At 47.5% G+C, this 137801-nt stretch overlaps 10 protein-coding genes across 23 annotated transcripts; 4 read left to right on the top strand and 6 right to left on the bottom strand.

Moving 5' to 3' along the window:
• Window positions 1-2038: 2038 nt before the first annotated feature.
• On the bottom strand, window positions 2039-18400 carry LOC121060288 (scaffold attachment factor B1-like). Its single transcript, XM_040537960.1, is given in 22 exon segments — window positions 2039-2432; window positions 2648-2714; window positions 2910-3022; window positions 3742-3863; window positions 4677-4716; window positions 5498-5635; window positions 6470-6763; window positions 7397-7533; window positions 8066-8154; window positions 8912-9051; window positions 9960-10060; window positions 10160-10309; window positions 10999-11099; window positions 11792-11841; window positions 12255-12383; window positions 12385-12754; window positions 13701-13728; window positions 14385-14447; window positions 15627-15833; window positions 15922-15986; window positions 17001-17088; window positions 18016-18400. Coding segments are annotated over 22 exon segments (2808 nt in total). The 5' UTR covers window positions 18205-18400; the 3' UTR covers window positions 2039-2305.
• Window positions 18401-18580: 180 nt separating this feature from the next.
• LOC121060289 (scaffold attachment factor B1-like) lies at window positions 18581-35732 on the top strand. Its single transcript, XM_040537961.1, is given in 22 exon segments — window positions 18581-18933; window positions 19736-19820; window positions 21327-21391; window positions 21477-21683; window positions 22375-22437; window positions 23096-23123; window positions 24022-24138; window positions 24141-24519; window positions 24942-24991; window positions 27241-27341; window positions 28349-28498; window positions 28591-28667; window positions 29605-29744; window positions 30081-30172; window positions 30555-30661; window positions 31266-31559; window positions 31845-31982; window positions 32539-32581; window positions 33935-34056; window positions 34793-34905; window positions 35020-35071; window positions 35371-35732. Coding segments are annotated over 22 exon segments (2742 nt in total). The 5' UTR covers window positions 18581-18744; the 3' UTR covers window positions 35501-35732.
• Window positions 35733-36871: 1139 nt separating this feature from the next.
• MICOS13 (mitochondrial contact site and cristae organizing system subunit 13) lies at window positions 36872-42691 on the bottom strand. The gene is made up of 4 exons (XM_040537966.1): window positions 42564-42691; window positions 38948-39104; window positions 38154-38205; window positions 36872-37090 (listed from the first exon to the last, which is right to left on the bottom strand). Exons 1-4 carry the CDS (start codon window positions 42590-42592, stop codon window positions 36993-36995), a joined length of 336 nt encoding a protein of 111 aa, XP_040393900.1. The 5' UTR covers window positions 42593-42691; the 3' UTR covers window positions 36872-36992.
• On the top strand, window positions 38977-52237 carry HSD11B1L (hydroxysteroid 11-beta dehydrogenase 1 like). Of its 4 annotated transcripts, XM_040537963.1 has the most exons (9): window positions 38977-39102; window positions 42562-42734; window positions 44847-45020; window positions 45663-45793; window positions 46816-46927; window positions 48631-48722; window positions 49343-49436; window positions 50023-50188; window positions 50480-52237. In XM_040537963.1, exons 3-9 carry the CDS (start codon window positions 44936-44938, stop codon window positions 50664-50666), a joined length of 867 nt encoding a protein of 288 aa, XP_040393897.1. In that variant the 5' UTR covers window positions 38977-39102; window positions 42562-42734; window positions 44847-44935; the 3' UTR covers window positions 50667-52237. The 4 variants fall into 4 exon arrangements, with proteins under 4 accessions (XP_040393897.1, XP_040393898.1, XP_040393896.1 ...); XM_040537964.1 differs by lacking the exon at window positions 38977-39102 and having other exon boundaries at window positions 42568-42734; window positions 44847-44903; XM_040537962.1 differs by lacking the exons at window positions 38977-39102; window positions 42562-42734 and adding an exon at window positions 42753-43225.
• A 1775-nt stretch (window positions 52238-54012) lies between these two features.
• On the bottom strand, window positions 54013-93928 carry CELF5 (CUGBP Elav-like family member 5). 10 transcript variants are annotated; one of them, XR_005814759.1, is made up of 14 exons: window positions 93647-93928; window positions 87101-87183; window positions 75100-75151; window positions 66489-66617; window positions 65815-65894; window positions 64526-64672; window positions 60521-60665; window positions 59686-59832; window positions 59116-59178; window positions 58949-59032; window positions 57829-57972; window positions 57553-57717; window positions 55787-55954; window positions 54013-55643 (listed from the first exon to the last, which is right to left on the bottom strand). XR_005814759.1 is itself a non-coding variant. In XM_040537878.1 (13 exons), the coding sequence occupies exons 1-12, from the start codon at window positions 93918-93920 to the stop codon at window positions 57590-57592; spliced, it is 1473 nt and encodes a 490-aa protein (XP_040393812.1). In that variant the 5' UTR covers window positions 93921-93928; the 3' UTR covers window positions 54013-55643; window positions 57553-57589. The 10 variants fall into 10 exon arrangements, 6 of the variants coding, with proteins under 6 accessions (XP_040393812.1, XP_040393810.1, XP_040393809.1 ...); XR_005814758.1 differs by having other exon boundaries at window positions 55787-56827; XR_005814760.1 differs by lacking the exon at window positions 64526-64672 and having other exon boundaries at window positions 55787-56827; window positions 75103-75151.
• A 5391-nt stretch (window positions 93929-99319) lies between these two features.
• On the bottom strand, window positions 99320-102692 carry LOC121060256 (activated RNA polymerase II transcriptional coactivator p15-like). Its single transcript, XM_040537887.1, has 4 exons — window positions 102564-102692; window positions 102188-102304; window positions 101838-101946; window positions 99320-99959 (listed from the first exon to the last, which is right to left on the bottom strand). The coding sequence occupies exons 1-4, from the start codon at window positions 102633-102635 to the stop codon at window positions 99880-99882; spliced, it is 378 nt and encodes a 125-aa protein (XP_040393821.1). The 5' UTR covers window positions 102636-102692; the 3' UTR covers window positions 99320-99879.
• Window positions 102693-107230: 4538 nt separating this feature from the next.
• Window positions 107231-115054, bottom strand: NCLN (nicalin). Of its 2 annotated transcripts, XM_040537883.1 has the most exons (16): window positions 114771-115043; window positions 112783-112973; window positions 112410-112554; window positions 111710-111804; window positions 111439-111519; window positions 111131-111234; window positions 110613-110701; window positions 110296-110435; window positions 109683-109861; window positions 109388-109475; window positions 109261-109299; window positions 108985-109148; window positions 108322-108375; window positions 108157-108235; window positions 107659-107758; window positions 107231-107472 (listed from the first exon to the last, which is right to left on the bottom strand). In XM_040537883.1, the coding sequence occupies exons 1-15, from the start codon at window positions 114949-114951 to the stop codon at window positions 107699-107701; spliced, it is 1689 nt and encodes a 562-aa protein (XP_040393817.1). In that variant the 5' UTR covers window positions 114952-115043; the 3' UTR covers window positions 107231-107472; window positions 107659-107698. The 2 variants fall into 2 exon arrangements, with proteins under 2 accessions (XP_040393817.1, XP_040393816.1); XM_040537882.1 differs by having other exon boundaries at window positions 107231-107758; window positions 114771-115054.
• Window positions 115055-115602: 548 nt separating this feature from the next.
• S1PR4 (sphingosine-1-phosphate receptor 4) lies at window positions 115603-120415 on the bottom strand. Its single transcript, XM_040537884.1, has 3 exons — window positions 120273-120415; window positions 119582-119718; window positions 115603-118770 (listed from the first exon to the last, which is right to left on the bottom strand). Exon 3 carries the CDS (start codon window positions 118576-118578, stop codon window positions 117352-117354), a length of 1227 nt encoding a protein of 408 aa, XP_040393818.1. The 5' UTR covers window positions 118579-118770; window positions 119582-119718; window positions 120273-120415; the 3' UTR covers window positions 115603-117351.
• Window positions 120416-124832: 4417 nt separating this feature from the next.
• LOC121060255 (mast cell protease 1A-like) lies at window positions 124833-126856 on the top strand. Its single transcript, XM_040537886.1, has 5 exons — window positions 124833-124952; window positions 125043-125187; window positions 125379-125514; window positions 125802-126053; window positions 126379-126856. Exons 1-5 carry the CDS (start codon window positions 124889-124891, stop codon window positions 126511-126513), a joined length of 732 nt encoding a protein of 243 aa, XP_040393820.1. The 5' UTR covers window positions 124833-124888; the 3' UTR covers window positions 126514-126856.
• Window positions 126857-126978: 122 nt separating this feature from the next.
• LOC121060254 (granzyme G-like) lies at window positions 126979-132822 on the top strand. The gene is made up of 5 exons (XM_040537885.1): window positions 126979-129795; window positions 129903-130050; window positions 130950-131091; window positions 131247-131480; window positions 132109-132822. Exons 1-5 carry the CDS (start codon window positions 129609-129611, stop codon window positions 132244-132246), a joined length of 849 nt encoding a protein of 282 aa, XP_040393819.1. The 5' UTR covers window positions 126979-129608; the 3' UTR covers window positions 132247-132822.
• Window positions 132823-137801: the final 4979 nt, after the last annotated feature.

Raw genomic sequence — 137801 nt, forward strand, 5'->3', positions numbered from 1 at the left:
AGTTGAAGAGTTTCTTTCTCTTACTTAGAGAACCCTTACAGCCCTAACCCTAAAAATGCTTACAGCCCTAGCCCTAGAAACCTCGCCCCTTGTTGCGCAGCCCTACCCCCAGAAACACACACACACACCCTTGTTGCACACCCCTACCCCTAGAAACACCCCCGCCTTGTTGCGCACTCCTACCCCCAGAAACACACACACACCCCCTTGTTGCACACCCCTACGTCCAGAAGCACACACACACCCTTGTAGTGAAACCCTACCCCCAGAAACACCCCCCCCTTGTTGCATACCCCTACCCTCAGAACCACACACACAATCCCCCTGTTGCGCAGCCCTACCCCCAAAAATGCCCCCCCCGGCTTGTTGCGCAGTAACACTGCCACGTACTAGGGCCGCGCACCCCAAGAGCAGCGCAAGTGAGAAAATCAACTGTGTTAACTCGTGCACAGGACTCCCGGGGGGAGGTTGCAGCAGGGCTCCTACCAGTACCTTCTCCCCTTCCCCTGGGGGGCTGCAGGGCACAGACTTCGAGCAGCATCCCTCTCCTCCCGTGGTGCTGTGCAAACCTTGTCTTGGCTGTGACACCTTTGCTCAGCAACAACCCTCCCCCCAGGGGTCAGGTAGCTGCTTTTGCCCTGGTAAAGCAGAAAAAAAGAAAAACCGTTGCATACGTACCTATGCATGCTTCACAGTACATAAGATTTTAAATTAATACAGAGATTGATTCTAACATTTCATCTTAACGCTAACACTCGATCCTGACTTCTCCCCTAGCGTACAGGCAAACACATCCAGCGACCGTCCCCAAGTAGTGGGGATACCCACTTGGGGATACCCAAGTAGTTGGATACCCAAGTAGTGAGAAGCATCTTTTGCCCTCAGGCTAATCTCTAATTTTTTAGAAAGATACATTCAACTTAGAAGTTTTGGGGCTGACCAAGGAGGTCTTGGCCATGCAGACAGGTTCCCAAAGAATGGCCCTTTGGTGACCTGTTATAGCACCTTCAAAGCCATCCAGTGCAGCTTGCAAACAGGTTACATTCTCCCTTTGCTGGGCAGAAGGGAAGCAACAGGGAGACCTAAGGCTGCAGAAAACAGCGAGGCGTACTTCTTACCTTCCTTTGGCAATAGCCCTTCGCTAGTATTTAGTGATTTTGGCAGATTCCTCTTGCAGATAATACCAAGCATCTCTGCGCATGACCTCTGTGCTCACCCTTAGAAGCCAGGCTAGAAACCAACTGTAGGCTGCGACCTTCAGCACCCACCCACAGCACAAGCTGCTGTTCTTCAGCACGCACACACCCCCTGACATTCTTCCATTGCTTGTTCCACTCCTCTTCCCAGGTACACCACACCTGCACCTAAGAAGCTTCCTTCTCGAGGTTGCTAGACCCAGCAGCAGGGAGACAGGCCCTTGAAGAACAGCATCAAGGCTCCCATCGCGTGGCTTCCACATCTGCAAGGGAACAAAGACATGCCACAGCTGGCACGGTCAGTAGAGATGTGGAGTTGCCTCCTGCACTCCGGCAAGCCTCAACTGTCAGGGTAACTATCAGTAGCACCTTCTCCTTAAATAAAGAGAAAGCAGACGTATGGTAAAAAGCCTCCCTGACAAGTATCAACTCTGTGCTTCAGAAACAGGGAGAGGAAAACGTCCTACAGAAAGTACAGCAGTCAAGTGCAGTTTAAAATGGGCAGAAGGGTATGCATTTCCTCTGCTTCATTCAGTCTGAGCTAAACAGTTTGGGATGAAGTTTTCCAGCAGGAAAGGTCGTGGTAAGATTGAGGCAGAAATGGACTGTGAAAATCAATCGATACAAGTTTGGCAACTGAAGATGCTCTGTAATGAGAACTAGGGAACCTTGAAACTCCCCACACTGTGGGAGCAGCGTTCTCCCTCCATGTCCCCCCCGCTGCCTCTCCCGACCTACAGACAACACTCTCCCCCCACCACTGCTGCTCGCCATTTCCCCAGAAGCAGCTGACTGCATGGCACCTCGTCCTGTGTGCCAAGGAAGACTACAGGAAGATGGAATTGTTAGCCATAATCTGTTTTATTATTTTTGAAAAATGGAATGTTTCACTAAAAGAAACTTTAACTAATACTTGTCCAAGAACACATTCACAACAACAAAATAAACAGCTGATATATTTGGCTACAATATGGCAGCAATCTTGCTTTCGTAATCACAAATTCAAGGTGACCCTGCTCAATAGAATTCACCACCATTGTCATCTTGTATTAAAAAAATATATATATTTATATATATATATATATAAATATATATTATTTATAGTGCTTTCAGTAGCGGCGGGTAAAACGGGTTTCAGTCAGTCTGTTTGTTCTCTCCTGGCCTGCAAAACCTCCTTGTATTCCACCACTCTGCATTATCTGGCTCTGGTTTCCACCTTGTGTGAAGCCTCCACGCCTAAAACAAGACCAGGCAAATTCAAAATTGGACACAACTAAATACTACTACAAATCTGAGAAAAGGCGTTTGCTTAGGTTTTTTTCTACTCGCAAATCCATACTTGGGTAGAATCTGAAAGTATTATTTTATACTTTTGACACAGGAATTTAGTGTTTTATTCAGATGTCAGCTATCGTGAAACATTCATAAGCAGTCCAAACACAGCTTCTTACCCTGGTATCCCTCCTCGATTCATCACATGGCCTGGTCCTGACTGACCAGGCATGCTTCTATCACCACCTAATTAAAAAAAAAAAAGGGGGGGGGGAAGGTATTCATGTTTTCCTATTAAAAAAGCAACATTTTGTTTCCAGAATTGTATTTGCTTTCTTGCCAATGTTGTTAAAGCTCTGTAGGAATTTTAACTACCACTAGAAGTTCAGCAGCAGTAATTCATAGAAAAACCACAATCACACTGGTAAGCAGCAAGTGTACCTTGCCATCTCTCATGATCCCGTCCCATCATTCCTCCATCCACATTTCCCTGCCATGAACGATCTTGATGCCCCTCTAACTTTCGACCATGATCTCCCCAGTCACGTCCATCTCTTAAAAAAATAAAAGAAAGTCTTCTAGGTGTGTCCCTTATCAATTTAACAGCATAGGGTAAAGCCAAATACCATACCCCATAAAAGAGTGTATTAAGGCATTAGTCAAGCTGTATCTGTATCCACCCAGTCATTGCAGTAAGAACTGTTCAAAGTCAAACAATGAGAAACTTGCTGAACAACATCCTCCACACAAAGCCCATCTTTTTCCAATCTACAGACATATTTAGCATCACAATATACTAAAGCACTTACACAGGGACCAATTAATCAGCCACCATTCCTCTATCTGGTGTATTTATGTAGAACTGAACATTATGCATCTGAAATACACCTAGCTTGACGACTCACTGATTTGAAGACCACTAAGAACTGTCTCAGTCCCCCACTACTGCAGGAAAGAAAATCAATTTCCTTAAAACCTGTTAGTCACAAATGCAACTTTTGTGGGCACTATTGGACCATCTAGCATAGGACTCAATCTTATCTTTAGAAAAGGAAATTTACAAGAGAACCAGTTTCCAGCTGAGCTACCTGAGCAGTACCTCTTCACTCACTAAATTCCTTGCTTATTCAGATGAGAATAGATGTTTGAAGAAACTACCTGGAGAAAGTATTCACACTTGGGAAACTGCTTCCACTGTCACCCCCTTCAAAGGTTTACCGAGCATTAGAATTAAGATTCAATAAATTGCTTCCCTTATTTCTTACACACTAACCGGGTTTGTGGAGGTATCCCTCTCCCTTCATTCATTCTTCTGTCAGACCCATAGCCACCCCAACTATCCCGGGAGTCCCGGGAATGACGGTCTGGCCCTCCATGGCGTTCATCTGGGTAATGCTGGAAAGCAAATGGTACAGAGTTCTGCTAAGAATTGATGCAGGTTTCTTTTATGATATCAAAATTTCAGCTTCTCAGAGGTTGCAGTTTTATTATGTGCCAGAAAATAAAACGGCTGTCTCATGCTTCACTGTTTCCATAGTTGCCACTGTGTACAGTTCACTTGAGGCACTAATTTTGTTTCACAGTACATATTCTACTCCAATTATTGGTAGGTGGAAGCTTTGTATTTGGTTGTGCTGGTGCTCTTTTTTTTTTTTTTTTTAAGGCTTACATTCTCTCTACAGATTTTTTTTTCCTTTACTAGAATGCCTGCCTCGTTTCTGAAGAGAGGAAGGAAGGAAAGTTTTAGTATACCTTTGTGATACCAGTTTTCACACTTGTCCTTTTATAGTCTTCTTGTTGCATCATGGCACCACTTATTTTCTACATACCGTTTAGATACACATCAGAGAAGGGAATCCTTGCCAACTATGGATACATTACTACAGCATTTACCTCTTTACATATTGCAGTCACCTACAATTGTTAAACAAAACTTCTACCACCACATATCGTATTCTGGTCTGAAGAAACACCATACTGCAGCTCTAGTCACTCTGAGGATTTTTTCCTCAACTATGGCTAAATGCCCTAGTGAGCAAGTAACTTATGTTAGCATGTTACTAGACTATGTCAGTTAGTGACTGAACACATACTGTTTAATTCTAGTGGTAATTCCATTTAAGAAATGGGTATCATGCACATTGTGCTTCTTCTGCTTTGGGACTGGTTTGTTTTTTAAACTGAAGTGATTGTTTGGGTATGACCCACCTGCCCATCTCGATCTGGTATCCCTCGCGAACCTTCTCTTCTTGAAGAAAATAAGAGAAGTTTCAGTCAAATCAACATAGCAATCATAGTTCTGGTGTTTGTACGAAGTAGCATGTGGAAATTTATCTTTGTTAGGCTTTAAAACTGAGAACACCAATACTTGTTTGGCTGTAAGATATTTAAATGATTTTTTGTTTCAACAACCTAGCATACAAAGACATCAAAGTAACGCTTATAGTAATATTAGTAAGCAAGGTGTCACTGAGACACGGTCAGGAACCTGAGGGAAGAACGCTGTGCCAGGCCTCGAACCAAGGAATAATACAGAGTGAACCAACCAGCATCAGAAATGAGTTACAAGCAAAAGCAAAGTAGAACAGTTCTTGCCAAAGCTCCTTTGAGAATAAACCAGAAGTGTCAACAGCACTATGCAGAAAGCATTTTTGTAGACTGTGGAAGTAAAGTCAGTGTAAGCTAGGCTGTGAAGATGAAAGTAGGGAAAGTTTTAAAGCAAAGGAAACTGCTAAATCTTTGGCTAATGAATGGGGATTCACAAATCAGATTTCTATCCATCTTGAGAGAAGTTACAGGATCTCCCTCAGCACCACCACAGACTACAACAGAAATTAGCTTATAGTATTTAAGCAACCTTTTTTGATATATATTAAGTGAGGGAGACAGAATTGCAAGCATGTATAAACTTAGACACAAGAAATGCAAAAGGCTCATTTGTTTTTAGCACTGTTCAAGCCATTAGTAAGCCAGGAAAAGACACCTAATTTCCATAAAGGCATAGAAAGAAGAGCCACCTCCTTACTGACCTGTCCAAAGAATGATCTTGGTATCGGCCACGATCCCTGTGGTCAAAGTCATGGAAGCGGTCCTGACGACCAAATTCAGAGTGGTACCTATCATCCATTGCCATTCGCTTTGTCTCTGGCCAGTAAGGATCATCTCGCCTGAAAGAAAAGACACAACAGAAGTCTCAAAGCAGTCTTCCTTTCTTGCTCTCTTGAACAAGATCTTGAGATCAAACCTCATTCAGTCCAATTATTCAAAAAGTTATTTTTGATTTATAATTAAAAACTCTGAAGTGTTAAACTGACATCACATTTCAGTTTCAGAGAGGAAGCTAGTTGCATGAACACCATACAAAAAGTGTAACCTCAGCACAGCTGGACATGAGTGGAGTCTAGTAAGTACCTGTTCCTGCTGGCATCCCTGTTTTAGAGTTTAGAAACACAGAATAACCCAAGTTGGAAAAGACCTTCAAAATCATCAAGTCCAACCGTCTACCTGAACTACCAAGTCCCATCACTAAGCCATGTCTCTTAGTGCTATGTCTACATGCCTCTTAAAATACCTCCAGGGATGGGGACTCCACCACTTACTTCCCTGGCAACCTGTTCCAATGCTTGACCACCCGCTCCATGAAGAAATTTTTCCTAATGTCTCATCTAATCCTCCCTTGGCACAACCTAAGACTGTTCCATCACATTCTATACCCATTTAAGTGAAGGATTTCTATTCTCAGTCACTCGTCTTTGAAAAATAGTTCCCAATTCTTTCAAATCTTCTATAATAAAGTTGTGCTTACAGGTACTTAAGTACAACATTTACTTTTTCTAAAGATCAATATTGAACTGTTAACAGCAACAAAGCAGAAAGCTTTCAGTTGTGAACCCCAATGACAGTTACAGCAAGAGTATTTTCAAATTAGAGTATTCTAAAGCCTATGTATCTGTAAATGGATGTGGCCAAAGACTTCAGTATCTCATCCCAGTTATTATTACCTGCCATCAGGATCATATGGCCTTCTCATTGCAGATCGCCGTTCTTGTTCATAGCGTAGCTGTTCCTGCTGACGTCGCAGCTCTTCTCTCTCTCGCTGGATTCGTTCCTGTTCTCTCCTTCTTTCCTGCTCTATGTGCATTCTTTCTCTCTCCAATCTCTCCCTCTCCAAGCGCTCTCTGTCAAGACGCTGTCTTTGAAATTCAAGTCGTTCCCGCTCTCTCTGGAGCCTCTGTCTTTCATCCCGTTCATGAATGGCTTGAAGCCGTTGTTCTCGTTCTCGCCTCTCTCTCTCTCTAATTAAAAGAGCAGATATTTTGTTTTCAGCCAATTATCTTGAGTCTAGGCTTTATTGCTTGTTTTGGGTGTTTTTATTTGTTTGCCTTTTTAGAAAGTTATATTCTTCCCACTAGCTGCTTAAACACAAATGGTGTATACTCAACTAAATCACAGCCACCTAAACAAAAAATTAGTCCATATAGGTTAAAAAAAAGTAGTAAGGATAAGGATTCTGCATAAATAACACAGTAGCTACTCTAAGTTAGACTGAAAAAGCTTTCATAGAGCACAGCACGTCCTAATGCAGAACTGAGGAAGTATTTAGAAAGTAGTTACAAACTTTCAGGGAAAACACACGTATATGAAAATTCAATTCTGACTGAGTAGAATAACAGACCTGAAAGTACCTACAGAAGTTGTTATTCAGGAGAGCCTCCTTAGAAGCATAGGCTTAGAGACAACTGGTTTCAGTAATAAAAACCTTCATAATTTGGCATTGCATCTGTTCTAGCAATAGTTTAATATCAAATTCATCTGATATACAAATGTGGAAGGTCCAGCACACAACTATGTTGAAGCCTGTTCAAAAAACACGGGTAAGAGAGGTACAAGCAAATACCATTCAAAGTTTAGAGAAGTGAAAAACTCACCGTCGCCTCTCCGTTTCCCTGATTTCTCTCTCTCTCTGTCTCTGACGTTCACGTTCTCGCTGTTCTTTGATTTTATCAAATGATAAAATATCTTGTTTCTCTTTGCTCTCAGATTTACGATCCTGGCTTTTCGTACTCTGAGTTAAATCAAAACAATACATTAGCCAAACACTTTCAGAGCACTTGTAGCTAGATTTCCTAGGCAAAACGCCCACCTTATGCCAACTTGAACAAAACAGGCTCTCACACCTTCCCAAAGGCAAATAATATTGAAATTCCACAGAAAAGTCAGGGAGAAGCACCCAGAATTTGGCTAGAACTTCTAAAGAGTTTAAATATATATAAATATTAGAGGCACAAGATCTGACTTGCACTGGTGAAAAATGATATACCACTTTAAAGGTCACTGGTCACCATACTGGTTGAAATATATTATCTTAACTTCGCTTACAAAGTACATTTCTACTACCTCAACTACAGCAGCAGCAACTGACTATAACATGGTGAGATATAAGCATTTACTTCACATCATCATCTTAACATTTTGTAAAATGCAATAAAGGGATAGCTGTTCCCAATACGCAAGGCAAAAAAAACCTTCAATTATTTGCATATAAAGTTGGTTTACACCTATTATTATAAAAATACTTCTCTGAAAGCTGTACTTACCCTCTCTTTTGATGCAGAAGTTTTCACACTGATAACCGGCTCTCCTTTGGATTTATCCATTACTACAGTCCTTTCAGTTCCTCGACTTGCTAGAAAACAAAAATATGCCCAAGGAATAAATAATACCCAAGACATTCAAAAATTCTTGCAATAATTTAAAACCATTATGATATGAAGTAGTAAAGAGTTATTTTACTGAGGTTCTTGAATGTCCTATGGAAGAATGTATTTATGATTTAAATAGCTTACCAACATTTTGCTAAGTTGGGGGTGTGGGCAGTAAACTTATAAGTAGCACTTTCTACCTGGGATGGCAGTTAGAAGAAAACAAATTTAAGTTTGTTCTTAGGTCTGCAAAATACATACTTTCGCCACATTTGAAAAGAAAAAAACAGAAACAAAAACAAAAACAAAACAAAACAAACAAAAAAAACACTGCATCAGCTCTAAACCCAGTGACGGTTCCATAAAATTCACAGATTACCATATGCATCCTTTAAGGCCCACTAACAAAAACTATGTTGCTAAGCTACTAGCATTCAAAGTTGGAATTAAAAAAAAAAAAGTTGTAAGGTATTTTGTGGCATGGCTTTTTTCGTCAATCAGGAAAACAAAGTACTGCAAAGTACAATTCAGTCTTTTTACTAAATTATGAATCATGCAAAAGTTGGAAGTTTTCTGACCAGCCACAGTTCTTAATGTTTTAATGCTTGTTAGCCAATTAAGGAAGCTTTTTTGGATGTGAAATAAGGTATTAGCAACTATGATGAAGCTTTTATCAACTTGTTTTCTTTAAAAATAAAACAAGTATCTTTGAATGTATTTCTGAAGGACCACTAGAATTACCTGATTTGCTTGCCCTAGATCGATCAGAGGGTCCAGCTTTCTGATCATCTTTCTCTTTTCCTTCATCTTTTCCGTCTTTTTCTGATTTCTTAGCATCATCTTTTTGGCCGGCCTTCTCCTCCTTTTTAATACCAACAGACCTATAGACAAACTTTGCTTTAATAGACATTCTAACAAGAAGTGCTACATAACCATTCTTACTGATCAAGTCAATCACGTAAAAAGAAAAAAAAAAGAAAAAACACTCAAAAACACAGTCCAGTGTCTTCCATGCTGCTGAGCATTTGCAGTATGACAACGCATACTTGTACATATGTTTACGACTAGCAAACAATACTACACTAAAGCTGTCTAAAAGGAAGAAACTACAGATGATCTCTCTGAGTATTCGGCATTTGAGCGCCAGAAATAAAAGCCTCCTGTTCTGCCTGTAAGTAACACTCACACAGAACAGGGAGAAGAGGGCCCACCCAGGTATAGGTTGATCCCCACTAGAAAAGAAGTTTTTATGAACAGACACCTTTAGCACCTGATGCAAAGCAGACCAGTCTGCCAAAGCATCTCTTTTACCAAGTCTTTTATAATTGTATGAGAACAAAGTGTAGTAAAGCAAAATGCCTCTTTCAAAAAAGCCAGAGCACTTGAAAAACAAATATTGAAACACTGCTTACTAGCCATGCAAACAGTCCATCAAAAAGACAGACAAATTACTAGAAAGATTTGTCAGTTAAAAGAACAGGTCAAGTCAGAACCAGATTACAGGACTAACAGTTCTGACAAAAAATACCGGTTAATGTAAAAATGAACTATCTCCTCATGTAACTGATAAGTTTTGATAATAAAACCTGAAAAGCTTTGTATTTCTGAACAGAGGGCCAATCAAGGTGTGCTTATTGCTACAGAACAGCAATTTCAAATTTCCTAGTATTATTACTATTTCAGATGCAGCATGAAGCAAATCAAGACTTATCACAATTACTGTTCCCTTCTGTCACATGGCTGCATTTCAAACGAGTTTTAAACAGGAAAATATAAAAGAACACTTTACTTCTCAGATTTGCAATCTGCTGAATGGTGCCTGTCTTTTTCCTTCCTTGCTTCGCCTTCCTTTTTGTCTGCAGGCTTTTTCCCAGCTGGTTCATTTTTTGCCTAGAATTTTAGCCAGAAATATTTTTAATAATAGAAGACAGGCACTAAACTTACGCACTTTTATTTTCATTATACTATCACGCAATAGCTACCATTTACCTTTTCCACAGAAATCATTTTTCCATGCAGCTCTGTTCTGTGGAGATGACTAATGCACTTGGTGGCTTCTTCAGATGTTGACATTGTAACAAAGCCGTAACAGCGAGCACCAGGACTGCGAGCATTAGTGACCACTTTTGCACCAACCACCTACAGGGGAAAAAAAAAAAAAAATATATATATATATATATATATACACACATCTGTTCTGCATTTGCAGATCCATCACAAAATTCATTTTAACTTATCATTTGAGCAGCTCCATGTATTGGTAATAGTATAGTACCTATCAACTTTCAACAGAGAGGAAACATTCTTGGCACACAATATTCCATTCGTGTTTTAAGACAACAACATTGTTAAGCTCATTTCACATTTTAACCTGACCTGTATACTGTCCGTGACCCGTATCATGTCCATGATGTTCTAGAAGTGCTTCACTAAGAAACATTTGACAGAAATATCAGAATCACAGAATTGTCTAGGTTGGAATGGTCCTTTAAGATCATCTAGTTCCACTCCCACCACTCCATGGGCAGAGACACTACCCACTAGACCAGGATGCTCAAAGCACCATCCAACTTGGCCTTGAACAATTCCAGGGATGGGGCATCCACAACTTCTCTGGGCAGCCTGTTCCAGTGCTTCACCACCCTCATCACGAAGAATTTCTTCTTTATATTTATTCTAAATGTAATGCTAACAGTGTTACGCCTAAGTCAACAGCAACATGAACAGAGCTAAAAAGGTTCAATTTAAGATTATTGCACATAAGCTCTGAAAAACTATAAACCAAACACTGATTAAACAATTTGTTAGTTTGCATATCTGCTACATACCTTTCCATACTTGCTGAAAAGATTCTTCAAGTCTGTAGCTCTAGTAGATGAAGAAAGTCCACTAACCCACAAATTTCTGCCAGAACCACTACCTGCACGACCTAATTTACAAAAGAAAAAAAAAGCCAAACATCGAAAAAGAAAAAATACATTTACACAGGAATGCAACAGTGAAAAAGTAACTGCTCTACAAACTCCACTTTTCCTCTTCATGAACCTCTTTAAGCACGATTTTAACTCTACCTCTTCCAAACAATCTTAAAATCACATTGCAGCCTTCAAAAACTAACTCTTGACCTCCACACCTGACATGTATTTCAACAGTCTTAATGAGTTTTCATCTACACATTGCCCCCTACATTTCAATCACTTTGATGAGAACTACAAAGTATTAAACATTAATTCACAACAGAACTTTTTCTACTTTGTCAATTAGGAACTGAAATTCACAGTTCACCAGAAATACCATACACAGTATAGAGATTACACATCTTTGACATTTTCTGACAAATACCAGTCTTGACAGTACCTACCACCACTTCAGAAACCTAGTGGGAGACTCCAGTACAAAAACTACAGTGAAGATATGTGCACACTTACACACTAAAAGGAAACCAAAAATCACAAGAAAAGAAAGTCAAAGTATTTAAAATTAATAACTACAATTGCTCCATTCACTCCTTCATACATCCACTTATGAAAACTGACTTGAAAGAAAGGGTTAAATTTGACCAAGAAAAATTTTTAAGTCACACATACATTTTTTTTTAAATAAAAAAAATACAAAACATACCTTTCTCATCTCTTGAGATTATCTTTGTATCTCTGTCCTCCTCAACAGGGCTAAAGACAAAACATCTCGTTATCCAACCAAGCAAGAGCATAGATGAAATTCTAGATTGCACGCTAGAATTCGATACCTACCAGTGAATTATTTCTGAAATAAAAGATACCATTCAAATTTTTTGAAAAACAAGAGAAAATATGGGACTCATATACTTGAATGGACAATTAATTCTGTTTTGCAGATGACTGAAATTAAAATAATTTAAGAAAACAACCTTTGAAGGTTGAGGAAAGAAATCAAACCCTCTGCGTTTAAAAAAGTCTGCACAAGGAGAAATAAAACAGATTCTTTAGGAATAGGCTACAATTTCATGAGTCTTGGTGGCCAATTGAAGGAAACAGCTTATTCGCATCACTTAACGACCAATGAAAAAAGATAGCATCTGGTCTATAACGGAGAAAAAACAAACCTCTTTTTCTGATCACCGCCCTCACTGGTTGAGGACTCTCTAGTAGCAGGGGATTCCTCAGAATTAGCTTTGTCTTCTGTTTTCTTGGCATCTTCTTTGCTATCTTTGCCTTCAGGACCTGCGCCTTTTTTCCGCTGTTTCCCCACTAGAGGCTTCCAGGCCTTGGAATCGTTTGCTACTCTGATCGCTTAGGGTCTCTAATACTAAAGATTCAGAGTCCAGTTTCTCTTCCTCTATTGTCTGTTCACTTCTCTCCCCTTTTGCTACAACTAAACGCTTTGCCTCCTTCCTTGACATAGCTTGTGCCGATTTGCTGTCCAAATCTAAAGCATCTTCCTCCAACTGAGCGGCAGCAAGAACATCCTCTTCCTCTGCTAGCCTCTTGCCTGGCACCACGTTACTTGCTTCCTGTGCATGTGGCTGCTCCACTTCGGAAGTTTCTTCGTTAAGTAGTTCAGATTTACAAGTTTCCCCCAAAATGTCGAGTATTTTCTCATTTTCTACGGATTTAACAGGAATAGAATGGCACAAGATTTAATCACCAGGGAAATACAGCAATCACAAATGTGGAACTGGCATGGCTGCCACACTAACACCAAGAGAACTTCTAGGCTACACAGAGATTGGAAAACCCTAGTGTACACAGTGTTAAAAGTGCTATGCTAACTGCAGTCTGACAAACTACCTCATCAGCCCTAAAATGTTAACAGGGAAGAAAAACGTCCCCACAGATTTAACAAAAACCTTCTGGCTGATCCTTGGTATTCTTCATGAAATCGTTCAGCTGTTTCTTCTCTAGTTAGCTTCCAAAGTCCAAGATGCTTAACTGAACATATCAATGCACTGAGAGTTCAATTTCCAAATTTCTGTGAAATTCTTTTAGCAGACAGTCCAACACGAAAATTGGGCATCTTCTGATGGTGCATGAGTGCGTTCGCAGTCCCAGAATGTGAGTATGATCTGTAGAAAATTCCCATGACGACACTCTATTCCTTCTTCTGAAGTTCAGTCACCAGAATTTATGTTCTGTACCAAAGTTTTATATTACCTGCATTCCTTTATTTATTCACAGAACTGCAATACAGTGTGATATCACAAGATCTGTTTTATATTCAGAACCTTTGCATCTTTAAGGCTCATTCTTTAAATCCGTTATAGTTGAGAGCTCTATACAACTATTTCCTCCCATTAAATACAAGTTTTCAAAAAGTAGTTCTCTACAGATCTGGTGATATGACTGGGTTTCCAATCTCTATGATCGTGCATGACCTGGATTGTCCACCATAATAAGGTACACTACGGTAATGCATTAAAAAATAAACAGGAATACAAAAAGAATTAAATGAAAAATGAAACTGTTTCAAAGCCCTGGACCCTCCCCCTCCCAACACAATACATCTATTTAAAAAAAAAAAAAAAAAAAAAACAAGAAAAACACCACAGTACCTGGCTCCAAAGGTAATTCTTCAGTTTCCTGTGGAGAAAAGCAGCACAGAGAGAAATATCAGTATTCAAAAAAAAGTCAAGATGTTATTGCTTACCCTCTACACCTCGGAGGAAAGCGTTACTATGATTTATACCATTTTTACTTTGAAATTATTGAATTTTAAATAAATTTCTCACAAGATGGTTTAACATTACTTTTAAAAGGTTTTCATGCTTTATGAAACATATTAGTATTTCATTATTTCTCAAATACAGACACCACAAACTGGTGGTCAGTTTCAAGCAACTACAACACTGATAACATTTGTTTTTTTTTAAACATACAACACAGTAATACTTCTACAACCCTACTCACATTAATATGGGTATATAAATTACCAAATATAAGTGACATAGACCGTATTTTATCTTTGTGTTATCCTTCTCTAGAGTCTACTTTACAAAGTCTGCCTTTTGAAAGTGGTATTGAAAGAACCACCAGCCTCACTTGAAGCTACAAGTGTCCTTACTCAACCATGAATGAATGATCTGGAAATGAGGCCCATATTTCAGAACAGATCAGTTTCAGCTTTATTGTCAAAACAGGATACATACTCTTTTAAAGGAAGTTAAATGTAAGGTATCAAGATAGTTTATACAATGGATAACAAGACTCAAAGCTGTACATGTACATACACAATTTACCTTTATTACAGTTAAATCAGATGAAGCAGCATTGAAACTGTTTCCAACGTCTTCAGCCTCTACCTTGAAAAACAGAAAGCATTTCATTAGCTATAAAAGAACGGTATTCCAAACAAAATCTGAATGAGAAATCAAAGATTAGAAATTATTTCCTCTGACAACTATCAAGCAAATCTCTCAGCATGCAAAACAACCAAAGAGGTTAAAAACCTGACTGATGACTCCCACACCTCTTACCCATCCCCACCATATGAATAAGCTTTCCCATTACCTCTGAAATATGTTGGTTGCCTCAAAATCTTTTAAGGTCTTTGATTCTGGAAGCAATGTTTCTTTTTCTCTCTTATTTACAGCAGGAACATAGAGCCAAGAAGTCTATGTGACTAGGTAACCATGTTTTTTACTGAGAAAAGAAGACTGCAGGAGTTGACCTAAACTCTGGCACTTTTAACGCTGAAAAAAAAAACTTTTTCATTATTCTCCCTTGACTTGCATGAGGGAAAGTGGAAATGACTGGAGATAGAGTGTTGTTTACTTCTGCAGCGTAAAGACTTAGGGGGGAAAAAATACCCATTTTGGAATTGTATAGTCTAGACTGATGAAACAATGTGTACACGCAACAAAGAACTACACTTCCCTATCAGACTGGATACAAATAACTTATTGAGCCTTTTGTTGTATGTTTCAGAAGGTAAACACTTGACTTTGAGGAAAAAGTTTATCTTCTTGCCCCTATGAGCAACTTCATAAAAGCAGTGTAACAGACAAACACAGAAAGCCAATACAAAAATACTTTCAAAACCTAAGTAACCTAAGACCGTTATCCTAACCAAAAAAAAAAAAGTATCCAGAATATATCTATGCTGCTCTTTAGCTGAAGTGAAACATAAATGCTGCAGCCTTATTTGTCTCACATATCCTCCTACATAAAGATATGAAAATGTGATTATTAGGCGAAGTACTGAGTTCAAAGCATTATTAATTTGTACAGTAATGCAATGCACACAAACAACATCTAAGCATTTAAAATCAAGAATATTTCCACATATATGTAAAAGAAGAAAAAGCAATGATTATGAGAACCAGTAGAGACCCAAATCACTTCAAGTACACTCTAGCTAGTTATACTATTTAAAAAAAAATGATTCCACACACATAAGAGATGCATACCATCGCTACTGGTATTTCTCTTGATTCTTCTTTAATTTCAGAAAATTGTGGGGATAACTCCAAGTTACGTACAGCATATGCTGTAGGCTGATCTGGAAGTTCTTTCGTTTCTGCATCAGCATTTTCTTTACTGTCAGACAGCGAGTCAAGAATATTATCAGCACTGCAATCCTCTCCGCAATCTACAGCATTGCCATTATCTATTTCAGCTTCATCTAACACACTAATATCCATCATGTCAATATCCTGCAAGTTATCCAAACTTGCTTCGATATCCTCCTGTAAAAAGAAAAGTAGTATATATAATAGTCATTGTAACTTGAAAACAACACCACTATTGCTTCACTTCCAACACAGCTTCACATACCTGTCCATCTCCAGAATCCTCTTCCAGGCCATTGTCTTCAATTCCCTCTTCATCTGGTCTACGTCCTAGCAACATTGATTGTTAGAATTTAAAAAGGTACAAACATGCATCTTCAAGTTGCATTTTTCCATCAGAATACATATTCCATTCAACTTAGTTATCTACTTTTTCTAATTTTTCCACAACTGACTGACAATTGTGACATTTTCTTTGCAGTTATGATTACCCATTTTAGTTTGCAAGTAAATATAATGTTGGATTCATCAACAAAAATCTGAGTCAAAAAAATTAGTTAGTAAAATGTTTAAGCTTCATCTCAAAAATTTACATTTCATATAAACCAAAATTAAGTACCTAATTATAATCTTTCATTTTAAATAACTATTCTGTTCAGCTCTAATATGAAAGCAAGTTTCAACATTACTTGATTACAACAAAAGCTCAAACTGTGCTAATGTAACTAAATTATAGAAAAATAGCAAACTATTTTTAGAAAAATAAGCATTATGTAAGACTATTTCTCACCATCCAGAAATTATGTCTACACATGTCTTTCCCTATGGAAAGCCTTGAAAAAAAAAAATCAAACTTCCGATATTGATTAAAAACTGGTTTTCTGAGGGAAAAAACAAGACTGCTACTAGCTATGAAACGTAAGCACAACAAACTACAGAGGTCATTTTGAATTTGCTAGAAACTCTGTATTTCTACCTTGGGGGAAAAAAAAAACTTACACTGTTTCTCAAAAGTAAAGGTGCAGTCATGTAAAGAAATAATAACCTATTTTAAAATAAGGCGTTATGGCATTAAAGGTCAGAACCAAGGAACAGAAACTTCAGCTATGTTCCAGCTTTTCCAGAAGACTGGGTTTATCCAAATCTGGCTCAGGCAAGTACTGTTAGCTACAGCCTTGCAACTGCAAAACATTCAGTGCGCAACAGTACCAAAATTATACAGTGCGCTTTTCCAAAAGGCAAAGCAGACTTAAAAAGAGATTAGCAAGATTCTGGTTCACGGATAAAATCTAACAGAAAACCCAATGGGGAGGCAGGTGAAGATCTTCTCTAAATCCCCTGTACCTTTGCTGCTTCTTTTGGAAGTTTTCTTGTTGACAATTTCTGAAACTACCGGAATTTCATCAGGATTCCCCCCTTCCTCTTCAATAGCCTATTAAGGAAAAAAAAAATAAAGATAGATATCAAAACAGATATAAAAAAATCTATTTGTGTTTCTCTGTTGATTTTATACACTGTACAACCGCCAGCAGAAAAAAAAATAAAACAAGAATTTAACACTTTGAATTAGACCGAAGGAACTTGGATATGCAATAAAAAGACACCAGCTTCAAAGCATCTAGCACACGTAAAATTGTAACGTGCTGGCATAAAGTTTCTGGAAGGCAGTCAGCAGTGTAACCTATAGCCAAAAAATAAAAATACTGTTTCAGTTTTAGTTAAAAACAGAGCAGAAGTTTGGGAAGTAAAGCAATATCCGACCAACTAGGTTGTGGTAGTCAGAGGTATGGCATTTGCAACAATGCACAGGTACACAAGCACCAGGGTGTCGTGACACAGTAAGAGCCTTGGATCCTGGAGACAGCATCCTGTGAAAGATGTCTATGTGCAACTTGCATCCCAAGTATTCTGATTAGGATGCAGCGCTCACGCTACCAACTTCTTCCTAAAGTCAGAAAAATCAATACACTGCAAAAAGCCCAGTGCACAGAACTGTAAATGCAGGAGCTCAACGGAGGGCAGACAGCCCACCGCTGCACGGCACTGGAAACACCTGAGCCGAGTGCCACAGCACGCACACTGCGCCGTGCAGGTCTAGGGACTGGAGTAGGGCTCGCAGTAGAGCCGGCAACGCCACTCACCCCCACGCTGCTAGCAGCGGCCAGCTGTCTCAGGGACGTTCGTCCCGTGCGGAACGCTCGAGTCGGGCCCGGGGGGCAGCCCCGAAGCACGCCCGGGGCCCGGCCGCAGCCCCGCCGCCGCTTGGCGCCATTTTCCTCAGCGGCGCCGGGAGGGCCGGGGCCGCGCAGGCGCCGGCTGCGCCTCGCCCTCAGGCGGCCCGCGCGCGGCGCCCGCTCACCTTCCTGAGGCGCTCGGTCAGGACGCTCTTGTTGCCGCCGCTGTCCAAGTTGCGGCGCCTGAGCTCTGCCCGCAGGTCGATCACGCGCAGCTCGCTCAGCCGCCGGGTCTCCGGCTCTGAGCTGGGGCCTCCGGGCCCACCCGGGGCCACAGGCTCGCCCTGCCCGGCCGCTGGCTGGCTCTCCGCCATGGGGCCGTCGTTTCGACTCGCACGCGTGGAGCGAGACGGGATAAAGGCGACGGCGGAAAGCCGGAGTCACAACACAAAATGGTGGCGGAGAAGGGACGCACTGAGGAGAAGGGGAGGGAAACGCAGCTCGCACGCGCGCAGCGCCTAACGCCCCAGCCGGCAGCCTACGCGCCTGCGCGCGGAACCGCGCCCGCCCGTAACGACAGAGCGACGAGGCGCGCAGGCGCGCTATTCCTCGCCCCGCCCTCGCCGCAGGAGCGCGCAGCCGCAGCCTGCCCCGGCGCTCGGGCGCATGCGCGGCCCGGCAGGCCTTAGGGCGAGCCGCCCCCAGCCTGCGCTGCCGCTCACGCTGCGTCCCAGGCTCCGCCTCTTCCCGCCCCCCTCCCCTCCGAGCCTGCGCGGAGCGGGCTCGTCTTCCCCCTCCCCTCAGTGCGTCTCGGCTTCCCCACCATTTTGTGCTACGATCGCAAGGTTAGCTCCCTGCTTGCGCCGCGTCCTCTCGTGCGCTCGGGCTCGAGGCGGGATACCGAAGGGGCCGTGATGGCGGAAAGTCAACCCGCGGCCGGGCTGGGGGACTTAACCACCCTCGGCGGAGCCCCAGCTCTCGGCTCGGAACCCGAAACCCGGCGGCTGAGCGAGCTGCGGGTCATCGACCTGCGCGCTGAGCTCAAACGTCGTAACCTGGACAGCGGCGGCAACAAGAGCGTCCTGACGGAGCGCCTCAGGAAGGTAGGGCGCGAGCCGGGGGGGGAAGGGCGCGCTGCTCATCCGGGCCCTTTGTTCCCTGGCCGAGGCCCCTCGGCGCATGCGCGCTGGCGGCGCAGCCCGGCGGCCCCGCGGGAGGCCGGGGGGGGCGCGGCCGCCATCGCAGCGGCGCCGCCGTCGGCTCCCGGCCCGCCGCTTCCCTCCGCAGCACCCTGCCGCGGTGCTGCTTCCTGCCGTCACGCTGAGCCCACCCGCGGGGTTCCTTGGATCCATTCCTTTGACGTGCAGTTCTCTGACCTCGCTCCCCGAGCCCGCGATCTTCCCCTCGCGTCCTTCTCCTGGTTCTTTCTCTTGCGTACTCTGCGCGCCCTTCACTTCGTTCGCCTCCCTGCCGAGAGTGTACCCCTTTTTCACAGCCTTCTATAAGGCCAGAACAGTGTAATCGGTCCTGGTTCCTCTATGGCTTCTAATAGGCCTCAGCACGTTAAAAGGGAAAAAAAAGAGTGTATGAGTTCCTGTAGTGGTTGTTGTCAGTTTTGGTTTTGTTTTGTTTGTTTTTTTTTTGTTTTTTTTTTTTAGACAAAATGCTTATCCACTGGATAGAGAGCCTTGTTTACAGATGGGGGAGGACTTTGCTCCTGAACTGTAGGTTGACTTGTCTGGGGGATTGTGTTATAGCACCTTATTGCTTGTGTGTCTGATGGCTGATGTGGCTGCCTGGCTGCATGATCTGAGCTAGAGAGAGATGCTGATATTTCCTTCTGACATTCTTAAAAGTGCGTACCAGCAAACAGTACAACAGATATCGTATTGCTGTCTCCAACAGGCAATTGAGGATGAAGGAGGAGATCCTGATGAAATTCCTGTGGCTTCAGAACTGACCAAGAGAATGCCAAAAAGAACTAGCAAAGGTACAAAGTCCAGACGAATACAGCTGTATTTTATTGTAGCTGGAACTTAACTGTACAATGGTCGTTCATTTTATTTTGCTGGCTTATGTAAAAAATAAAAGCTTTGTGCCTTTTATTTTGCAGAGAATGGTAAAACTGTTGCATTAGCGAGCAAGGACAACAATAATAGGACAACTAGGTGTACTTCTGTTAGCAAGTCCTGAAACTTGTAGACAGGGACTTAAGTTGCAGGTGTTTCTCTACTTGTGAGCAGGAATGCAGAATTGTGTTGGGACAGAGCAAGCAGCTGTGGTGTGAGCTCTCATTGAAAGCTCTGCCAATGTATATTAATCTGGATCCGCAACACCCCACTTACTAATTTCTTTGCCAGAACTATGCATGTAGTTTTTCCTTTTTTTCACTGAAGCTCTTGAACCTCCATCATCGTGACGTGTTTTTAAGTGCAAGAAGTTACAGTACTCTAGGAATAATCAAAAAGCATTATTGCACAAATAAAAACAAATATAAATTTTGTTAGTGTCATGCTTCATTTTATAACTGTATTGTTTTGAAAAACTATTTTGAATTACTCGTTGCTGATTGAAGTATGTTTTGCCTCAAGAACTTTAAATATTGATGTTGGTCATGTTATGCATGGCTTATTGTCATTGCTCATAGCCAGTTTTTGAAAGACGCTTTCTGAAATTTATTTTTAAGCTGCTTCCTTTAAGGTAACACAGTGGAGGGGAAAAAAAAAAAGAGCAGCTGATTTTTAGCAGTGTTACAAATTTGCTGGTGACAAGTATGGCTGAACACAGTCAGTGTGTCCAAGATCTTAAACATGAAGATGAATTCTAAATCAGTTTAATTATTTAATTTCTTAAATGAAAAGAGGGAGGTTTTGTAACAATTCATTTTTCTGAACGTAACACCTTCCTAGGTAATGTTGCCTTTTTAAGTCTTGGTAGTGTTGTGTCATGAGGGGTGTTTAGCTGTTGAAAAATAGAATAGAATAGAGTAGCTCAGTTGGAAGGGACCTAGAAAGATCATCTAGTCCAACTGCTGGACGACTTCGGGGCTAACCAAAAGCTAAAGCATATTAATGAAGGTATTGTCCAAATGCGTCTTGAACGCTGACATGTGTGGAGCATCAACCACTTCTCTAGGAAGTCTGTTTCAGTGTTTGACCACCCTCACAGTAAAAATAAATTTCCTAATGTCCATTCTGAACCTCCCAAGTGCAGCTTTGAACCATTCCCACATTTCCTGTCATGGGTGAACAGGGAGGAAGACCAGCACCTCCCCTGCTCAAGATGTTTCACCTAACTGGGCTACTTCAATTTCATGTGCATGCCATATACTTGTAAAGAGTGGTTAGTCTTCACTTACATCCAGACAGACCTGGACTTCTGAATCAGGGTCTTAATGATTATTCATTGAAACAGTATTAACTAGATGATTTGGCAAAGAATTGATGTGTTACGAAATTTAGTCCTATTTCTCACTTCAGTTATATCTTTCTTTCAGGAAGAAAACCAGAGGAGGAAGGTGCTGAAGACAATGGACTAGAAGAAAACTCCAGAGATGGGCAAGTAGGTGAAACCAGGATTGCATTTACTAAGAATATGCATCATTTAAAACTCAATAAATAAACACCTACCCTTTCTGTTTCTATAGGAAGATATTGAAGCAAGTCTGGATACCTTACAAGATATTGACATGATGGATATTAGTGTGTTAGATGAAGCTGAAATAGACAACAGCAGTGCTGTAGACTGTGGAGAAGACTATAGTCCTGATAATATTCTTGATTCACTGTCTGATAATAAAGACAACGTTGATGCAGAGATGAAGGAACTTCCAGATCAGCTAACAGAAAATGAGGTAAGTAGAGGTCTTTGAGAATTTTAAGATATTTGATACGTAAATGGGCACATGAATGAGTTACTTCCATAAAATATAGGACATGCATATAATGTGGATTCTGTTTCATTTTTAATAGTTCTTGTGTCCTGTGCTCACTTGGGCCTATTAGAGGTTTAAAATGTTGACAAAGTCACAGCCTGCTTTACCTTGCAGTAACATCTTTCTTTGCTGTGAAAGAAGTGCAGTTAGTCTGGAATTGAAAGTAACGTGTTAGATAACGGAGATTTGGGGGCATTTCATTTTTTGGAAAAGTGGAAACCTAAGTCAACTTCACTTCTAGCTTCTTTAAGTTAGAAAATAAAGTTAAAAAATGGAGGGGGGGGAATGGAAAAAACAGGTTATGCAAAATAACCAAAGAAACGTGAAATACCAGGCTTCCTTCTAAATCAGAGTAACTTTGAAGTATACAATATTATGTTGAAATTAAAGTTAACTGGAAAAAATATTCTCCTGCTAGTATTTAATGATCAAGAATATTTATATGTTAGTCCTCTTGGGTAACATTCTTAACTAGCAATCGAGATCTTCTAAGTATTGAAAAATATTTCTCATATTATTGCTGGGGAAAATGGAATTACAGTAGTATTTCTCAGTAAGCTAACCTTGGTTTTTGTAAGGAATGCTATAATTTCTTTTTTACTCTTTTTAGGAAGATTATGATGAAATTGAAAACAATGTAGATTCCTCTTCTTCTGATTTAATTGAAATGAAGGTAAATTGAAAATGCAACCATTTCAGATTGGTTTTTAATGCTATTCACTCTGTGACCATACTACAAAAAAGAAAATAATGACTAATACGAATTTTTAACAGAATCCAAGCCATAAGTAATCTTGCTTAGAGTACAGCCTGTCAAATGAGTGTTTTGATTTGTTTTCCCTACTTTTCAGTCTGCTATCAAGACTTTGACTTTTCTCTCAAATAAAAATATTCTTGTACTGTAAAGGAAACTGTGCCCCCACCAAAACATAAAACATATACCAAAAGTATTCTGATGAAACCATCTTACTTGGGAGAAGTGATGTTTTTAAAATTAAATTTTTTTTTTTATTTCTCCTGCTGATTATATGAAGTAGTAGCTGGGTTTGATTTTCACTCTAGTTGATGTGGTACATAAACCCCTTTTTTTTGCTCCCTTTGCTTTAATATTCCCAGTTATGAGGATAATAGTGGATGAAATTTTGGCTTTAATTTGACCAAAACTGCTTATATAAAATATTTATTTCCACTGGATGCTGAGAAGCAACGCTAAATGCAGCAGATGAACCGGTGTATTTTTAAATCTTGGAGTTGGGTTGGGGGGTTGGTATTATTCTCTGTTACAAAATACGTACTATAAGATTCTTATTCTGTGTTTATTTCCTGAACAGAAAATGGAGAAACTACACTCGGAGCCAGGTACTGTTAAAGAAAAGCATATTCCTGTCTTTTCAACTAATACTTTTTAAACCATTAACTATTTTAAAACAAACAAACAAACAAACGTATCATTTGCATTATTTTTATGATGGACAACCCAGATCATGCAGGGTCATAGAGATTGGAAACCCAATCATATCCCCAGATCTGTGAAGTGATGCTTGTCATTTTTGAAATATTTTCAGTGAAATGAAATGGTTTAAAAACCTGTTAAACCACATAAATGGATTTAGAGAAGTTAATCACAGTTTAAAAGTTAAACATTCTACCTGTAAACAGATCTTGTGATATCGCACACACCTTAACGCTTTAGAGAGCAGTGAAAGCAGTAAAAAGCTATTTTAGGGCATTAAAAAGTAAAGATTAGTTACTGGATACAGAAGAAAGAAGAGTTTCTTCATGGAAATTTCATACAGATACTTTTCACTTTCTGGACTGCAAACACACTCATGCACCATCAGAAGATGCCCAATTTTCGTGTTGGACTGTCTGCTAAAAGAATTTCACAGAAATTTAAAAATTGAACTCTCAGTGCATTGATATGTTCAGTTAAGCATCTTGGACTTTGGAAGCTAACTAGAGAAGAAACAGAGCTGAACGATTTCATGAAGAATACCAAGGATCAGCCAGAAGGTTTTTGTTAAATCTGTGGGGACGTTTTTCTTCCCTGTTAACATTTTAGGGCTGATGAGGTAGTTTGTCAGACTGCAGTTAGCATAGCACTTTTAACACTGTGTACACTAGGGTTTTCCAATCTCTGTGTAGCTTAGAAGTTCTCTTGGTGTTAGTGTGGCAGCCATGCCAGTTCCACATTTGTGATTGCTGTATTTCCCTGGTGATTAAATCTTGTGCCATTCTATTCCTGTTAAATCCGTAGAAAATGAGAAAATACTCGACATTTTGGGGGAAACTTGTAAATCTGAACTACTTAACGAAGAAACTTCCGAAGTGGAGCAGCCACATGCACAGGAAGCAAGTAACGTGGTGCCAGGCAGAGGCTAGCAGAGGAAGAGGATGTTCTTGCTGCCGCTCAGTTGGAGGAAGATGCTTTAGATTTGGACAGCAAATCGGCACAAGCTGTGTCAAGGAAGGAGGCAAAGCGTTTAGTTGTAGCAAAAGGGGAGAGAAGTGAACAGACAATAGAGGAAGAGAAACTGGACTCTGAATCTTTAGTATTAGAGACCCTAAGCGATCAGAGTAGCAAACGATTCCAAGGCCTGGAAGCCTCTAGTGGGGAAACAGCGGAAAAAGGCGCAGGTCCTGAAGGCAAAGATAGCAAAGAAGATGCCAAGAAAACAGAAGACAAAGCTAATTCTGAGGAATCCCCTGCTACTAGAGAGTCCTCAACCAGTGAGGGCGGTGATCAGAAAAAGAGGTTTGTTTTTTCTCCGTTATAGACCAGATGCTATCTTTTTTCATTGGTCGTTAAGTGATGCGAATAAGCTGTTTCCTTCAATTGGCCACCAAGACTCATGAAATTGTAGCCTATTCCTAAAGAATCTGTTTTATTTCTCCTTGTGCAGACTTTTTTAAACGCAGAGGGTTTGATTTCTTTCCTTCCTCAACCTTCAAAGGTTGTTTTCTTAAATTACTGTTATTTGTAAACTTCTTCCTAATATAAGTCTGTTTAAGAATCTGACCTCCCTTATTTCTTGTCAGATTTCTTAAATCAAGTATATAAAGGTGTGTTTTTGTTTACAACATATTTTCTGGTAGGTATTTAATTTTAGCATTTTTAATAATTTATAGTTAGTAATTATTCTCTCTGACTTGAATAACGGGATGTTTTGTCTTTAGCCCTGTTGAGGAGGACAGAGATACAAAGATAATCTCAAAAGATGAGAAAGGTATGTTTATTTTCAAAAATAACATTTGAAAAAATATTCATTGGCGAAGCAGTTTTTGTATTGGACGGAGTGTTTTGGCATGAGAGTGTTGGAATCTGTGCAATTGTTAAATATCATGTTACATTTTTTTCTGAACTTTTTAAAATGTAATTACAACAAACAACTATTTTATACAAGGAGATCTGTGTCACACCCTTTTGTTTATATCTTGATCTCCAAAGGTAGATGTTAATATGTGGCAAACATGTCCTTCATTACACTGAAGATACTTACCAACAGCAGTTAGTGAGTTAAGAGCCTTTAATGATTGTTTGGTTTACTGTATACTTGTGATCCTTTATACAACCTTCTGTTTTGCGAAAATAATTTGAAATCTAGTATTCACATATTTAAATGGCACTGAAACTTACAGTTTAATATTGTCTTCCAATTAGATTTATGTTATTAAATCTTTATCCACTCAGATCCTATTTACAGTGCAAATTCGCACGATAAACAAGATGTAAATTTCTTGATCAACAGTGCCAGGTGGGGTCTTGCCTGCTCCTTTTCATCGTACTTCTTTGTTTTAATATGTCAGGCTGCTGAGTCTCTGTAGCTCATCCTGCTTTTCTTTTCTCTCTTGCCCGTCCAGGGCAGCAAACTTAGAACTGGCTGTTAAATTCTGCTTACCTGATGCTGGCGGGTAGTTCAGTACAGCAAGCATGGAATTCCCATCAATTCTTAAAACTGTCACGAAATTCATTCTGAGATCTGTCTACTGAGTGAAAAGAAAGGAATTGTTTGGTTTTAACTAAGGTTTACAGCACAGTGTGAACTCACCATCAGCTGCTTATTCCAAGATTCTGGATTATGCGTGTCTGTACAAGCTACCAGACCTTGCCATCAGCTCCATCAGGATCTGTTTAGCTCTCATCTGTATTCTTTTATTCTCTTATTTTAGAATATTTAAAGGACCATTGAAAGGATCCTCTCATTTACCAAAGGACTTAAGGGTTTCTGGGGGGGGGGGGGGGGGGGGACGACACTTGAAAAACTCTTCTAGAAGTTTCTAGAAGTCCTCCCCTGTCAGTTTCAATCTGTTCCCTTGGGTCTTATCTCTGGTCACCAGAGAGAAGAAATCAGTGCCTGCCTCTCCACTCCCCCTTGTGAGGAAGTTATAGACCATGATGAGGTCTTCCCTAAAGTCTCCTGTTTTCCCGGCTGAATAATCTTAAGTAACTTCAGCCGCTCCTCATATATCTTCCCCTCTAGATACCTTATCATCTTTGTTACCCTAATAGTAACAGAATGTTTTTTAAAGATTATTCCCTGTTGTGTTTTTTTTTTTTTATTATTTTATTTTCCAATAGTACATTTATCAATAAAAGAAGAATTAAACCAGGAATCAGTGAAATCATGGAAGAGCTGGTTAGACTTGCTTGTCACAATTTATGGAGATACTCCTGAGTCAGTCATTTAGGAATAACAGATATCTGGGCAATGAGGAACCATCTCTCGCTGTCTAAGATACGTTTATGAGTGCCAGAGTTTAACTTGGACCCTTTTTAATCACTAGGCCATGGATTTTCAAGCCCCTACACGTTTATAAAACTGTTTTTCTATTTTGGGTGCCAAACTGGGAAAGTGTTCTGTAGTTCTTGCATAGCTGAAGAATAGTTGCATAGTTGAACAATGCTAGGTCTTTTCTGACTCCAGTAACTGAAGTCATATGTGAACCATTCGTACCCCAGCTGTGGAATGCATGTAGGCAGACATTCAGGAGGAGATTTTCTTGCTTTTATGCTGAATTTTTTTGCTTGAGAAGTACAGTTAATCTGCATCCCGCTGTCATTCCTTAAGAATTGAGGAGGTAAAGGCAAGACATGAGCATATGTGGGTACTGTCACAGTTCCCACAACCCTAGCCGGTCTTCAGCCTTTTCCTGTAAGTGCAAAGTTACTGGGATCTATCCTTACACATTCTGAACAGCCACAGTTATTTCAGAGATGCCATAGTCCAGTTTCTTTCTTGAGGAATGATCTGACATGCACAGAACAAAGCCTGTAGTTCTATCTTAAAGGTTTTGGATTTTTAATACTAGTTGTCTTCAGGAATGTGAATTATTGGGGGATGACTGTTACGCTTTACATTTCCTTTGCTCTATGATTTAAAAAATAAGATTTGTGGAACTGTTCCTTTTAAATTCAGAAATAATTGAAATAATTAGGATTTGGTGTGTGTGTGTGTGTGTTTGTTTTCCTGATTAGGTTGCACTGCCAGCAGTTCTGGTAGAAACTTTTGGGTGAGTGGACTTGCTTCTACTACCAGAGCTACAGATTTGAAGAATCTGTTTAGCAAATATGGGAAGGTAAGGGTCTTCCTGTGTTTGTGCCCTGTCCCCTTCCCTTTAACTGTCTTAAGACTTTATATGATTTTGTCACTGCAAGTGTCAGTGGGATAACAGGAAAAAGCCTGCACAAGTCCATGCCAAATGACTGCTGTTTTATTTTCTCTTACTTCCAAACGAAAATAAAAATCTTTTTCCAGTCCTTATGTAAACAGCCAGTCATTGTTTATGTATTTTTCTGTGTCCTGTGATGTAGTATAGTATCTTTGCTCACTGGAAGTTCACAGTAAACAAAGAACACTTATTTATTAAAGACATACTTAGGACTAAGTTGAGAAAAGTTGGAAAGTTGAATATGAGTCAACAGTGTGGCCCGGCCGCCAAAAGAGCCAGTTATAGCCTGGGATGCATCAGGCACAGCACTACTAGCCAGTTGAGGGAAGGGATTGTCCTGCTGTGCTTTGGTGTGGCCTCACCTCCATGTACTGTGTGCAGTTGGGGCACCACAATATAAGAAGGGCATAAAACTATCGGAGAGTGTCCGCAGGAGAGCAACGAAGATGGTGAAAGGTCTAGAGGGAAAGATGTGTGAGGAGAGGCTCTTCAGCCTAAAGAAGAGACTGAATGGTGATGACTTTGCAGCCTTACAGCTTCCTCATGAGGGGGATCAGCAGACACCGATCTCTCTGGTAACCATTAATGGGACCAAGGGAACGGTGTGAAGCTGCATCAGAGGAGGTTCGGTTTGGATAACAGGAAAATGTTTTTCACTGGGAGGGTGTTCGGGTACTGGAACAGGCTTCCCAGGGCAGTGGTCATGGCACTGAGCCTGCTGGAGTTCAGGAAGCATTTGGACAATGCTCTTGGACATGTTTTTTGATTTTTGGGTGGTCCCCTGCAGACCCAGGAGTTTGACTCGATGATTCTTGTGGGTCCCTTCCAACTCTAGATATTCTACAATTGTACTTGTTGTTGTTAAACAGTGGGCATTCGTTACGGTGAGTGTAACGTATCTTTCTTTTGGAAAGGTGGTTGGTGCAAAAGTGGTCACCAATGCTCGCAGTCCTGGTGCTCGCTGTTACGGCTTTGTTACGATGTCTACAGCTGAGGAAGCAACAAAGTGTATTACTCACCTCCACAAAACAGAGTTACATGGGAAAATAATTTCTGTAGAAAAAGTGAGTATTGATCCTCGAAGCTATCTTGTTACCATTACATTGTACAAATAATTGAAACCACAATCTCAGCTGATGTGCAAAATAAATTTCAGGCAAAAAATGAACCTGCTGGGAAGAAGCCAACTGAAAAAAAAGAGAACGAGGTGAAGAAAGAAACAGTCAGTGAGAGGTACTGTTTGAAAAATTCTGTGTTCGGAGATTTTGCTGTTCTTCAGTTTATGTTGATTTGTCAGGAAAAAGTTACAGTAAGAATTTCTGTGACAAAAAGTACGTTTTTCTAACTCTTACTACAAGATTGCTCTTGATGCACCATGTCTAACTTAGTTGTTTCTGTTACATGCTTTAAGGTAGGCATTGGAAGGATTGCATTTGCAAGCATACCTTTTCATTTAACTGTAAATTTTTTTCCGGTAGAGACTGGTGCTTTTGTGTCATAAACCTACAGGCTATTTGACGTTTTTGATTGATACGTTGCTGTTTCTTCATTACATTAGAGAACAGGGCTTTCTCATGTTGATGTGATCACAGTGAAAGATCAGTTGCCCAAGATCATGTTTCCAGAATATGTTCCTCTTCAGTGTTATGCTTTTTCTCGCTTCAGAACTACTTAAAGTAGCTGAAAAAGACACTATAAAAGAGTGAATAAAACACTAATTATCTTTAATAATCTTCTTGAGGTGTAACACCTATTAAATGCTAGTTGCTGAGAAGTTTTTGCCTTCATTTCACCTAGTCCTTGGGAAGGCTTGCCTGGGCACTAGTGTTAACTTACTGGTGGCTTGGCAATTCCACTGCAAAAATGGTTCGCGTTTACATAACTGTCGTGTCTTATAAGAATCTTTGTGGGCATTAAGCACATAGTAGTGTGATTTGATTTATTTATTTATTTCCCTTTTGCCTCCAGTTGAGATATCTGAATCTCAGCCAGGTTTTTATGAGAACTGCACAGCATGGTCTGATTGTCTTACATTATGGTGGAAAAAGTTATATATCTATGTCTATCTTAGCAAATCAGAATTCTACTTTGTTAATATGTTGCTAGCATCTTTCTTTATTTTTTTCTCTTACTCTGTATCAGTCTAATCTGTATCAATATCTATTTATAGACCGGGCAGTATTAAAAGGGATGAGAAATCTGACCAAAAGGATGATTCTAAAAAGACTGAAGACAAAGATGAAAAAGAAAGAAAAGATAAAGATGAACTGAAGCCTGGTTCATCAGATCAACCTAAAACTAACAAGTCAGGTAATTTGTCTATTCTTTTTTCTTAGAATAAAAGATATGGTTAAATATAAACAATTAATTATAGGTAGTTTCCAGAGGCTACCAATATTCTAGAATGATTTCAGGTTCTAACTTGGAAGTCCAGATAGTGTAATGGAGGGCTGTTGACATTTTATCAGCCTTAACAGAAACACTTGGAAGAGGTGCAGTGGAAAAAATGCTTTTTGAAGAGAGGTTTAAATGTCTATTTTCACATTCCAGAGGAGGTAGCTTCTAGTATAGAAACGTGTGGTGTATGCTATGTAGTTTGACTGTCTTTTTTTCCACCTCTTTCTGTTCAATCTCTGATTTATATAGGAAGTAAAGGAACAGAGAGAACTGTAGTAATGGATAAATCCAAAGGAGAACCTGTTATTAGTGTGAAAACATCAACTGCATCAAAAGACAGAGTAAGTAATGTTTTTGCATAGGAAACATGATGTATAAATTTTCCTTCAAAACAGATAAGGAATCCCACTAAGATGCATCTTTCTACATTTGTCTTACTGATCTGTCTAATCAGAGTTTCTGTAATCTGGATTTAGATCTTAATTAGTAGAATACTTTTCATACAGCTGATATGTGCTCAGCAATGAAATCCTGCCAAACTAAATGTGGGAAGGTAAGTAATGTGTTGTTATGTGTCTGCGATGTTTAGGAAAAAAAAGTTGGGGCCAAGCTTTGGGACATGGTATGTATGAATGGAAATAGAGCATTGAGTACTGCTTGTAATAGTTGTCCTTTCATAAATGTACTCCATTAAGTTTTTCTGTACTTCAATATTAAATACAGAGCATTAAGAGCCAGGATCGCAAATCAGAGAGCAGAGAGAGACAAGGCATTGTGCCATTTGACAAAATTAAAGCACAGCGAAAAATGAGGGAGGCAGAACAGCGCCGGTAAGAGCAACAGTTAAATTGTTTTAAGTCTTTTTCTATAGAATTAATGCAATTTTCTTTTAATTAAACTGTCTAAGAGAGAGTTTGTTTTATTTATTTTTTTTACTTGTCATTTGTTATATGTGTGTGGACCACATACCTACTGAACTGGGAAGGTATGGATTATTGACTATTAATACTGAGCTTGAATTTGTTTGGAAAAAAAAATAGTTTCTTTTTTGGTCTTTTTCCATTCTCTAGATTTAGATAATCAGCTCTCCTTAGCTGAGCACACGTTATACTAGAGGTGAAATAATCATTCTAAACTTGCCACACTGAAATACATAGGGAAAGAACAGGAGAAAGGTTGTTTTTCTCAGAATATTCTCCTGACCATATAGGATTATTTGCCCCAAAGGTGGGTTTTGTGGAAGTAATAAGATTACTCTCTAAATATAAATAATTAGTGTGTACACTGAGTGTCTTCCCTTACTGCCCCACACCCCAGAACTAATTTACAGGAGCTCACACAAGTTTGCAGTCACTGTGGTTTAAATTCTTCCCATTTTTACTTCCTTTATTTGTTGAAGTATCAGATCTGTAACCTTTCATTCTGTTAAAATAGTACACGTGAGCGTCGGGAGAGACAGCAGCATCTGCAGACTATCCGGGAACGTGAAGAAAGGGAGAGGCTTGAGATTGCTCGTGAAAGACTGGAAATTGAAAGGCAACGTCTTGAACGAGAGCGAATGGAAAGAGAGAGACTGGAGAGAGAACGGATGCATATAGAGCATGAAAGGAGAAGAGAACAAGATCGCATTCAGAGAGAAAGAGAAGAGTTGCGACGCCAGCATGAACAACTGCGCTATGAACAAGAACGTCGGTCTGCAATGAGAAGACCATATGACATAGATGGCAGGTAAAGCCAACTAATACAAGTGATACAAGCAGAGAACATTTTGCTGCTAGGTTGTGTCTCATCAGCCTGCGCTATGAAAAACTCTCCATATAGTCTCAGCTTCTGTTAATCTGCTGTGATTGACTGCACTGAGATGATAGTGTGTGAAAACCTCCAAATATCCTGATTTTTTTTCTGCTGCCTTTTTGAACTTATTTACATGCTTTTGGTTTGCGTAGTGTGGAGGGAAGGAACAATATCAAAAGTTATTTAACCTGACTAAAATTAATGTACCTTTTATTTCAGGAGAGATGATCCATACTGGCCAGAAGCAAAACGAATGGCAATGAACGATAGGTACCATTCAGATTTTGGTCGCCAGGATCGCTTCCATGACTTTGATCACAGGGATCGTGGCCGTTACCAAGACCATTCAATAGACAGGTTGGTGTCTTACCTCCACTGTGTTGTCTGAAATCAAGGGAAAAATGTATTTAATGTCATATTTTGCTGCTTTTTATTATTTCATTATTATTATTTTGCATGTTTATTTTGCATTTCATTATTTTAAGCATAATTTAGTGGCTGTGGACTTTGGCTGTGATTTAAGCATGATTTAGTGGCTGTGGCCATATGCAACCATGAAGAGATCTGTGCCATGCATTAAATTTTCTGGCAGAGTTTGTTCAGAGTGTTCTGCTTGTAACGCTGTTTGACAGATTTGTAGGATTCTAAAAAAAAAAAAAAACCTCTAAATAATATTGTAGGTACCTAGCATCTTAGCAGAGAATATTCTGTTTCATACCTTGGAATTAACTAGATTTTCCAGGAAGCTAAAATGTGTCATAACTTCCATATGTTCCTGCTATTTTTCAGATTTTTCATCTGTGTTGTTACACAAATCTGTGTAACAACACACATTTTTTTTATCAGTGTTGTTACACATATACACTGCTGTATGTTTTACTACTATGGTCTGATTTTAATTGCCTGTTTGTAGGAGAGATGGATCAAGGACAATGATGGGAGATCGGGATGGACAAGTGAGTTGCTTTGTAAAGCTACAAAAATAACTTCCTATAAATCGGTTTTCCATAGTGTGATTCAAATCAAAATTTAGTAGTTAATAAGTAAATTGTAATGCCAGAAGTATGTATGCATATCAAGATAGTCTCACTTCCATTAATAAGATGAAATGTACTTCAGAGACTTACTATGTAAGATATAGTTACTCTGTTACTCAGTAAACAAAACAAGTGAAGTATGTCAAAGAAGTAGATTATAGAAGAGATTGCTATAGAGAAGGCAAAAGTACAGGAACACAAAATTTACTCTATAAGGTAGTATGGAAATAACAGCAAAACTAGCGTAGATGTTCACGTGCTTTTGGGATCTGAGGGGAAAGGACCTTCATGACATGCTCAAGCAGTGAGAGATGAATGTTGTGGAGTCACGGAATGCTCAGCTGCCCTTCACTGATGGCTGAGCTTCAGATTAGAGATTCAGAGAGACCTGGACAGGCAGGAGAATTGGGCAGAGAAGAATCTTACTCAACAAGAAGAAATAAAGTCCTGCCACTGAGGATGAATAACGCTGTGTACCACTACAGGCTGAGGACCAACCAGCTAGAAAACAGCTCTGCAGAGCAGGACTTGAGACGTCATGGTAGACAACAAGCTGATTGTGAAACAGCAGTGCATCCTCACAGCAAAGGTCAATAGCATCCTGGGCTATATCAGGAAGAATGTTGCCACAGTAGGTCAAGAGAGGTGATCATTCCTCTATTCAGCACTGGTGAGGCCACATTTGGAGTACTGTGTCCAGTACTGAGTCCCCACAACAAGAACGAACAGAACTTAATGGAGCAAATGCAGCACAGGGTCACAAAGATGATTAAGGGCCTGAAGCATCTTTCCTGTGAGGAGAGGCTGATAGAGCTGGGACTGCTCAGTCTGGAGAACAGAAGGTCCGGGGGTATCTTACCAATATGCATTGCTACCTAATGGGAGGCTATGGAGAAGATGGAGCCAGGCTCTTCTCAGTAGTGCCTGCTGGAAGACAAGAGTCAACAGGCATACTGAAACACATGAAATTTCATCTGAAGGAAAAAGGAGAATTAAAAAAAACTTCTTTAAACTGTGAACGTGGTCTAACACTGGAACAGGTTGCATAGTGAAGTTGTAAAGGCTCTAGCTGTGGAGATATTCAAAACCCAAGGATGGTCCTGGACAGCCTGCTTTGGCTGACCCTTTCTGAGTTAGGAAGGTTAGACTAGATGGTCTCAGGAGATGCCTTGCATCCTAAACGATTGTGAGATTGAATAATTATGTCCAGGCAATTTTCAGGAACTATAGAGTCAGTTAGGGGCACTCATATAAATGTTCTTTGCTTTTTAGCATTATCCAGATGAGCGCCACGGAGGACCAGACCGTCACTCGCGAGACTCTCGGGAAAGTTGGGGTAGCTATGGATCTGACAGAAGAATGAGTGAAAGTAGGGGGATACCCCCACAGTCACGGTCAGTACATTTAACTGAAAATATTTTTTTCTCGTGCGTTTAGTGAATATTTTTGTATGTGAAAGTGTGATGCAGTTTTTGAAAGTACAATTCTTTTTTTCCAAGTTTCGCTCCTGAGTTTGTTCTCTTTTGGAGGGGACTACACTTGAGTAGCTCTTTCAGCTTGCCTTTTATATCGAAATACATATCTTGGCATGATTTTTTTAAAGTAACTTCTTGTCTGAAAGTCCTCATGTTTTCAGTTAATTTTACTTAACATTTCTGTCAAAGCTTGACATTTTCAGGATAGCAGTTCTTCCAAGGTTTGTAGTTGCTGACAGCATCATCCTGTCAGATGTTTGAAAAGAACACCAGTCAATGAAATGCTTACAGAATGGGGAGAGGGTGTTATTGTGTGTATTGTGGATTTTTTTAATAAATGCTATGAGTAAGCCAGCCTACAGAAAACACCATAAATAAATTAACTGGTCAAAACCACAATCTAAGATCGTTTGGAGGAAACGAGGACATCAATGTAGCATAAACCCGATGAAAAAAATCTATTTTCATATTTGCCCTCGTAGAGAGGTTGGGATTGAAGGCCTATTACTGAGATTTGACTAAATAGATAATATAAGACTGGCATATACCTTGGTAAATTATTTGAATAAGTTTGGGACAGGTGTTTTCACTCGAATTTATTTTGTGTGCTCTACCTACCTAATGTGAAAAGGTATGATGTTAATACTTTTTGCAGGGATGGACGTGACTGGGGAGATCATGGTCGAAAGTTTGAAGGACATCAAGATCGTTCATGGCAGAGCAGTGTGGATGGAGGAATGATAGGACGGGATCATGAGAGATGGCAAGGTATGCTTCTTGCACAATAGCTCATTAGGTGTAGTACTTACAGCAGAAAATACAGGCATTATCCTTGGATATGAAGTAAAACTTACCGTGGATTTAAAGGAATTTTTTTTTAAGGTGGAGGTAGAGGGAGACCTGGCCATGTGATGCATCGTGGAGGCATGTCAGGGTAAGAAGCTTAAAAAGAAGTTTAAAAAGAGCAAAGCATTTCTTCATGTTAGTTTCTTTTCCTTTTTAAGGTGTGTCTCTTGTATTTAACTTAGCCAAAGAAACATTTTATGGGAACATCAGTTATCTAATTTATTTAAATGTCAAGGAATAATAAAATATTCCTGTGGTTCTTACATAGTACATCTTCTTGAAGAGAACGAAATCACACAAAAAGTATTAAAAAAAAAAAAGTCACCCATTATTTCAATCTGACTACCGCAGTCAGAAGAAAAAAATAACTTCTGAATCACTTTCTAGGCGGGGAGGTTTCATCCAAGGTGGCAACCAAAGTCAGATGATGCATGGAGGAGGAGTGCAAGGAGAAGGATTTGCTGGCCAGGAGAGAGCAAGCAGACCCAATGATCCCCGTTTCAACCGTCGCTATTGAATGTGTTTTAATTTTTAATGCAAGGTGGCAACTGAAATGAATTTGTCACCCAGGGTTACCATTAATTGTAACTTAAGGGTTACTGTAAGTGTATTTTTTTTAAGCTGCTGCCATATTATGTCACTCAATCCAATGTGAACTCATTTGTTTTTGTAATGTGTTGTTCATGTCCCATTTTAAATGTCTGTTAATGAAGCATTCCATTTTCCATAAATAAAAAAGTTTACAGTTACTTGACTTGTTTCAGTAGTCCCTGGAAAGCTAATTTATTCAGCTATATGTTAAACTATGTAACTTTCTTTCAAAGATGAAAGAGCAGAATGCCTTACAGGCCTCCCTTTGCAGTTTCAGTAGCAGACAGCTCCCAGAAATACACTGAAATAGAGTGTTACTTTACAAGTTTTAAAATCAATTAGCATACACACCAGCATGAAAAAATTAATACATTGCAGTTGTCAAAGTTTGAGCAATCTGCCACTGCAAAACTGATTTAAAGATCCTATAAGACAAGTGGTGAAGAAGGCCATCCAGCCTGTCTGCTCAGCAAAGGAATCCAATTCACACCATCTTACCTACTTTTATTTCTATAGGTCACAAACCAGACTTGGCAAAACATTTAACTTAAACTCAGCAATCATGTGAAAGGATCAGTTGTTTACTGACTATATTCATTGCCATTAAGATGTAGTAAGAGGATTATAGGTGGACTAGGTCAAAGGCTCTTTCCCTTCTAGTGGCAGATACTTACAGAAAAGTAGGTCAGGACAGAGTACATACAGAGCAATCCTATTATTACTGAACTGGGTGATAAACCATGGAGTGCCAGAAACTGGGAGTTTACTGACCTTTAGCTTCCATCTAGACCGTTAGGTTTAAGAGCCACTGACAGATCTAGCCTCTAGGAATTAGCCTAAGCACTTTTTAAAGCTATTTATACCTTAGCCAACTCTGAAATCCCTTGGCAGGAAGTTTCATCATAAAACGTTTTTTAAAAGGGAAACAAAATCCCTACAAATCCTTTTTCCTTCTTGTGTTTTAAATCTGCTGCCTGATCCAAGTAAGCATTTGTCCCATTCTCTGTTAACCCCCTGTCTATTTTCTGCCTTGTTCTTTTGTCTTGGTTCATTCTGCTACTAGCACAGACAAAAGCAACGTGGCTGTGTCAGCACATCAGTGTGGCAGAAGTGCTGCCTCCACTGCCAACATGAGGTACAATCTCTGTCCCTCTCTTAGAAGCCTAGCTGCAGAGGCTGTACCTCAGCATATAGCCAACGCTTCAGTACAGCTGATCTGTGATCTCTGCTGACGTGTCTAATGTAAGGCACAAAGCAATCATTAAGGCGCATGCTAAAGCCAACCCAAACAGAAACGGATGTTCCACAGTCTTTTATTGTAGCCCTTGCATGGCTGAGCTGCCATCTAGAGGGATGGACTATATATCATCCCAAAAAGAATACACCATAGAGAGAACCATGAATCCTGGAGAATGTTTTCATTTGACAAGATCCTTCATATACTTCCAGCCTTCCAGAGTGTATTCACAGGCCCTGGTGGGAGCTACAGATAAAGCAGACATGACTGTCTGCACTCCTGCAAAGAAAGCAGAGAATTATTTTCCCAGGAAGAGCATCATTCAAGCCAAAATTCCTAATGTTATTCTGGCATCATGGAACTCTTTAAAGACAGAGGTAAAGATCTAGCTTTTTCTGAGAAGCTGTCAAGCACCTGAGGCCTGAGTAATCCTTGGTTCAAATGCAGCTTTATTGTCTCAGTATCATGTGACAGAGAAATTCCAGCTTCAGGACCAGTATAAGGGATAGACAATTTCAAGGTTAAAACAAGGAACTGATACTCATGTAAGTTCAACTTCATTTCTGGTCTTGCCACAGGCTCCACATGTGGTTTTGGGTATGTCACAGTGTTTGTGGGCTGTTTCCTCACAGTTAAATTAAGACTATTTGCTGCACCATAAGAACTATAAATTATTAGGTATTTATAACATGCTTTGGCCTTCAAACGTGATCTCTAAAATTCTAGCAATTACGGGAATACTCATCCCCTCTCAAAAGTCAGAAATGGAGTTCAGACACTAGTATATGAAGAGTTTATAAAAGATTCACCTTTTTCAAGAGTAAGTCATGATTTATTTTTTATGCTCTAGTTTCCCTGATCACTACTATGACTATTGATGACCTCATGTTACTGGTCCATAAACTCTTGTCTAGTTATTGTTGGAGCCACAGACCCCCACCCCGATACTTTACTGAAACATTCAATCTTACGTTCTGGGATACAAGAGAGTACCTTGGGGCACTGGCGGTACCCACCAGTAGGCAAGCAAGCTTTGTAGGTAAAAGAAGTATTAGCTCCTCCAGTTAGAAAAGGCAAAGAGGTTTATGGGCACACATCTTCCTCTTGATTTCACAATTGGAAATTAAGATAATGAGATAAAATGAACTGCACAGTCACTCAGTGTGCTAGTTGTGGAACCTGAAGCAGAATACACATCCCTAGTCCAAGATCCAGTGCTCCCTCTACCAGACCACACAATCATCCCTTTCTCCATAATTCGCTTAAGGATGGCAGTACTGAGATAAGCTGCATCACTGTTGGTCCTTTGCCCCTTTCACAGTTTAACGTAAAATTATTTTACCTTTATTCCAGGAATCAGAGGGGGAAAAGTCAATTTTTGGAGTGGGCGGGAGCTAGAAAGAGAAAGACAAAATATCAGCACTTAGAGGTTTCACTTACAAGAGAAGCCACATCACCTTGGAGATGTCCTTCGTGTCCTCAGATCTCAAAGGTATTTCAGTGCTTGCTCTCTCTAAGTCTCAAAAAGCATCAGACATGTGCCCTAAAGCCTGGACATTTTTCTTTCCTACAGTGTAAAGTAGAGGCAGAAGGTAGTACTTAACATTTGGGTACTCCTGAAAAATCACCTCCATAAATACTTAATTACTTACTCCTTACAGTTATATATTTGCTCATTATAGTTTCCAATATGGGAAATACTTTTCCAACTTTCAGCAAAGGCTTGTCCTGAGGATTTTAAAAACTAAGAATTACTCAAAGACAAGGGCCTCTTCAGGCAATTTAAATTCAGCTTGACTGTTAGCAGTCTGACAAATCAGGAGAAGAATCTTTTCTTTAATTTTTTAAAAGTATGTAGGATCCTTCAATAAAAAACATACTGAAATATCTCCCAGATCAAGCTTGCAGTCTCTCCTCTTTGACCCTGCATAGGCTAGTTACCTTGTCTGCTTTCAAACAACATCAACAAACAATTTTCTCCCCTAATCCTCTTCACAGAATTCTTAGTGTGAAATTCAGAATAAACAGCAAAACTTCTGCCAGCATCACTGGAACCTGAATATCATCCCAATGTTTTCTCCTCCTTATTCAGAGAATGTCCAATTTGCTGACTGTGTTTATCTGCACAGTCCTTACCTCCCAGCCTACGTAACTTGTCCATTCTTTGATAGCTGGAGGCAGTACTGTTTGAGCTTTTTTGAGGGCTTCAGCACCTTCTGCGCCACTGCCCAGCAATCCCTGATCATATGCCACATATACAGCAGCTCCAGCCAGGCTTCCTTTGATGATAAACCTGAAAGAATCAAAAGTAGAATCACACAGAATCACAGAATCGTCTAGGTTGGAAGAGACCTCCAAGATCATCTAGTCCAACCTCTGTCCTAACACTAACAAGACCTCCACTAAACCATACCACTAAGGACTACATCTAAACGTCTTTTAAAGACCTCCAGGGATGGCGACTCAACCACTTCCCTGGGCAGTCCATTCCAATGCCTAACAACCCTTTCAGTAAAGAAGTTCTTCCTAATATCCAAGCTAAACCTCCCCTGGTGCAACTTTAGCCCATTCCCCCTAGTCCTGTCACCAGGCACGTGGGAGAATAGACCAACCCCCACCTCTCTACAGCCTCCTTTAAGGTACCTATAGAGAGCGATGAGGTCTCCCCTGAGCCTCCTCTTTTCCAGGCTAAACAAGCCCAGCTCCCTCAGCTCCTCCCCATAAGACTTGTTCTCCAGACCCCACACCAGCCTCGTCGCCCTTCTCTGGACTCTCTCGAGCACCTCCATGTCCTTCTTGTAGTGAGGGGCCCAAAACTGAACACAGTACTCGAGGTGCGGCCTCACCAGAGCCGAGTACAGGGGGACAATCACCTCCCTAGACCTGCTGGCCACACTGCTTCTTATACAAGCCAGGATGCTGTTGGCCTTCTTGGCCACCAGAGCACACTGCTGGCTCATATTCAGCTGCCTATCAACAAGTATTCCCAGGTCCTTCTCGGCCAGGCAGCTTTCCAACCACTCATCTCCCAGCCTGTAGCTCTGCTTGGGGTTGTTGCGCCCCAGATGCAGGACCTGGCACTTGGCCTTGTTGAACTTCATACAGTTGACCTCAGCCCATCGGTCCAGCCTATCCAGATCCTCCTGCAGAGCCTTCCTACCCTTGAGCAGATTGACACACGCACCTAACTTGGTGTCATCTGCAAACTTACTGAGGGTGCACTCAATCCCCTCATCCAGGTCATCACTAAAGATATTAAAGAGGACTGGCCCCAGCACTGAGCCCTGGGGGACTCCACTAGTAACCGGCCTCCAACTGGATTTGACTCCACTCACCACAACTCTTCGGGCCCGGCCATCCAGCCAGTTTTTAACCCAACGAAGCGTACGCCAGTCCAAGCCACGAGCAGCCAGTTTCTTGAGGAGAATGTTGTGGGAAACGGTGTCAAAAGCCTTACTGAAGTCAAGGTAGATCACATCCACAGCCTTCCCCTCATCCACCAAGCGCGTCACTTGGTCATAGAAGGAGATCAGGTTCGTCAAGCAGGACCTACCTTTCATAAACCCATGCTGACTGGGCCTGATCGCCTGGTTGCCCTTCCAGTGTCGCGTGGCGACATTCAAGATAATCTGCTCCATGAGCTTCCCTGGCACTGATGTCAAACTAACAGGCCTATAGTTCCCCAGGTCTACCCTCCGGCCCTTCTTGTAGATGGGCGTCACATTTGCTAGCCGCCAGTCAACTGGGACCTCTCCTGATAGCCAGGCCTGCCAATAAATGATGGAAAGCAGCTTGGCCAGCTCCTCCGCCAGGTCGCTCAGTACCCTCGGGTGGATCCCATCTGGCCCCATCGACTTGCGTACATCCAAATGCTGTAGCAGGTCGCCAACCATTTCCTCGTGGATAGTGAGGGCCACATCCTGTTCCCCATCCCCTTCCACCAGCTCAGGGTACCGGGTATCCAGAGAACAACTGGTCTTGCCGCTAAAGACTGAGGCAAAGAAGGCATTGAGTACCTCAGCCTTTTCCTCATCTTTTGTAATTAAGTTTCCCCCCACATCCAGTAAAGGATGGAGATTCTCCTTAGTCCTCCTTTTTGTGTTGATGTATTTGTAAAAACTTTTTTTGTTATCTTTAACGGCAGTAGCCAGATTGAGCTCCAGATGAGCTTTGGCCTTTCTAATTTTGTCCCTGCACAGCCTCGCAACAGCCTTATAGTCCTCTTGAGTAGCCCGCCCTCTTTTCCAAAGATTATAAACCCTCCTTTTTCTCCTAAGCTCGAGCCACAACTCTCTGTTCAGCCAGGCCGGTCTAGTTCTGCGCCGGCTCATCTTTGGGCACATGGGGACAGACCGCTCCTGAGCCACTAAGATTTCCTTCTTGAAGAGTGCCCAGCCTTCCTGGACTCCTCTGCCCTTCAGAACCACCTCCCAAGGGACTCTGCCAACCAGTGTCCTGAACAGCTCAAAGTCAGCCCTCCGGAAGTCCAAGACAGCGGTTTTACTGGTCCCCTTCCTGATTTCGCCAAGAATAGAGAACTAAACCATTTCGTGGTCACCCTGCCCAAGACAGCTCTCGACCACCACATCTCCCACCAGTCCATCACTGTTTGTGAACAGAAGGTCTAGCATGGCACCTCCCCTGGTAGGCTCTCTAACCAGCTGCGTCAGGAAGCTATCTTAGTAGCAACATTTCAGTTCACATTAGGAGTATTGTTGCATCTCTCTCAGCAGGTTGTGACTGTAAAATGGAGGGGATCGATAAAGAAATCAAAGGTCACAAATGCTTTCCTGTGAGGTGTTACTTCAGACAAAAAGCAGCAGACAAGTATCTGGCTACCATCCTTTTTTTTTTTTCCCTAGACCAAAGTAGTCCCTGTCAACTGTGAGAAAGCATACCTGTTCGCTTTTTTATCAGCGAGAGTTTTCAAGAATAAAAAACGTGGAAGCATCAAAAATCTCTAAGTATGAGCCGCTTTTCAAAGTATGAGAACCACTGGCTTAGACCCTTGATAAAAAAGACTAAAGGATTCAGCATATTAATGATGTGGTTCTTGCCATCTTGTTAGTAAGTCACCTGATTAATTTGATAGGCACCAATATCTTATTTAGCTCATTACGGTCTGGGTAACATTTAGCCAAGCCTACATGGCCAAGGCTTTTCAAGCTTCCCAGTAGAGCACGTGCTGTCCTAACACTACAGTTTCACAGCTGTGGTGGCATCCCGCAAAACAGATGTGAACTTACCCCTTATTTACTTTTTCATTATTTATGAAAGATCTGGGGAGAGTGACTTCTCCGGATTCATAGAAAAGAGAGCTATTTCCTCTAAATAAAATTTAAAAAATACTAAAAAATACTAAAAAAAATACTAAAAGCTATTGCACACCTGGGGGGGGGGGGGGAAACAACCTCGCCAGATCGCAGCAATGCAACAGAACTTATGATAGATACAGACACTGAGAGAGGCAGGAGAGAGTCAATACTTAAATTCACGTATTCGCAAGTATTTGGGTGAAAAGGGTCTTCCCTACCGAAGATTGACTGTTCGCTCCCTAACGCGCCCTTCCACAGCCTCCCCCTGCACCTCGGCTGGACGTGCAGACCACAAAGCGTCCCCTCAGCACAGAGCGCCCCAGGGCGGCCACCCCCCGGCGCCTCTCACGGATCCGTGCCCTCCGCAGAACGGCCGCGGGGCTCCCGCCGAGCGGAGCGGAGCGGCTGCCGGGGCCGGGCCGAGCGGCGGCACTCACCGGGCGGCGGGCAGCAAGCGGGCGGCCATAGCTGCGCCAAGGGCACGGCGCTGGGCCCGGGGCCGCCGGGAGCTGGTCACGTGGCCGGGCCGCCCCTCCCCCGGGGGGCGGGCGGGGGAGGTGCGAGGGTGGTCACGTGGTGCCTGGTGCCTGCGGCTGGGTCCTGGCACCGTAAGTTAGGGGGGGGGCGCTGCGGGCCGGGGAGCCGCTGGGGCGGGGGCGGGGACGGGGACGGGGACGGGGACGGGGAGTACCAGAGCCTAATCTGAAAAGTATTGCGAATGTACAGGACGAAGCTAAGCTGTGTTTAGTTAGATGGAGGGAAGAGTAGAAAGTTTGTCTCTCCGGTGCTGCCTTCCTTGCTAATTAATTAGCCAGCCTCGTCTGTAAGGCCGCGCGGAGCTGCGTCCCGGAGCAGGATTAACCCCGGCCTGGAGGATGCGCCTGAGCAGAGCAGGTGAAGGACCCACAGCACGCACATGTCCCTCGGCGTGCGAATGGCTGAGCCCGGTACGTGCAGCCCAACTGAAACAAGGAAAGAAAGAAGGAGATGACAGAACCACAGGATGTCAGGGACTGGAAGGGATCTTGAAAGATCGCCCAGTCCAGTCCCCCTGCTGGAGCAGGAACACCTGGATCAGGTCACACAGAAACTCATCCAGGTGGGTTTTGAATGTCTCCAGAGAAGGAGACTCCAGAACCCCCCAGGCAGCCTGTTGCAGTGCTCTGTCACCCTCAGTGTGACAAAGTTTCTTCTCATATTTAAGCGGAACCTCCTATGTTCCAGCTTGCACCCACTGCCCCTTGTTCTATGATCGGGTGTCACCAAGAAGAGCCTGGCTCCGTCCTCCTGACACGCGCGCTTTACAGATTTATAAGCATTAATAAGGTCACCCCTCAGTCTCCTCCAAGCTAAAGAGACCCAGCTCCCTCAGCCTCTCCTTGTAAGGGAGATGCTCCACTCTCTTAATCATCCTCATGACACTGTTCTGGACTCTCTCAAGCAGTTCCCTGTCCTTGAACTGAGGGGCCCAGAACTGGACACAATATTCCAGATGTGGACTCACCAGGGCAGAGTAGAGGGGGAGGAGAACTTCTCTCGACCTAATAACCACAGAGATGGCCTGAGCATGTGCTGAACTGGGTCCAACCAGTGAACACAGCAATGAAGACCACCGACAACCACCAGAAGACCCCGAAGGACCACCAGTAGAAACAAGTGCACATGCATAGGGGACAGTTACATATTTTAATGAGTTCTAGGAATAAGTACAAATTTGTTAATTATTTCTTGGAAATCCAATGAATATGTATGTTTTGATTATATCTAACCCCTGTAGCTTGAGCAATTTGGCACGTGCACTAGGTGGAGCGATCCCTTGTGCGTCCAGCACTGCAATTAAAGAATGCCTGCTTTCTAAAGCTCCAAATTGAGTCTTAGAGAGTTTTGTTGACCGACTTTGATGGGAACAGTTACAGCCACTCTCAAGGCCTCCAGACACATCCGTGTGCTGCCACAGAATCCCTGCTTCCCATGGCAGTTGCCCTGTTTGCAGTTTTTCATTTTTTCATGCTGTGCAGTCATACCCATAAGCGGTCTCTTGCCGGGCTTCACCCCCGCCCCCTTTGCATGGAAGTTCAGCCAGGTCTTCAGCGCCAATGTTTGTAGCAAGACTTCAGCCTGTTATTCCTGTCTGCTGCTTCATTTCTGCAGTGTGCAATAAGATGTGCCAGTTATCCTGAAGCACTGGTTTTATGTGGTGAATATTCTCGGCTATGAGCATAATAATTCTTTCATTAATTAAATATTCTGTAAGATTAGACACAAGTTTTTGTTTGTTTTCTTTCTACAGAGAGAACTCTTACTGTATAGAGGCTGTCTGAGTTCAGAGAGCTGTGGGAATTGACAGTGAAAGACCTTTTTCTTAGAATCAGATGTATTTTCTTTGTCTTTCCTTTATTTCCCTTTTTTTAAAGAAGTTGAGCTCCAAACCCTTTAGTCTTTACAAATGCCTGCATAAAATTGGCATAACCAAGTTTGTATTTCCTGGGCAAATTCAAACCATTTGCAGGACTGTGGTGTCCTCTCCCTTCAGTGGGGAAACAGCAACTTTGCAGCATCTTATCCAAGGGTTAAAAGTCAATCTCCTTCCCATTTTCATTCTCAACAAAGGTGGCTTTGGCTGTCAGTGGAGAGAAGCCTCAGGTGGAGTTTCAGTTCCACACAGTGCCTCACATATGTAAATTCCTTTTTTGTCATACAAAACCTTTTGTCTCTTGCAGGTTGGCTGACAGCATCAGAGGAAGGAGATTACAGTATTTTGGCTGCAGTGCTCATCTCTGAGGCTTCGTTCTTTACGACTTTGAGGGATATGAGGCCACTTGGAAAAGTGCTTTGTGCTACAGGGATTATAGCTGTACTTCTAGCTTTCTTCTGGAAAGACACTTTTAACCCAGGTAGACTCACCCCAGGGTTCAGTCCAAACTAGAATATAAGATGTGTAAGAGAAGATACTGTATTTCCAAACTGACTGGTGGTCTTTTTCTGCCCATGGTTTACCAGAGTTGGAGCCAGGTAGCATGTCAGCTACTGTCTGAGCAGGATGGGTCAGACTGAGCTTCCTACTCTGTGACTGAATTGAGAGCCTGGGGTTGCCAGGATGAAGGAAGGAACTGTCTGTTATATATCAGAAGAGCTAGGCTGAGCTGACTGCCATGTGCCAGGGCTCGTGAGCTAGGTGATCTTTCCTGTGACCCAGTCCAAAACAGGTCAAGGTGGCTTGCTACTTGACATGAGGTGGCTGGTTATCTGATGACTAGCTTTGTGCTACAGGCACCTGTCAGAAGGGAAAAGTAGCTCATTCTTCAGAGGTTAGGTGATGATCCTTGATTATTTTCAGTCTAGCATCAGAAGCACCATGTTAATCTTATGGCTTCTTTGGGACAGTCCTGCTTCTTTACTAGTTCTGGAGAAGCACTGAGTCTTTTGAGAACACACACACACACCTTCCTACTTTAGAGCTCTGCCGTTAGCTAGGGACAGCTGCTCTGCTGCTTCCTTTACTTCTATACCTTTTTCTCATTTTTCCCATGAATAAGAGAGCCTTTCTGGTGCCCGTGTTCTCCTGACTGGAGCCAGTGCTGGGATTGGAGAGCAGATGGCATACCATTATGCCAGATTTGGTGCTGAAATTCTTCTGACTGCTAGGAGGGAAGCTGTGCTGCAGAAGGTAAGAACTTCCTTGTTTGAGACAAAACATAAGGGATTTGGACTTTTGCACACACATGCACGCACACACACACATACACAAATATTGGCATTTTCCAATGCAACTGTTTTACTCACCAACTGAATTACTGTAAGAAATTCTTAACGCTTTCTGGAAGAAAAAAAAAATGTATCAGCAGTATGTTTTGAGCCTGATTCACTGTCAGTGTCCTCTACCATTCTATCTGTCACCTGGATGGGTTGCTCTGTCTGTGTTGTCATACGCCAATGTCTGCTGCAATATACCTTTTTCTTACCAGGGGGCATACTGGGGAGATGTAATCTAGAAGGAAGATGTTATTTAGAAGGGAGCTTGGCCTGTATGGGAACATGGATATATGTTGTCTGAACTACAATTCCTGTGAGATAACTGCGTACCTCTTCAGTGTCCAAGCAATTCTATTTGTATCTTTTTTGTTAAAGACTACAAACTTTCTGTAATAATGTTTGAACAGCTCAAATAGATGAGACTCCTTTATCTGTAGTATATAAAATGAGACAAAATTGAGAGGTCTCTTTCAGACTGTGGGGTTAAGTGACTTGCCTGGAAAATTCTGCATTATGAAATAATGCAAAAAGAGGGTCAGGGACAGTGAGCATGGTACTCATTAGGACACTTCCTAAAGCCTGGCAGGCATTATTTCAGCAGATAGCTAGATGTACCATTCGCACCTTCACATACTCATCACACTTCTCCTGAAGAAGATTGTCTTTTTGGATGATTCTTGATCCTTTTCCAAGGTTTAGTGAATTTGCATCTTGCTAAGAGTTACCTCTGTTTAACTGGGTAGATGAAGTCTTGATGTAAAACGAGCCCTCTGCAGGTTGAATAGTGTTAGATTTAGAATTAAAGTGTGTGTCTTTGTCTAGAATTGACTGTTATTGACTGTAGTGTGGGGAGAAAAAAGTTCCTTACAGTGCCCTTCTGTTCTTTCCCCTCCCACCCCATTTTGTTTAATCTCTGGGGGAGTGTTGTTTTTCAAGGTGATGGAGAAATGCCTGACACTTGGAGCAAAGAAAACCTTATATATTCCGGCCGATATGTCTTCCCCTTCAGAGCCTGAAAAGGTGGTTCAGTTTGCTGTCCAAAAACTGGGTAAGCAGAAAAAAAATGGCAGATACTGAAGAGTGAAAACAAACTTTGCTGGTTGTTTCAGTTTATACCATGCTCCTTTGTTCAGTAAAGGTTTAGATGACACCTTGGCCTGGTCACCCTTCAGGGATTATAGTTCTCAAGCCATATCTTGCTTTATACTGACATCCAAGTTTGAGGAAACTGATTGGAAATAAATCTGATAACAGTCCTCATCCCAGCTCCTCTGGCCTTGCCAATCTTGGCTTCTCTCTGATAACCCTGGAGTCAAGAGATGTGGGTTTCTGTAATTTACCTGAGTTCAGGAAGCTGTGAAAGGAGAGGTGTCTTAATTTTTCAGATGTTCACTGCTTGCCTGGTCAGAACCAGGCCAGAACCCAGGAGGGGTTCTGATTGTGATCTTAATCCTGTTCTGGCTTCATCTTCGGCATCTCTCAGGCTCTTAGATACACAGATAACTCACATTCCAGTAGGAGCTTCCTGCTTCAGCTTCCACGTGTCCCTCACTGAGGGGAGTGTTTAGGAAGAGAGGATGTGGCATTTGTAAACACCAGTCTGGGAGTGGCTGACTTTTCAGTTCCTTTTCGTGAGGAGGGCTCTTCAGGCAGCATATACAAATGTATTTTGCTAGAGGAGAAAAATATGCAAAAAATATTTGCTCAAAGTACTTTGCTGAAACCATGCCCTCATAGCAACAGCTACAGTACCACACACATTTGCTATACATGAGCAGGTACCAGCTGCACACACCCAGCCCTGAGCAGACGTAGTGTCTTGTGTTGAGAGAAACAGAAACTAGGAGGTCTGAAAGCAGTGACCTGTTCCTTTAGCAAAGCTCAGTCCGAGACTTCATAGGAGGTACTATTTTAACCAGAAGTGATTCACACATCTCATACTCTCAGAGATTCTCAGCCACTCATTCTTTTGTACTAACAGGCAACAAGATGTGTATGACCAAGTACCCTGTCCAGGTTTACTACTGGTGATATAAAGGACAATGGTGATATAAAGGACAAGGAATACCAGCTGTAGAGTACTCATCATGTTTCCTGGGTCTTGGTTGGTGACCACGTGCTTTTTGATTGTCTTTCTTACCCTGTAAGAGTTGAGTGATTATAATCATTCGCCTCTCCACCCCATCTTATTCGGTTAAGGCTGTTATTAGGCAACATTTTCTATTATACTCACTGTCCGTTTGTCCGTTGTCTGAGTGTCTTAATTACTTAATTATTTTTTTGGTTTTCTTGCTGTGAGTGTCTTAAGAAACTGTCTTAAAGTGTGCTGTGATCTGTATGACCTGCCAATCCAGCAGCCATCAATATATTATCATTCTTTTAACCCTTTTGCTATTTCTGCTGGTGTTTTCACACATAAACATTCTCATACCAATCTTAATTTTTCTGTTATAATTCTCTGTACTTAAAACTTTAAAAATAGAGCACACCACTGGAATTAAATTCCAAGTCTGCATTACCCTGAAATCTCATTACAGAAAGCATCCATCAAAGAAAAAGAGCTTTCATTCCAGTTCTACCCTTGAGAAGCAGGCACAGCTGCTGTCAGATGGACGTGTTTAATTTTCCATTTCTAAAGCATTTTCCAGCCTCCTGAGGGGCTGGTTCAGCCCTCCTGCTGGCATTTCTGAGTTCCTCAGTGACTGACTGGGGACAGCCACCCTATTTCACTGTTTTTTCTCCTGTCCACAGGGGGACTGGATTACCTAGTGTTAAACCACATAGGCATTTCCCCCTTCCAGATGTGGAATGGAGATGTGGAATACACCCGCTGGCTCATGCAGGTGAGGATTCCCAGCAGGAAGAGCTCATCTGGAATTGAGTGAGTCTGGCTTCTCCTGGGACAACTTCAAGAGGCTCAAAGGCAAATTCAAGCCTGTGGCAATGGTTTAGAACAAACCTTTTATTTCATTCATGTGTCAAGTCAAATGGTTTGTCACTAGACTAGGTGTTTTGCTTAGTTATGCTGGTGTACATATGTGCAGAAGAATGTCTGGGAAAAACTTAAATTCTTCTCTCTTTCATTCTGTCCTTCTTATCTCCCATTAGCCCAGAACTGTTAGAAATTGGTATGGTAGGTACAGACAGTTGCACAATGTGGAGTAAAGAATGGCATACAGAGAAATCAGGGACAGCTAATTATCTCTTGTCAATACATTTGTATGTTAAAGCCCAGGAATAACCTTCACTCTGACTCTTCTCCATTGCTTTTTCCGGAATCTGAAAGGTTTACATATGCACTACCTATCCCTGTTCTCACAGAGATGATTCTTTCCTCCTGATGTTTGAAATCGCAAATCCAAGCCATGTTCCATTTAATTTGACCGCTGAGTTAGTTTTCTGGCTCATGATGACCTTCTCTCCAAACAATCTCGCTCCTTCCATGACTACTTTATCATTTTAGGTGAATTTCTTCAGTTATGTGGCCCTCGCAACAGCAGCTCTTCCCACCCTGGAGAAGAATAAAGGCTCTCTGGTGGTCGTCTCTTCCCTCACAGGTTAGTGTTTGTAACTGGCACAAGTGGTGTTCTTGTCGAAACCATGGTTCCCAGCATACACTGTTTCTCTGTGTCCTTCAACAGATGTTCAAGCTGTGCTTTTTCTAATATTAAGCAGGATGGTGGCTGGCTGGGCTTCTTGCTTGCTGGAAGACCTTCTCTGTGTTGCACCTTTTTGTATTCCCTTGTAATTTTGCTCTTTACTCAGCATGCGCCCTGATCTACTTGTTTGGATCCAGTCCTTCACACCCAAGCCCATTTCCTGCATTTCTGACACAGCATTAAAACCATCCTGCTGCTCTAAGGCCTTCTGGCTTTGGCCAGCCTAAATAACAGTCTGCCAAGTAGCTGTACCTACTGTACGGGATGGAAAGGCAGGAGAAAGTCTTCAGTGTGTCTGCTCAAGGGCACTGCATTCACCACAGCTGTGGCCCTTCCCTGCGACCTAATGTGCTTGGGTGACTGGGAACTACCATGGCCAGATGTACCACCATGTGACCCAGTCCATGTGGTTACATGAAATGGGGCGCCATCCTTCCTACAACCACTTTCCTGGTCTTTTCCATTCTCTTCTTCTCCTTTCCAGGGAAAATACCCACTCCCTTCACCACTTCTTACTCTGCCACCAAGTTTGCTCTGGATGGATTCTTCAGCTCACTGCGCCATGAACTCATCATGCAGAAGAGAAACATCTCTGTCACACTGTGCATCCTGGGCCTGATTGATACTGATACGGCATTAGAGAAGACCAGGTATGTATTTGGAGGAGGGTGTGAGAGTCTGGGAGGGAGTGTCTGCAGGAACACATCCCTTGAAAGCATGCAAAGAAGTGCAAACAGCTGTGTTTAAGATGGTGTGGGCATCTGTTTGGATGTGCAGGAAAACTAACATGAAGAGTACATCTGCTTGGGTACATCATACGGGTTGTGCGTGTCCATCTCTGCGTGGAACATGAGCATGCAGAACCCTGTTGTAGTCATTCTGCATAGTTAAAACCACAACAGGGACTAGCTTTGAGTGATTCTCTGATTGTTTCTTTCCAGGGGCAAAGTGTACCTAACTGCTTCTCCTGCTGCTGAAGCAGCACTCGCCATCATCCAAGCAGGCGCCACCAAGGTGCAGGAGGTTTTCTACCCGTGGTGGCTGCAGCACACATGCAGCCTCTGGGTTTTGTTCCCCTGCCACCGGAACCAGGTTTTACAGAGTTTGTATAACTACAGCAGCCCTTGAAGGCTGCACAGTCTCAGTCTCCTCTCCTGTACTAGATCCCTTCTAATTATAGTCACCCCTGTCCCACTAAGCATTCCGGTCAACCATCAGTATCAGTTGGGAGCAAGGCAGCAGTGGTGGAAAAGTAAGCTTAGCTCATTTCATAAGACTCTGCTTGGACTCCCTTTCACCCTGCATCAGTCATAGTTCTGATTTTTCTGCCCAGTAGTCAGAGATCCATTCCCACTGTTCACTGTCCCACTGTCTGAGCTTTCCACCCATTTTCTCTCCTTCAGCCTCACCTGTCTGCTCTTACCACCTCAGGTTCTTCCCTCAGCTCCATCTGTAATGTCTGAAGGTTATTAGTGCCTCATATTCTATGCCAAGGGTCAAACAGCAGTCTTCAGCAGGAATGAAGTGTTCAGAGCCCTTCCAACCTTTTCTAACAGATACTGCAGTGTATGGCACCAAAACTGAGGTGGGCTCTGCAGGGTTATTGGGCATTGCTTGGGAACTGCAAACCAGGCACATACGGCTGTTTTCCCCCTTGCTAATGTAGACGTGCTACTGTGGGTTTTGCTTTTCGGGAGTGGATTCACCGTCCCTTCTTGTTCATCAGGTACTTGGGGTGCTAAAACGAGTCATCACTCAGCTGAGTGCTTTCCCTCCCTCCACAGCCAGTTTCCCAGCATGGGTAAAGAACAAATATCTTGGAGAGGAAGGTGGGGATTCTTTCTTTTTCATGGCTCTGGGAATGACAAGTAGAACTGTTATGCCCACATTCTGCTTTTGCTGATGAGCAGTAGCCAGGTTGGGGAAGCAGAATAACCCCCTACCAGCACCACCACTTCTGCATACCAGGTATGAGTCTTTTTCCACATAGGAAGAATGCAGCTTGCAGTACTCTGTGTAACAAGACCAGAGCCTGCTGGGACCAAGGGCTTCTGCTTCTGGGTGTGTGTAGCAAGGTGTTTCCCAGGCCAGCACAATTTGATGTGCACAGAACAAAGAAAATAGAAGAGGAAAGGGAGACCTTGTTGTGAGAGTTTGGCGTTGTGAAAACAATACTTTTGCTGGTTTTGTACTGCAGTCATTTTAATAGCTAAAATTTGCTTGAGAAGCATATTTAGTCAGAGTGTTTTATAACTCTCCACCAAAATGGGACAGATGTTTTCCTTTCTTGGCAGGAGAAACTGAGGTACAGAGAGTCTGGCTTTCAGGTGAGCCCTCAGCCTTCCTCCCTGCTTATGCTTCCCCCTGAAGGAACTCAAGGTGGAAAAGCCAAAGGCAGTAAGGTGCAAAGACCTGTGGCTTTTTGAGTCAGCCCAATTGTCCGGTCCTTGCTGGGAATTTTTTCATCCCCACTCACCTATTCCCTCATTGGAAGGACTCAATCCTTTAGACTGTTCTTCCTTCCCCCACCCCTCTTTCTCCATCTGCTTTTTGTCCCCAAGAGACTCTTATTTAGCCCCTTTCCTCCTGATTCTCCCATAGAGGAGAAACAGCAGTGTCTGGAAGCCATGCAAGGCTGGTTACTAACCTGTGTTTTCAAAGGTGTGTTAAAACTAGAATAAAACTGAGGTTTATAGGTTTTTCCTTGTCTACTTTACTAATTCAGATATGGATTGTCTATTACTAGTACACCAAACAGTCTTTGGTGTTGAGAAAGCTGTTTTGTTTCACCGCTAGTGGCAACAGAGGGGCGCTGGGAACAGAGGTCCTGGGAGTGTTGCTGAGGCCAGTAGATGTGGGGCTTGAACCGCAACAAGGGACGTGCACTAGGATGCCTCACCCACGCGCGTGTTCCCTCCTCCCCCTCCCCCGGTAATGGCTAGGGCTTGTAGCTGCTCAGCACACACGGAGATGCTCTGAGAAGCAAATTTCATTGTGCTTTGGTCTACGGCACCTTTACTTCGTACACCTCTGAAAGCATGAGTCACGCGCAAGAAGGGGATGAAATGGAGCAACATGGGAGAAGATTTATTTGCAAGCTGATCTTAGTAGGTCTTTGACAAGAACAGAAGCTTACACAGAAAGCCCCTCCATCCATCCTCAGCCCCCTCCCCGGTGCTTTTGCAAACCTCTGCATGCACCTGCCGCAAAAGATGACCGCGGACCTCGCGGGGAGTAAAAGCGGGAGCGTCTGCGTAAGGAGCGGGTGTGCGCGTGCACCAGGAGGCTGGCTGGGGGCGCACGGGCCCGGCAGGGGGCCGGAGGGCGGTGAGAAAACGGCGCTGAGAGGGGAGCCCGGAGCAGGGGCTCGGGGGAAGCCCCGCTCCTGCCCCCTCGGAACGGGCCGGGCGATCGGCGGCGCTCGGCTTCGTGAGGGAAGGGAAGTGCCGCTGCCAGGCAGCACCGGATTGGCTGAAACTCGAGGAATATGCAAATCACCCGGGGCCGGGAGCTTCTCCACTGACTGCGCGCTGGCGGCAGCGCGGCCCGGTTGGCGGGAAGCCTGGCAGGCCCGCCCCCTGCCTTGATTGGCGGGCGGCTCCTCCAGCTGCCAACCGCCACGGCCTCGGGCCCGGCTCGGGGGCTGGGCCGGCAGCGCCCGGTCGCGGAGGAGGGCGGCGGCAGCGGCCTGGAGGCGAGGGAGTGCAGCGAGAGCAGCGCGCGTTGTACGCGTCTGGGAGAAACTTCCAGAACAAGCACCGTGTGTTCAGGGCTTGCAGTTAATCAGCAGAAATTTGCATGCTGGGCTTATTAATGCCGCCGCATGGCTAATTGGAGGAGAAAATGGCGTTGGTTTGGGTGTGACGCGTGTCCTTCCAGCTTGAACAATTTGAGGTGCCAAATGGTGTTACTTGGTGTGGCTGCGGAGTCACGCTACACACAGAAAGCTCTTACACCTCCTGGAGCAGCACGTTCTGTGAGAGCGTGCTTGTAAACCAGCAGGTTGCGGCTGCAGAACGTACTTGTGCTGAACGAGCAAGTGTTTGAGCCAAGAATCCTGCATCCAAGAAGCAGGAACTGGTGGTGGGCCTGGGCTTTTAGTCCTGGAAGCAGTAACTGGTGGTGGGTCTTGTGACTGGTACTTGCGTGGCTGTTGTACCGCATCAGCATGACCGTGGGCTTGGGCCGTAACGACTGATGCTTGAACAGACACATAAAGCACCAGCAGCTGTAAGACGAACTTTCAATCCTTCTGCTCTTTAATTACCATGTGTTGATGCAGTTTATTAAAAAAAGAAAGGGGGGTGAGGGCTTAAAAAAAAGGGGAAAAAACCAAAAAAAAACAACCCACTGATTGCAGATAATTTGCTGAATGAAACAGGTTTCTGTTGCCTCAAGCCTTCGGTGATTGTCTTCAAGTATAAGTACTAGATAAGAGCAGATGCAGCTAACACATGAAGTAAAACCCAAGTTACTTAGGAAGTAAAACTTTTATTAAATAAATTTAAGATTTTTTTAGACCAGAGCAAGGAATTTGACATTGATGAAGCTTGTATCACACCTGTAACAGTGTACAGTCACATCAGTAACTGTGATGGAAGAAATTGTAAATGCTTGTTTTAAACGAGCGTGACCTAGCATTTCCAAAATCCCCCCTTTTTTTTTTTTCCTTCCCATTTTGCATTTGTTGGTCATTTTCTTTTTTGTTCAAAATTAGGTTAAGTTTAAACTTCATGAAATTAATTGTAGCAGAAATAAAGTACATTATACAAATCACATACATAATAGATGTTAAGTATAAAAATGGTATTTACAATAAGTAAACATGGACTATAGAAACACACAGACTCCCACAGCTTCATCCATCTCTCTTGTAAACTCTCAGCATTAGATACAGAGGGGTGGTTCAGGAGATGTGAAGGTACTTGAAGAACTATGCCACAGACATCTGAACAAAGGGAAACTGGAGGAGGATGAGAAGTGGCCGAGGTCCTCTCAAGTCCCTGGATCTCTCTTCAGGATCAATCGCATCAACCTTTCTCCACCAACCCTCTGTTCACATTTGAACACAGACATGCACATACATACACACAGGAATGTTCTTGATACCTTATCAAATTCTGGAATAATGAAGCTAATTATTCAGGAGGGTGGGTTTTTTTTTTTTTTTCTTCCTCCTTTCCTCCTTATTTTAGACTGTTTGAAGTCATTAAAGGGTTTTGCCTTGTCAGTATGCCCCCCACACACACACGCTCAGGGAACTTTGTTAAGCTCTGAACTATGTTCTGTGCTTAAGTGTATGTATATATATGTGTGTGTATATATATTCTGCATAATCTGTCCCTTGGAGGGAGTGGTGGGGAAAAAAAGAATGACAACCACCTTTCAACATACTATCCTTGTGTCTGTGAAAGCTTTGCAGAGGGTGCAAGAGGTGAGTCTGCTTGCTAAATTCAGATGGAGAATATGTCCTGTGTGGTCTGTGAATCAGAAATGCCTGCTAGCCAGCTTTAGGCCACTTCCAATACGTGGAGGCAGCGCGTGGCCCCTGGGAGGTTTTTGTCACTATTTTGGAGATGGCACTTGCTCACACTTTCATCTTCTCTCTTGATCAAAAAAATGCCCTGTTACCACAAAGAGCTATGAAGTTGGGCCAGTACAATGTGTGGGGAGGCAATACAGTTCTTGTAGGTAAAAGGGTTGATTTCCTGTGCTTTCAGCCTAATTGAGGAGTGCTCACGATAGGCTTTGGCACCAAATTCCAGGAGCTTGGTCTGCAGAAGCCCTTGGAAGGGTAAGACAGAAGCTCTTGAGATCCTTAACCAGGCTGGTGCTAAGGTTGGTGGGTGAGTGACTTGAGCTGAGCAGCTGGCTGTGCCCTAATCCTGGAGGTATGTGGTTCTCTTTCTCCTTGCTTCTTGTTAATGTTGAGTAGAGAGATGTGCTCTCTCTCTTGCTCTCTGTCCATCCAGGCATTCTCTCAAAATGTTCAGGTCTATTGGCAGTGCTTCCTGAGAAGACACTGCTGCAGAGGTAAACCCTTAGCTTCCAACCCCTCTTGCAAGGAGTCAGTCTCTGAATGGAAAAATTTGGTCCTGTGAGTCACTTCAAAAACAAACAAAACAAAACAAACAAACAAAAAAAGAGACTGTATAATACTTATATTTATCTAGGAAAGGGGCAGGAGATGGGGGGGGGAGGGACAGAGCTAAAGTTCCATATGCCACTGCAGTAACCTAGAGACACACCAGTGGGTTTTCTTGGTCCATGCACTCCAAGCACATCCCAAGAGGAAGAGCTTAGGGTTCCCAGGGGCTGCTCATTTTCTGGTCCCTTTTGCTATGCACCACACTAGCAGCAAATACGTGAGTCTGTCGTGGCAAGAATCTTCCTGCTGGGCAGATACTGATTCTTCTCTTTAATTTCCATGGTTTTAGGAAGGAGGGCAGAAGGAGGATGGGGTGAGTAAGTGGGGAGCAGAAGAAGGAAAGAGGTGGCATCAAAAGAGTTGATAAATTGACAGGCCTGTCTGTAAATCAATTCGAAGCATAAATTCTTCCTATGGCTTTCCCTTCACCTGAATAGAAAGGGAGGAGGGGGGGAACTGGGAGATTAGGAGGACATCTATGCAAACCCCCGGCTTTGAGTTGCTGCTGCTTAAATGTGGAGGAAGATGACCCCAATTAGATGGGATCAAGATCGGCCCTCCCTTGCTCCCAGTCTGTTGGCTCACAGGAACTAGCTCTATGACAGCCAGCTCTCACATTAGGCAGCTCTTCTGTGGCCCTTCAGAGCATCACCTGGGGCTCATAAGCATCTCTTGATGATGTGGCTACCAGAGAAGGATGAACAGATCGCTCAAGGCTCAGCTGACATTGTAGCAACCATTGAGTGCAGCTGTGTAGCCATGGGGATAGGCACTGCAGACCACAATACAGGCTTAGCTGTGCTCCAGACTCTTTCCATAGGCCTTAATTTCACAGGAAATAAAAGAAATAGGAGCTAGCTGTCATGAGTACACTGAACTATTTCCAGATATGACCCTCTCTTGCCCCAATTCTAGATTATTGTCCCCACCTGAGACAGGAGCACTTGGTTTCTCTGTGGTTAACTGCTGTACTAGGACTGCCCTGAACAAAGCAGAAAATCATCGTGTGACTGCATCGGGAGGTAATTGTCTTCTGAACAGTTTTTCTGTGATCCTTACGAGTCATGGGATTGTCCCTTCTTACCCTTGAAGCACTGTCTCCAGGCAAATTTCAGGGCACATGCAACAGGTGAGAACAGACCTATTGGATTTTAAGACCTTTTTAGGAAGATGAATAGTTTATGGGATACGGCAGAATGTAAGCTGAAGCCTTACTTAGACTACAGGCAGGTAATCTGAACCCATCTAGCTAACAGGGACCTGACTGTACTGATAGGTCTTAACAGTCTTGCCTAGCCTCACCTGTGGCCTCTGTCCATGCTCTGTGCCCATGGGTCCAGGAGCCTCACTTCAGCTCAGGCCTGTGCCTTCAGTCCTTGTCTGATCTGTGTGTCACAGATGTGAGAGTTTCCACCTTAGCCATAGCTGTGACCATGCCCAGTCACGCAGCTTGCTATCTGGACCTCAACCCCTGGATTGTCTTCCTATCGTGATGTTGGATTTGTCTAATACATTTGCTTGGCAATCACTGGACTATGTCTGACCCTCTTTACCTTTACCAGTCCTGATACCGATACTGGCCTGCAGATTAACTCCTTAGCTTGGCCTTGGCTTTGCCTTATTGCCACAAACTTGCCTGATGATCTAGGCTCTTGTTGAACCCAGCTATTGTCTCCAGGCTTGTCCTGGTCACTTGCTCAAGTACTGCAGGCCTGGGCCCTGGCAGGAAAGGCCTCTATGTTGCCGTCTGTGTTACTGTGTTCAGCTCCTGGCTCCCCACTCCTTAGGGAGAAGCCAGCCCTTGCTGCCCCCACCAGCAATGGCCAGCACCATGTAGAAACTGGACTGTGATGGTGCCAGATTTACCTGTGCTGCAGAAGTGACTCCTGATTGTTCACTCCTTTCAGTAGGGATGATTAGCATCCTTGGGTCGTTTCAACTGGACCTTCAAACGTTTCATGCCAATCTGGAAGCCATTCATGGCCTGGATAGCAGTTTGTGCACTGGATGGGTTGTCAAAGCTTACAAAACCTGAAGGACAGGACACAGACACAGATAGTAGCAGCGCTGCTGGTTCCATGCTCAATGCATGTATGTCCTAGTTATGTCATGCTCCCTTTGCCTTTGGGTAACAGCACTCACCAAAACATTTGCTCTGGTTGGTGGCACGATCCATGAACACCTTGGAGGAGATGATATTGCCAAAGGGTAGGAACATCTGCATCAATTCATTGTCTCCAAACTCCTGAGGGAGATGGTAGATGAAGAGATTGCAGCCTTCAGGACCTGCAGGCATGAGGGTAATGGGGAGAGACAAAGCACAGACAGCCCCCAAAGGGAAAGGGAAGAGAAGAGGGCTCAACTCAGAGCACAGCACTGAAAGAGAACCCCAGCACTGCCTCTTTTTGTCTTGACCTCCCCTTGCTTGTGGATTACTGGATCAAGGGTACTGAGAGCTCTCCAAAACCATCTGGGAGGCAATACAGAGAGCTAGAGGTTCTGGAGAGCAGACTCACTTTCAGAGCTTGCCCAGTTCCCATCTGGAGTGCTGGAAATGACAACTCCCTGTGAGCATCCGGGTGCCGTTGTACTGGAAGGGAATCAGCTGAGGTAACAGCTCCATGTTCACAGCTTCCCCAGGCTTGCTCAGCACTGCCCCAAGCAGTAGATAGCTCTATGTGAAAGCTGCAACGCCTCCCTGCCTACAGCCATGCAGTGGTTGCATTCAACCCATGAGTCACAGCCCAAACTGGAAATCTCCTGGATCGCCACACATCCTACTTATGGGCTAACCTGGTCCTGCCAACTCCTTCACTTGGTCCATGTGAGTGCGATAAGCACGGGGAGCTGTTCCTTTGCCAACACCTGCTGTGTGAAGCAGGAGCAGACAGAGAATTCATTTGTCTTCAAGTTCTGTCCAGGCCAGTTTTGAAATAAGCTGAGAAACAAACCCTGATGCTAGGAAGGCCAAGGAGAGAGGACAGTACATTGGAGAGATTGGATTGACTGATACCCATGTGGTTCTGGCATCAGCAAAAATAAAGTGTCCTTCTCCCCAGTCCGTGTAGGGAAGCTGCTGACCTTCCTTTGCTAACCTTTGGTGCCAAAGCTTGGTGGTCTAGTGATTCTTGCCTGCACTGTATGAGGCAGCATCTGGCCAGATGAAAGATTTGTGCTGCTTCCCTTCCATCAGCTCTGGGTGCAGGAGCTGAGCACAACCCCTGGCCCCATCCTGCGCACACATTCCCACCCTAATCCTCACCTTCACGTTGCTGCTGCTGCAGAATGGGAGGTGGCTGAGGGATGCTCTGAGCGATGGGAGTGATGGAGGTGGTTGGATACACAGCTGTATTCCAAGGAGACAGAACAGTTTACCTGAGGATCAGGTCAGCCACACAAGGGCTCGAGGAAGACAAGGGAAGCTGGTACCTGCATACTGCTGAACTCCTGTAAAGGCTGGGTGCAAAGTCTCTGCTACCGAAGGACTCTGGGCTGCAAAGAACATAATCAGACACACAGCAAAGGGAATCTCTCAGACACAGGCTCCAGTGAGTCTCAGTGTCTTGCTGGAAGGGGGCTAGAATCTTAGAATCATTAAGGTTGGAAAACACCTCCAAGATCATCTGGTCCAGTCGTCTCCCTACCACCAATATTACCCACCAAACCACGTTCCTAAGCACTATGTCCAACCTTTCCTTAAACACCCCCAGGAACAGTGACTCTACCACCTCCCTGGACAACCTGTTCCAACGCCTGACCATTCTTTCTGAGAAAAAATTCCTCCTAATTTCCAACCTGACCTCCCCTGGCGCAACTTGAGGCCATTCCCTCTTATCACATCACTAGTTATCTGCAAGAAGAAGCTGACCCCCAGCTCCCCACAACTTCCTTCCAGGTAGTTACTTTCAGGTAGAAAAAGTGTTTGGTGTGGTAATCCAGAAAAGAGAAGCTAACTGCAGTTTCAAAGGTCTCTGGATGTTTTCTTCCTGTGCTCCATACCTGAGTATGGTACAAAGCCACTGGTGTAAACCGTTTCCAAGGTTGGGTGGCCATTTGGGAATGGTACCACACTAGTAAATCCATTTGAAATGGGTGCCACCAGTCCGGGCACACCTGTTGTTCCCAGGAGAGGAGGTGAATGTAGCCCTGCAGAGCAAGAAAGGCGATACCATGTGAGACAAGGTCCCGCAAAGCCTGTGCTCCCTCCTATCTGCCTGTCAAGACTGCTGTGTATGAAGCTCTTACTTCTTCTAGTTGGCACTTGCAGGTGTCAGATAATAGCACTGGAGCTTTCACAAAATTAGAGGCAGCACTGGTGAGAAGAGTGTGTACAGCGTTGCTAGTTCTGGCTGCTGTCAGAGCTTTGGGTTACAACACTTTTAATTCAGGTTTGTAGAGCAGCTAGCATGCTGCAGCAGCCCTGTTCTTGACAGGTGTTCAAACCCAATGCGCATTATGGCTGATATTGTTATTGGGGATGATGATAACGAGTGACAGCACTGCTGTACTCAGTCAGGTGCGATCCTGGGAACCTGGTCATTCTTTACTATACTATACTGAAGGGACCAACTGTTCCAGAGAGGAACACCAGCAGGACAAGAGGAATGTAAGCTAAACACATAAGGCTGTCAGGGAGGGTGCAGAAATTTGTGCAGAACTAAGTACTACCACCTGGAGCGGCTCATTGTTAGAAAATAAGGGGACTAAAGCAGAGGCTGATCCCAGAAGACTGTAGTAACTGTTTTTACCTGCATAAGCACCATGCTTAATGCTGGAGCAGTGGGCTCAGCGGTAGCAAAAGTCTTGCTGCGTCCTGGCCCACTCCAGGCCTCACCTGATGTCTGTGCAACAGGAGTGGCTGGCAGCCCGTTGAGACTGACGGCACCAATCTGCTGGATGTGGCACGGGGAAAAGGCGACGCCAGGACTCACGTAGCTGCCGTGGGAGGTGGAGAGGACGGTCGTCTGCTGCTGCATCAGCTGCAAAGCAGGGCCACGGGCCGTCAAAGCCCTGCGCAGCCAGGGCCAGGCACCACTCTGGGCCTTGGGTCGCCCTGGGCCTCGCGCGCTTGGGGCCAGCCAGCCGCCGGGCTCCCGCTGTGTCCCCCAGAGCTGCCCACGTCCCAGCGGGGCCTGGCAGCACCAGCCGCCTCACAGCCCTCGGAGCCCCACGACGGCCTGGCGCAGCCCCGGGCCAGCACTCCTCGGCCAGCAGCTGGGGGCTGTGGCATGCAGCAAGGCGCAGGGCCAGCTGTGAGGCACCAGGAAGGAAGGCAACGGGGCCCTCCCTGCTCAGGGAGCTCCGCAGTAAGGAGAGACTGGGAAGCGGCGCTCAGCCCCCTCTCTCAGCGCTGCCCCTTTTCCTGGGTCTGTGCCAGGTGTTAAATAACCCAAGTGGCTCGAGAAAGGCAGCCCAAACTCCTCTCCTTTTGCCCAGCTTCTACAACGGGCTGTGAGACGCAGCACCCATTCTGGTAGATGCACAACCCAATGTCTGCCCAGGTCATGCAGGACATGCAATTCCCTGAGCTCAGCAGCCTGCACCTGGGGCTGGAGGCTGGCTGCTCCTCTGGGTCCCGTAACACACCTGACCACGCAGAGGTGCGTGCTGCAAAAGAAGGGGACTAAGTTTGGGCATGGGGTTAGGAGGAAGACAAGAAAAGTCTTTCTTGTCCTGTTTGGCTACGAACTACTGCTATGGGGCATAAGATTAAATCAGACTGCTTGCAGGGTGTGGCAGCAACAAAGATTATCTTCTGGATGCAAAATGATCTAGCCCCCTTTATAAGCCCTGTCTTCACTGTCAAGCAAGATGAGCTGGAGATGCATAGGTGCAATGCTCTGGAAACTACTGTTCCACAGAAGGAGCTGGGGTGGCACATGGCAAAAACAAGAAAAACACAAATCCTCTTTACGTTAACTACAAGTATATCCCATTGCCTCCTTTGCAACATTAATCTACCACACTCACGTAACCTGCCATGTCTACAAATGGCTGAGTCTGCCAGCTTGGTTCAGGTCTCAGCTGGAAGACCTGGTAACTCTGACAAGTTCACGTCTAGCTGAACCTTCTCTTCATTTCCTCCATACCATGGTTATTACTGGTGCAGAAAAAAAAAAAAAGAGTAATTGCCTAGTTTCATGGCATTGCTGTCTCTCTATGTTGGCACAAGCAAAGCGGCTGGGGTGGAACTGGCTGCGCAGGGCGGGGCAGGTTCAGGGGAGAGCCCTGTGGCGCCTCCTCCTGCCTGGGGGGTTGAGGCGGCCACCCAAGCACACCATGCAGCAGAGTCTCTGCACTGACAGCAAAGGGGTTCACTACCGCTTGCCCCCGGAAAGCAGGTGCCCTGAAATCATTTCATCTGTTAGCATCCACGTTGTCTTTGGAGTGATTCCACTGGAGCAGGACTGACTCACGTTACTGGGAACCACTCACCTGGAGCCATAGCAAAACGCGATCTTCCTGAGAGCACTGAAGTCCTGCTAAAGAAGGCATCCCTTTGACAAGCAGCCTGCACATATTCCTAGTCCTATCTTCACACTTTCTCCATTTAAGCACGCAGAAACCAATGCATTTCTTACCTACTAGATGAATATTGATTTTCTTTTTTCTCATTAATGCCTGGTCTTTGCCAGGTTCTAGCTGGAACAAGACCTGCATTCAAATGCAAATGCACCAAACTAGCATGCTGGAATAGTTTTCATTATATAAATCAAATTACTTTAATGAACCATAATAACGGGGAAAAAAGTGCGTGTGTTTAAACAAACTATGTTTTGTGTTTAGAACTAATTGATTTATGAACTACAAGAAATATTCAAGCCCTACATACAGTTTGTAAATTGCACTCACTGCTTCTGCAGGCCTCTTCTGTATTGACATTTTTTTTCAGTTTCATCTGAACTAATCACTGAATTCAACTTGTTGAGCAAACTGAAGTGAAGGAAATACTCACTTTTCACTTGCAGAAGAGACACCTGGGATCAAAATCTGGTTCTAGCATTTAAACAAACCGTTTTCAGCTGCTTAGCCAGTCCTATTTCCCAGATAAAGATGCAAATTTTTCTTTCAAATTCTATCAGCTAACACGCACTGTTTGCCTATTTTTTAATTAATCTTATTTGAAAATCAGAATAACTTTAGACCTAATATAGCCTGGGATGACACTTGCAAAGAAACAATCAGGTGTGAGGTCAGTGCCTTAGAAAGAAGAGGAGAGAACCCAAACCAGTGGAAAGTAAAATGTAAAGGAAGAAAGGTATTGAAAGAGTGGGAGACAGGCTGAGTCCTGAATCAAGGATGAAGGCAAAACAGTCACAGAACAGGAAGGTCGGTAAAGAATCAGAGACAAGGCAACAAATTCACAGACACAGCTGAGGAGAAAGAAGATGCAGAGAAGCAAGCAGCACAGCTGAGGACTGACTCTGTTGTCATCAGCAGGCTCTTCTGAAGATTGGAGGACATTTAAAAACTGAGTCCAGAAGACCTTGCTGCTTTCCTGCCTTACACAGTGTGGGCCATAAGATAATAAAGTACTTTCTGCCATTAATCTCAGTGTGTGGCCCATTCCTGCCTCCTTCACCACCACACCATGCACAAGTCAGCACCACCTCCATGACGCCAGAAGATACATCAGAATGTTCATGCCAGAGCTGGCCCACAGCTGAGCAGATCTACAACCTTGGACATCCGGTGTAGATGGTCTGTGGACGTCAGAGCCAGATAGAAAAGACTGGCCCTGGCAAGAGACAGCAGTGTCCATTCGGAGAGGGCTCTCCCCTCCAACCAATTTCTCTGCTGGCAGCCTTGGTGCTCGGCATGGTATAACCACACTCAGCCCCACTTCACAAGAAGAATCAAACAGTCTCTGCTAGACAACAGGGAAACAAACCAAGTAGCCACTGAAGCCACAGGTGAAAGATGTGTCCACGTATATGTAGGAAGAAGAGATTTATTTGTCACCCAGGAAAACTACTTTCAGTAGCAGCACCAACTTTCTTTCTTTGACACAAGCATCTCTCGTACCTTGAGCAATTTCTGAGCCCCTTTCCATGGGCTTTATACTTGGTAGCAGAGAGACTTTAAATTGATGGTCACCAAGATGCTCCACCACAGCTGATCACGGACTTGTTGACTTTGGGACCTACCTCAAACATCAGTGGAAATCCCTACCCTCACCGCAAGGCAATGAGGTTCCCTCACTGAGATTCAACGAAAAGCCAGTCTTGCCAGAGAAGAAGTCAGACAGCTGCAACACCTCTGACCCTCTGCTCACCACCACTCCCTCTCCAGCATCGTGCAAACACCACAGTCATGCTAGCTGAGAGAGAAAATCCTGGGAGCCAAGCACAGCACTAGGGGAAGATTAGGGCCCTCCTGAGAATTTCAGCAGAGAAGGAAACACTTGAGGTTGCGCCCAGAGCTCTCACGGTTCTTCAAAAGTGAAAGTGAGACACATTTGTGCCATGGACCCTGAAGAGTTCACAAGTTGGCAGGCTGCCCTGTCCGGCAGAGACCACCCAGGAATCATGCCTCTGAGCTGTCCACAAAACAAGACAGAAGGACACTGGATCAGGCTCGACCTGTTCCCAGACACCTCCGCCAGTCTACACCACATCAGAGAAATACAGCCTCATTTTAAGAAGGTTCCACATCTCTCCTGTCACCCCTTCCAGGCTGTGCTGCTGACTGAGAAACTGAAGCCAGGAACGACTCTCGGTGCCAGGAAGCTTTCACACATTTGTTCTAGAGATCTGTCTGTGGTCTCCCAGCCCAGGTATGGTGTTGCCCCACAGCCAAGAGGGCAGCCTTCCCCCCCACACACACGCATGATACTCACAGCCTGCGCATAGGCGCTGTATGGGCTGAACGGCAAGGTGAGAGATGGAGTGAATATCCCCAGCTGCCCCACCATTTGCTGCATACGACGGAGGGTCCTCTCCTTATCTGTGTCAGCAAACTTCACCACTAGACTGGAGGAGGCGCCCTAGGCACAGAGAGAGACAGAGAGAGGAGGCAGGGGGAGAGGAGGCCGGGGGACAGCCAGAGTCAGCAGTCAAAGTGGGATGGGGCATAGCAGGCAGCAGAGAGGAGTGGGAAGAGAAGCAGAAGAGCAAATATTGGAGTGAAAGTGCTCAGGAGCTGCCTGGAACATGGGCCATACCCCTCCCCATCCATCCATCCATGCAACCTTCCCTGTCCCACCCTTCCCCTCACACACAGCTTTGCACAGCTGCACAAGTGGGTGCAGCCACCCCTGGCTGCCTTCACTACTGTGAGCTTGGTTGGATAGGTAGAGCAGTTCCCAGCAGCTGAAAATAGCCCTGCTGCAGCAATGCACTGTTCTGTCCACACGTTGCTCCAATCCAGGTTAGAGATTCATAGGATCATAGAATGTCCTGAGTTGGAAGACACCCACAAGGATAATCGAGTCCAACTCCTGGGTCTGCAGGGGACCACCCAAAAATCAGACCACGTGTCTGAGAGCGTTATCCAAAACGCTTCTTGACCCCCGGCAGGCTTGGTGCTGTGACTACTGCCCTGGGGAGCCTGTTCCAGCGCCCAACCGCCCTCTCAGTGAAGAACCTTTTTCTGATATCCAACCTGAATTGTGAGAGACAACTGCAGCTCCGCTTGCATGAGAGGGCACAGCTGTGGTTACACAATCCCACACTATGCACAAGGCATTCCCACCTACCCCCAGCCTGCCCCGGAGGCCTGCTCCGACACCGACATGGGAGAAGGCCAGGGAGTGTGCTCAGCACTGGAGTCCTGACTTCACACTGCTGAAGCGCTAGCTAGCACCTTGCTCTGATCTGAACTACTCTGGGTAGCTGTTTCCGAGACAGATTCATGGCTTGGTCCTTGGCTCTCTTTTATTTAGCCTTTACAGATAAAAGTATTGTCGCCACCAGTCTGGGCAAACACAGACACACACACCAGCCCAGGAGACAGGATGGTTCCCAAAGACAAGAGCACAGATGTGCACACATGCACCCAGCCCCCACAACCGTATGAGCTGCAAACTGCAGTTGAACCTGTCATAGTTGTGGACAAAGGGAGTTCCCTGCAACAGGGCGATGGGAAAGAGAATTAGGAAGAGGGTAGGTACCCTGGCCTCATACTCACGGGCATTGTCTGGCTGCCATGGAGTGCGTGGATTGCTGCCTGAGCCTCTGTATGAGATGAGAACTTTACAAAAGCACAGCCTGGAAAGGGACAGAAAGAGCACAGGAGACGCAGTGATGGGACTGCTGTGACAGTGCCCTCTGCATAGCCACACAAGAGACAGTATCCGAGTCTCAGGCAGGGCAAAGGAAAGCCACCCTGAGAAAGTGGGGAACAAAAAGGATGACTCGTCCCAAGTACTCTATCCTGAAAAAAACAGGAAGGGTTTCAAATTGTTGTTTCAATGATGCACCCTATAGATGATGCCACCATCTCCACCTCTGCCCCTGACTACCTCTTCCCCAAACTCTCTATGCACCCCCTGTTGTGGGTACAAACATTTCAAACTGCAGACCCAGACTGAGCCAACGGGCTCACTAGCAATTCTGATAACTCAGCTACTCATTGCTCTCTGCTTCCCCTCCTTTCATCTAGGTCTCTGTCCATCTTCCCCAGTCTTTCCTTGCAGCAGACAGCTCTTCCTGCCTTACTCCCTGTGCCTGGCTGGATTACAGGTTCCCATAAAGATGTAGTGAGGGAAGAAGTGCCCCAGTGGAAAGGAGGCACTATTTGTGAGGCAGGTGAGCACTACCTGAAGAGCAGGGAGGAAGGGTACGACACCGAGGGGTTCACACCTTTGCTGTTACCATCAGGTCCACGCAGCACTGTACATTCATCAATGACCCCAAACGGTTCAAAGAGCCGGAGCACGTCATCCTCAGACTGCTGCTTATTTAACATGCCCACAAAGAGCTTCCTGTCCCCTAGGGGCAAACACAGAAACATCAACCTTCTATGAGGCACACAGTCCAAAGCAGGAGGATAGGGACACTAAAGCACAAAGCAGCCTCGTGTTGAAAACATGCCTGGGATGGAAATGTTTTAGTGTTGACTGAAATGCATCTCAGGCTAAGTCTGCTGGATCTTCCTGAGCTCCTCACACATGCAAAGGTTTCTGTGGCTTCCCCTGTCCTCCCCTCCCTGAATGAAAGCAAAAGAGTAATAATTTCCTGCTCATTAGCCCTTTCCTTTGGATGATCCAGTGCAAATGGTAATAAGAAAAGCTGCCTGGGCAATTATACCCTTATTATACAATATCTGAAGTTCAAGAAGGTACTCTCAGGAAATACAGCAGACCATCCCAGGCACGGTGAATAAATACAGGACCCTTGGCTTCTGTTTCCCTCTATCCAAGATCACCACTTCCACAGCTGCTACGTACCTAAGCATCTTCACTTCAATTTGCTCTTCCCAGCCCCAGTCTAACCAGTGTGTCTCCCCAGCTGTCCTCTAAGACTTGGAATAAATGAGTCCCCATTTGTCTCAAACCAGGATCAGCCGAATGCAAGACAGTCAGGTGAGAGTCAACAAACAGCTCCATGTTTCCCTCCCCCCCCCCCAAAGGCATTTTGTACCCAGATCACACTGGGGAGCCAGGGGAGAGGCTGGCCAACACATCCAAGACTTGTGCGCAGGGTCTTTCTGGGTTCCTCCATCAGAAGGGAGCAGTGATGATTATGATTTTGTTGGGATTGGCAAATGTGGAGGTGGCATTCAGGGCTTTCTTCCCCCATCCATCAGTCCACACAGGGGCCCATCACACAGCCTGATGCCATTCATTCAGGCACAAACACACCAGCGGTTGGGGCAACATCCTCCACAGATTGCTGGGAACAGCTATTAAAATAGCACAGCATTAAAATCCAGCCCCACTGTCAGCCTTATTTCTACTTTTGTGCGATGGTTGTGTCAACTTAAGAGTTAACATTCCCCCACTGCTTCAAACATGCATAGGGAGACATGACCCACACGAGTGAACATGTCAGGATGCGGCTTGGGAGGAGCAGTGAGAGGATTCCTTATTGTTAGCGACAGGATCGGAGGGGCTGGCTTCAAACAAAACCAATGTAATGTGACGCATGTCAGGGAAAATAGCAAGGAAGCTGTTATCTGTTTGAGTGCAATGACCTGAAAAACAACAGGTCTTGAAGCTACAACAACAGAGCGGGCTGCAGGGGTGGTGCTGTGTGCGTATGGCCGAACGTCACACTGCAGGGAAAGCCCCAGCTCAGAGAATGACTCCCTCCCAGGTGCATGAGCACGCTGCCTTCCTGCTCCCCTTCTACACCACACACTTGGGAAGATGTGCAAGAAGTGTCCGCGTGTCATTGCTTCCTTGCAGAAAAGCACATGCATATGCACAACATTCACAGACAAGCACATGGGAATGGGAGGCTCATGCATGGGGCAGGAACACGCCTGCACACGGACCCACACCCAGCAAGTACACTCATAGAGAAACCTCCTCAGCAAGCGGAAGGGACGTGCAGACAGATGCATTCTTCCACCATGCAGACAGCACAGCAAACCACTTTTATGGCTGCACCATCCTGCTGAACGCAAGCACAAGCTCATGCAGGCACAGTACTCCTCTGGGCACTAGATATACATGCAACACAGGCGCCACTTTGATCCACTGTGGATAAAGGGCTGAGTCCAAGGCTCTTACACAGTCCCAAACACATACTCCTGATTTATATCACTGGAAGTGGCTGAAATATATGGTCTTGTGTATTGTTAAAAGGCCAAATTACCCAGCTTCCCATTTTCTTAATTCCCTGAATAACTAAACATGTGGGAATTTCTTCACCTTCCATTTTTCTCCCTATTGTTTCTACATTCCTCCCTGCACCTGCATAGCAGTGGCTGCATTTTGGAGGCACTAGTTCAGTTGATCGAGTCCATCCAAAATTTAGTGCTCTGGCAATGCCCAGGCACAGGAGCTAATAGACCAGGTGCCGTACAGCTGCATTAGCAATACGACAGCATCTGCCCCCACCCAAGGGTCAGATAAATGGTTCTAGTTTTGGCTGATGACTAATTTGGTGCAAACACCTGACAGTTACCACAGTCACGCAAAGCTTAAGACTCCACCAAGCAGCAGTCTAATGGATGCAAGAGGCCACAACTTTGCAAGGGAGGCACTGAACAAAAAGGAACCTCATCAACTTGTAATCCAGACAACATTAAACCATGAACTGCTATCTGTTTTCTCCTTCAGAGGGCCTTGAAATTTCCAGGACAATTCTTGTGGTTTCATCCTCATACCGTTTCCGTCACATCAAAAGCATTTTGCTTTACCCTGTACTTTGAGAAAGATCCACTGAAATAGCATAAGCTGGTCTCAGTCCCTGCAGCTTTGCTGCAGGTCTTCTGTTGTTTGATAGACCTTGCTGACAGAATGTTTTGGAAGTCCTGTTTTTATTTGGGTATTTCAGCTTTTCTTTTTTGATTTTGGAAGAAAAAAAATACCAGCTTTTCTGCCTATGCAGAACAGCTTAAAACTGTGATTAAAAAAAAAAAAAAAAGAAACACACCCGTTGGTTTTGAATCTCTTCTGAATGCTCGGAATGGCAATACTAGAAGTGGGGTGGAATCACTGACAATGTAAGAGAAGGCTTTTCTTCACGGTTATTTTCATTTCATACAGCCTAGTTCCTAAGATTGCATGTGGGGAAAGAATCCAGACTTGTGCCCCTAGGAAGTAGCAACTGGGGACCTGCTAATGGGCTCCTCTGCTGCTGACTCTCATCGATGTGTTGGAACCCAACCACCCTTCCAGTGCCCTCTTGCTCTGGGCAGCTTCCAAGCAGGGCCATTCCCCTACCAATGACCAAGCTGCCTCATCTCTGCAACTAGGGTGAAACCCTGTAAGCTCTTTTGCCTGATGTTTGCTGTCATCACTCTCAATGCTGTAGATCCCAAATCAGCTGTCATCCTCAAGCGACAACAGTGGTCACTGGCTCCCCAGCAGGGACTCTGGCAGCACTGCAAGAACTTCACTCCCCAACTTGTAACAACAGCACACCCTCCTCCTGTAATTTGTCCTCCGTTTCTCTCCAGATCTTGTTTTTCACCTTCTGATTGGCAATTTCCCATGCTGTCCAGCAAGCAGGAAAATTGTCTCTGATCCCTGGCTGTTGAGTTCCCATGGAAACGTGCTCAGCGCAGGCAGGCAGCAGCGGGAGGCAGGCGAGTGCAGAGCAGGTCGGGATGATGATACCATGGGAACAGCCGAGGGGTTAAGGCTGAATGCTTCAGCCACAAGAGGGAGGGCACGCAAGCACTGGCCACTGCTCCTGTTTAAACCCAGCGGATTTGTGCCATCTGGCCAGCAGCTGTCAGCAGCAAGGACCGGGGAAAGGGAGGCAGCCCACTCAAGCAGTTGGTTGTGGATGGGATGGGTCTCGCAGCAAATCTCCTCGGGTATGCAGCGAGCTTTCTGTACTAATGCAGTGCTAACGGGCTTGGGCTAGCTGTCTGATCAACTCAGTGCAGTGGAGTGCTCCAGGTCTCACAAGAAGCTCAGACAAGCTCCTCTGCCCCCTTACTCCATCTCTTCTTGGCCCTCTAGGGTTCACATCAGAGGCAGAAGAGAAAGGAGGAAGGAGTTGACAAAGCCTGCACCAGAACGACAGGTCCTCCTCTGAATTCATGCAGGCGGCATCTTTCTCCTAGCAAATTCCTTCTGCAGGGTGTAGTAACACTGAGTATCCAGATATCCCCATAACAACCTTTCCAGGGCTTGGCCACAACTGCCGCTTCGGCACAAGGAATAGCATCCCTTAGACCGGGAGACAAATGATGGTGCTCCAACGTCATGTACTTAATTCAGGGTGCTTAATTTGAGAGGTGTGAGCCCCTGGAGAGGATAAAGGAAGTTCCTTTCAAGGGTAATACAGAGCAGAGCTTCATCAATGCATACAGCCATTCCCTTGTCCCAGTAGTTCTGCCCTGCCCTGCCCAAGTCTTTCTTTTACCTCCTGCCAGCATGGGGCTACAGTTACAGGGAATGGCTCTTTCCAAATCTGCAAACTTGCTCAGCCACCTCTCTGACAAGAGGGGCATCACAACGGAAACCTTTGGAAATAGCAATCTGATTTGGACAAATGTAGAGTGCTGTCTTGATGCTGCTTCCACCACACGGAGAACTCCAGTTTGTCGTGGATCCTGCAGGAGCCACTGTTTTCTGAGCCCTGCAATGAAACTGGAAGGAAGCAAGGCACATGGGCTGGAGGGAGGCAGGTGTTCAGACTCCAAAGGGCTGCTTTTCCCTGTAAGCCCCCCATCTGTTTGCATGGTTTCCCAGACACAAGTGCTATTGGATATGCAGCCTCTAAGAAGCAATCCAGGAGCCAAAGCTGGGCTCCGCTCCATTGCTGGGAAGAAGAGTTGATGCCCTGACACTTGCAGTCATTACAGATTGTGGCGCTTTCCATAAGCTTAGAGATTTCAGAGCCCACTGAATTTACCAAAAGCATGCCTCCCTGTCCTGTCTCCCTGTGTTCACCCAAGCAGTTTTTTTTTGCTCTGCTACTCATCTCCTCCAGCCTACCACAGCACGGCTGGCAAACAACAACTGCTGTGATTCCAGAAGCGGATGCATTTTTGTGGTGAGTGAAGGAAGCGAGATTTCTGTCATGTGCAAGATGTGTGCGCCCTCTGGGATGAAATTTGCTAAGGCAATGGCGCACTCCAGCTGTGAGAAAGCTAGCAAGAAACAGCGCCTTGGCTACCATCTTTCCCTTTATCCTTCTAACCTGGAGACTGCTGTTTTTCTGTCCCTAAAAGGTTCAGTGCCCAGAGGGTCAGCAGTTTGGGGACGTCATCCATCATGCACTGCCAGCAAGAACAATCTGAGGCATCACAATGACTCTCAGCTTCTCTGGTAAAGCAAATTTCAGTACTTTGGCTGCATCTGACTAGGATTTCACTTGAAAGAATACCAGCTTTAATAGGCCACAACCTAGCTGAGTCATGGGTGACTCCAGCAGCAGAGCTTCACCAGTACGATTGCATATTATGACCTGCTGAAGAGTCATGCGTTTTCCTAGTCCCTGCTGCTTCCCTAACAAAATCCTCTGCTTATAAACATGCGCTCCTGTACAGGCATTTCCAGAGCAAAAGGAGTATCCGCAATATAAATATTACGAAGCAAAGGAGCAGAAAGAAGGGATAAGGAATTAGCTCCTCTTATCTTCTGACTTCATGGGCATTATATGGCGAAGCTCAAGGCTGAATTGGTTAGGCTCAGCCAAGTTTCTTGACGAAATGTGAAGAGAAAGCTGAGCAGGAATGCAAAGTCCAAGCATTTCAGAAGCCAAAGTACAATGGGGTTTGACGGTGAAAAGCTATGCTAAAGGTAGCAGCTCTGCAGAGGTAAGACGTGTGTTCAGAGCACAGCAGGGCATTCCAGGGCCCAGCTGTCTCATTTCCACACGTAGCATTAGCCCAGCTAATTACCAGCCCTGTCAACAGGCAGGCAGTGGCAATGGATGCAGCACAGGAGCTGCCCATCTGCCTTTCTCTAGGCTGTAGGATGCACAGGCCTCAGCACAAACGTCTCCCAGAGACAGGTCCACGGTTCCCTGGCAAATCCCCATCACTAGCTGCGTCCCAGCACTGGGGCAGACATGGCGTGGAAGTTACTGGGAACGGGGACAGAAATGAAGACTTGGGAAAATGGAGACTGCTGCCTCTCAACTGACAGTAAAGACAGACAGACTTTCCAACACTTCAGTAAGAACGGCTGTTTCTGAGATTCCCACTTGGGAAAACAGAGATCCCTAGGGAGAGGGGGAGCAAAGGGAGAGTTTGGTCAGAAAAGACCATTTTTTCTCCTACCATGAAACACCTCAGCAGGATGAAAACAGGAAGAAAGCCTTTTTGAATGAGAAGCAAGTGGTGCTGAAAAAAATGGTAATTTCTTCTTTGTTGCCTTTTCCTTGAAAGACAAAAAAATTGCCACTTTTGCACCAATTCTGTGGGAAGGGGAAAAGAAATCTTTCTTTTTGGCATGGTGAAATAGAAACATTTTTTAAAGTTAATGTATACTTTTTGTCCAGCTCTGCTAGATTAGGCAGCATCTGAAATACTTTGGGGTGAATGTTGCTAATAATATAATAATAAAAATTAATTAAAAAGTCAATAAAGTTTTTTTTTTCCCCCCCTTAGAAATAAAGCTCATCTTGCTGTAGGGAAAGCAAAAAATAATTGGCAGACTAAGATCATCTTACTCATGCTGCACAGTGGCCTTTCAGTAGAGAACCGATCAAAGGATGCTGACTGAGCTACTTGTAGAATAATAGGATACAAGCTGCAAGGAACAGAATGGAACACTTGTTAATCATTATTACTGGATCCGTTACTGTTATATACTTAGTGCTTCTACAGACACAGACAGGTGCACAGCCCTGTCCAGAGGAGGTTGCTGGACTTCACACATGCACCAAGCCCCAGCACCCCCATCCCAACCCTGCAGCAGATCCATGCAGGGGCTGCCCTTGGGAGGGAAGGCCAGAGCAGGGACAGGATGATGGGCTGGGGAATCTGCAGGAAGGTGCCAGACTACAGGGCAGGGCATTAATTATGTTAGGCTGGACTGGAAAGTGTCAACAATCACAGTCAGTTCCTCTGCCTGCTGTGCTGCGCTGCTGTGCTGCAGCGGGGCTCCGTGGGCAGCCTGGGGGGAAGAGCTCACTGCATGCTGGCTCCCCGGGGCACCACAGCATGCCTGAGCAGGCATGTGGCTCTTCGGCATCCGAAAGCTGTGTAAGCAAGGAAGCCCAGACACAGCACTAAGCAGTTCCTCTCAGAGGAAGCAGATTTTATCTAAGGGGTCTTGCCCACGTCGCTGTCATGGAAACATTTCCTGTCTGAAAATGCTCAGAGAAATGTGCAGCAGTGCTCTGTGTGTGTGTCTGCAACCCTTACTAACAACTTTTGAACCTATTGACCTGTTTCAGCTCTATTTTACAAAGGAGAAAGGCATCAGAGATGTTAAGTTCCAACACGTTTTGTGACACTAAGCAGAGCTGTGTATAAAAGTGAAGCCATGGCTCTTTTCAAAAGAAACGTGTCCATAGGTGCAATGGCTGGGATTTTCAGCATAGACAAAAGGAATAAAAACGGCCAGATTTCAGTAGAAGTCAGATGTCTAATCCCTCAAGTAAGTATGAAAACCCACAGATACTATTTGGAAAAAATGATCTGACTTAAACGGGTAAACATTTTTTTTAAAGGAGGATCACACAGACATAAATACACACGTTCGTATAAAATATTACAAAATATATCTCATGTTTCTGCTGGTGCAATAAACAAAAGTCACTACAAGCTGCTTGGAAATGACACCTGAAAATCCAAAACAAAGGTATTCCAAATCTAAACACAGCATGCAGGATATGCTGCCCTACAGGAACAAATAGTCTCAGAAACATTCTCCCCACCAAGAAACTGCTTTCAGAGGCAGCGCCAACAGCACAAGGAATGGAGAGGCAGATGCAGGAATGAAAGAAGGGGAAAAGAAATGTACCAGTAAGACAAGGAAAAGCAGCAAAACAAGTTCATGTATTTGGAAAGAGCTGGAGTTGCAAACCTCCTCCACCTGAAGGAGGCATCTGAGCTGCTGTAAGCTCCCGGTTAATTTAAGAAAGATTCTCCAGTTCTCAGTCTTCCAGCTCTGCACTATTCAGTATATGCTGCTCTAAACAAGCTGGCCCCCTGCAGGCTGCCAGCACCTCCATCTCAGGCTTAAACTCAGGATCCTTTTCCTTCAGAGACATTTCCACATGCTATTTTTTGCAACAGCTTTTGGACCATGGCAGTGTGATGGGGGCTGCTGCAGTACTGAGAGTGGAGAGGCTGAGAAAGTCCAACAGTGATGGGGGAGGCAGAGGGGTGAGCTGCAGATAGGAGAATCAGCCATGGAGCACCAAAGCTGAACAAGTTAAACAGCCAGTGCTGCTGCACTGATCTGGCTTTTTCTGGGCTGAAACCCAATAAAAGGAAGAAAGGAAATAATAGGAAATCTCTTCCCAATTGCTTACACCTTCGAGGACCCCATGCCACACACAAACGTGCATGCCTGCTTCAGCAACCCCCTGCGCCAGACAGTGCCAGGCCAACAGTACCTCCCAAGGACTGGGAAGAGAATGGAGTGGTCAGCCATGCTACGGCCCTTACAGCTTGGGGTGCTCTCAGCTGCCTGCTGAGCCAAACTGAAAAGTCCCCATCAAAGCCTATTCCTCGCCTCTCCCTCCCACCCACCCCCCAAATCCCTGCCACATACAAACATCCATTCACACAGAATGCTGAAGGGGAAGGCCAGGTCAGGACTCTGTCTCTCTGCTTGATCCCCCTCACAACCACAAAGCCACCAAAGGAGAAACAAGGAGAGATGACAACTACCTCCACGGCTCTCGCTGTCTGCGGGTTTCACCTGAATCGGGCGTGCCATCTGCAATGAAAAAGAAATGCAGAGGGTTAGAGTTTGGCCCATCTGCCCGGCACATGGCGCTGATGACACTGGTACCAGGGTTCCCCTTTCTGCCTGCTGTGTGGAATAGGAGAGTATCTGAAGGGAACAACGGCATTGTGATGACGACCAGAACCCTTGGAGAATGGACCAGGTAGATTTCAGATATCTCACAAGGAAACCAGGCACTCGCCCTGCTCAGCTGATGGCCTGCAAAGAACAGCTCTCCTGGAGATGTCCACCATGCACAAATCTCCACTTCCTCAGACACAGCTAATGGCAAAGAAAGGACTCCAATGAAGCAGGTCATCATCATGAGACTGGAGCCTGCGCGGTGGTTAGGGTGGCCTAAGGTCAGACTGTGCCTGGAAGCTCTTGCGATGCCTGCTCTGACTCAGTGCAGGCACGGTCACCTCACCTAATGGAGCCACTCACTTTCTTAGCAGGAAGAAACAAATAATGCCTCTGAACAGCAAGTTGGCATGCTATATTTCCCCCTCCCCAGCCCTCCTGCAGTCAGAGCATGCTCCATGCCCCAGGCTGGCTCTAAAGAAAGGCAGTGCTGCTCTCCAGCTGTGTCTCCTGACCATAGAGGGAACGTTATGGTTGAAAGTGACAAAAAATCCTTACACCTGGTTGTGGAGAACAGCCGCTTACCTCTCTTGCACCCATTAGTGTCATCGGCAATAATCCAACCATAAGCAATGAGCCAGAGCAAGCCCCAAGATATGAGCCCTCTCCAGGTAAAACAGACGGACGCTTCTACCCAGGAGCAGCTGGATTAAGTAACTCACAGCTTTAACTGGCTGAAGTGCAAAGCAGGGCAAAACTCGTCTGCTAGATGGTATGGTACTGTCTCTTCCCAGAAAGGGAAGAGACAAACTGTAGCCTCTTCCCCAGGCTAGCAGGATCTATCTGAGCCAGAAAGTCCTCCAAGGAATGGTGTACAAGGCAGATTTCCACATTCACAGCCCATCTCATGCCATGTCTCTATCAGCATCATTCACAAAGGCTGACAGTGACTTGAACCAGCGACATTCAGAATACCAAAATAATCAGGAATATTGCAGGCTAGACCTGCACAGAAGTTGCAGGTCCAGCAATACTCTGCCCTCCCTCTTAGGAAACACCCTCTGGAAAAACAGCAACAACAAAACAGAAAATGAAATCAAGCCATAAGTAACAAACTGAAATGTGATTAGAAGCCGGCATGCAAAAAGTGCACTACTGTGAGGCTCCGGGTGGTGGCTGAGCCAGACCGGCCAGAAAACTGAGGTAGAGACTATATCCACAGCAGCTGGAGGCAACCTGTCAGGTAACTCAGCAGCTTACAGGACAGATGCCAGCCAGCAGGTAATGGGCTGCCGTGCACGGCTGCCAAAGCCTGACCGCTGGGCGTGGGAGAGCCTGGAGCTGTGAGCTGGCTTCCCCTGACTGGTGGATCTCAGGCAGGATGAGGAGCCCAAGCTGGGATCAACCCCGAGTTACCCTGCCCCTGCCCCATGGAGCGATATGGGGCTGCAGGGGCTGCCTGGCAGCACACAAAAGAAAGGCCAAGCTGCCACCACGCTGCACCCTGGCAGAGAGCAGCGCTGACTTCAGCCCCGTCTCCCAGGATGTGCTGTGTCAGCCAGGGATGAAGGAGAGGCTGAGGGTACCCTTCCTGCTCGGGATCAACTGCACAGATCTGCAGAGCTCGCGACATCATGCTGTGCTGCCAGGTGGCCCCAGCCTGTGCAGCTCTGGCACTCACTGGCCTCTGGGCTCTGCCTCTTTCAGCCTGTGAGCTGAACAGGATGTGAGGCAGGTTTCAGGAGGTGGTGAGACCTTGCTGCAGAAACCCCCAGATTTTGTCGCTGAGATGCAGTGGCTCTAACGGCTGCTCACATCCTTTGGTTATAAGCCTGCACAAGACTTGGCCGGGGTGTTTTGGCAGCAGGCTGGGTGGGAGAGGGCCGGCGGCCCAGATGTGTGCTCCGTGAGGGCTCGGTGCAGAGCCAAGAGGAGCGGCTGGCCATCTCCCTCCCCACCGCTCCCGCAGCTCTGAGAAATAGCTTTGTCTCTACCCAGAAAGCAAAACCAGGATTAAGCTAAACAGATGGGGAGGGAGATGGAGGGGCAGACTCAGATCACATCTCCTCTGTGAAGCAAATCCATCTGGGGGGAGGAAAGGAGGGAGAGAGGGAGGGAGGGAGCAAGGGGTGCTGCTGAATCAAGAACACACCACCCCCACAAGAGCACAGGGGCACCCAGGGCTGCCAACCTGGGGCAAGGAGGCGGAAAGTACTGGGGTGGGGGAGATGGGGGGCTTGGTACCTGGGGACAGCTCGCCCATCCCCTCCCCCAAAAGGGCCATCACTCCAATTCCTGCACCTTGGGTAAAAGAGCTGTTGTCATAGCGACGGTTATTCACCACATGGAGCCTGACATTTGTGGTTGCCTTGGAAACCAGCTCTTGGGGCATTCCCTCTGCTTTGCAGAAAAGAGACATTTCGGTATGATCTCTGGGGAGGGGGCCCTTCCACCCATCTGTCCACCCCTTCCCTTCCCTTCGCTGCACCGCCAGGGGCAGGCGGTGGGGCTGCCCCCTGCCTGGTGCCCAGGGCTGGCCCTGTGGGGTCACAGGCCCACAGCAGGGCCCCGCCACAACGGCTGCAAGGCAACAGAGGCTGCTGAAGCTCGGGTTTGCACCAGTGCCAGCCTGGGAGCAGTGTCTGACTGTGGCGACCCAAGGCAGCGCAGCAGCCTAGGGAGAGAGCAAGCACACGGACTGACCCACACCCCACAGGCTGATCCGCACCCCTGGGCTGCGGCCACAGCCCCTCTCTTGACTACTTGACACAGCACCTTGGCAGGGTGCAGGAAGACTCACCCGCTGCCTGCATCAGACCAAGCCCTCAGTTGAGGGAGGCACATTTCCAGAGACCTTGCAAGCTCCAGGGGCTGAGAACCAGTCACTGAACTGAGGTCTGGTCTTCATCTGCCCTGAAAGATGTGGGTAGAGAGGAGAAAACAAGAAATTTGTCCAGATGCTGAGGCTGGAGGAGAGCAGCAGGATTCACTGCTGCTATCTGAAATGAGAAGGCTTCCAAAGGCAGGAGAGACAGGCATGGTCCTCCTTACAGGGACTGGAACACGCAGAGGCTGCCACAAACAGGACACCACCACAGCTTTAATCCTTCTAAGTCCCATTTTGCCACAAAAGGTGAACCAAAATATCAAAGGCCTCTCAAGCAGAGATGTGAGCCTACATATGTAAAGGGAGTCCACAGCTGCTTTAACTCGATACCATAGGTCACGAGGCCTTGAAGCATCTCTGTGGCATGCAAGACTTGGACAAAGAGCTCAGTGCTCCACAGGGCCTCAATACACAGAAAGGACGGTCAAATGTTACCTCTTCCATTTGAGGAAGGAACACAGGAACAGGACAGCAGGGAGGACATGCTTTTAGTCTGAACAGCCAAACTCCGGAAGTGCAAATTCTTTTGTCCTCTAGTCATCATCTCAGGCTGCGCAGTAATCAGAGACACCCGAGTCTAAGAAAGATGCATTTGTACAGGCCCAACTGGCCCCAGAGTCACAAACGGAGGCAGATTGTGCGTGCCTCAAATCCCAAATGCTAAACAGATGCACGTGCCCAGACATGCATGAATATAACCCACAAGCACACATACGTGAACACACATGTGGCACGGAGGAAGAACAAATGATTTACGAGGCTGCGCCTGCCTCACAAGCTGAGCTTAATTTTTCTCGTTGAATTATTTAGCTGAGCATTATCATTTAAACTATTTGTTCGTTTCTGAAGAATACCACATTACATTTAGCACACGCTGTCAGGCGCGCGTGGGCCAGCTGCACCCCGAGTCCCTCTCCCCCACACCTTGCCTTGTTTCCTACCTGCTGCTCAAGACAGACCAAGAGCTGTCAGCCCCGTGGTCTGCTGGACCTGTGGAAACTTCCTGGCCCACACACAGCAAGAGACACCCAGCGAGCCACACACAAGAGGGGGGCAAAGCACCCACCACTCCCTTCAGCTTCTCCCTCACGTTTGTCCCCCACCCAAGGTAGACGCACACCTTGCCATGCTCCCCCTCCACAGCTCCTGCAGGCCGGTGTCTGCCTGCACTGCTCTCCTCCTCACACCCAAGCAGCCTTTGCAACTTGTGTGCTTCGGGGTTACTGGTGGGAAGCAACTAGACAGCCGTGTGGGGGCACAAAGCTACGCTGAGCATGGAAGCCAGGCTTTTGGATGCTTCAAAGCACAGCAGCCACATTTCCTACGTAGCCCTCAGGGAGCAGGGATGAGAACCCTGCTGGAAAGAGAGCCACCGCAGCCCAGAGGAGCCCAGAGCTTCCTGGTGAAGCAGCAACAATGGGTGCCCTTGCTGGAGAGTGTCCGGACTACATCCCACCCGACCCTCAGCATCTGCTCAGCAGAGAAACTGTGCTCCGTTTCGGCTTCCTCCCCGGTTTCACAGAAATGCTCCTGGCCTTGCAGCACTCTTGGGATCAAGGATCTAGGGAAAATTCCTTGTCCTGCTGAGGTCAGAGGAAGCTTCCCTACTTATTTCACTGAGGCAGAAACGCACCATTTCTCTCCCCCCTGCCTTCGCCTCCCCAAAGCCCCCTCTGGAGGTGGTCTGGCTCCCCACATTTACAGTGACTGCTGCTACCTCTTGCTATTCTAGCTTTCAGACTGCAAAAGCTGGAGAGGAGACAACCCCCACAGACGGCAGGGCAAGCCTCTCTATTAATTAGGAGTCAAGTGATGCAAGTGATGTAGAATAGCCCCCCAGGTGCAATGCAGAGGAACCTCATAGCGTTAAGTGGGTCAGAGGCAGAGCAGAGGAAACACACAATGCAGGCTGGCTCCTCTGGGACTTCAGGAACCAAAAGGCATCCAAGGCCATTGTCAGAATTGGGTCCTGAGATCTTAGGCTTTGCAAGTCGTGGCCTGGTCCTCTGCGAGCCAGTTAAAAATGCCCTGACTGACTGATCCAAACCAATCCTAGCGATGCAGAGCAGACAAAGCTAAATGCTAATTTGCTCATTTGGACTCTGCATGTGGTTGGGAACACAAGCAGTGATGGACTGGTACCAGTCTCAGTGCTCAAGTCTCCTGCTTGCATCTTTCCACTGATGTCCTGATGTCTCAGTCCTACCCAGAAGGACCATCCTTCAGGGAGAAAGGTAAGTGGTCTCACACAGAGCAACATTAGCAACAAGCAGCTTTCTGGAACAACTCTAAAGGCTGTTTAAGAATTCACCCCATCCAATTCCATTCTGAAGGGGACGAGGGTAATGATGAGGTGGAAGAATCCAAGGTACGTGACGATGAAGGTCAATGCAGGAAATCTGTGGCAGCAACAAGATGCAATCTCCAGAGTCCAAACCACAAAGCTCCTGCCCACGTGGTTATGGCCTTCTGTTTTCACATGAACACGGAAGACTACTGGATTTCACCCCACTGCTTTGTCACTTGTGCTTCTTTATTAGTACGAGCTAGTAAACTCTAACTAATCTCACAAGCTTTTTGGGGGTTATTTTCCCTAACTGCAGCACGGAGGACAAATCAGGCTGGGCAGGGGAGCTATCTCCCCCTTCCCTCTCAAAGCTGAGTGCATGCAGGAATCAGCCAGCAGCCACCTGAGCGTATGAGCCACAATACACATGGACGGGCTGCGTTACCTCCTGGGTTCTCTTCTGTGCTGTTCCTTCTCCCTTAACACAATTAGTCATCCTTGTTCCCACTCCAGCTAGCACTGCTCTGGGAGCAAGGCAAGGAGCTTACTGCTGTGACTCAAAGCCTTTGGATCTTCTTGACAGTTCTATGGAAGTGACATTGATGCATTACCATCAGACAACCAGAGGGGACGCCAGCCCAGTATAGCAATTACAGCCCCTACCTCGTGCATGACTTTGGCAGACACGTCACTTCAGTCTCTCAGGGGCCCACGGTCAGTCTGTTCTCGTAGGGCTCCTTCCTTGATGCTTCAGTGCATTGCACCAAGGAGGACATTAGATGATCGTCCCTGTTGCCCTAATCTCTTCTTGTCACTTGTGATCAGTGTCACTGAAGGTCAAAGGACCTTTAAGGTGAGAAGAAGAAAGTGCCAAATTCCTCAAATCCTTTTCTACAGGTGCTAGGACGCCAAGATAAAAAACACTTGAAATACAATGCAGTCATTGGTCACAGCCAACACAGGTTCACAAGGGTGAAGTCCCGTTTAACTTATTTCCTTTTATGACAAGGTTACCCACCTAGCTGACCAAGGGAAACCACCTGATGTAATCTTTTTGGATTACAGCAAAGCTTTTGATAATATTTCTCACAGTCTCCTTCTGGACAAAATGCCCAGCATACAGCTATATAAATACGTAACGCGATGGGTGAACACTTGGCTGATGAGTCAGGCTCAAAGAGTTCTGGTAAATGGGGTTACATCAGGCTGATGGCCAGTCACTGGTGGGGTTCCGCAGGACTCCATTTTAGGGGCAGTTCTCTTTAATGTTTTTATAAATGATCTAGATGTGCATGTACACACACACACACTCAAATGTATACTAAGTAAGCAACGTAGGAATGGGTGCTGATCTTTAATTTAATTATCCTTCCAACTCTGTAGGCTGCAGGAACCAATGTTTGTCTTGGCAGCTTGCTCTCCCTCTGCCTCTTCAGGGAATGTATTTCACAGGGCTGCTGCCTCGCTTCACTGTTAGTTCTCAGCCCCTTGAGGCAAATCCCTGACAAGAGTAAGCATTTGCATTTCCCTCTGCAGTGAATGGGCACTTCCACTGCTGCTTGCCCAAGGGCTGCTTTGGCCCAGTGCTTTCACGTCTTGCCGCTGCCATTTCCATGAGACAGCCTTCACAAGTTCTCTGCACTGCCACCTTCTACTGATAAAGTTGCACAGCTCCCTAGTGAATTTACTGAAATTGTCCCTATGCCACCTGCAGTGGAAAAAGCTTCTCCACCCTGCCCTGCCCAAGGGTTGAAACTGCAAAAGCCACCTCAAACAATAACTGAAGGCCAGCTCCAGCTCCCAACCAAACGCTCAGGCCCCATACTCCACTTCTCAGCATGTATCCCAGCTTTGCCAGCTGCAATATCCTGTAGTGTTCACATGAAGAAGCTGTTTCAGAAATACCACTCCAGACTGGTTTCACACCAGGATTTGTACAGAAGAGAAGGAGAGGGGAGACCGAGATGCTTTGACCTCTCTACCAAAACCCCTCCAGTTGCCCGTGTTCCCTTATATTGTCACTTTACCGTGGATCCTGACAGCCCACGGTGAGCTCTCATTCCTGGCAGCACAGGAGACAGTCCGCCCACAGGGATGCCCTCCACTCAGTTGCTGCTGTGTCTCTGCATTAATCCTTATGCCCAACCATGTGAGTTGCTGCTGCTGCATCTCAACCCCTGGTGCATTCCCAGAGTCTTGCTCTGCTCTAACGCTGCTGCTGTCCGTAATTTTCCATTCCTGCGTCCCAGTATTCCCAAGCCCTCACTGCATCCATGAGTTCTCCCCACTACATAGCCACATCTCAGTACCCCCACTGCTGCTCTTAAACTGCCCACATTTCCAGCTTGGATCAATACCAATTTCCGCCACTTACTTGCCTACCTTTCAGCAAGCCCTCCTTTGTTCTGCATAGAAATAAAACTGTAACTGTATCTTGCCAGAAGAATTACTTTTTCTTTTTTTTTCTTTTTTTTTTTTTTTAAATCCTCCCTCCCCTTCTCTCCCTCTATTCTTCTTTCCCTTCTTCAGGAGCAATTTTATGTAATTTGCAACTGTCTAGCTGCAAATGAAGAGACACAAAGCATTTTTGTGAAATATTGAAAAGCTGGCTGCTTTTCCCTCAAATTTCACTTAGCAAGAGGCTTTAACTTGGTGTGTGATCACTGCATGTCATTAATAACCTCTCCAGTTCCTTTCAGAACTCAGCAAAGTGAAGGCACAATCACGAATCAAAGGCATGGTTTATTGAGATATAATATCGTTTCACTGAGCTAGGGAGGAATGCGCCAGGGAGCAGCGAGAAGGTGAAACACTGCACTGCTAGGCTGGCTGGCAGTTGGAGAGGACAACAGATTTAGGAAGGAGCGTGAGGGCTCGATTTTCTCTCTGCATTTCAGATCCAAAGAATTTGCCTCTGTTTGGTGTCCACAGGCTGTGTGACTCTCCCCAAGCCCTGTAAACCTAGGCCACGAAGGAAGATGGTTTCTGTTTTGCTCCTCCGGCAGATCTGCCTCCATCTCTTTTGAGTCTCTGGAGACAGTCGAACTGCTTTATTGGGACTGATTCAGACTTAACTGTGCAGTTTCCCAACTCGTCCTCAGGGAACACGAAGCAGGACCTTTCCACGTGCACGATGCCAAGAGCACTGTGAAGGGCAGGGAGCAGAAGCGTCAGCTGGCTGGGAGGCAGCTGCTGGGCAGGGAACCAGCCGTGATGCTGGCACTGTCTGCATGCTGCATGGCATGAGTTGCTACGAGCACACCACGATGTGCTTCCTGCTCATCATGCCTACCAAGCAGGGTTCTGGGCAAACCTGCCTTGCTGCACAGCACCCCTTTGGCTTGTGAACCCTTCAGGTTCACAAGTTGCTGGCCCCATCCAAGGGCCCACACCACGGTGTCTGGGAACAGGCTCCCTGTCTGCACAGCCAAGAGGCTGAGCATTCTTCCTGTTTTCCCCAGCTGTCAGCAAGGGCAGAGATCTTTGGCATCCTTTTAAACTCCTTAGCAAGTCTGGGTGATCAGACACTTCTGCTTATTCAATGATGACAACCTTCACCTCTCTTTTCCAGGAAGCTCCACCATTCCTTCCCCAAGAAAAGATCCCCACGCATTTGTTACTTCATGACTGGCCTGATGGCAAGCAATTCACCAGCTCTGACAGCAACACAGGTGTTTTGTACTCTGAACACAAGTTTCAGATAATGTAATACACAGCTGACAGCCTTCTTGCTTTATGCCCTGAGTAAACCAACACCTTACAAAAGGGGGTGTAAACTGAAAATCTGTCTACTTTCAGAAAAAGATGTTAATTCTTACTGTCCAAAATATGCTTTTTGGGGTTTGACTTTTGCATTCTATTTAACTACCACACATCCAACAGCCCCCAATTTAAAGATAAACAGATGAAATGTGTTTCATCAGTGCAAAGAGAACTTGATCCCCAAATGGAAGAACGTGCCAGAAACGCCATAAAAGCCAGTGGAGACCATGGTTACTCCTACCGATTTATGTAGGAAACCTACAGTAATCAACAACCATATAAAACCTCAGGACAGCTACACTGCAGGTATGGCTCTGCAGGAACAATGTGACAGTGTTCCTAGATGTGCTGACAATCCCAGCATCCGAACCCAGAGGACATAAGGAATACATCTGTGGGCACAGTGCCAACCCACTGACAGGCTTGGGAGGAGAACCCAGAAACTCTCCTTCAGTTCCCCTACCAAGCTGCCCGAGCACAGTCTAAGGACCCAAAAGAAACCATATCAAAGCACTTCCATAAGTCTGTTGTTACCAAATGTCCAGTCTAGGTTAAGAAATTCATTTGTTTCTGTCCAGATTTATGAACTGTTGAGATCAACCACTGGTCTGGTCTCTTTGTCGGCACTGAGACCAACAAAGAAGGTTACTTGGGTACCTGTGGCATCTCTGGTTGCTTTGCAGTACAACGGCAAGCATAGGATTACCAACAAAATCCTTCTACGTCAGTTCTGACCTTTGCTGTCTCTAAAGCTGCTGATCCTTGGTCATCCATTCAGATAAAAGTTTCTGTTACCCTACACTGACATTATACCCTCTTAATTTTTTTCCTGTTAATCTCTTTGCAGTAAAGGGATTGTAAATGTGTAAAATGAACGAGAAAATTCTCCTTTACCAGACTACAGCCCATTTACTGAAATCCTAGAGGTGTGGTCTAGTACATTCTGTTCTCTGTCCTACCCAGGGTCCTCACAGCATTTTTGATGAGAGGCTTTGCTACAGAGTTCATAAGAAGATGATCTAGATGTGAATGTACAGAGAAATTCCAGAGTCTTGTTCCCGAAACAGGGAAACAACCAGTTACCTAGCACTCCTGGCTGTGATTCAATTCCAGAATATTCTCTGTGATCAGCTGGGCCAGAGGGATGGGTGATACTCTATGGAAACCAGCAAACCGGACTCAGAAAACAGGGCTGGAAGCTACCTCAGGTCAAGCAACCCATGTCCATGCTAAAATCAACTCTACCCATATCGGGATGGACATCTGATTTATCCTGGTAGTAAGCATCTCTGAACAACCACTTAAATGACTAAAGAGAATCCTACCTTCTTGGTCACACAGGGAATTCCCAAAAGAGAAATTAAATGTGAGGTGGTATATTGTCAGCCTGAAGACAGACAGCTCCAAATACAGCACAGCTCATCTTCATCTCAATCGTGAAGCTTAATTACAGCACATTGCTCATTAACTGTCTCAAGACTCACATGTTTGAAAGCACTTAGCTAGCACACACTTCTTACCACTTGATAAGCAGTTTCTTACGTCTCCCATAACATAAAAAGCCTTTAGATCACCACATCCCAGATAAATGTGCTTCGCATTGCTGCTTTAAATACTACCCCATGCAGGACAAATAATAAAGAACATAGTGAAACATGCAACAAATTCCCAATGTAGATGTGCAACAAAACTGAGATTGCCTTGAATCCCCCGAGCCTCACAGGAATAATCTGTCAGGGTCCCTCTACTGATACTAGACAAGGACATACCCATCTCTTCCTCACTGTGTTACAGCACTGTTCCAGGACTCATCACACTGCTCCTCCAACCTTCAGCTTGTTATAATAGACTGCCCAGGACCACCACACACAGAAGATTACATTGATTTAGCTCAACGGCTGGTCTTTTCCCTCTCACAAAATTAACTCCGTTAGTATTTGAGTACCTTGTAACCTGTAGTCTTCCCCCTCGCTGCCTTGAGGTAACAGAATCTTTACTGGTTCAGGTTAAGTGGTAGTCAAGTTAGGTTCTTTGTCCAGCCCTCAAATGCCAACACAGGCCCATGCAAAAAGGGAGTACAAGTAAACAAACATGAAAATATTTGTGTGGAGGTCTTGAGGGGCGCTGGGAGAGGTAAGGGAAGCTGTCTAGACCAGGACTAAAGAGGAAATGTTATGGTTGAGAATTCCTTCCCCCCTCTCCAGAGACCCCTGGTTTACATTAATTATCCCATTGCCTTGAGCACTCAGGGCCTCCTGTGAGCTTCTGTCTCCAAGTATCCAGGGCCTCCACCTACCCAGCTACAAACGAATCTTTCCAACGAATTTGCTCAGCCTCCTCAGCACAGCAAGGGAACTGCCCAGCCAAAGCCCTCACAGCATACTGAAGCGGGAACGGCAACAATTCAAAAACTCCTCTCAGTGTGCCAGCAGGTCCCAGGGAAGCAGAAGGCTTGCCTGCAATGAGGGGCCTGATCCACACCACCTCGTCGTCTGAGATCCTGACTGCACTTTGCTCCCAACACCAGCTGTAGAGCGAGGAGGACTCAGGAATAAGCCACAGGTAGCTCAGCACACCTGGAAGAAAAGGGGCTGGTACCTTGCTGGGCACACACACTGCACCCCAAAGCATTAAAGCTCCTTAGTGACAGCAACAGATAGCTGGAGAAGCCACATCACACCACAGAGACCAAGGAGCAGCACCGAAACAGGCTTGGCTGGAGTTACGTGGGGCAGCCTTGGCAAAGCAGACAAAAAGCAGCAGCTCTGAAGAGCAGCCCTGTGCTTTGGCTCTCCCCTCCCTGTTCTAACTCTCAAACCATACTCCTCTTTCACAAGCCATTTTCCACCCTCGCTCCCTCCCCAACAACCCCCTGTTCGCCAGCCCATGGTATGAGTTCCAGGCACAATTCACTGGGACTTACCCCTGGCAAAGTCTTCTGTTCATGTAATGCTGTCTGGGCTTTGATGGCAGAGTCTCTGGCACAGTATGTGAGGAATGCACAACCTGCAGTTGGACACAGTAAGCATCGAGTTAGATGTGTAGTTGCAGATGCAAACCAATGCAATGTTTCTCTTTGGTAACAGCAGGTGACCAAGGTACATGAACTACACACGTGCTGGCCTGTTCCAGCAGACCTGCATCCCAACTGTTCTGCTAAGGTGAAGATGAAGTGCGCAGGACAGCCCTCACGTGAGGCTTGACTGCTTTCTTCTATATTTCTTCTATTCTATTTATTTACGTATTTTATGTATTTTAGTGGACAGAGAGGGCAAGGTTTGCTGATTAAAGGGGAAAACATTACCAAGTCTGGATGTACCGCCAACTCTAGGGAAACAGGCAAAGGAACAACAGTAAAGGTCTTACAGGCCTCGTCCAAGGTCTGTTGAAGTTGCGGAAACTGGTCCCAGTGAAAGAACTAAGTTTGAAACCGGTGTTGAGAAAGGTGAGAAACAACAGGAGAACAAAATGCAGGCTAACATTACCTGTGGGAGAAACAGCCCAAAAGACAAAGATCAGAAGGGATGCAGGGACCACTATGATTATTGATACCAAAAAAAAATAACCAAGAAAAGAGGAAAAGCATCCAAGATTTTAGGCTGATACAAAGAGCCACAATCCAGATCCAGGCAATCACAGAAAGCCACAGAAGGAGAGGCTTGGCTCTCTGTGCCATACTTACACCTATACAGTGCACGCACACATCAGTATACGTACCCATGACAAGATCTGACCCAACATCTTAGCCTAAAACTGGAACCATCGCAGCAGGGGAGGAACTGTAGTCCCTCCAGTAAAAAGAGGGATCGTCTTTGGGTGCTCTGATGCTAAGAACAATCAAATGAAACTAAACAAAGGAAAAAGTTGGCTGGTTATCAAGAAACATTTCCTAGCAGAGGGAGGATTTATTAGACTGTGGAATGATCTCCCCAGGGAGGTGCCTGGAGCTCTGTCACTTGAGTTGTTTCAGATGAGGCTGGGCAAAGCGCTGGAGAATAAACTCAAATGCTAGAACACATCTGACCCCCTCACTCACACCCCTCCAACTCCCAGTGGCATTTCATATCCTAAGCAAAGGCAAGACACGTCCCTTCAGCTTGTTACCGAATGTCAGCATGGATACAGTCGTGCCAGGGTTGCAGAGGCATCGTTACAGCCCAGAAAAGCCTGCTCTTTTGCCCTCACTTTCTCGTGCCTGGCTTGGCGTTCTCCAAAGCCTCTTCAGCTCCCTTTGGATCCAGTAGCAAAGACAGGAGAAGGCCTGCCTGGATCTCTCCCCCCTGCCCCAGAGGAGCTCCATGGTACAGAACGTTTTTAGGCCACAGGGAAGCCAGCTGCTCAGGACAATGCCAACCCACGGCAACAAGATTATGCTATTCTTTTACTCCAGCTCCCATCAGTCGCTGCAGCTGAGCAATTCTTACCTGTCTTCACAGCTCCTGCTAGAACCCCCCCCCTCCACAAACAGCACAGGAGTATTAGATATTTCTAACAAATAATTAAAGCTCCTTATTGGACAGGTTTTGAACTGAGAACCGCTGCTCCAAGGCAGACATGGGATCACCAGCTAATTTAACAAATGCAACAGGAACAGAGAACATGCAGGTAAACTTTACTTCTCATGGCAAAGGCAGCTAGCCCTACCATGGGGGAGAAGCACCCCTTTGCTTTCTCTCTCCCCTCTCAGACAGCTGTGATGTCAAGCATGAGGAAAAGCCTCAAAAGCACCTGTATAACCAGAGAGACCAAAACCCATTTTTAACAGATTTGGAGGCCTGGTCACTGAAGTTCCAAACACAGATGCTGGCCTGCTTGATTCCACCTACTGCACTGAGATAATCAGGGTGAGATTTAGCACATAAAACTCTCAAGTCAGGAGCTGTGAACTAGCAATTTATCAGATTTGTATGCATTGGTACCACGTCCACATATAATGATGACAACATCCTTTCCTCAGCCTGACAGAGCCACCCAGATACGGAGAAGAGCGCCCTTCTTTTATCAGCAATCTACTCAACAGTGGGAAGACGTTTACAGAGCTGCAACAGGGCCCAAGTCACTCTCACTTCCACGTTTCCTGCTTTAGTTAACAGCAAATTCAGGTCACTGGCCGACAGGCTCATGCCACCCTGGGCACTTCTAACACCTGGCCCGTTGTGCCTGCTGAGACACAGTGTTAGAAATGCCCGGGGCTGTTGGGAGCTTCAGCATCACCAGCTGCTCCCAACGTGCTAACGCTAGACAGAAATGGAGAGAGCAGAGCCTTGGCCTCTGAAACAGCGAACCCACCTGCTTCAGCACTCGCTGCGTCAGACAGAACTGGGGAGCCTGACCAAATCCACTGGGAGCTGAGTGCTGGTTCATGGGTGGAACACATGGCAGGACAGGTCTGATGCCCACTCACCAGCTGCGCTATAAGCCACCAAAGGCTCCACGACATGCAAGAGGGAAAAGAATGAGGCAGAGAGACCCTGGACTTTGCCAGCTGTCCTTTGGCAGCAGAAACAGCACCAGGGGCTGCTCCAAAGGATCACAAAAGCCTTCCAAAGAGCTACAAGCCAGGAAATGCCTTTCCCACCTTCCCAGACGTCAAACACAGACGGTCCAACTGAAAATCCTGGCCTAGGTTGTCAGCTCCCTTTGAAACGAGAGACATGGCATGCTGCTACCGCACAGATCCTGTGCAGGAAGCCATCCTGTCCTCCAGCAAGAGCATTTATTAGTGACAATACTCTGCTTTGCCATCCTCTGGCATCTGCCCTCCCTCAGCTCCTCTGTGCATGTGACCATGAGTAATTAGTTCATTAAAATGGAAAAATTCATTAAAATCTTGCAAGAAGATAAACGGGCAGGGATGGACTTTACCAGTTGCTGGCCTTCAGGGGCTTGTCTGCCAGCCTGCAGCACAGGAAAAATCAGGGAAGACAGCAAAAACAACCACAGGGCTGGAATTTAGGGAGGCGGAATACTGAAAGAAAATGGGACTCAAAAGTTAGCAGGGAACCCACTCCACAGGTCTTCCCTGCCTGCGTGTTTGGGTGTATGTCTATCCTACATCTGTAACTGAAAGCAGTTGGTGTCCCATGAATTACAGGCTCCATCTTGGGACCACACCACACGTCGGTGCCAGGCCTCCCAGAACGAGCTGCCACCTAGATGGACAGACGTGCATTGTGATCACGTTTTGCCTCCACTTCCAAGAGGTGATGGGGTACGCTGCCTTTGGCTGACTACAGAAGAGGCTGCATGGTTTGCATGGGTGCTGTTCTCCAAAGGCTGTGTGTGGGTCAAGGTGCTTCACACTATTACCTACCCATCCTACTCCCACCGGCTCCAGAAAGGTTTTCAGCTCCCCGCAAGCAAAAAGCAGCCTTGTTCCACTTGCAAGACACTACAGTAAAAAGATATTATGTGCCAGACTCTCCCTACAAACCACACATTGACTCTGGGATTTACAGTCCCTTCAGATCCTAAGCGTTACTCTAGACATCAGCAGTCTAAAGCCTTGAGTAAGAAAAGGCTGTCAGTTTGCAGAAGAGAGGGCTTTCCAGATTCAACTTAGCATTTAAAATCTCGTCAAATACTTCAGCAGGGGAAGCAGGGAGTCAGCAGGGAGCTTATCTACAAGCCTACAGAAGCTGAGTCAAAATTCAGCTGCTAGTGAGGCACAGGACACTGAGATTGTTATTGCATCCTTGCCCTTTGGAAAAGCCACCCACCTGTCCCCAGACGCCCCGTGAGAGGGTTGCTCCTGCCCCTGCAATTTCCCAGCAGTTCAGTTCCATATCTCATACTACAGAGTCCCTTGGCTTCCTCTCTCGTGGCACTGCAAGGAAATCCATGCAGGAGAGCACAGCTGACGCTCTTGTAGGAACTGCATTCTGCCCAATCCTGGAACCTGAGGCCAAAAATTTCCACTTGATTCTCCCTATTCAGTCTCCTCTGACCCATTCCAGAAGCCTGTTCAAATGCCTCCCTGTTCTTTCCATGAAAATATTAGCTTTAAGAAAAACACAGCCATTAACATGCAAATACATCTGTGATTAACATAAACAGAAACACTGCCTCATGAATACTATTAGGAGACTGGAATAGCATCAACTACCAATAGCCAGGTTCCTGAGGCCATTAACAGTCAGACACTAACAAAGCCACTTCATAACTCTGTTCATTTCTGCCACACCTGTAAGATCTTCCTCTGCCTCCAGAGAATTCATCAGTTCTCAGCACATGTACAAAGCAGTCCACAGGGGATAGCTCTTGGACTCCACAGTCCAATTCACACCTTCATGCCCCCATTCGGCCCTTTCCATCTTTCTGTCCTCCCTGGGGACAGGAGGAGCTGCTCAACTCCCAGTGTTAAGCTGCAAGGGATTGCAAGAAGAGTTGTTGGTCTTTACTGGTAGTGCTGGCTTCTCAGACAAGTGCTTTTCCCCATTTTGCGAAAGAAAAAGAAAAAGCAGATGGAAGATGCATGCAAGCTCTCAATCACTTCTTGCTGCAGATCAGGGAATGGGGGGAAAGAAAACTGAATCTGCTGTTTCAACTGCCCCAGGAAGATTCTGTATGGTACAGGGATGAGTGCATAGGACTTGCCAAAGCCTTCCACAGCCCAGGGGCTGTGAAGCCCTGACCAGGCCCTGTGACAGTGCTTCCCCTGCTGCTGGCACCCTGCAGGCCTGCTGATACCAAGGGGAGCGGAGCAGCTCCTCGCCAGCTTAGCCTTCTTGCATGCAGCCTACACTGAGACCCAGTAAGATGGAAGGGGAAGACTGGGGCCAGGGATGCCTGGACTGTGGGTCTAACTTGTTCACTGGGTATTAAACCCCTCCACATCCTTGTGGAGGAATGACATGCGTTGCTGAGTCCCGAACCAGGCTGAGGGTCTACACATAACCCAAGCCAGCAGGAAAGGAATCCCAATCTTTCCATTTGTACAAAACAGAGGGACCAAAAGAAACGGAAGGTGTGTGGAGATGGCTGTACAGCAGCTATCAGAAGAACGTGTGCATCCGAATGGCCTTCTCTGGACAGAACAGAGCACAACAATGCCTGACCAACACCTGCATCCACTCAAAAACATCAAAACCAAATGAATATTTATTTTGCTGCATGAACCCTGCATTTAGCAAGTTCCTCTCACACCAATCTAGCTAATACCAGTGCTGCCCCCTCTAACTTCCTATCTCCAGAATCTGCCTCCTGCCTGGAACATGACCTCAGAGCACACAGCCTGTATTAAATAAGTCAACCGCAATGAAATGTGCGATCACCTCATGCCTTGAGCCCATTCTCCTCCTACTGGGTTTGGAACCTGGCTGCTCGCTGTCAGACAGTAACAGGTTTGGACTCGGTCCCACACACGCACAGACACATAAGCACACGACGTGTTGGTTCTGAAGTCCCAAGTCAGACTCGCTTCTTCAGCTAAATTCAAGCCAGCCCAACTCTGACAGGCTTCAATGAGGAACTTTGCCGTTTTATGTTGGGGCTAGATTTGACTTTTTGTTTGGAAATACACTCATTTTTCTGTTGTCCCCTTCTCTCTCTGCTCAGTTTGGAAGTGTTAGACTAGCCGTGGCACCCACAGTTTGGGTTGGTTTTTGCATTTTGTCTTTTTTTTTTTTTTTTTTTTTAACATTTTCGCCACAACATGAAACCAAAGGCATCAGGACTGAATGCAACTCCCCCAGCTCTGGCAGGCACCACCACACGGCCCCATCACAAATCATTTTAGGGCACAGAGGCCCAGGCCAGGCACCAACAGTTTTACAGGTACTTCCCGTAGGATACCTGCAGGCTGGCTATGCGTGTGCCAGGCAGCGGCGCTGAGATCACTCTATCAGATTTCACAGCAAGCAGGCTCTGTGAATTCCCGTTCATTGCTGGAGCAGCAGTGATCCTAAGATCCTAAACGTCTGCTACGGGTGGGCTGGAACTGCTCCACAGAGGGAGCTGACATACTGAACGCGACAGCTATTCAAAATACAGCTTTCAGACGCAACAATAAACGTAGCTAAACAAGCCGCCTCAAACTTTTTAGCATAGACTAAAGCTCTTCCAGCGATCTAGTGCTCCAGAAGGCCCCTTATCTCTCCCAACCACCACCGTAAACAGCAGGTTTGGCTGCTTCCATTCTTTGTTACGCAGACTTCAGGTTTATGGCACCGTACCACGGCCAGGGAGGGGGTCTGAGGGCACGGCGCGAGCTGCCGCCCCCTTCCCGAGGGCTCCTGGTGCGGGCCTCGGCGACCCCAGCCCGCTCAGCGACGCTTTTGTCACGGCGGCCCCGCTCCAGGCCGGGGCCGCGCGGGGGCTGCGGGGCGCCGGGGGCCCGGCAGGAGGGAGCCGGCGCGGGCCGGGCCCGGGCTCGGGGCCGCCCTCGGGCAGCGGGTGGGAGACGCCGAGCCCTGGGGACGGGGGAGCGGGGGCAGAACCGGCTCGCGGGGACCCGGCGGGGGCCGCTCACCCTTGTGCATGCCGGTGTAGCGGTCCTTGAGCACGGTGAGCTCGTAGATCTTGCCGAACTGCTCGAAGAGCGGCTTGAGGTCCTTCTCCTCCAGGTTGCGCGGGATCTGCCCCACGAAGAGCTTGATGGCGTCCAGGTCCTTCATGCTGCCGGGCTGCGCGGGGGGCTCCGCGCCGCCGCTGCTGCTCATGGGGGAGGCTCGGCGCGGCGGCGGCGGGGCGGGCGGGAGCGGCGGCGGCTGCCTCCTCGCCTCGCCCTCGCGGAGTCTGGCCATGCCCCGCGCCCGGCGCGGCTGCGGGCGGGCGGCCGAGGGAGGCAGCGCGGCTGGGAACAGCCCCGCCGCCAGCGCCGCCGCCGCGGCGCCACAAAGGAGCGCTCGGCAGCGCCCCCTGCGGGCCCGCGACGGCGGCGCGGGGCCGGAGCCCCTCGGCCTGGGGTGCCGCGCAGCTGCGGGAGGCTGCCGCGGAAGGAAGGGGGGCCCGCTCCGCCCGGGGCCCTGGGCCCAGCGCCCGCAGCCCGCGGGAGAGCTCCCGGCAGCCGCAGGCAGGCCCGGGGCTCTCGACAGGAGCTCCCGTAGGAGCTGGTGCTCATCCCTGGGCAGCCTGCCCCGGGCTCTCAGGAAATGAGGCACCGTTGTTCCTTGCAGAAAGGGAGCTTGCTCTGTCCTGCTGGCAGATGAGGCAGGCCACGACCCACTGCCTCCGGGATCGTATTCTGAAATCAGTATCGAGCCCCGTTCCCCTCAGTGTCTCGGCACGGGGGGCTGGAGGCAAAGCAACTGCTTAAAGCAGAAAATTTCCCGACCACAACAGGGCAGCGAGCACCACCCCAAGCGCCTGTCCTGAGGCTGAGCTGCAACATCACCCCCCTGGCCCCTTCCTGACAACCCTGGCCAGGTCCCTCTATCCCAGGCCCACCTGGACAAAAGCCCCCTGCTTTTGAAAAGCTCAGCTTCTACCTGCGGCCTGGCTGCAGTATTTCCAGCCAGGTCCTGTTCAGGCTGCAGTGGATGGTCTGAAGCAGCTGGCACGTCCTTGTTTCAGCAACCATTGTTGCTGCCAGGGGCAGACCTGCCTCCTTGCATCACCACGAGGACTGCTCTCCCACCAGCTCCTCCAGCTCACACAGATGCTGTGAGGCAGCAGAGGACATCAGCTGTCTGAGAAGCACATTCAGGTGGCCCAGGCCTTCTCATCATTGCTCCCATCTCTGCTACACCAGGGTGATGCTCAGGCACCAAACAACCAAGGCTTTTGCCCCACGAGGCACGGCTGCCCTCACCAGTGCAGTCCCAGGGACACAGCCCGGGCCCAAGGCTTTACAAAGTAGCAGGGTGCAGGCGCAGCTTGGCCTCTCTTCTCCACCTTGCTCTGCCTCTCTGCCGGCAGCTTCCTGCCAGCTCCCAGTACTCTTGTCCTGGATCCTGAGGGTGGATGGAAGCAGTGGGCAGAGGAGGGGAGACCTGCTATCCAACACATGCACCCGGTGAAACAACAGCTCCATGCTCCCAAACACAGCAGCCCAACTCAAATTCCCCTCGTGTCTGCTCCTCACATCCTATCCTCCTTCCTGCCCTCTCCCCACAGTGCCCCACGTGCTAGCTCACGCAGCTTGCCTCCCAGGGCACTGGCTCAAATACTGCCCAGATGTTATACCTGATTTTACCAAAAAAAAAAAAAAAAAATCTGACTCCAGGCCCCTGCAGCAGGAGAGACTTGTAGCAAGTTTCAAAGCTTGCACCTGGGCAGGAAAGGTTAGGAGAAAGTGGCTGAAGCGTCAGGGGAAGGAAAAGAGAGGTCCCAATCCTAGGAAGCAGAGGGAAGAAAAATGAGAGCACAGTTCATGTATGAGCAACCTGGCTCCCAGGTTGAAGCCACAGCAAATGATAAGCACCCCTGTAGAACCAGAGGCACACACTGGCCCTAAATAGAAGGTAACTGTGGATTCCTTCCTCTTCATTACTGTGCTCAGCAGACAATTGCAATCCTTCTCCACGAGTTTTGTACCCTTCTTTCTCTAGCCCTGGCTGTCATCCTCCCCTGCATGTGCAGCTGCCAGAGCATTTATTCAGAGCCAGCAGGTGAAAGAGAGCTTACTGGAATTTGCATCCAGGATTTTTACTCAAACGGACTCACAAAGGCCCTCAGCTTGTTGCAGTCTGGCCCAAACCCAGGGGTCACTGCAAGGTGTCTCCGTGTTCTTGGTGTAGAACTGCCTTGGGTTTGAGGGTGGCACCAGTCCTAAAATTCACCCTCAAAAATAAACTCCCCTCCTCACACTGGTCAAGCTTCCTGTTCATATTTCCTGCAGACATTGCCAGGGTTATGCCATATATTCAGAGGCCACAGATGCATCAGCTGGGAAGCCTATGACATGTCAAACCATCCTCATTTTTAACAGCTGCAAACAAATACGACAACCGTAAAACCAAGGCACACTTATCACAACAGCAACAAGCTCTACCTTGGATGATCGTGGCTAAGCAAGTCATATTTTCAAGTACCCTTCCTTGCCTAGCCTGCTTTTTCATGCCAGGTGCTCCAGCACAAGCTGCTCTAGGTTTATGTTCTGGCATGAGAGACCTGGTGCCTCAGGTAGAAAGTGTCTATTTAGAGAGAAAGAATCCAGTATCTTTTGGAGTCCATGAACAGACATATTATAATAATCCCTGACTGCAGCAGAGAAAAATAGGCATAAAAATACTGCTGGTAAATGGGAAAGAGAACAGCTGTCAGTCAGCACCTGGAAACAGTTTACAGAGCCAGATGGAGAATATACCACAGTAAAAGGATTAAGGGGTAGATAAAAGATAGTCATAGCACCAAGAGAGAGTGAAAAGGAGAAGTAACAGGTCACCTTCGCAGATGACAAATAAGTTGCTTGTGTCATTGAAGAAGGCTGGAAGGGAGAGCTGAAAGGGGGCATGGCAGAGCTCAGTGGCATAATTCCCAGGGAATGAAGGAACAGGTTATTCCCAAACCTGAGACAATACTTCAAAAAGAAGCTGTTAAAGAAAAACCACATTGTGTGCTGAGGACGTTTCACGTGTGCAGAGAGATGTTTGCCAGGAGAAAAAGGAGAAAAAAAAAACCTGCTTTCTTTAAGCATCTCTGTGCCTTCCTGGCTTCACGCTGGCATAACAGTCGTTGGATTTAGACAGAAGCAGCTCATGCTAAAAGGTATAGAGGCCCAGTCCTGTGGCCAGAATTTGAGAAGGGCTCAAAGGATACTGGAATGGCAAAATACACATTACATTAAGAGTGCCTGTCCTTTCTTTCCAGCCCCTAAAGGCATTGAGGAACGGAGAGAATACCAGCTGTGGCCCTGAACGTCCACATCACGTAGGAGACAGCACTTGAGGCAGAAAATCTTCACAGCAGCCCAGGGGGAGGGATCTTTCAAGGATCAATCAAAACAACCTGCCTTCCCCCATTTGCTCCCTAGGCAGTAGGGCCAAAGGTCTAGTTAAAAATGCCTTGGCAGAAAATACCCCAGCAACAATAAGGTATCTGAAGCAAATATCGGTTCCTTCGTGTCACTTGAAGGTTTCTGCTCTGGAGTAAGAGGTTCTGCAGAGCAAACTGCTCCGAAACAGACAGATTGACAGCATAAGAGAAAGACAAGCAAAAGAGTACAACTTACTGCTATAACCTTTCATCCTCTCATTTACCAAGACTTTGTTGGTTACTTTTGGTTGGGGTAACAGATATCCAGTGAATCTCACATTAACTTTTTAACATTTTAACTTTACGACAAACCAAAAATTAACTATTTCTTAACTTCTGGTCATAAAATCCACAAGCCTTATCTCTTAACAGCAGGCAGATTAGAAACGAACAAAGATTCCAGATATTTTTCTGATCAAGAGCAGCCGTCCTTTGAGGATGTATTAAAAAAGCCTTGTTGCCTGTTAAATAGTTGGGGTTGTTTGCAAACTGCTTCTCCTAACTCCTAAAGAGAAAACCAGTTAGAAAGCAATAGAACAGGCTCCTTCTCTATCAGTTACGGGAAGGCCACTCTTTGGCTCTAGAACCACATAATATTCAATTGAGCTGATCAAGTTCAGTTAAGCGCTGATGATTTGACCTGGCGCTACCCCTCCCCTCCCCACTCTCCCTCAGTAGTACTCCTGGAGTGGCCATCATGTATGGAGATGGTTGTTCTTGTCACACGCTTTAGTCTGGGTACCCCAGGGCTGGGACAAAAGGATGGAGCCTCCCTCGCATCTTGGGGTTCATGTCTACAGCCTGTGCTTCAGGAGTACATGACCAGCCTTACCCAAACAGTGAAACATTTCTGCTGTGGATGCAGAAATTGGGCTTTGACTGCAGTATGAGCAGTCTTGCCCACATACCTACACCTTTGCAAGAGCTTGCAAAGCTTGATCTTATGACAGTTCATTGACGAATGACTGTCAGGACTGCCACAATCCTACACCCCGCATTTTAGGATGATTTGAGGTGAGGAGCAGTAGCATCTTTTTGCAAGCCATCTAATTAAAGTCAAGACCTTTAAATTCCAGAGGACTGCCAGATTTACAAGACCAATTGCCTCTACTCCCCTTTCCTTCCTCAGCTCAGTAGCTTTTCGTATACTTCTAGCATTACCTAGGGACTTTATCTCTCAGGTAATTTTCTAAGCACTGTCCCATTCTTACTGGGAAGTTACCTTCTCAGCCTGCTTTTTCCTTTTTCTCTTTTTTTTTTCCTAAGTTCTTTATCTTTCCATTACATTTAGCCTCTGAAGAGTGTATTACGGCATTATATCAGTGATACTCCCCAGGAATAAGCTTGCAGCATAAACAACCTGCCTTTGCGACAGTGTAGTACACTGATGCTCTCTCACTACTGGAGTCAAAGAAATACAACACTGGGCTAGAGACTAGCTGAACGCAGGATCAGAGGGGAATGCCTCAGTCATTAAGTCTGCCCATTTCCACCCCCCCCCACGCAGCTACAGGACCAAGCCCTTCAAAATTTAGTTAAGAGACAGTTTTATGGGGAAAGATTTTTTTTGCTCTCTTGCTATCCCTAGCGAAAGTTACAGCAGTTACAAGTTCAGCATTTAGGAAAGCTTATTTTCAGTTCACAGCTCCACCTCGCATCTTCCACCCAACCCTGAGCTGTTGCAGCCCCAGCACCTCTACAGAGCAAGGGCCTTAGTACCTCCTACTTCACTGAGGTGTTGCAAGTGTCAGATGGATATATTTAAGAGCAGGAAGCATTCGGATACTATGGAAACCAGGGCAAGGGAAGAACCTAAAATAGATGGAAGACGCAAGCTGTTGCAAAGTCTGGAAAAGTCTTGCTGAGGAAGGCTGTGCTTGCCACAGCCAATATCAGAGTGTGAACCGTTCAGAGCTCAAGCAGAAAATACCCTCCTTCTACTCTTTCCACAGCTTGTAATTTTTCCTCTTTCTATCTTAGGCTTTTAATTTCCCCTCTGTTTAATAAGCCTCCTACTTACAAGCTCCTTTGAATGATTCACATCCTAGCTTGCCTTTCCCATGGCCTGGAGTAGACTGCCGTCTGACTGCAGGATTATTGGGACTATATCATAAGAATAAACACTAAAGAGCACTCTCTTGAAAGAGAAATACGATAGCAACCTACCAAGAAGGGTGCCTGAAACAAGGAGTTAAGTTGCCAGCCTGTGAAACACTACCTCTCCTTATAATGCAAACACATTTATTGTGCGTATTCACCCTCTACAAACAAACCAGTTGCTGAAGTATAACAACACCCTTCTTCACTCAAAAAAAAAAAAGTCCCACAAACACAGAAAGTACTTGGAATAGCCAAAACGGCATGTGGAAGAAACACAGAATATGCCAACATGAAGTATACAAAAGCCATCTTACTCAACACCCAACCAAGTGGAAGACAGTAACAGATGCGGAGCAGTCAAATCACTCCACAGGGTAGACTGCCAGCCATCCACCCCTGGAAAGCCAGGCTGGAGTCATGGTTCCCTCACTAGCACAGACCTCAAGGCTGCTTGAGAGCAGAAGTGCCTTAGTCTTACTTCACAGCGCTGGCTCTAGTTCCACCTGCTCATTACAAGCTAGTTCTTGAAAATAAGAAGAGTCTCTGGCCTTTTTAGCATTACCACCACCTCAATGACGAAGCCCCAGCCAGGCGAGGGAAAAGCTCCGGGTAGGAATTCTTGGCCCTAGGATTCTCAGTGCATTCAAAGGGAAAGAAACTGACTGAAGGTGTCCAACATTCTTCGTCTTAGAATATCTTGACTGCAGCATCAATATCAGGAATGATTTTCTTCAGCTGGTTCCACTGTTCTGCAGACAGGGCAATCCCTACAAACAGAGGAAGGAGAGGTTTCAGAGCAGGTAAGGGGTAAGCATCAAGTAGCGCCCCATACGGGGCTCCCTCAGACTAGCTACAGAAGGGAAAGCTGGAATCTGAGGTAGAGGCCCAGACCAGAAACAGAGGCAGCCTTCTGAGCATGGCAGTTGTGTCAGTGCTTCAGCACTCGCATCAAGAAGTACCCAGTGTTATCACAGAAGCACCATGTGAGAACATAAGCTCAGGTTGCCTTTCAGGGAGTCCCACAGCCCCTTAGAGTCTATTCCCTAGAAAAATGCCCACTGACATCAGCTGGAAAGGGATTCTAGGAAAGTCTTGCTCCACCCAGCAGTTCGGACGCCATCCTTTCCACTGCCCAAAGGGAATGCCAGCTCAAGCTCTATTTAGAAAGCCTGCTGCTAACAAGAAATTGGTACTATAGCTTCAGCACTAGAGAAGAACTGGCTTCTTTTTAGATCCAGTAGAGATAAGGCCTTCATCTCTCTTAGGAAAGAAATATGGTGGTGGAATTGCTGAGTACGTTCCAGCAAGATGTTACCAGCTTGTTCCTTTTGGCTCTGTTAAGAAGTACATTAAAGAACTAGGGCCTGAGCTTTATTAGTTTCTCTAGATAAAAGTCAGGGGCCAAGAACTCCTGAGAAAAAACAGCAGAGGTATTACTTAAATGAAGAATATTTCTTCACGATTTCTGTTCTAACAGATCTTCTGTCTTATTTTCCAGCTGTGCTTCTTCCAGCCTGGAAGTAGCCCACAATGCTCCTTTCCCTCCCTGCTCCAAAAGACACAGAAAGCCTTCATGGCTCTGCTTCCAACTTTCATTACAGCATAAACAGTTCCCTCTTTGTGAGTAATTTATAGTTGTAACTTCTCTGAAGAAAATTAATTTCTGTAAGGAAAAACAAGTTTACTGGTTATGAAGCAAACCAAGCTGAAAGAAATTCATCTGCCTTGACACAAAAATCAGTAGCAAGGACCAAAAGGTTCCTCAAGGAATCCCACATTATCTGAATCTTTGCTGAGCACTAGAGCACATGTGGCAGGAGGGAAGAGTGACCTAACAGTCTGGAGCCCGTGAACTTTGAGGCAAGCTGGCAAGTCACTGTCAAATTCTCAGAGCAAAAGGCCTACACTGAACAGTGACTCATCAGTTAAAGAGCTCTGAAGAAAAATGTGTTTTCTCTGTCACAGCTCCCTTTGCTTGCATCGCCTGCTCAGGTAGCACTGCTGCAATGAGCCACCAAGTTGTGCCACTAGATCACATCATCAAATACCTTGCTAGGAAAAGGCACACCTAACCCAGTGACATGGAAGTCTCAGCAGGGATCCAGGAGAGTCTTAACATTTCCACCTCCACGCAGAAGGGGAAGGATGGATTTGTTTCTGAGAGGCTCTCCTTGCCAAGCACAGCTCCACCATCAGATTACAGGTAAATCTACAAAATGCCACCTTTCTGTCCTCAGCATCATCAATGCCAAAAGACAAGTTTGTCTGTTAGCAGTAGGTCACTAGGACTAGTAGGCAGCAGAGGCAGTGATTTCAGCCTCCCCTCCTCCACCACACAGTTCTGCCCCTGCCAACAGCCCGAGAAGGGACTGCTGATCAGAGATGGAACCAGAGTCCTTCACAGCAGCTGCCAGCACCGCTCCTCATAGCAGTCCGGCCAACCTCGAGATCTCACCAGAGACTTGTACTCACCCCTGCTTTGTGCTTTCTTCAGCTTTTGCCATGCAGACTGAGAAAGCTCTAAACGCTCTGAGGTGTTTGCTCAGCACCCCAGCCCCTCAGTGTGGCACACACAGATCTCCCTAATGCTGAGAAGGCAATGCTAAGCCAGAGGCAGAACCACCGCCTAAAGAAGGTAGCTGTACCTTTCCTCCCCGGCTTCATGTCTCCCTCCTTGTCCACATAGAACTCCCTGATGTCCACGAGGACCTTCCCCTTGAAGCAGGACACTCGGACATATCGCATCTTCCCAATCTGCAGGTGTACAGAACCAGTGTTAAGCCCAGCCCCGTGACAAGCTCCTCTGCAGCCCGCAGGGCTGCTGGGTCATTCACAATGCCAGAATAGTGCTGGAGGAACAGCAGGCAGCCAAGGTGCACCCCAGGAAGTCAGCCCAGCTATGAAATGCTCCGTTACAGCACAGGAGGTGACGACAGGGAGCCCCGTACGAGGGGAAGGAAGGTGTGTTCCTGGAGCCAGGCTCTGCCCTGCGTACCTGGAACATGCCCTCTTCTTCGCTGTCTTGTCCCTGAGGCTTTGCTGTCACCCCTGGAGGTCTGGCCTCACTTTCTGGCCTTTTCTCTGACTTAGAAGACATTTCTTTCTTTCTTTTCTAGAAAGAGAGATCACCAGCTCCAACAGCCACGGCGAAGGAGCCACAGCCCTTCATCCCGCGCGGCGCCGCGGGTCCAGGCCCGCAACCAGCGCGCACCGCGGCCGCCGGGCACCTCCACAACCCGGGGGACGCCGGGCCTGGGGCCGTCCCCGCAGCAGCGGCACGGCCGCCCCCGGGGGGCGCAGCGGGCCCGGCCCAGTGGTGAAGCGGTGGCCGGGCGGCTCCCCCTGCGCCCCGGGGCGGTGGCTGCGGTTACCTTCGCCCCCTCCCCTCCTCCTCCTCCGGGCCCACGGCCGCTCGGCCTCGCCGGCTCCTCGGCCCCGGTCATCCCACCGGCAGCGCCGGACCCGGCCCCACTCGCACCCGGCGGACCGCGGCGCCCGCAGAGGCCGCCCGCCCCCTCGAGGGACCAGGCCCCGCCTGGCACCGCCCCGGGGCCGCCGGGAGCCGCTAGCCGGGAGGGGCCGGCCCGGGGAGCCCCGCTCCAGCGGCGACCGAGGGGCCCGGCCAGCGGTGCCGGGGCTCGGCCCGGGGGCAGAGGGGCTGCAGCAGGCAGAGCCCCCCCGGGGCGTGCAGAGGTCCCGCTCCCCACCCCTGCTCTCTTCAGAAGTCGGACGGAACAGATCGCTTGCACCATTTGTAATTTGAAGGAATAATTAGTTGGTGCGTGCTCAGAAGGTCGCGTCGTGACGCCAGGTGGCACAGCGGCCTCCCGCTCACCTGCCTGAGCAGCCAGAGCAGGCCGGTCCTCGCCCTGCCAAGCTGCCTCGCGTAAACTTTCATTGCTTCAAATCAGCAAGAACCCAGCAAGTAAATGGGAATTTGCTCACTTCAGGGTGCTGGAATCTGGCTTGGACTCTGTAAATGTTTTCTATCAAACTATTTTACTGTTGGCAGCATAGAAGGGTTGACGTCTGCCTGCCTCTGAACACATGCATTTTCTCTCCTTCTGTATATTCCCCTCTTTATATACATTCCAATTTTTTAAGCTTCCAGCACCACATCATTCTCCAACAAATCTGTTCATCAAACCTACTTGCACTTGGTTTATTTTTCCAAATGAAAAAGGGACAAACAAGAAAATGAAAAATGCTAAAATACTTAAATACCATTACATTTATAATCAGAAAGAATGTTAATAAACTGCATTGACTTTGCTAATAGTTTTTTTAAATATTCACCTCAATATACATTTGTTCTTGAGGACACACAAGAGATAAATGAATTAACATTACTAGATAAATCAACACTTTTTCCTGAGCTGCAAACTTCAGATTACAACTTTTGAAGTTGCTATCCAATAACTACAAGTGAAAACTAAGCAAATCAAAGGGAGCTAGTAAGAGTCCACACTTCAACACCCAGAGGCCCAATTTACTGGGACACATGGTAGCACCCCCATTATTTCAGATCAGTAAGTCAAACCACACGGCTTTTAAATGCGCGTAAAAGCTTGGCCATGAGGTGTTGGAGAAGCTCTGTTTTGGTTTGTGTTATGAACATGAGCAAGTGTGATTTAAAAAACAGAAACAAAACAAAACAACAACAACAACAACATGACCCAAACCCAATGCCCACAATAATTTGGGGGTATTTGTGGTTTTAAAGGTTTAAAATAGATTGTAGTTACTCTTCCAGCCAGAGGTAGTGGGGTACCTATATCCATTTTGACTTCAAGGTCCTTCCTCTTAGCACTCTGTGAGTACAAGGATGGAATTCGTATTGCATAGTAGTACTTATAGCAGGGAACCTCTCCGATTTGGGAGATAAATTACAAGAGTCCAAACTACTCACATGTAATCCCTAGTGCCTCAGCTGGCGGGGAGAGAAGTGGACAGAAAGAATGAAACAGCTTCAGTGCTTAAATCCTGTTGGAAACGCAAATTTCTGCAAACCACAGACTTTGACAGCACCAGGACAACAGGTGAAGTCAGACAGATAGTGAAGAACATTGTTTTATGGCTAGAAAGGTAACTGCTAGCTAGTTGTGTATATGCGGGCATGTGCTTTCATGCTTCTTCCTTCCAGGCCTGGGAAACTCATGATAAAAGGATAGGTAAAAATAGGGGTGCGAGGATCTGCTACACAGAGCTCTTATATAATGTGGAGAACTTTATTTTACCAGAACAGCTGCTGCATTTCTGCCTCTGTGTGTCACGGTGGTAACAGGAGGAATCGGATGTGCTGCAGTATGCATCAGCACCATTTTTCCTGTTCTTTTAAAACCTAGCAGAATAGTAGGGGCTATTTACATGCTTCTCTGTCAACTTCCCAAAGGAAACATAGCAACGTTGGAACTAAGTTCACTCCCAGGATGGGCACTCTGTTCCAGCTACGATAAAGTTGGAATTTGACTATCTCAGATTTGAGTATATAATGTTTCAGCATACGCACACTTTGATCAGAAGCATAAACCCTTATCTGTAGTAGGAAATACTTTCTATGGCAGTCAGGTAACTATAATGAAACACATCTAATCAGATTACGGGATAAATTACCCTCGTGCATGAGAGAACAATGCACTATCCCAGCTGCCCCCAGAGTATATGAACTTTCTCCATTTACCTCTGTCGACCTTTCTTTTACACAGTTGCCACTGGCTTCTGGCACTGCATCAGGAGCGATATTTTACTGTTGAAGCCACAAGGAGATAAAGTGTTTGCTTTAATGCTACAGCCCTGCCAAGGACATAGCTGGAAAACTGAAGGTTGATAGTCTCCACTGCAAGGAAGAATGCTCTAGGCCTGTTCTGCCTCTCTTGCCACTACTTGTAAATTTTAAAGTGCATCAAGTCAAGCTGAAGCAGGATTGCTAATAATTTTGGCTTTCTTATTTGTTTCCATTGAAGTAATAGAGTTTCATTAAGCTTGGTTAAGTAATATGCTGGACTGGAGGGGACACACCCTGTCCAAGAGTAACACGCTAGAAACATACAGTACAGCTGGAGGCCTCTGGTACCGCTTCCAGCTATTCAGAACCTACAGAGAAGTTCTCCAGATAGCCACTGTACTGCGCATGTTCTATACCCACACAGTCCAGATCTACACCTTCCCAGAGCACAGTATGTGCAGTCTCTAAGTGCAGAGCATAAGAATCAGTGGAACACAACCAAAGCTCATCTTCTAGCCACCCAAGAACAAGCAACCACTTTCTGAAGTCATTATAAATTCATTTGGCAGAGGAGCGTCACAAATACTTCATGCATGCAGAGAGACATATTTCAACAAGCACAAAAAACGCACACTAGAAAAAAGGCAAGTTTTCCTGTAGGGCTGATATTTCAGGAGTGCTTGATACCATGCCACCTGCTGATATTACAGGGAGCCAGAGACAACAGCATGCTCTCCTTGAGAGGAAAAGACCCTTTAAAGTACGAGTTGCTACACATCAGCAGAAAGCATGCGCAATGGGACAAAGGTACTCCAAAGAGACTACAGCAAAAGAAACAAAGATGGATGGAAACCCATGCTTTTGTCATCCCTCCCTACAGACAATGGGACATGGATAGTGGCCTAAAAAAAAAAACAAAAAAAAACCTTTAAGGAGCATGCACACAGCAGCTGTAGTGCATACAAGGATGCACAGCTTTAATTTTCCTTGTGTACAAAAGAAAAGGGACACCATCATTCAAATCCACAAGAGCTTTTCGGCCTCTGTAAGAAATGCTACTTTAAATAAAAGCAGTTGTTTAAAAGAAATAAAAAAAAAGATAAGTAGTCGACATAGCTTGTCATAGCTTTCTCATACGCAGAAAGCAAACTAAAGAAAGGTCTCAAAGAGACTTTGTTGAGTGGCAGGACAGTGGTATTCATTCAGTCCACCCTCTAGAACTACAGCTAGCCTAGGACTTGTAGTCAAAAATCTTGATACATTCCAGAAGAACTTGGGGGTAAACGAAGTACAGCACTGCCCAGAAAGCATATCCACCTCTCACCAAAAACTGGTGAGAAGTACCATCCTGCTTATCTCAGTCACCGGAATGCAAGAAAAGCTTAAACTTAAGATGACGGCAATGCTGGAGCAACTGGTTACCTGGCCCCCAACAGCTTCACACAGCACTCGCAACTAGACTGCTAACGCTTCTGGATGGCGAGAGATAGCTATAAACAAGGCTTGCCCGAGGATAAACATAAAAGAGTGAGTTCCAAGATAGGATCTCATGGTTACAGTCCTCAAAACAGCCACTTTTAAAATGACATTCATAAAACTTGCGTGTGTGTGTGTTGTTTGTTTGTTTTGTTTTCTAACAGCCAAGTGACCTGCCTCCCTTCTTACATACTAGGGGCAGAGTATGAAAGGAGACAGCATCAAGCACTTTGGAAATTTGTGTATACATGCAGGCCAGGAACAGTGTTTTCAGAAATAACAGAGCTGAAAAATGTGAGATGAGACCCTGAGACGCAGGTGGACACAGCAAAACAGCCCAAAACCCAGAACCATCTGGAAGCGTAAACTGAGGAACAATGATTGACCAGAGCTCAGATTGAACTGTGCTGCTCTTGCAATTAATAAAACCAGCTTGACTAAATACATGGAACACCACAAAACGTTGTCCTGCAGCATTTGGGACTGTAGAACACCTCTTAAAAACCATGCAAGAGTTTAGCACAAAGTGGTGGCAGCAGCAAACTGTTCAAGGGCCAACTTTAAGAGAAATCAAGTATGCAGCAAAATGCATCCTCCAATAGAGGCAGGACAATATGTCCTGGTAAGAACCCTACTGCAGGAACCCGTTTTAACACTCTTTCCTCATTCCCTCTATAACAGTCAAAACTGTTTACAGTGCACCTCTGAAAAGGGAATGAGTTATTGCACTGTCTAAACAAAATGCAAAAAGATGCTTGCTGGAGATACTGCTTGCTCAGCACACCTTCCTAAAGCCAGGCAGCGAACTTAATGAAGAGGTGCCATAAGAAAACATACTAATAGTATTCTCTTTAATTTGCATATGCACATTTTCTTTTCTTTTAAGCAAGTGCTCTGAGTCCTTGTTTGCTGGGCAGAGGTAATACATCTGCTCTGTAGTTTCAGCTTCCAAGCTGGCTGTACGTCACATATGTCCATGAAGGTGCTGGACTTTGTTCTACCCTCATAAAAGCTGCTCAGCATCAGCTGTTCAGTGTTTAAACAACCTGAACAAACTTCTGAAGTCTCTGAGCTTCTCCCTTGCAAAAAAGCAAAGTAAAACAGGCATGGTGGAAGTAAGTGGAAGAAAAGCACCTGAAAGGTGCACAGGAGTTGAAATTTCGTTTTCTTTCTGCCTTCCTCCCCTCTCTAGAGTAGTAAAGAGGAGAGAGAGGAGCAGAAACAGCAGGATTCAGTGGGAGGCAGAAGGTTCCTGATGTGCTCACCGATGGCTCAGTGCTGCTGTAAGGATCATGACTTGTTGCTTCACTGCTGCTTGGTTTTAAGGGATAATCTCTGTATCATCTTGTAAAGGAGACCAAAATGCTGGAAACGGAAGGAAAATAAGTAGCCATGAGTCCTTCTAAGTTCTAATAAAAATTGCTCTGTTCTACACAAGGATTGAAAGTTTACTAGAAGGCTTAAAACAGTAATAATGCACAAATGCTATTCCTCATTTGCATCACCTACGAGCACTCTCAGTGTGAGGACAGAATGGGACTTAGTGAATTAAGAGGAATTAAGGAATTACTACAACAAAGCCAGTTAATTGAGGTTGTACAGAAAATGATGGCTTACAAAAACGTTTGTGCAGACCTGTACCACTGATGCTAGTAGTTTCAAGAATATAACAGTGAACCAAGCAAACACAGAGATTCCCAGTTACTGTGGCTAATTGGATTTAAGAGGAAAATAAAGTTTGTTTCCTGCTTCTCTTCTCCTACCTGCACTGCAACGTAGGCAACACCAAGGTAGGCTGCAATACAGACAGCCAGGAGGAGGTCAAAGATCGCTGGCTTGACCCTACAATAAAGAAAGAACACCTGAAATTGCTACAACAGCTACTGCCACAGAGACAGACCACAGCCCAACGTGCCCAAGGGCCATACCTGTATGCATTCATCACCTGTTTCAGCTGGTCATAGAAAACAAACTCAGGGTCCCTGTGGAAAGCAGAAATTCTTCAGAACATATTGCATTTCTAGACACCGCAGTAAGAACAGCCCAGACCTCTGCTCCCAGTAAGTTAATCCAACCAGAGACAGGTGGTACGATCTCGCCTAACAGTTTGGAACTTATTTTTGTTGTCAGGTTTTTCTTTTTATAGAGGTAGAAGCCCAAGGATGAAATTCTGAACACGCTGATCGTTTAAGAGGCACACAGACAATGCCTTGCTGGGTTCATGAAACTGCCTTAACTGAAGCAGGTTAGACAGGAAGGAAGCTGCCTCTTTGCAAAGAAAGCTTTCTAAGGGACCTTAGTTCTTTCCTGCACAGAGAAGCAGCGCTCAGAGCGGGAAGGGTGGAACCAAAGCAGGGAGAAACAAGCTCTTCAGATGGAGGGAACTGCTGAGGCTTGTTACTGTGTTGAATGATAAAGAGCTTTCTCTAGCAAAACAGAGCATGAACCAAAACTGACGGGAGAGCAGAAAGAAGCAATCACTTCTAGCTATATATCAAGAAGTCAGAAAAGCCGCAGCTCAAAGTCAAGACTCATTGGAGGGAGGAGTGAGTTTGCATGCCCCGGATGGTTTTTTTCACCTCTCTTCTTACCGTTTGTCTGCTTTTACATGATGCTGTTTGACATCTTTCAGGTAGCGACCCATATAATATTCTAAGGTGCTGAGAAAGGTGCTGTCTTTATCAATCAGCTGAGCAGCCCTGGGCTGACTGCTCAGCCAGTCCATCACTGATTCAAGTTGCTCCTGCTGGATCTGCTGCAGAAAAATATCACCAAAGAAAGGGAGTTAGTCCCATGTGCTGAGACCAGAACTCTCCCAGGCTCCTAATCCCTCCTCTCCACAGGTTACAAAAACACGCTGTGCTTACCATCTGATCTGTGAAGATCTGCAGATCTGCAGGTGCTCCCTGCAAGGGAAAAAAGAGGCTGCCAGTGACAGCAAGCCTGGCTGGGCAGGACAAGCCTGGCTAGCACTGCAGGATGGGCAGCTCTTACCTTGTCTGTCAAGTTGTAGATGACCCTTGTCAAAGCCTCAGCAATGATCCTAGTATTCCTGGTTAGTGCCTTAGTGTCTACTCGTGCCCTAAAGCAAAAGGGGGGATTATGCACTTGTCAATAGGACCAGCTTCCTCTAGCGACCACCCTAACTGCATCATGCATAAGACTTAATCCAGAGCCTAACTCCCCACGGTTTCTCCCCCATCCTGTGACTGTCAGAACAGTACAGTCACAAGGCCAATTTGCTTTTACGGGCTGGATTTCAACTGCAGCCTTCCCCAAGGCCTCTAACCTCCTATCCATGATGCTGTTGCGCAGACTGTCCCGGTGGCTCTCCAAATGGGAGATGGTGAATGCTGGCAAGCGTCGGATCGCAAAACGCTCGTGTTCCCATGCCAGCATGTCCTCGGCCAAGTTTATCTTCTTGTGCACCATGGAAAACTTCACCTCTGGGAACTGGCTGGCAACAACCTGAGGGAAAGGCCAAGCCATTCAAGGGTGTCATGCTTCCCACTGCACTATCCCACCTTGCAGAGTCCAATCCATCTATACCCAATTCTTTTTTTTTTTTTTTTGGCTACCAATGGTAAATATACTTGACCTGTAAGATGCAGCTAATGCCATTAAAAAAAATGTTTTAATGTCACTACAGAAATCACTTGGGTAGCTTTTGCAAGCCACAAGCCATAAGGAAGCATAGCAGAAAATGCAGCAGGTCTACCGTGCTTCATTCAGCACTGTGGCGTGACGATGTTCGCACTCCAAATCAAGTGACCAGAAACAACATACAAAATATTTCAGTGGTACACTCTTTCATCATGTCTTACTCCCTTTCTATCACAGAGAGCTGCAGCTCCCCATGGTTAAGTCCCGAGTTCCCATCTGCCCAACATGCTGTTCATTACCAGCTCCAGTTCTCTCAGAAATGCATGCTGTAAGGTCCCTTCCTTGGGAGGCTTTGAGACATGAAGATGAAGGCTATTGCCTCGGCCTAGAGTGTCAAGGCAGAGAACAAATGCTACATTGTCCTGCAACAGGCTGGAATCTGCAACAGAAAAATCCAAAACTTTCAGCCTATGCTTCGTGCTCAGAGTTTCATAGACACACACACGGGCCTGCACAAGAGGATTCTAAGAGGAGGGCTCATGTACGAGACACTTATCACGATGATATTAAGAGGCCTTTCCAGGGAAAATACTGGAATGCCTGCCCCTTAACTCACCAGTGTGGTCCAAATTGTCTTCCAGCCATCGCTTGGTTCCTTGATAATTAAACTTGCCACCTCCAGATGCAAAGAACAGTAAGTTATACCTGCCCAACAAAGACGATGGAAAAGTGTTAGCACACGACACTTCATGGCTACAGAACTGATTTACTCAGACTTGGAGGTGGGGTGAAATCACAACAGTTAGCACCCGACATCCAAGGCAAACTGCCCATTAACAAATGTTTCCTACATGCCACATAGGAAGGTAGTGGCAAGACAGGGGTAAAGTAGAGGAGTTTCCAGTGCTTGAGGATGGAATCTAGTTCTCACATCATTCCCTCCACTTGCCCCTACAGTTATGTAGATCTACCTTTAAGAAACCAAAGGAAGGAGCTCAGCCATTAACAACTGCTGTGCTTGGAAGAAAGCAAAACAGGGAAGGAAGTAAAGGACTGCTACGGGTCTAGAGAAAAAGCCCTTCTTTACCTGATCTCAGCTACATACATTCAACCAAGAAGAGGGCAGTGGCTTACCCAGCATGAGTTCGTCTATAAGTGTAGAGCCGTGAAAACAGCCTGGCTAGTTCCAGCAGCACTGAAATACCACTGCCATTGGAGTCAGCACCGTGTGACAGCCACTGCAGGACAAAGTGGGACACAGACAAAGTAACAACCCTGCACTTACTCTTGTATTCCAGAATAGCCTTTAACACACCACCACGCTCCACTTAGAACTACCCCTGGTCCTTAAGACCAAGACAAAAAAATAAACAGGGTCTGATGCCACAGGGGAAAAAGGTACAGACAGGAAGAGGGAGCCACAGGAAAAAAAGAATACTCACTGGGGCCACTCCAAAGGAATCATAGTGCGCAACTATCACAACAGTGGGTAGATCTTCTCCACCCAGCCCTGTCAGCCTTCCCTGCAGAGGAATGAGACCAGTGTCACTCAGCATCTCCCCTTGCACAACTCTCCAGTGGTCTCAGTTTTGAGGTACTTCAGATACTGCAGGAGAATCCCCTGACTGCCCCCATTCGTCCAAATGCCTGATGAGGTCCCCATAAAGGTGGCATCACATCAGTATCTCCAGTTTGAATCTATCCAGAACTCACCTCTACGCTGGGTATAAGCCAGTCATTGATGGCTTTGCTCTGAGCCCCACTGGTCACCATCTGGAAGCCATTGGCAGTTGCAGTGTGCAGCAGAACTAGAACAAAAAAGAGAGGTACACCTGGGGAAGTTTCGTCCCTTTATCTTCCTTGCTAACCGAGCACTGGAGAGATTAGTTTTAAGTCGCTTTATCCCTCTCACTTGCCACTTGTGTTTATGCACTGACATGGGATCCTGGTGACCTTACATTTTCATTTTGTTCTGAAATCCCCATATTTCAAACTAGCTAAAACAAAAACTTTTCTCCAACAGACTTAAAGCTCATCATGATCAGCAGGCCACTAATACTGCAGCGGGAAACACAAGGAAGCACTAAAGTGACTTGTGGTCAGACAAAAAGCTTCAGCTTTTGTCCACAATTGTAGTCACTTAACACCTTCAGTCTTGTTTTTAACCTGGGTCTTGCTTTCTGTCTTCCTTGCAACAGCGTGAAGTTGCACTCCCATGCAACTGTACTTCCAGAGTAAGACACTCTTATACTGTGTTTTTATTCCAGTAGATCTCAGAGATCTTTAACAAAGACAGAATAAACATAAAGACAACAGAACGCTGGGCCATGGTGCATACAACACAGAAGACCGCTCTTGGAGGTGGGATCAGGACTGTCTTCCTGTAAACTTCCGCCCACTTATTAGAACTCACCTTCTGCGGCTGAGGCAGATCCCTGTGATGCAGAAGCAGCCCGTGTTTGTTCATAGATAGACAGCAGCTCTTCATCTTCCACTGCAAAGTAGACTGGCACAATGGTTTCCATAGCAAGCATTTCTGGCTCTATCTCCATGAATTGCTGAGGATTTAAGCGAGACAAAAAATTAGTATCTGCTAAACGTGCAAGAGAGCAGAGAAAAAAAATCAGAGAGAAAGGTCAGTTTCAAAATCAGAATGTGATTTGTTGTGCATTACAACAGAAGCTTTCAGTCCTGCAGCAATCCAAGCCTTATCCCCCCTCAAATACATCTCCAATCAGAAAAGAAAGGGAACACTTTTGTTGTTGTTTTTTTGTTCGTTTCTTTACCCTTACAACATCCTGTGGGACAGAAGAAATAGACCGCGGCAAGATGATCACCACGGCACCAGCTGACTGGCGAAGAGCCTTCTGGTACTGCTCATATGAGAAATCCACCAGCCGCATCATGACACAGCGGCGGCTGAGGACATCCGCTTCTACTGTGCGGGCCTCTGTGTTAAGCACTGCGCTCCTGGTGCCTGTGGAGAGAAAGCAGGGAGAGGTTTAGGAAGCGATTTCATCACATCCCCTTTGCTTGAGCCTAGCTCCTTCTCAGAACAGTCTTGGTCACAGTTCAACAAACTTCAGAGCAGCCAGGACCTGCAGCAAGCTAAGTTCATCTCTTTGCCTTGTCCAAGAAGGACAACAGGCCTGTCTTTTCTGTCTGTGAAAGGACACAACGAAGCTACGCCACATCCATCCAAAGGGCTATTCTTGATCATCCACCAGAATGCCTCTGTGACAGACAAAATCATAAACTATCTCCTGCTCTCAACTTCAGCCTATCGAGTCACGCACCCAACAGTACGGTACTTGATGGAAAAGCAGGCCAGAGGCTTGCCAGCAGCTCCAGCATTCTGGAAGAGAGGACCACAAGAGTGTCTTGTATAACCAGAGATGTTCAAAGCTACCCTACAATTTAAAATGCTCTGAACCCACTTTCTTCTCCCGCCATCCTGGCACCGACGTTGAAGACTTCATCACACTGAGGTCACAAACAGCCAAGGTAGGATAAGGTGCTCCAGAAGGCATCTCAGCCTATGCCAAAGCAGGCAGCTACTAACAGCTAGGTTTAAATGTGGCTCGGCAGGACTCTAACACTAGTTTGATCTCATCAAAGGTCAAATCAGCTAAACCAAGAAAAGACTTGTACTTCCACTGCATGGTATCAGTGAGGGCCACACACAGAGAAAGAGGTAAGGCACACTGAAGTCTCCACACAGAGCTCCCCCGCTGTGAAACAAATAAGTATTAATTACAGGCCCCTCAGACCACAGAAACGATCCATAATGAGGATAACTACTCCATCATCCCCAAACAACGATGCCTAAACAATGCAAACTGTGATTCAGTGATGTTCTCAATAACGGAGGTTTCAAAATGTGGACACAGTTAGAGATATTGTGATGGAAGAACCCAGAAATAATTTCAGATATTCAGAAGTAGAATATGTTGTATTCACAAAGCGTGCGGGCACGGCTGGCATTTCATAACTTCTGCTGATGTTTAATCTTATGAAGCCCTGAAAGATCTAGAGACTGAGCACAAAATAAACCTATGCCTGTAATTCTCAACTATTATAAGTCTGAAACTTAGGCCACAGAACAGCCAGCACGGGAAGAGCCACTCACAGACAGATCGTGTGCCCTGATACGGAATAAATGTCTGCAGAAGACTCAGATAAAACACTTGATTCTGGGCTAGCGATTATGAGGGGGTGGGGGCTGAGAGTTACGGCACTGCCAAGATTCCCAGAACAGGTCACGGCTCTGACTCAAAGAAAGGCATTGCACAAGCGGCAGTGTGGATGCAACCAGAAGAACCGGAGGCCAATGCTAATACAAGCGAAGAACTGCAGAAAGACTCCCACATCAGGAGGCGCTAGAGCCACGAGACGCAGCTGGGAGAGACAAGGCCGAAGAGCGCGGAGCAAGCAGCCTGGGCACAGAGGAGCTGCGGGCAAAGGAAGAAAACGGAGCCCGCGGCCCAGTTCCCCGGCCGCACAAGATGGCTGCAGCCGGACTACCTGCAGCAGAGCGGGGCTCTGCCGGACCGGGGCCCGCGGGGACCGAGCGGGGTCCCCGGCCGCCTCTCGCCGCCTGCCCGCTCACGCTGCGGCCGCGCAGCGAGGCTCAGCCGCACCGGGCCCGGGCCCCGCGGCCTCCCCCGGGACTCCCCCAGGCCCCCCCCGCGCGGGGCCGCCGGGGCCGGGCGCAGCCGCCGCCAGTAACCGCGGCACCGCCCGGGCCGTCGCGGAGGAGCGGGCCCCGTCTCACCGTAGGGCTGCCCGCCCAGCTCGTACTGCTGCATGCGGTACACCGTGAACTCGTGGGCGGCCTCGGCGGCGGGCGGCGGGCCCAGGAGCAGGAGCACGGCGGGCACGAAGAGCAGGAAGCTGAGCGGCAGGCACGAGGCCTTCAGCACCGACTCCAGCACCTCGCCCGCCTCCTCCAGCATGGCCCCGGCCCCCGCGCCGACCCGCCGCTGCGGCCCCGGCACGCACGGCCCGGCACGGAGCGGCGTGACGCCACACGCACGGAGCGGCGTGACGCCACGCGCACCGCCCGGCCGTAGGGGGCGCCGGGAGCTGTAGTTCGGGGAGGGCCGCGGGGGGCGCCGGGAGCTGTAGTTCGGGGGGGGGGAGGGGGCGGCGGCATGCGGGGGGCAGCCCGGGCACCGCCGGCGCCTTCGAGAGCGGAGCGGGGCCGTCGCCCGCCCCGGGCTTTCCCCGCCCGGCTTCCCGCGGCGGGACCCGGCCCCCTCCAGCCTCCGGCCGCGCCGAGGCCCCCGGCGGCGCCTGGCAGACGAAATAAACACAGAGCGAGCGGGGGCTTTCTCACCGAGATTTATTGCGGACAGAGGGGCGCGAGGCCCAGCACCTCTCTGCCGAGGGGCCGGGCCAGCAGGCTTTGAGCTGTGGGGATCTTCTCCCCAGGGCCGGGCTGGGTCTGGCTCCTGCCGGGCGCGGGCACTGCTCTCCTTTTCCCCCTGACAGGAGGAGAAGCAGGGGCAGCTGCGGCGAGCTGCGCGAGCCTCCTGGGCCCGCCGTGTCTCTGTCAGGCCCAGGCAGGAATGGGGTTGTTTTGGTGTCAGATGTTTTTTCAGGCCTGGTCTTGTCCTCCCTGTGCTGGCGGGCGTTCTGCACGTTGTTCTGTCCCGGTGAGAGCTGGTAGTGCTGCTTGGCGCTTGTCACAGCCCCAGCCGTGGCGGCCCTGCTGCACAGGTTGCTGAGCCCTGCAACAGCCCCTGCCAGGCCCAGCCAGCCTTCCTCTGGGAGCATTTCCCCATCCCACAGTCCCTTCTGTGTCCGTGCACCTCAGCACCCGGATAAGCTTCCTGCCCATGGAGTCACAGCAGCTCGGCATCTCCTGATGCTTCAGACACCAGCCAGCAACCTACAGGCTAGGGGCTGCAGCCAGGCATGAGGTTTGGGTGACAGGGCAGCAGTGCCCAGCTCTGCGGCAGCAGAGGGAGTGCATAGACGACTGCTGTGAGTCTGGCTTCCTGGGGCCCTCACTTCTCTAATGTTGATGACCCCTAGAACAGAGCATGGATTATTCCCCTTTTCCAGATGTGGTAGAGCTCCAAGCTGCTGGGATTCTTTTCCCCAGCTGTGCTGAACTTCACAGGGCTTGGGGCAGGCTCCACCCCACTCTGCCCTCAAAGTGATGACACAGTTCCAGGCCGTTGAAGTGATTCTTGCAAATCTGTTCTGTTGCAAAAGGCTCTTTTTCAAAAAGGTTCCTGGAAGGATGCAGCCTTTTTGTCCCAGAAAGGAAGAGGAAACAAAACGTGCTGCTTATGTTCAGGTGTAATCCAGACCCCACTGGAGACAATAGGACAGAAAGGCATCTAGAAGCTGCTGCTCAACCTCCTGGCAGTGCCTACCGTGATGGGCACCGCCACTGTGCAAGGAACTTGGTTTTGCTGGAGCACAACCCACATGGCACTGCAACCCCTCTGCTCTTACCCGAGGGGTTTGGCCAGATGCCATGGTGGCACCAGACAACAGAGTCATCGTCCTGTCGTACCTCCCATCGCACACGGTGGTGCCAAGGCTGTCAGTGCAGGTGCAGACCCGTGCCCAGAAGCACAGCAGAGCTCTTCTCACTGCCAGGCTGGAAACAGTCACAGCACTTGGCTGGGCACAGTGCCCACCTCTGCAGTCCCGTGAGGCATCAGGCTGCTGCTGCAGCCCTCTGCCGGTCCTGTGAGAGGTTTGTGCTGCACAGCAGGTGGGCACGTGGCTCCTGGCCAGGGACCTCTGAGCTGACCCCAGCCACGCACATTTTCACTTGCAATACCAGTTCCTAACTCCCTGCGAAGACACCAAGCCCACATTCCTTTCCAGCAGCTGTGGCCACTGCAGTGACTCCAGAAGGCTGTAAGCTACAGGAGAAGACTCAGGTGTCACCTCCAGCCCTGCATGACGTGCTGTGGCAGCACTGCCAGCCTAGCCTGACCCTAAAGGGTTGGGGCAGTCTCGATGGGGATAGCCATCCCGTCCCTCATTGTGTCCTGGGGCAAAATGCCCTCGCCGGGGCAGGTACAGCATCTATGTGTGTGCACACAGAGCAGGGCCCACCTGGAAGCTAGGCACAGCAGTTGTCTCAGCATGGCATCGATCCCAGACTGTGCCCATATCCCATCGGGGCAGCAATGACTGTTCCCATGCTGCACCCACAATGAAGCAACATCCTGGTCAAAAGGGGCTGGAAAGCCTGGCCACGGTTAACAGCTGAGGTGAGACAGCACCTGGTCAGCCCGAGCTGAACATCAGACAGTTCTGACAGGCCAGAACCAGCAGCGTGAAGTCCTGGCGGGCTGTCTGGCCATCCCTTCTCTCCCCATGGCCTCTCAGAGGCTGGGGAGATTGCTCATCATGCTGGAGTTGCTGGAGAGAGGTGCTCTGGGCCGGGCATTCAGGGCCACAGAGCTGCGGAAGCTCTCCCGGCAGCGCAGGGAGCTCTCTGTGGATGAGCCAGAGTTGATGTCTGTGATGACCAGGCAGTCCCCAGGCTTGCAAAGCCCAACCCTGAGGCAGCAGCAGCACAGCAGGCTTCCCACAGCACGGCGCACCTCCACGCTGCGGAGGGAGTAAATGATGGGGTTAACACCTGAGTTGAGCATGGCCAGAGCCAAGGTCCAGTCCAGGCTGTGAAGGAGTCTGCAGGTTTGTGTCTCACAGAATACATCAAAGAGCATCAGGGCAAAGAGAGGGCTCCAGCAAATGATGAAGGCGCCCAGGATCATCAGCACAGTCTTGAGCAAGCGTAGGGATCGTTTGCGGCTATGCCGAGAAGTGGTTTGCTTAGAACTGGCCTGGACCAGCTGGAAGATGGAGATGTAGAGGCCAATGATCCCTAGAAGGATGATGCTGAACATGACCACAGAGAAGAGGATGTAGTTCTTGGAGTAGAGAGGCAGGAGGACAGAGCAGGCATTGAAGTCGCACAGACAGTTCCAGCCCAGCAGCGGAAGCAGCCCAATGATGAAGGCCAGAAGCCAGCAGGAGATAATGAGGCCACGCAAGCGCAGGGTCTTGCTGGCTTCGTTCTCGGCAATCGGCCTTACCATGGCACTGTAGCGCTCAATGGCCGTCACAAGCAAGCTGAAGGTGGAAGCAGCCAGCGCGATGAAGAGGATGCCTTCACGGAGGAACCAGAGCTGAGGTGAAAGCTGGAAGGTCTTCTTGCCTGAGAGGCAGAGATTAGAAAGGTAGGCAACACCTGCAAGCAGGTCGCTCACGGTGATGCTGGCAATGCAGGAGTAGACCCAGCGCCGGGCTCGCAGGCACCGCAGGATGGCTAGCAGCACGAGCAGGTTCTCCAGGATGATGATGCAGCTGATGATGACAAAGGTTGTGCGGATGAGGCCCATGCCCTCATCCCGGGACTGCCGGTTGGTCAGCTTTCCCGTGAAGTTATAGTGCTGCAGGATGATGTTCACATTCCTCATGGCAGCCAGATGCAAGCAGGAACCTTTCCTGTCGAGGAGGTCCAGTCTGAGCTCGGGATATTGAGCAGAGCCCAGGGGAAGTGGGAAGGAGCGATTCACCAGCCAGCTCTGCCCTGGGCCATCCATCTTCCGAGCCTACGTCAGCAGCCGAGGGATGCACGATGGAGCAAGGGTTGAAGTGGCGTTGGGAGCAGGGCAGACCTTCTGTTTGAGGGCTGGAGGCAGGTGTGAGTCTGCCCCACAGGTCCAGCCCTGAGGCCAGCAGCTCTGCCCAGCGTGGAGATGAGAGTTAGACCCCTGTCTGCCAGCCCTGCGGCACTGAAAGAGCAAGGGGAGAGAAGGGTGAGGTGTTTTGTAAGGCCACGCATGAGCATGGGCTTCCTGTTGTTTAATAAAGTTTCCTGTTGTGAACTAGAGTATTGACATGGTCTCTGGCAGCTGTCACCATTTCTCAGTAAGGAGAAATGAGAGGGTGGGATCCGTTGGTTTGATCAAAGCCAAATGCTAGCAAGAGCACCCAGACAGCCCAAGGCAGTAACCACTTTGCCTTTTGTGGTGTGAAATTCACTCCTGAGCCTGGCTGAGAGCAACTGCACCATCATCGAGTGCCCTGCGCACCACCCATGCCCAGACACACCCTTCTCCAAGAGGAAACTCCATGCTCCTATGCAACCTTCTGGGCTCCTCCGTGGGCCCGTCTCCTGCCAGTCTCTCAGGATGCATCCATCCAAGTCCTGTCCAATCAAAGCAGCAAGCCCAGGCACCTGGGTGTTTGAAGCTGGGGCTCAGCTACACCCAGCTCAAAGGAAACCAGCTGGTCAAAGCCTTACGTGTGCCCTGGTGCTGCACACTCCACCTTCAGCTCTCCAAGCATCTGCTAGAGATGGGTCAGGGTCTTCCCACTGCCTAGGTCCATGCAGGGAAACTGAGGCACAAAGCTGCTGCCTCTTGCCTCGCGTTGCAGAAGGGGCATGGTGCCATGGCTGGGACCAGAAGCCAGGGGTCCTGACCTGACTGCAGCGTTAACATCTACCATTGATCATTCCCTATGTCTGCAAAACCTGACTGGAGACGTGTTCTTGCAACACGTTATTCCCAGCCCAGCTGTTGAGTTTGCCTCATGACTCACCTGTCATGGCTGGCCCGAGGCTCTCGCTGCAGGAGGGAGGCTCAGCAGCCAGCAGTGTTCTCCAGCTGCTTGTCCAAGGCCCAGCACAGAGTACGTAGCGGGGAGAGCTCCTTGTGTGAAATAAGTGAGATTTCCACCTACCAAAGTGAAAAAAGGGAAGTTACAACATCAACCACATTTCTCTGGCAGGATGGACCCACCCAACAGATGCAAAGAGACAGAGAAAATAGCATCTTTCAACTCAGGATCATGGCAGAAGCTTTGCCCTGCTGTCTGCTTTCACCTTTGTTCTCACTCCAGACTGGCACAAAGTCAGGGAGAGGTCCCCAGGTTTAGAGCAGAGAGCTATGATTTCTCCCATTGGCATGGCAAGCAGGGATCCTGGGAGTCAGTCCCTGCTTGAGGAGCAGAGAGGTCCTAGCCTGGATCGTGACATGGGCAAGTGGAAAATGCAAAGGGGGTTCCTGCTGCAGGAACTCGTGCAAGCAAGGAGTGGTTCTCATTGAGAGCTGAGGGCTCGGTCCTCCATGGTGGCCCTTTCTGCTGGCAGTTTGGGCTTTTCTGTCAGCAGAGTGGAAATAAGCTCATGCTGATAAAGTCAGCAGACTTCAAGCCTGAAGGAGCAGAAATCAGCAGGAAGACTGGGCCGTGAGTACAGTGCAGGCCAGAGGAGAGGAGTTCAAGGGCACACCTTCAGCACCAAGAGCTCACTCCCAAAGGGGCTGGACAGATGCTCCCAGCACAGCACCAGAATCAAAAGGGCCAATGCGACTCTTGTACGTCCTTCCGGGTCGTTCTTGCTTCAGGTTGGGCCTCCAGCAAACACGTCTGCTCCTGTAGGCAGAGGACAGTTGGCAGGGAGTCCCTAAAAAGATCAGAAGATGAAGAAACTTGCCCTGACAGGGTCCTAAGTAGCTTCTCAAATAGCTGGCAGCACTGAGCAGCCTTAGAAAGGAGATGGCTGGCAGGAGCGAGCTTTTTGCCAGGGAGATCTGCAGAGAGCACGGTGCAGGTGGGAGGCAAACGGTTTTGATGGCAGGAGGCAGATGAGCAGCTGGGAAGGCTCAGTGCACCCTCCAAAGGGGTGCTGGGCACGCTCAACCAGCCAAATATTATAGGCTCTTCCTTGTGCCCCTTCCACGAGCACAGCAGGTGCTACGTAAAAAGCAGGGCTAATTACTTCATAATGAGCTGTTCCAGTAAGATAAAACCTCATTCCCTGCTCTGCCCTAGCCTCTGGCTTCTTCGGCTTTCAGTAGAAGAGGGGACCAGGTACCTGTGAAGCTTGCCACGGTTCCACAGCACATCCACAATAGGGAACTGGCTCTGGGAAGGTGCTGGAGATGCATCCCAGCACCCATGGGTCCCCTTGTCCCATGCGGCTGGTCCACAGCAGGGCCTTGCACAAACCCAGCCCACATGCCTGCCGCAGAGCTGCTGCTGCCAGCCCCCACAGGGATGTCCCCAGCTTTGCTTGAGGGCGATGAGGCTCCTCCTCAGCTGGGCACCACTGGGGGACAAGTTCCTGTTGTTCTGCAGTGGCTCCCCATTGCTATCTGTACAGGCACCAGCTGAGCTTCATCTTGATATGTCTTCTTCACTGCCATTTCAGTTCAGATGTTCTTTCCTTGAAATGAGGGGGCAGAGGAGGGACACGCTGTCCTGCAACATTTGTCATCTCTTTCCTGCAGATCGAGACCACAAGTTACTTGAATCTGCCTGATAGCTGCCAAGTGCTGGCCTTGGAAGGACCCAGGGAGGTGCAAGGGCCAGCAGCCACCTCCTGGACCCTCCGCCAGAGCCATGGCCATAGCAGGCGTCCTCAGATGCTGAGATGAAGCAGCTCCATAAAAGAAGCTGCAAAGCTCTCTGCAGCCTGCGGGAAGGCAAGAGTGCAATTGCAGACAAGGGCACCCAGAGACGAGCAGCCTGCAGCATGGCAGTGCATCTGGGTGCTCTTGCCCTGCTCCCAGGAGGGTGTCAGGCTCCAGGACTGTTCTGGAGATGGGGGGGGTCTGGCTGCAGCAGCCACAGCCACACCCCACCTCCCTTTGGTGCTACTCACTGTCCTGTCCCAATGCCCTGAGAAACATCAGTGGGAGCAGCTGTGCGAGGGTTGCCTGCACCAGGCCAGGTTCAGGCAACTCAGCATCATGCTTAGCTGCTGCATCATGCTGCTCCAGCTCAGCATCATGCTTACAGCACATGCACTTGGGGAAGAGTGCAGGAAAGAGGCCAAGAAGAAGGCAAGAAAGCAACCCTTCCCCTGGCCAGCCTCTGCCAGCATCAGGCAATCAGCAGATGATACGTCTGGATGACTGCAATTAACGGTTGTCAACAGATTTATCATTCGCTAAACCTCTCTCATACCTGTCTAAACTTATTTATATGTTTGACCTTCAATCTCTACCCAATGGCAGGTACAGCCTGTTGACTCAAATGCAAGCTACTTGTGTAGACAGCATGACAGAGGCAGTTTTATTTACCAAGTAATTTTTAAAAGCTGGGCCTTACACATTACTAATTTTTGCCCAACCAAACTCCATGCAACTGATGGAAAAAAGAATCGTGGAAAGAGAGACGCAAATGCATTTTGAACAGAGAAGCGTTAGGGCAAAGCTGAAGGTGCTGTAGAGGGCAGCAGGCTACGTCACTGCGCAGGCATCACGGGCTGCAACTCCTGCACTTGAGTTCTGATCAGCCCTGGGGGAGTGACAGCAAGCTACGAAAGCAAGATAAAACATCAATGATTTCAACTGAGGTTTTCCTGCAGTGCTGCTGCACAGCCCTGATTATGTCTGTATTTACAGACATATATGTATTTACAGACATATATATATGTCTGTCTGTATTTACAGACATTCTGACTAAATGGGTGAAGCTCTGTGAGGAGCTCTGTCCCCCAGCCTCCCTCCCCACACGCATCCTGTCCCCACTGCAAGGCCTGGTGGGGCACCAACCAGGGCATCCAACCACCCCCAGGTGTTTTTCTGCTCCAGGAAGGGTGGAGTTGTGCCGATTTAGATATGACTGATTGCTCCTGACGGTTGGTTGCAGCTGCTTGCTCTGGTCTCTTGCAGCAGGTCATCTTCCCAGTGGCACATCCCATCCCTAGTGCAGCAGGGTACTGCCAGCCCCAGCGGAGCTGGGGAAAGAGCCACAGCAGGGCCCCCCAGCCAGGAAGACACCAAGCCCAAGACACCAGCCCTTAGGCAGGATTGTCTCAGCCACAGTTGTTGTTCACTGAAATTCGGTGGGTGGGTCTCTGTAGGAAAAGAATTCACTGCAGTGAGCCTCTGCATTTGGAGGAAAACAAGAACATGAAAGAGAAAGTTTTGCTATCGTCTTGTCTTGACCACATTAATGACCTTAAAAGGCAAAGTTCGGTTGATTTTTTTTCCTTTATTTGGTTTTTCTTTAAAAGCTTGAATTTCCTCAATGCAAAAACATTAAGCAGAAAGCAAACAGCTGCATAAAATGTTTCTCCCCTCAAAAAGCTTACTTGGGAGTCACCCCAGTGACCCACATCACCAGTGGGCCAGCTCAGCCCTTCTCCCATGGTGTCACACCTTTCTCTCCCCTGTGACAGGTTTGTGATTGTGACCCCTTGGATGATTTGCAACGCAAGGCCCTGGGCATTTCCAGCTCTCATCTCCTGCGGGACAGCAGCTTCAGAGCCACACGTCCCCCAGCACCCCTCCCTCCAGGGTGAGCTCACACAACTGCCACCTCCCGAGCCCTGCCCCATCGCAGTGCAGCACTCTGCGCAGGAAACGGGCCGGGGAGGTCTCGGGGTAAACAGCGGGGCAATGCCTGCACAGCAGGGTGCTGGCAGGTGTGCAGCCCAGGCTCCGCACAGAGGAAATGGGGCTGGTCTGACACCCGAGATGGTAGTGGTCCTTCTGGTCTGGCTGTCCCCTGACCCTTGGATGCTTTTGTGTTGGAGCAAAAGTCAAGAGTTCTTGAAAGCCTGTGAGCATGGAAAAGACATCTTCAGTGACTGTCACTCCTTGCTCTTTATCTCCCATGTTGATAAAGATCTTTTCTTTAGCATCTAATTTTCGCTCATGCCCCTTCCAGTAAAGGGTCCTGTTATGACTACAGAATGCAACATGCAATCTCTTCTCAGCAGAGCAGGCACTTCACACAGAATTAACCCTAACAGATTTATGCCTCGCACACAATAGCCCAGGCAAGCTCTGGGGAGCATGGAACAATGCAGCGAAGTGGGACAACCTCACAGGAGGGGAAAATGAAGGTAGCTAAGGGCTAGGAAGAGCAATCACGAAGGACAGCTTTTAACAATGCAGGATTGTATGGCACAGCTCCCTCTGAGATTGCAGCCTGTGAGTCAGGCAGCTCTTCATGCAAGTTACAGGCTCAGCTGCCATCACAGGACACACTTGGGCAGCTGAAGGCCCAGGGGCCAGAAGGAAAGTGCCCACAGCCACCAGCCGAGGCCATGAAAGAGCCAGAAGTAGGAAGAACATAGGCATCCTAAGCATCAGGCCCATGCCCCTCATACAGTGATTCGGTCAACTCTTTGAACAAGGGTCACCTGTGGCACCGATGACGGTCTCTGTTGAGGACCACAGGCCAGGAAGGGATGAGTGCAGCATGACTGGTGCTTAGTTTAGCATTTAGCCAAATCGCCCCTTGCTAGGGTCAAGCTGAAGACAGCAATTGCAGTGTAGTTTGCAGGTGATTTCAGGCCAGGGAATGGGGGGGAGCAGTGAATCCAGAGCAGGGTGGATGAAGCCCCCTGAACAGGTGTGCCAGTGGCCAGACCAGCTGCAGAGGCAGCACCTGCAGTCATTGAACTTGACAACAAAGCGTGAAGCGACCTGACCCCTCCTGGAGCAAGTGGCAGGAGCTACAGGAGGTGCAGTAGGAGACAGTCTGATTGACAGAGCTGGAGGACACCACGCTTTGAAGCAGCCAGATGTGATTTGTCCTGCAACCAAACGGGAAGAAATGCTAAATCACACCCTGGAGATCCCCTCGGACACCGCTCCCGGCTGGCACCACTGTGGCTTTGGCACCATTCTGGGCTCTGCCCTGGCCTTTCTGTCTTGCATATCGTTCACTGATCACAGCCTCTGAACATGCAGGCATGCGAGCAGGCCGGGCAGCAGAAACGCAGATAGACTGTCAGGGTTACTGCACTGCTCTGATTAGCACAATCAGGCCATCGCACATGGTTTTCTGGCTGCTGGGTACAGCTGGTCCCAGGGTATAAAGCCAGCCCTTGGGCACAGGGACGCTAAGACTTCCACACAGCCTGGCAGCAGCACCCAGTGGTGGAAGATGTGCCAGTCCCAGCTGCTCTTGGCCCTGCTGCTCCTGTTCTTCTGCCCCTGGGCCGATACCAGTAAGCTGGGGTACTGCGAGGGGCTGCACAGGAGGCTGCTGGTCTGAGCTCTGGCCTCAGCAGCTCACTCTGCGGTGGGATGTCTTTCAGGTGCTCTATGGGGTCAGATTGTGGGGGGCCATGAGGCTCAGCCCCACTCCCACCCTTACATGGCATACCTGAAGATAGGGAAATCCACCTGCGGAGGCTTCCTGGTGGCCCCTGACTGGGTGATGACAGCTGCACACTGCATGGGGTGAGTACCTTGTACAGGAGCTTTGCCCCCCTCTTTCTCCCCTAACCAGAGAGGTCCATCACTAGAGTCATTTCGGAGCAGGTTCCTCTTTCTCCTGCACCTAGCAGCTCTCTCCACCTGCCTGAGAAAGGGCAGGGAAGCAAGTGTGACCCAACCTCTTTTCCTCCTCTCTCCTCTGCTGCCGCGGTCAGGAATGCCACAGTCATCCTGGGGGCTCACAACATCTATGAACCAGAAACAACGCAACAGGTCCGGGGAGTTCTCAGATACCACCAGCACCCTGAGTACGACCCCACCACCGTGTCTAACGACATCATGCTGCTCAAGGCAAGGCAGGCCTGCAGGGTGGAGTGGGGCTGTGGGCGTAGCAGGGGCTGAGCAGAGCATGTCATGCTGTTAGCTCCTCCTGCAAGCCATCGCCTTCTTCTGCTATGGGTGGTGGATTGGGAGGGACCCAGGAGGGAAGCATGGGCAGGGCTTGTGTCGCATGCCATCTTCTCAGCACCTCACCAGTACCTGCGGTGCTGTATGCCCCACTGTACCTCCCCTGTCTCTGTGGGTGAAGTGTCCTTCAGCTGCTCACAGCCTTCTCCAAAAGCCTCGCTCTCTCCCAGCTGACAGCAAAGGCCACACTCAACAACTACGTCAAAACCATCCCCCTGCCCAAGACCAGCAACTACCTCCCCACAGGCACCAAGTGCAGCATAGCTGGTTGGGGCCTGATCGACAAGGACCAGGAAACCAGCAAGCTCTTTGAAACCAAAGTCACCATCTACAGCCGCAGGAAGTGCGTCCACTTCTATCCACACCTCAACGCCGGCATGGTGTGTGCCGGCAGCTTCCACGAGCTGAGGGACTCCAGCCAGGTACAGCTGCAGAGGGGCCAGGGCTCAGCCACAGGCCAGGGGGCTGCTTGCAGTGGGGTCTGCTCCTGGCACAGGCTCGGCAGGATTCCAGGAGAGGTGACTGGAACGCAATTCCTGTGCCCACACGGACGGGCTCCCTGGATGCCCCTGGCATCCTGATCCATGTGCGGTCCTGGGGGCAGAGCCCCAGCTTGCCTACTGCAGGCAGCTCCTGCATCAGGGCAGGCAAGAACAGGCTGGCCCTGATGGCAGAGCCTGGGCGGGGGGGGCTGAGGTGGGACCCATTCCCACAGAGGCTTTGACAACTGGTCTCGTCTGTCCTCAGGGTGATTCTGGTGGGCCCCTGGTGTGCAATAAGGTGGCGCAAGGCATCGTTTCCTTCGGGCATGACAACCCCCCTGGGGTCTATACCCGCATCTCCAACTACCTGCCCTGGATCAAAAAAAACATGAAGAAGTAACAGCAACATCAGTGCGGCCCTGGGGACACCCTGGTTTCCTTCCTGCCCCTACCAAAGGCTCAGCTCCCTCTCCTTTCCTTGGGAACCCGAGTGCCCTGATGGATGCCTGCAAGGGCCTGTTTCTTTGTTCTGAGGCTGCTGGCTGTCCCACTGCCTGCCCATGCCAGGAAGCCAGTTTGGTGCCACATTAAGTCACGCTGGCAGAAGGGAGGATTGTCCCAGGTGGCACCAGAAAGAGGCTGTACCACTGAGGATCCCATTTCCTTCAGAGACACCCCTCTCCCTGCTTAAACCTCGCTGCACTTGAAACACCCACAGTAAACCCAGAGCTGCCTTTTTCAGCATATCTGCCTCCTCCCTCCTTGCACCTCGTCCCAGGGAGGAGGGAGGGCCGGGCCGGGTCAGCAGGTAGAAGCGCAGTCAGCCTGCTGGGACGGAGGCAGCAGGAGCTCTGCGACCACCAGGTTGCTACCAGGCTGGGAGAAAAAGAGCTGCAGCTGCTGCTCCTGGAGCCACAGCAAGACTGCCATAGAGAGCAAAATGGCCAAGCTGCAAGTGGGATGGGTAGGGGCTCACTGCAGGCGGGCAGGTTTTCCTGTGAGGGGCTCCCAGCTGGCCTCTGCCAGGGAGAGCAGCCACGCACAGCTCAGGGCCCTGTGCTAGCTCGCTCAAACAGCGCTTGCGCAGGGGATCTGCTTCCCCTGTCCATTGCGGGGCGGTGATGGCAGAGGGCTGGGAGGCAAGGGGAAGCGATGTGCACACACCCCATTCACCAACTTCAGCAATGTCATGAGCCCTCCAGCGGCCAGTCCTCAGTCCTCCTCCTCTAGAGCAGCTGTGTGATGCCCTGAGTAGAGACATGGATGCAGACTCTGAAACGATCGTTCTGAAAGTGTTAGTAGAGGACCTGAGTCTGCAAAGGTGCCCAACTCCGTGCTTCTGTCTCCTTGCTTCCCAGACTAGCTATCACAGGAGAGCCTGACCCTTTCCCTGGAGAAAATCAGGGTGAGTCCTAGCTGGGAGATGTCAGCATGGAGCTTGTGGGCACATTCCTGCCCCTCTCAGCAAAACAAGCTCAGCCCTCACAGCATAGGCTGCGGTAGCAGCAGCACAAAACCAGAAGGGCTCACAGCTCTCAGCCAGGTGACAGTTGGAGCTCAGCTTCTGCTCCCCACAGAGGATGCACCATCCTCAGACAGCCCCTGCATGGGAGTCTGAGCACTCTGCACTACGTTTCTCCGAGCCTCAGGCTTTTCTTTAATTCCAGACACCATTTCTGATTGTGTCTCTATAGAGATAGGAGAGGGCCAGGCACTTTCCTAGAGGAGATGGCGCCAGGCAGGCCAGTGCACCAGTAAATAGATGCACTGCGGCAATCCCTGGTGCAGGATGCCAGATGTCTATGCAAGTTCCAGGGGAGATCAGGTTGGTTTGCAGAGGGGAAACCCAGTGGGAAATTTTGAACATACAGAAACTGTGTGCAATGCAAGGAAACAGGATGCTTGCCTTGTACTCATAGCCTTTCCCAGGTTTCCACTTAGCCACTTCTGTCAGAGGGAGGAGATAGCCTAAATACGCCTGTGGTCCAGCCGCAGCTGCGTGCTCTCATGCTCCCTCTGCCCCTGCCTGGGGCAAAAGGAGATGATGCCACCTTTGTCTTCAGCACCCACACCATTCTGGGGAAACAGAGAATGGTCCACGGTTTGGGCTTCTGCTAACAGCTGCTATCAACCAGTAGATCTGCAAGTGAAAAGGCTGCAACTGCTTATCTTCGGAGTACGAATCTTTGTCACGTCAGGGTTTTCCTTGAAGCTCCAGCTGCTGCAGTCTTTGCACGAGAATGGCAGCTTTCAGATTAAAAAAGGGTTTTGCCCTGCAGCACTGGGGGTAGGAGGGAAGGCGAATTTACTGGCAGCCAGCGAGGATGCATCAGTCCCATTTCGTCACAGCCCAAAGAAGGAACTGCTGGTGGGGCAAGGGAACAGGCACGCCAGTACGGTGTGGGCAAGAGGTGGGGGTGCCCCAGAGACCAGCCCCCAGTCTGTCCTCCCCCATGGCACCAGGAGCAGCAGGTGCAGCCCTGGCTGGGGTCAACTTGGACACGACACCTCCCCGAGAGCCAGCAGGCACGGCACCGGGCTGCCTGCAGCCAGTGAAGGGGCAGCATCCCAAACCCACATCCCTCCTCCTCACCCGTCATCAACAGACCAGAGGCAAAGGCAGCCCTGGCTCCAGGCAGCACCATCCCATCTTCTCTCCTACCGGCCAGTAAAGGAGCAGTGAACCCCCAGTTCAATGGGAAAAAATCGCACCTAGGTTAAGGTACAGTAAGGTAGTTCGAAGGGACCTTCAAAGATCATCTAGTCCAACTGCCTGACCACTTCAGAACTAACCAGCAGTTAAAGCATATTATTAAGGGCATTACCCAAATGCCTCTTGAACTCTGGACAGCCATGGGGCATCAGACTTGCTAGGAAGCCAGCTCCAGTGTTTGACCACCCAAACTGGAAAGAACATTTTCTGGAAAGAAACACTTAAAAAGGGGTCTTTTGCCATACAAAACAGAGCTCCAAATCAGCAGCTGGTGCAGAGCAGAGACCTTGTGGTGCTAGCAGCAGTCATGCTGTTGTGGGCCAGACTTACGAAGCTGCTGAAACAGCTCCCTGCCCCAGACAGCCATAACCAGGGCAGTGTTATGGGCACACTCACACCAGTTTTGTGAAGACTGTTCCTTGAACCAGGACTACATCTGCTGAAAAGCAGCAGGAGGGTTCTCAACTGCCTCCTTGGAATTGGTGCATCAAGCAAAAGAAATCTTTTTTTTTGCAAAGCTTATGATAAAATCAAAAGACTATGCAAGAGCACAACAACAAATACAAGCTGCAATGTAAGGACATGCTAGCAGGCAAAGTGACAGGGTGGGTGCACTCCCTCCAGCCTCCAGCTTGGAGGCAATGGGTTAATACTGGCTCTGGGTCCAGACAGGTGTCAGATGCCCCAAATCAGTCCCAAGCTGAAGGTGGGTTGATGCCCAAGGCTGACTGAATTCCCCCCTCAGATTGCTGAGGTATGCAGTTTGCAGAGAGATTAATCAGATGAGTCTGACCTCTGCGGTTTCCTGGAGCCTAGTCTCAGGGTATAAAACCTTCCTGGGAGCAGGAAGAGACCCCAGTTGCAGCCTCACCTCCAAGGCATCCAACGAAGCCGAGCACGCTGTGATGAAGCACCTGCAGAAGCTCCTGCTCGCCCTCCTGTTGGTGGCATGTCCTCCGGCCAAAGCCAGTGAGTAGAGCGGGCGCAGGGTGGGCGAGGGCTGGGGAGGGCAGAGTCTTGGCCAGCGCGTCTGGCGGCTCCTCCTGACCCCTCGTCCTCAGCCCCATACATCGCAGGTCACGCCTGGAACCGGATGGTGGGAGCAGGCAGAGCCAAGGCCCCTGCCAGGCCCTACATGGCTTATCTGGAAGGGAAGAGCGGCCACTTCTGCGGGGGCTTCCTGGTGGCCCCCAGCTGGGTGATGACAGCAGCTCAGTGTTTCAGGTAAGATTTCTCTGCATCTGTACAGCACCTGGCACATTGAGGTTGCTGAGCTGCCATGATCCAGATAATATCTCCTAGACGGAGGTCTGACAGCTCCAGTCACTTCCTTCAGCGACAAAGCCTTTTCTAGCCTGGAGCGAGTCCACCCTGCAGGGACAGGACAGGCTGGCACCCAGCAACTTGGCTCTGCCTGCAGTTCCTCCTCAAGCTGCCCAGCCCTGCAGCCTCCCCAGCCCGCATTCGGATGCTTATCTTTCTTTTTCCCCTCTCTGTGGTCCATTCCTAGATGTGAACAGTCAGAAATTGGGCCAGCTTCTCCCCTTGCTGCCACTGACCTGCTGGTGTAGCAGGGGTGGCTGGTGCCAGGCTCTGCCCTTTCTGCCACCACTGACCTGTCAGGCTGCTGTACAGTTCAACGATCTCATCGGTTAGCTGCTTTCCCAGCTCTCTTCCATCCCTCCAGCTGGAGGAGCTGGGGCAGTGGCAGGCAGAAGGGCCCAGCTACTCACACACATGCTCTGGGTATTGGTACTGGCCGCTCTGCCCCCATGCCCCAGGCCTGAAGGGCAGAAAGGAGCATCAGAAGAATCCAGCCTGGCTGAGGGCTGCCCCCTACCCCAGATCGTTCCCCACTTTCCAAAGGCAACCCCTGCTGCCAATGGTCCTTGTGAGCATTGGACGCCATTAGCTCATCTCAAGATCCGGAGGCAAAGTAACCCAAGGCATGCAGAGCCCCACTCTGTCAGCCGGTGATTCACTCTGCCTCCTGGCTGGGTAGGCTCACCTGCAGAACTCCTTGCTCTCACCAGTCTTCTCCAAAGCCCAATCCATGCCTCCAGGCCATGCCTCGGCATCACCAAGACAAAGTTAATGACGTACACTGTGCTCATTCTCACTAGCCACAAACCTCTGACTGTCATCCTTGGAGCCCACAACATTCAGAGAAGAGAGGAAAGCTGGCAAATGTTTGAAGTCCAGAGGTATCACCGCCATCCGGACTTCACCAATCCCATGAAGGGAAATGACATCCTCCTGCTGAAGGTAACTGCCTGCCTGCAGCGCCCGTGTGGTCCTGTCTGCCTGAACTCACTACGTGCAGGGCTGAGCTGTGACCCTGGAGCGGGAGGGGACAGCCTTCAGCACACCACATTTACAGACAAAATACTTATTTCTATATTTTCTGTCCCCTTGCCCAGCTGAAAGGCAATGCTACCAGCAACAGCTACGTTAGGACCATTTCCTTCCAAAAAATAAAGGCCTCTGGAGGGACGGTGTGCAGCATAGCTGGCTGGGGCCACAAGGCCCCCACTGCCACATTCCATGAAGCCAACGTCACCATCCATAAACAAAGGGACTGCCTAACCGTGTACCCTGGACTTGCCAACAACTTGATCTGTGCCAACAGTGGATCTGCTGGGGTGCCTGAAGAGGTCAGTCGGACATGGGGAGTGGATGGCTGCAGGGCAGGATTCAGACAGGTCCTAGGCACAACATGGTTTGGGCTAAAACCTCCACTGAAGAGGTGCTGTCTAAAATTGCTTGTCATTGTCAGCCCCCCCCAGTCAGTCCACAGTTCTTCACCAGCATACCATTCTTGCTGTCCTGGCACAGGAGCTAAAGAGGTGCCGTGGGTCTTGATTTCCAGGGATCTAACCCTCACAGGGGTACCAGGCTTGTGCTTAGCCCTGGGCCGGACAGAAAAGGCAAGGGTTCTGCATTGTCCTCCTGCAGCACAGCATCCAGGATTCTGCACAACGGGACAACAGCTTGGCTGAAGAGGGGTTTGCCCTAAATTTCAGAGCTGGGCTGAGTGCATTTTGTAGTGCTTTGCAGCCAAGAGAAGGGTGGAGATGAAGCGATGCTTCAGGCTGTAGTATTTGTCGCTGTGCTGGTCCCAGACAGAACTGCCAGGTCCTGTTTGGACCCAGAGCTGTCCACACCCACAGAAAGTCCCAAATTCTCCTGGAAAGCTCTGTCCTCATATCTGCAGCCTCCCTGTTCTTTGCAAATGCACCCCCCCCTTCCCTCCAATCAACACTGATCTCTCTCATTTTATAGGGTGACACCGGGGGCCCACTTGTCTGCAACAACAAAGCCTATGGTATCTTCTCCTATCAGTATAAGAACCGGATTGGCTTCTACACACACATTGCTCCCTACCTTCCCTGGGTTGACAGCATCATGAAGTCGGCGTGACTCCACACGCCCCAGCTGCTGCCCTGGAAAGCTCACGCACCAGGGCTCACGCTCACCTGCTGCTGCTTCTCTTCTCCCTGGGAAACTTCTTCCACCGGTCCTCATGGATGTGGCAAGGAGTTCTCTCCAGCAAAGCAGGGGGCTTTGTGCAGAATTTGCACCTTGACTGAGCCTGTTCACCGTGCGAGCTAGGGAGCACCCATGTGCACCGCGCACCTTCTGTGCTCCAGGCTGCCCTTTGGCCAAACCACTTGTGGCTCCAGCGAGAGCAGCAGGGCAGACCCGAGTGAGGTGACCGCGGCTGCTGGGACATCCACCGCCCCGCACGATGTTCCTGGGGGATCCAAAGAGCAACCTCCTCCCTGCCCCTAGCATTTGTGATGCCTGGATCTCCCTTGCCCAGGCCCTGGGGTTACAGGGCTGTCCCAGCTCCAGGGGGAACAACACTTTCAGCTCCCGCTTCACTACCGCTGCCGTCCCCTACCTCTGAAACTCGCTGCCTCATTTCTCCCCTCTTGCTGTAGCTCCAGTGTTGTAAAAATACATAAAAACAATAAACTGCATCTGCATTTGAGAGCCTTCTATGATTTGAATTTGTATCAGTCTGGCTCCAGTCCTGAACAGCTCAGAAGAAAGTAATGGCCCAAAGTGCTGAATTCCCAGCTGGAAGTTTCTACCTAACCAGTAGCCTCCATTTTCTGTCCCACCTAAACCCACCAAAGAGGTGTCAAGCCTGGTGTTCAGGGCAGGGACAGCCTCTTTGCCCCCTCTCAGCAGTGCAGAGGGCTCAGTCAAAACTGAAAAAGTTGATAAGTGATCTTCCAGCAGGAGATCATCTCCTCCACGTGGTGCAGCGTGAGCAGGCAGGGAAGGGGATAGGGCACAGAGCACCAGGAGTGCCTGGGCTGCAGGACTGCTCACACCATGTCCCTGCTGGTGCCCTGGGGGAGGATGAGCCTTCCCCATGCCAGGGCAGCCCTGTGACGAGCCTCGCCAGTGGCCACCTCTTGGGTGGAGGACAGCACGAGCACCAGAGCCAGATGGAGTTCAGCTACCTGAAATTCAGGATGCAGCGTTTCAGAGAAGAGAAGGCGCAGAGGCTTCCTGGAAACCACGGCGCCTGCCCAGCCTACCCGGAAGCAGAGGACCCTGCGGGGGTGCTGCCTTGTTTCCCACCTCATTTCCCACCCTCCCAGGGCAGGGAGCATGACAGAGGAAGCAGGGAGCAGGATGGTGGTTTGGGAGAAGGAGAACCCCACACACTTGGCATGCTCAGAGGGCTGACTGCTTTGCAGGAGCTGCACCTTCACGTCACACTCTGCACTGAGCTGTATTCCTTGCAGCTCACTTCTGGAGTCAGATCACCAGGCCCTCCTAAAGGAGAAGCCTGGTCCAGCAGAGAGGCAAGTGCATTGCCAGACAGACAGCATGAAGGACACAGCGCCAGACTTGATTTTCTGTGATTGTCACTAGTGTTGGAGTTGTCCGACAAGCTTTATGCCTTTGATTGCCTCCTTTCACATGCATATTTACAGTAGGTCCCAAGGCAGGCACATGCTCATGCCCCTTGATGTCAGTACAAATGCAGCATCCTGTAGGGTTATAGCACCAGCGTTTCAGTCTTCCTTGCACATTTCAACTACAAAAAATATTAAAACATCACCAAAATCAAAATTCCACGTTTTCTGGGCATGGGTACCACAGGGGTGCAGAAGAGATCTAAACCTAATGCTGTTCCACGTGGGTACCGCCAGCCCATCCCAGGAGACAATAACACCAAGCTTGGGCACAAGCCAGCTGCACGGATTCATTTAGGAGCAAAGGCTGTGGTCCCAGTTAAAGCCAGATATTGTGGACAGCGAGAGCATCGACCCTCGCTGTCAGCAAGAGGACAATGCAGCACTTGCAGAGCACTGAGCACAGCTGGGCCTTGAGAACAGACTGTAAGACACTGCTGCGATACCTAGTTTTATCTCAGATCTCTGCCTGTCCATAAAAGGATAAAGTCAATCTGTAGCTATAAAGGAAACGGAACTGGGAGTCCTGCTCCTGTCCCCGTGCTTTAACCATATTGTCACCCTTCTCTTCCTACAAGCCCCTGTAATTTGTGATAACATCCAACCACTGTACTGAGGCACAAACTCCACAGAAGCAGCCCTCGTTTCAGTGTTTCAGGAAAGAAATCACACCCAGAGATTCAAGAGATTTGTATGACTGGTTGTACTGGAAACAAGAGTGAAAGATACAGGTATTAAATCATCAGCAGCCCATAAAATCACGGGGGTTTCTCTGCTGCATATTACAGTATTGGCCAAAGGCCCTGGTGACGGTAATCCTGCCATGCTCAGTGCTGTGAGTGCATGCAGCAGAACCAGTCCTCCCTCTGAAGATACTGAAGAAACACGACAAAAGGCAAGAGAGGCTTGGGTTGCTGGTGGCAGCTCTGGTTGCTGTGGCTGGGCCCAGGCAGGTGCCCACCAGAGAAGTCCTGGCAAGCTCCGTGCCGCATGCAGGTGTCCCTCAAGGCACTTCTAGACATTTGGATCCTTTTAGTGAAGTTGGCAGCAAAGAGAAGAACCACCAAAGCCTGGCGCTCAGCAGTTTCGCAGAATCACAGAATTGTAAGGGTTGGAATGGACCTCAAGAGATCATCGGGTCCAACCCCCCTGCCAAAGCAGGTTCCCTAGAGCAGGTTGCCCAGGTAGGCATCCAGATGGGCCTTGAATATCTCCAGAGAAGGAGACTCCACAACCTCCCTGGGCAGCCTGTTCCAGTGCTCTGTCACCCTCACCGTGAAGATGTTCTTTCGCATGTTGGTGCGGAACTTCCTGGGCTCCATTTTTTGGCCATTGCCCCTTGTCCTGTCCCCACGAACCACTGAAAAGAGGTTGGCCAAATCCCAATGTCTCCAATGTTTCTTCCAATACTTTGTGGTTTTGGATAAAACTTAAAGACCCCCCCCCCCCCTTCTGAAACTGAGCTTAAAAATATTACATCTGAAGGATATTAATCTGGACATTTGGCAAGTGACCTAGCAAGAGGATGAAAATAAATAACTTTCTGTCCAGTGCTTGGGATTTCATTGATAAAAATAAAATAGAAGAGACAAGGAAAAGCTCAGTCTTCCAGGTCTCACTATGTTTTCAAGTTTACTTCACAACAGCTGATCCAGAAAAAACATTTTGGTACATCCCCAGCCATAATGTGCCTCTTGTGACAGAAACAGCAACTCTGTCCAAGTCACAAAGCCAGGAGCTGTGTCCCGTGCCCTGGACATCCCTCTAACGCCCAAGGAACACGAAGGCCCCCAGCAGCTGGTGGCAGGGACTGAGCGGGAACCCTGACCCACAGCCGCAGGCACCTTCCGGCCCGGCCGCTCACTGCCCCGGCAGCTCCGCGCTCACGCGGTGGAGGAGAGGGGTGGGCGAGGTGGAGAGCCCCCCAGCCTCTCACAAAACTCAAAAGGCAGAAATAAAACTGCAAATACTTTTTAAGAGAAGACTTGAGATCGCAGAAGAGCAGGCTCTTCCTACCAGTAAAAACTGTCAGCAAAACTCTTCAATTCTCTACAGAATTGCAGGGAAAAAAAAAAAATCTGAGGCAGCTTTTTGAGGAGGCCCTTGCCCAGATGCAGCAATGCACGCATGGTGCACCGAGAACTGAGGGGGGGCTGAGGGGGAGCTGAGGGCCCCCCCGCCAGCGCCTGTCTCTCGCTCTCCTTGGAGCTGAGGTCACTGCCACTGCTGGGGGCGGTGAGGAAGGACGTGATGGAAGTGATGGATATGGCACGTTTTACACAGACAAAGGGCAGTCCAAGACCTACAGCTCTGAGGTTCGAGTATGAAAACACCAGCTCCATTCACTTGCCTCTCCCCCACCATGTGGCTTTCCAGACATACTGGTTTTGACTGGGATTCAAAGTGAGACAGTGGTCAAAGTTCAAAGTATGTCCAAGCAGGGCGGGGGGGAGAGGAGGAGCTCTGTAATAATCTTCTATTCATACCGATTTCCTGTGCTGCTAGGAGGGCTGGTTCCTCTCCTTTCTTTGCTGCAGACAGCACGCAGCCACTTCAGGCTCAGAGCTGGGAGGCACAGGAACCCGTTGAGCATTGTGCTGCAATGACACCACAGGCCACAACGGGAGAAAATCTGAGCCTACACACATCCGCAGAGCAAACACTTCACTTACACTCCTCGGTGGTGCGGCTTTGTTCTGGCCTTAACTCTTGGTGTGCACTTGAGGGCTTTCAGCTGGGATAGGGGAGCCCCGGCTCTCCAGGCACAGAAGGAACTTGAGTTAATGAGATAAATGCAACGCGAACTTGCCTGGCTGGGGCACGGAGTGGGGTTCTCAGCCAAGTGGTGCGGATGGTCTAGTAACAGAAAAAGCAACCAGACAGCTGAAGAAATTAAGGCAAACTGGGGGGGAAAGGGGCCAAACCTGCCTCTCTATTTTTAGAGGTACTGAGGTAGTTTTGTATCACGCAGATTTCAAACATGGCAAAATTACCATTCTTCTAACTGCACAGAGAGGAGGGAGGAAAAAACAGGCCTGGTTAAAGCACAGGAATCCAGCATACTTCTTATGATTAGAACAGACAAATGACATTCTAAAATCAAAGACTAGGGGTCAAAGTTTAGAAAACCACCAATGAGTGCATCTGTCTTTGTGAATCCCAACTTCAAAAGAGTTTTGATCAAGTCTAATTTTACCAACTACCCCTTATTCTTAAACCATCTTAAGTCTGTATATACTTTAATTAGCAGTCAAAAACAAAAGTTTCCTGACTGCAGAAATACAATTGCCTGAGTTTTTAAAATGTATCAGCCAGCTTGAAGTTCTCGTGTTAACACACAACCCCTGATATGTTTTATTTTTCAAGATGTACCTCCGGGGAGCACTCATTTTTCCTTATGCTCACCTGTGCATAAAGGTGACTGGTTAGGTCCCGTGCAACACCTGCAGAAACATTGAATACAAAGAATTTACCATTCCTGGTACTTTCCAAAGCTTGTAATTCAAAAACTTGTCAGAGCCCCCCCGCCGTTTTGTGACTGAGGATCCCCCAGCCACCAAGGTACCGCACTCCCGGCTGCGGGTGCTGGCTCCAGGCAGGGAACACGCGCTGGGGGTTTTCCACGCACACGCTGCCCTCTTCAGGTTCGCAGCTGCTCCGTGCTCTCCAAGGTTCTCTGAGAAACTCCTGAACTGACCCAGCCTTACATCTATCTAAAAGTCCTTTTCAACAAAGCAGAAGACTGCAGCTTGGAAGTAAGGGAAGCATCTGTCCAGAGTGAGTAGAATAAAATATCATTTGAGCTTTATAAAGCAGCACTGATGCCAGGGTTCTGGGCCCAGATGGGAAAGGCATCCATTTCCCCTGGGTTTCTTTACAGCATTTAACCTGATCTGAATCAAGTGCTGCAAAGCATAAGCTGAGCTGGGATTTTTCTAAACAGTAATGCCAATGATGTCCTCACCCGACAGCTTCAGTGAGGCTCCTTGAAGAGCAGAGGCAATCAGCCGTTCACAGCATTCGAGACTGAAAGGCTGA

Source organism: Cygnus olor, chromosome 26 (assembly GCF_009769625.2).
Source record: "Cygnus olor isolate bCygOlo1 chromosome 26, bCygOlo1.pri.v2, whole genome shotgun sequence".
NCBI classification, from domain to species: Eukaryota; Metazoa; Chordata; class Aves; order Anseriformes; family Anatidae; genus Cygnus; species Cygnus olor.

What these genes read in the sequence shown, in the direction of transcription:
- MICOS13 (XM_040537966.1), bottom strand. Translation starts at nt 42,592, where the DNA reads ATGGCCGCCCGCTTGCTGCCCGCCGCCCG. An exon ending in CGCTTGCTGCCCGCCGCCCG is followed by an intron (nt 39,105 to 42,563) that starts GTGAGTGCCGCC and finishes TGATTCTTTCAG; the next exon opens with GTTTATCATCAAAGGAAGCC. An exon ending in CAAGTTACGTAGGCTGGGAG is followed by an intron (nt 38,206 to 38,947) that starts GTAAGGACTGTG and finishes TTCTCTTTCTAG; the next exon opens with CTCCCGCCCACTCCAAAAAT.
- HSD11B1L (XM_040537963.1), top strand. Translation starts at nt 44,936, where the DNA reads ATGAGGCCACTTGGAAAAGTGCTTTGTGCTACAGGGATTATAGCTGTA. An exon ending in GTTTGCTGTCCAAAAACTGG is followed by an intron (nt 46,928 to 48,630) that starts GTAAGCAGAAAA and finishes TCCTGTCCACAG; the next exon opens with GGGGACTGGATTACCTAGTG. An exon ending in GGTCGTCTCTTCCCTCACAG is followed by an intron (nt 49,437 to 50,022) that starts GTTAGTGTTTGT and finishes TCTCCTTTCCAG; the next exon opens with GGAAAATACCCACTCCCTTC.
- CELF5 (XM_040537876.1), bottom strand. Translation starts at nt 93,920, where the DNA reads ATGGCCAGACTCCGCGAGGGCGAGGCGAGGAGGCAGCCGCCGCCGCTC. An exon ending in ACCTGATGGTAACAGCAAAG is followed by an intron (nt 65,895 to 66,488) that starts GTGTGAACCCCT and finishes GTCCCTTTCCAG; the next exon opens with GCTGTGCTTTTGTAAAGTTC. An exon ending in ACAGCGCCTATGCGCAGGCT is followed by an intron (nt 60,666 to 64,525) that starts GTGAGTATCATG and finishes CCTGCTTTGCAG; the next exon opens with CTGATGCAGCAGCAGACGAC.
- LOC121060256 (XM_040537887.1), bottom strand. Translation starts at nt 102,635, where the DNA reads ATGACCGGGGCCGAGGAGCCGGCGAGGCCGAGCGGCCGTGGGCCCGGA. An exon ending in AAGAAGAGGGCATGTTCCAG is followed by an intron (nt 101,947 to 102,187) that starts GTACGCAGGGCA and finishes GTACACCTGCAG; the next exon opens with ATTGGGAAGATGCGATATGT. An exon ending in CATGAAGCCGGGGAGGAAAG is followed by an intron (nt 99,960 to 101,837) that starts GTACAGCTACCT and finishes CTCTGTTTGTAG; the next exon opens with GGATTGCCCTGTCTGCAGAA.
- NCLN (XM_040537882.1), bottom strand. Translation starts at nt 114,951, where the DNA reads ATGCTGGAGGAGGCGGGCGAGGTGCTGGAGTCGGTGCTGAAGGCCTCG. An exon ending in AACAGCATCATGGATAGGAG is followed by an intron (nt 109,476 to 109,682) that starts GTTAGAGGCCTT and finishes CTTTTGCTTTAG; the next exon opens with GGCACGAGTAGACACTAAGG. An exon ending in TCTACAACTTGACAGACAAG is followed by an intron (nt 109,300 to 109,387) that starts GTAAGAGCTGCC and finishes TTTCCCTTGCAG; the next exon opens with GGAGCACCTGCAGATCTGCA.
- S1PR4 (XM_040537884.1), bottom strand. Translation starts at nt 118,578, where the DNA reads ATGGATGGCCCAGGGCAGAGCTGGCTGGTGAATCGCTCCTTCCCACTT.
- LOC121060255 (XM_040537886.1), top strand. Translation starts at nt 124,889, where the DNA reads ATGTGCCAGTCCCAGCTGCTCTTGGCCCTGCTGCTCCTGTTCTTCTGC. An exon ending in CTGCCCCTGGGCCGATACCA is followed by an intron (nt 124,953 to 125,042) that starts GTAAGCTGGGGT and finishes GATGTCTTTCAG; the next exon opens with GTGCTCTATGGGGTCAGATT. An exon ending in ACGACATCATGCTGCTCAAG is followed by an intron (nt 125,515 to 125,801) that starts GCAAGGCAGGCC and finishes GCTCTCTCCCAG; the next exon opens with CTGACAGCAAAGGCCACACT.
- LOC121060254 (XM_040537885.1), top strand. Translation starts at nt 129,609, where the DNA reads ATGAGTCTGACCTCTGCGGTTTCCTGGAGCCTAGTCTCAGGGTATAAA. An exon ending in ACAGCAGCTCAGTGTTTCAG is followed by an intron (nt 130,051 to 130,949) that starts GTAAGATTTCTC and finishes CATTCTCACTAG; the next exon opens with CCACAAACCTCTGACTGTCA. An exon ending in CTGCTGGGGTGCCTGAAGAG is followed by an intron (nt 131,481 to 132,108) that starts GTCAGTCGGACA and finishes CTCATTTTATAG; the next exon opens with GGTGACACCGGGGGCCCACT.